Source organism: Cyprinodon tularosa, unplaced genomic scaffold (assembly GCF_016077235.1).
Source record: "Cyprinodon tularosa strain WSP-4 unplaced genomic scaffold, ASM1607723v1 ctg71, whole genome shotgun sequence".
NCBI lineage: Eukaryota > Metazoa > Chordata > Actinopteri > Cyprinodontiformes > Cyprinodontidae > Cyprinodon > Cyprinodon tularosa.
This window is the reverse complement of record NW_024039463.1, coordinates 4,719,163-4,863,341: the sequence shown is the minus strand read 5'-3', so window position 1 is coordinate 4,863,341 and position 144,179 is coordinate 4,719,163. Positions and strand designations below refer to the sequence as shown.

At 37.1% G+C, this 144,179-nt stretch overlaps 7 protein-coding genes and 1 non-coding gene across 17 annotated transcripts in view; 5 read left to right on the top strand and 3 right to left on the bottom strand.

The window, feature by feature from the left end:
- Positions 1–55,505, top strand: part of megf11 (multiple EGF-like-domains 11) — a 180,930-nt gene extending 125,425 nt beyond the window's left edge. For 2 of the 6 annotated variants that reach the window (XM_038268939.1, XM_038268937.1), the window contains 20 exons: positions 1,800–2,046; positions 2,141–2,261; positions 4,069–4,205; positions 5,516–5,728; positions 7,955–8,129; positions 19,132–19,252; positions 27,121–27,284; positions 27,380–27,482; positions 31,821–31,967; positions 36,880–37,014; positions 40,304–40,432; positions 41,757–41,885; positions 42,518–42,646; positions 42,765–42,893; positions 42,992–43,225; positions 45,249–45,418; positions 45,517–45,580; positions 53,299–53,343; positions 53,996–54,202; positions 54,354–55,505. In XM_038268939.1, coding sequence (XP_038124867.1) covers positions 1,800–2,046; positions 2,141–2,261; positions 4,069–4,205; positions 5,516–5,728; positions 7,955–8,129; positions 19,132–19,252; positions 27,121–27,284; positions 27,380–27,482; positions 31,821–31,967; positions 36,880–37,014; positions 40,304–40,432; positions 41,757–41,885; positions 42,518–42,646; positions 42,765–42,893; positions 42,992–43,225; positions 45,249–45,418; positions 45,517–45,580; positions 53,299–53,343; positions 53,996–54,202; positions 54,354–54,529 — 2,975 coding nt within the window. In that variant the 3' untranslated portion in view covers positions 54,530–55,505. Of the gene's footprint in view, positions 1–1,799; positions 2,047–2,140; positions 2,262–4,068; positions 4,206–5,515; positions 5,729–7,954; positions 8,130–19,131; positions 19,253–27,120; positions 27,285–27,379; positions 27,483–31,820; positions 31,968–36,879; positions 37,015–40,303; positions 40,433–41,756; positions 41,886–42,517; positions 42,647–42,764; positions 42,894–42,988; positions 43,226–45,248; positions 45,419–45,516; positions 45,581–53,298; positions 53,344–53,995; positions 54,203–54,353 lie in introns of all 6 variants that reach the window. The other 4 variants (XM_038268938.1, XM_038268936.1, XM_038268941.1 and 1 more) reach the window with 2 other exon arrangements.
- A 6,845-nt stretch (positions 55,506–62,350) lies between these two features.
- Positions 62,351–62,422, top strand: trnaq-cug. Its single transcript has one exon. It is a non-coding gene; the product is annotated as a tRNA-Gln (tRNA).
- A 5,180-nt stretch (positions 62,423–67,602) lies between these two features.
- Positions 67,603–98,471, top strand: dennd4a (DENN/MADD domain containing 4A). Of its 4 annotated transcripts, none has more exons than XM_038268857.1 (30): positions 67,603–67,840; positions 73,709–74,033; positions 74,159–74,405; positions 74,737–74,806; positions 74,906–75,075; positions 75,825–76,063; positions 76,157–76,223; positions 76,365–76,423; positions 76,508–76,652; positions 77,290–77,465; positions 77,791–77,891; positions 79,791–80,009; positions 80,557–80,702; positions 83,439–83,459; positions 84,632–84,765; positions 85,033–85,165; positions 85,337–85,543; positions 85,654–85,782; positions 85,876–86,020; positions 89,922–90,044; positions 90,775–90,885; positions 92,361–93,088; positions 93,195–93,414; positions 94,486–94,577; positions 94,669–94,844; positions 94,959–95,346; positions 96,202–96,319; positions 96,591–96,753; positions 96,850–96,914; positions 97,684–98,471. In XM_038268857.1, the coding sequence occupies exons 2-30, from the start codon at positions 73,723–73,725 to the stop codon at positions 97,818–97,820; spliced, it is 5,040 nt and encodes a 1,679-aa protein (XP_038124785.1). In that variant the 5' UTR covers positions 67,603–67,840; positions 73,709–73,722; the 3' UTR covers positions 97,821–98,471. The 4 variants fall into 4 exon arrangements, with proteins under 4 accessions (XP_038124785.1, XP_038124784.1, XP_038124787.1 ...); XM_038268856.1 differs by having other exon boundaries at positions 84,629–84,765; XM_038268859.1 differs by lacking the exon at positions 83,439–83,459.
- A 2,087-nt stretch (positions 98,472–100,558) lies between these two features.
- On the bottom strand, positions 100,559–109,619 carry slc24a1 (solute carrier family 24 member 1). 2 transcript variants are annotated; one of them, XM_038268711.1, is made up of 10 exons: positions 109,483–109,619; positions 107,994–109,225; positions 106,297–106,356; positions 105,900–106,008; positions 103,293–103,373; positions 102,766–102,854; positions 102,318–102,590; positions 102,133–102,222; positions 101,605–101,771; positions 100,559–101,510 (listed from the first exon to the last, which is right to left on the bottom strand). In XM_038268711.1, exons 2-10 carry the CDS (start codon positions 109,053–109,055, stop codon positions 101,261–101,263), a joined length of 2,181 nt encoding a protein of 726 aa, XP_038124639.1. In that variant the 5' UTR covers positions 109,056–109,225; positions 109,483–109,619; the 3' UTR covers positions 100,559–101,260. The 2 variants fall into 2 exon arrangements, with proteins under 2 accessions (XP_038124639.1, XP_038124642.1); XM_038268714.1 differs by lacking the exon at positions 103,293–103,373.
- A 1,033-nt stretch (positions 109,620–110,652) lies between these two features.
- Positions 110,653–119,225, bottom strand: LOC119772414 (sodium/potassium/calcium exchanger 1-like). The gene is made up of 7 exons (XM_038268823.1): positions 119,214–119,225; positions 118,264–118,369; positions 115,956–116,017; positions 113,061–113,300; positions 112,892–112,981; positions 112,601–112,758; positions 110,653–112,489 (listed from the first exon to the last, which is right to left on the bottom strand). The coding sequence occupies exons 1-7, from the start codon at positions 119,223–119,225 to the stop codon at positions 112,246–112,248; spliced, it is 912 nt and encodes a 303-aa protein (XP_038124751.1). The 3' UTR covers positions 110,653–112,245.
- On the top strand, positions 119,154–127,568 carry ints14 (integrator complex subunit 14). Its single transcript, XM_038268818.1, has 11 exons — positions 119,154–119,726; positions 119,805–119,912; positions 123,651–123,806; positions 123,972–124,090; positions 124,173–124,315; positions 124,389–124,481; positions 124,774–124,915; positions 125,036–125,169; positions 125,401–125,519; positions 126,054–126,119; positions 126,201–127,568. Exons 1-11 carry the CDS (start codon positions 119,505–119,507, stop codon positions 126,432–126,434), a joined length of 1,536 nt encoding a protein of 511 aa, XP_038124746.1. The 5' UTR covers positions 119,154–119,504; the 3' UTR covers positions 126,435–127,568.
- hacd3 (3-hydroxyacyl-CoA dehydratase 3) lies at positions 126,617–131,309 on the bottom strand. The gene is made up of 11 exons (XM_038268816.1): positions 131,103–131,309; positions 130,456–130,498; positions 130,282–130,355; positions 130,030–130,194; positions 129,835–129,880; positions 129,628–129,738; positions 129,400–129,527; positions 129,179–129,291; positions 127,590–127,696; positions 127,385–127,516; positions 126,617–127,294 (listed from the first exon to the last, which is right to left on the bottom strand). The coding sequence occupies exons 1-11, from the start codon at positions 131,178–131,180 to the stop codon at positions 127,218–127,220; spliced, it is 1,074 nt and encodes a 357-aa protein (XP_038124744.1). The 5' UTR covers positions 131,181–131,309; the 3' UTR covers positions 126,617–127,217.
- Positions 131,310–131,859: 550 nt separating this feature from the next.
- Positions 131,860–137,547, top strand: ppcdc (phosphopantothenoylcysteine decarboxylase). Its single transcript, XM_038268715.1, has 5 exons — positions 131,860–132,181; positions 133,302–133,397; positions 133,866–133,994; positions 134,108–134,276; positions 137,344–137,547. The coding sequence occupies exons 1-5, from the start codon at positions 132,038–132,040 to the stop codon at positions 137,430–137,432; spliced, it is 627 nt and encodes a 208-aa protein (XP_038124643.1). The 5' UTR covers positions 131,860–132,037; the 3' UTR covers positions 137,433–137,547.
- Positions 137,548–144,179: the final 6,632 nt, after the last annotated feature.

Here is a 144,179-nt window from a genome sequence, read left to right as displayed (position 1 = left end):
ATTAGTGCTGAAGTGACACTACATTTTCTAGCGGTATGGCTTTGGTGGTCTTAGCTCTAATCTCAGCGTTCTACCAGTTTTTTCTCGTTCTGATAACAGGTTACTGTACTGGTGGTGGTGCTGACAACATCACTACACTTGGACATGAAGCAAAGTAAAGAGGAGTTGTATTCCTTTTGGTCTACCTTTACCTTTGCCTTCCAATAGGTGCACTGAAAACGATCTTGGAGAGCATCCCTGGTCCACGGAGTGAATTTTTATTTAGTTGGCCTAATCCATCCCATCAACGGTCAATATTCTGGTGCCAGGAGGATACAGATGTGGTTGAAGAAACCAAGATAAGGTTGAGAAAAGGCTCTGTATGCACAGTGAATGTAACTGCACATTAAGTCCAGAGTGTTCTCTCCCCGTGTTGGAAAGGTGACATGTGGGTAAAATTTAGGCAGAATGTCAGTCAGTTTTATGCCTTAAAATAGCCTGGAAGGCTGAGTCTGGCATGTTGCTGTTAAGCTAGGTTTCAGTTAGGCAAAGAACACTCAGCCTCAGATGTAAAAATTCCACTTTTTAATCCAGTGACCAGATTTTGGCCGGTTGAAAGTTGGAATCGGTAGCTTCCTAACCTTAAGGTTATTGACCTCAATCATCTCTGATGAGTAACAGTTCTACTGAGCTATATTTCAGCAGTGAATTCACCACTCAACTAGTCCCTAAATCAGCCTCAAATGAATTAAAACAAGGCTTAACCCTGAGTGGAGTAAAAAATGTTGAGATATGTCTGTTCTTAGCCTCACAGGCTCCAAACGAAGATCATGAGAGATAAGAATTAATTCACACAGCTTCCTAATGGCATGAAGGGGAGGGCTGTTGTTTTCAGAAGATCCATCTGGCTAGTGAAAGATATGTTGACCTAACAGCAAAGTGCTTTGATGAACTCAAGTTGTTTTCCTCCAAATTAACAATTGTGAGAAAGTTATTAATACAGGGGGTGGGTTGGTTCCCCTTGGGGGAGTGTTTGTTGGGATTTTTGTAGGGTATAAATGTACAGTATGTACTATGGTTGCCTATCTCTCCGTCTGAGGATGTTAAATAAATTTCAAAATTTTTCTTGCAAGAAATGCCCCTGCCTCAGCTTACAAACTCCACATCTGGTAGCTGAAGAACCCACTAAGATTTGTGTGCCACCATGGGAACCAAAATCAGAGAGGCATTACTGCTTTTAACCTTGCTGTACTCTGATATTTTACCTGCAATTCTTACTAGTTTTCTAACTTTTGCTCATGATTTCATTTTATTTTTTATCACAGATCTTATCCTTTTACATAGGAAGGAATCTTTTCATTCCATAAAACTGTTATTTGAATATAATAGAAAACCCTTTTATTGTCCCACACTTGTGGTATTACAGCAGCAAAAGATTGTAGCAAAAGTGGTAACACACCCGTGGACCTTAAAAAGAGTATAAAAATAACAAAATAAGTCACAGAGTAAAAAAAAAAACTAATAAAATACAGTACTGTGCAGCATTTTTACAGATATAAATACTGTGCATCTGGAGAATAAATAATCAATATACAGCTATGGACATTTATAGATATGAAAGTTGTACTTATTGTAAAAAGTGTTGTTGGGCAAATTCTTTAACTTGAGGTTCATTTTTAATGATCTGTTTTAGAGATTATATTTATGCACCATTTATGCATACTTTTCTTGTGTTTACATAATTACAAGAAAATATAGGAAATCATGTTATTGTTTTGTTATTATGACTCTTTTGATGCCCTGTATTATTGTGCCTGCAGGCTGTGAGAGTGACTACTGGGGACCTCACTGCAGTAATCGTTGCCAGTGCCGAAATGCAGCTAAATGTAACCCTATAACAGGAGCCTGTGTTTGCACCGACGGGTACCAAGGGTGGCGATGTGAAGATCCCTGCGAAAATGGCTATTATGGCAAGGGTTGCCAATTGCCCTGCCAGTGTCTCAATGGTGCAACGTGTGACCATGAAACAGGAGAGTGCATCTGTGCACCAGGTTACACAGGAGCTTTGTGAGTACCAGCAACATACCTGCTTCTTTGATGCTTTCTGGGACAAAATGTGGCATGCATTAAGAGTCTTGACACTTAACATGTGTGGTGGCAGCTGTGGGGAGTGGTGCCCCTCCGGCAGTCATGGACCACAGTGTGAACAGCGCTGCCCCTGTCAGAATGGAGGAACATGTCATCACATTACCGGCGACTGTTCCTGCCCTGCTGGGTGGACGGTAGGTCACAAAAACACCAAGAATGTAATGAAAAAGAAAAAAGCCTCACACATAGAAATACCTACATTTCACTGGAATGGTGTTTAAGACCAATGACATTGTTCATGTACAAAAGAAGAAAAACATTTTTTTTTCTTAGATTCGTTGCAGAATAAACTCATATATGGTAGCCTTCACACATGTTGAAATATAATTTTTTTTTACAAAATCGCTGAGGCAATAGCTAATAGCTAATAAAAATAAAATGAAAAACTGATGTAACTAGGCTCACATTATTAAAGCTTAAGGAACACTTTTAATGACAATGATAAAGCACAGAGACACATTTTTAAAAACTAAAAAATTGGAAATAAAAAGAAAAAATAAATTGATTTAATATTTAAACAACAATAGTTTGTTTTTTAAATAAGTCAGGGAAAGGAAACAATAAAATTACAACTTTTTGGCATCGCCAAATGGTGAGAGTGATAAAGTAAAAGTTTGAACCGACTGAAACAATAAAGGCTGAATGTGCCCACACATTTTTCATTTCACCACACACTGAGCACGTTAGTATTAGAGCTAGTAAAAAAACACCTCTGCTGGAGAATTGGAGCAAAAAAAATCAAATCTTTTTCTGTTTGTTTTTAGTGAGACATATATTTTCATCTGTCCATTGACAGAGGATGAAAAGTAGCCCATTCACTAATTCTGGGGTATTTACAGCATCGTATATTTACATATTTCGTCCTGTTATATGAACTAATTAAACCAGTAAATATTAGAAGCTTTATACAGGACAGGAAGTTGTTTCAAGACCTGCCAGTAAATATACCTTCTGTTCTACCATCAAAAATGTCAATGTCTAGTCTGTTAAATCCTTTGAACATAAGCTTGAACCATTCGCTCTGATCAGTCGAGAATACCAGTACATGGGGTGCCACGGACTTTTAAAAAAAAAAACAACAAAAATTATTCTAAACTTTTTTTTGTGAATAAATGTTCACTAAATTAGGGCTAAAAATAATTAATCTGATTAATAATAATTAATAAATTATGGAAATAATGGTCAACTAATTTACTAATCGATTAATCATTAACAGGAGTTTAGAGACTGTAAAATATGCCTTTATGTGACAGATCAACCAACCCTTGAGCGGCAATTATACCAAAATTGTAAAAAAAAAAAAAAAAAAAATTGCTTTTTTGTTCATCAATATGCTCTATCCAGAACTCCTCAAGTGGAATCGTTTGAGTTGTCACCTGGTTTACCTTCGTAAAAATTCTTCTTTAAGGAACCTTTTGCTATTCGATTATTAATCGATTAATTGATAAAGTAATTAACAGATTGCTAAATGCTTGTTTGTTGCAACCCTAAACTGAATATTCTAATGTTTTGGGTTTTTTTTTTGCATGCAACTAGTATGGTTAGAGCAGTTCACTTGTGCTCTGAGACGGTTGCAAGTACCTGGGTCTAAACCCAACGCCTGCACTCTGGGTTTCTGAGCAAGACCCTTAACCCCACACTGCGCCACACAATGGCAGCCCACTTCTCCCCAAAGGGGATGGGTTAAATGCAAAGATTTTATTTCCTGATTGTGGGACAATAAAAGGGAATTACAATTCTTAACAATTTTATGTATACATTAGGTATACCATGGGTGCCAAACAATGAAGAACAGCATTTTGTAAAAGAACATGGCATATCTACAGTCCGATATAAACACCAATCAGTAGCTGCCTAAGGCGCATCAGTGTAACTAAACTGTCAGGCTTGAGAAAAAGCGTAGTCTGTGTCTCTTATGGTAATCAGTTCTGTCTGTTAAAGGGTTCAGTGTGCGCTCAGCCCTGCCCTCTGGGCAAGTATGGCATCAACTGCAGCAAAGACTGTTCGTGCCGCAATGGCGGACTGTGTGACCATGTGACAGGAAAGTGCCAGTGTGCAGCTGGATTCAGCGGACGCAGGTAAGCAGCCAACACCTCCGGCCCAGACACTTCATCCGATTGTCATTCTGGGAGGTACTCAGAGCAGACTCGCTCACTTCTGCTTAAGCAGCTGGTCAGACAATGGAATTGTTTAACAACATTTGAATCTTACGCAAAAGACCAGTTTATGCAGACTTAACAGATACTCGTTGACCTATTCCCTCTTTTTTATTTTCAAATGAGAAGTAAATCTGGCTTCTGTTTTAGAAGATAAAGGCAAAGCTGTAAAATTTTTCTCTCATGAGAAATAAGCATTTATTAACATCCATTACTCCATCTGAAGGTGCACTGGAAGCTTTTAATAGGGGTATTTATGCCTAATTAATCTTGTACTGTGTGCTGGCCAGAAAGGTTTCATGTCTGGAGGCCTCATCCACATTCACTCCTCCCAGTCTGTCCATTGATCTTACCGTGGTCTATGTGCTGTTTGGGTTTCTGCTCATTAATTATAAGTAATGGACTTATATTAAGGCCTCATCAACATACACAGATCTTTTTAGTTTTCCATGCCTGCTGGAGAAGCCCAGGGCAGCCAGCGGTTATTAGTCTGACTAAAGCAATTGTCTTTTTGATGGAAACACCTCCTTAACAAGACCTTTCTTTATTATTTTACGAAATTGCCCTCATTCATTTTGTTAGTGGCAGGTGAATGAACCTGCCAGGAATAATCTGAGATTGTGTTAACCCTCCCAGCTTCTCCTGTCGAGTATAATATTTCAGTTGCCCCATGATGTTACTAAACATAAGGAAATTCAAACATCAGGCATGACTTGAATGCTTTCCTATGTAATCGAACTGTTTGTAATGGCTTTGTTAAACTCCAGAGACTAATAATGCACAAATAGTGTGGAGGGAAAATAAAGAGAAGGCAAGCACAAATTCACTGATCTGGTTGCTTCTTCATATAGGAGAAACTCTCAAGTAATATTAATTTTTCTACATGACGATGACTGCCAAGTCTCATGGAGCCCCTGCAGAGACACTGAGGTACTCACAGCAGGCTCTACTTTTAGAGAGTTTTTGAAAAGTGCTTGATAAAAATTGACCATGCCAGTCTGGGTCTTTTAAAGCACATAGCTATATTTTGGATGTTGAAATGTTAATAATATATGTGGTTATTAAAGTAAGGGTTTTATTTAAACATGAAATAGCCACTGAAGTATTTAAATTTAAATTTTTTGCATGGCAGTGGGGTAAATTATTTATTTTGTAGGTTACTGTTGATCCATTTTTTCCTCTCCCAGTGCAGCAATTTAAAGTAGTGTCATTTCTTTGCAACTTTCCCTTAGATGTCAAGAGGACTGTCCTGTGGGCACCTACGGTCCACAGTGCAACCATAGGTGTGAGTGCCAGAACGGTGCAAAGTGTCATCACATCAATGGAGCATGTCTGTGTGAAACAGGCTTTAAAGGCCCTAATTGTCAGGAGAGATTCTGCCCCCCGGGTCTTTATGGCCTCATCTGTGACAAGTATTGCCCTTGTAATACCACAAACACTGTCAGGTAAGTGAGACCCTCTGTGCATTGCAGCACTTGGCAGTGGCTGATAAATGGAGTCGAGGTATTGTTTGGTTTTGCACAGGGGTCCAGTTTTTACTCAGGAAACTATCGGAAAGACGAGTGTTCCTTTAAAACTACTTTCTGCTTTATGAATCCAAGTTACCCTTACTTTAAGCTGTAATAGATCCCATTCAACCACTTTTGATAGAACAACATGCCTTTATGAGTGAGTAGTAACTTTCTTAATCTAAAGGTTACAAAAAAATTAGCACATTATTTTTGGTTTACATCATTCCATCATGTTTATTTCTCTCCACATGTTTAACTCTATGTATAATACTCTGGAGTTTTTAGACTCCGATCTCCATTAAGTTAAAGAGATCAAGACAGTATTGAAAAACACTTATTTCCCAGTAAGATATAAGTAATATAAATTAATTCTTCACACTGCCTAAAAGTGAAATTACATGAAGTCTCTATAAGAGGTGCTTCCTCTGCGTCATTACTTGTCTATGGTACATTACTTACTGTTCATAGAAAAGATGACAACATCAGCTCAGTTATAGCCTCTTTGAATTTGCTCCCTGTTCATCTTAAGATTCTGATATGTTTTAAGCTTGGTTTATGAGTGACATGTCCGTGAGGTCCGCTTGGCAAAATTACGTCAGACAGAATTTCCCATTTCCTTGGGAAAATTTGTAACTACGCGGACGGATCCGCATGGAAAACATGGCAGCAGGTTCGTAAATCTAAATGTCTACCGACATCCTGGGATTTGGCTCATTTATATCACCACTATCACATTGTGGACAAACTCCAGGAAAGAAATTGGCTTTGATTAAGTTGTAAACAGGTTTTTTTCTACTTCCTCATGTAGTGTGTGTCAGCAATGGGTGGAAGGGTTGCTTTGAGGACCCAGATGCAGAGACAACTGAAGCAGGGATGTGTTCTGAAAGGTTTAATTGAAGACCAAAAGGCAGCAGAGGCAGAAATCCAGAAATCCAACTCAAAATATAAAACATACCAAAATCATGGAGACAACAGGGTAAAGACGAGTCTGAGGAGCCGGGGAGAGACGAGCAGAGTAGACAACAGAGCAACAAGAAGGAACCAGCACTGAGTGACTGCAGAGGTGGAGTATTTAAGGAAAACCAAACAAAGGAAGGACTAACGAGCTGAATGGGGAGCAGGTGTGGGTGGAACTGGCAAGAGGGAATCCAAGGGAAAAGAAAACAATCACAAGGGGGCAACAGAGAGTAACTAAAGAATGCTTGAAGATAATGGAAAATAAAAACAAAACAACTGATAACAGAAAACTCAGAGTAACAAGAAATAGGAATCATAACAGTGTGGTGTTGTCAGCTTGCTGTTTGTGCTGAATGTTTTTGCCAGTATTATCATTTACTGCAATAGTTAGGTAATTAAAATCCTTTTTATGAGTGATTAGTTAATACTAAACCTGATGGTTTTTATTTGCACATAGCAGCAGCAATGCTTTCTAAATATTGGCAGATTCAACCCAATTTCTTGGTTTTCTAGGTTTTTCTTTCTTTTTTTTTTTTGATATTTTCAATTCAGTCCCTGTGTTATTAAATTTTTTTATACCAATAGTTTTATCCATGGAAATATTTTCTTTTTACTGTGGCTTAGATGGGCTGTTGTCCATAAATGGTCTTACTTTCATGTCAATGGTGCCACGAAATGTTTTATAAGAAAAACATTAACATATTCAATAACTATTTTGCAAGTTATACAATTATTCTTTTATTTTCTCAGTGCATGCAGTGTCTTCCTAAATGTGGGTTATTTTTACTGAAGGCTTTTGAAGGCAGCACACGTTGTCGTTCCCTGTGAATAAGAACCTCTGTGATTTAATTTCATCTCTACTTACCTAAAAGCCAGCAGTCATTCCGCAGTCTGTAGACATCCTAACCATGTCTCTCAGTTAGCTTTTAATCGCGACCTTTGCTTCATTCATAATTCCTCAGAAACATTCATAGTTAATGCAGTGTTAATGCTTTGATTCCTGCAGGAGCTGGGCATTGGCCATATAAGTCATTACTGAATGAAGGAGAAAACGGACACTTCATTTATCTGAAACAAGCACGTAGCCTACAGTTGCTGTAGGCATCCCACTTAGATCTTGCTCAAACATGAAGAGTTGATCGTTTCAAAGGTTACTTTCCTTACCTTTTCCCATAATGCTGTCTTGTTTCGATTTATTTGTAGCTGCCATCCACTATCTGGTGAATGCACATGTTCACCAGGATGGACAGGACTTTACTGCAATGAGACCTGCCCTCCTGGGTTCTACGGAGAAGGATGCTATCTGTCTTGTAGCTGCACCAACGGAGCAGACTGTCATCCTGTCACAGGCGTCTGTACCTGTGCCCCTGGCTTCATGGTGAGCTTTGTGTACTCAAAACATACGTAGCTTTTCCAAAAAGATCTGTTCTCTCCGTGTTTAATGTTAATGTTTCACTGATTTCACATGTTTCTCTTGTGTTATTTCTGCTTTGATTCTTTATATTTATTTATTTTTTTAAGTTGGACTTAATTTCAAGTCAACATGTGTAGATTAATATGTCTTCCAATTTTCTGTGATATGGGAGCTGCCTTTTTTAATCCTATCTTATGAGTTTATTTCAAGGAAGAGAATATATGTATAAACTTTTAAACTGATCTTGAATAAAAGCTGTTTTTCTTGACAAAGTAAGTGAAAAACGCTATAATGCAAACAATTTAAAATCACTAAAAGCACTCAAACTTTAGGTTATAAGTTTCTCTCCAATTCTAACTTGCATCATATTCCTAAAGACCAAAGTCGTTTGGAAAAGCTGAGTTTCCATAAAAATTTTTTATATAATTAAAGATAAATATTTTCTTTTATTCAATCAATTCAAATATTAATAGTTAAAGTAATGAACCATTGTCCTTTTTGTAAAAGTTCCAGCATATTAGAAACATCTGTCACCAAAATGTCCCTCTGATCTATCTCAGTTGGACCATCAGAAGGGCAGTGCGGTCTGCATGGTCCCTTTTATTATAACATGTTCTAATTGCTACAGAAGTCATACAATACAATTTCTTGGTTGGGCCGTATGTTAAAATTGATCCATTCTTTTCCTGGAGTAAGATGTAATTTCCTTAGGTCATGACTTCATGACTCTAATAAGTTTAAAAAACGATTAAAAAGAAAAAAAAAGAACAAACATTCTGTCTCTATGTCAGCATTTGCCGTAGATTAGTGTTTCACTTTCATCATTTACAGAAACCTGTATTGTGGCAAAACTGCTGCCTAAAACAAAGGAGCCCTGGTTTGCAAATTCTTTCTAATAATTTGTTCCAATTTTTTGAGTTGAAATTGAGAACAATTGCAGATAGGTAATACAATTTTACTCGTCTGATGAGATATATAATTGGCTAAATCATGATGCTTCTCTTTAGTTACTCTTTACTTACATAACATAGGATACTAAACACTAGTTTTCATCTAGTTTTTTATGTGTTATACTGTAGGCAGAATTTTCTGTTACTGAATGGAACAAGAATGAGACTAAAAGGAGTATCAAAGTAGCTCAATGTAGGGGACCTCAGATAAATTGTTGATTAAAAAAAAACATTTAAAAGCATTTAAAAATTGATGGCTTGAAAGGAAAACAAAAACAAAATTGAGATGTTTGCAGAGTCTTTGCTTAAGTAAAAGTAACTACTGTTGCATTCCGTGAAACCTTGTAATTTTGTAATGTTGTAGTTCTGAAGGTTGTAATTTTAATTTATGTTGCATGTTATCTGTGGCTGCTATAAAGAAAAAAGAAAAAGTCACTGAGGCCAAAATGTTTTGGAAGTGATCCCAGTTTCTCTTTAGGCTCTTTTTATACACAGACGGTTAAAATCAAGGTGAAGATGTTTGTCATTGTCATTGATATGCTTTGTTAAGGCACCGGACATCGACCCAGTATATTTCAGTCAACAATGAAGCCCTTTGCCACAAATTTTGTTTTTAAATTAATCACTAAAAATATATAGGGTCACAAAGACAAGTACAAAGCAAGCTCAGACCTGTGCTCTTGTTCCTTCAAAGCAAAAGCAAAGTTAATCTTTGGTCAACTCCATTTGTAGTTCTTTTTCTTGTAGCCATATTGTCCCCTTTTTACAACTGTCAAATTAGTTGAGTAACTCCAATCAGTTTCGCCATTGTATTTTGTGTTTTGCAATCTGGAGTTACGGAGCAATAGAGACCAGGAGAGTCCACGTCTGCCAATGTTACATTTCAGTGGAAATTGCCTGTGTCTTACAGCGAGCCTCTGTGGTGAATTGAGCTACCGAGCGGGGCTCCAGACTGTGTCTTAATTTGCTCCACCTGTTCGCTGTGGCGGCTGCTGGGAAAGGCTGCCAGATCCATTAAACAGACCTAGAGGGCAGAAGCTGGATAGGAAAGGCGGCAGTCAGATGGGAACAGACGCGGCTCATATGGAGAATTTGTGTGTTTGTGTGTGGGGAAATGGAGAGGTGAACATTCATTGTTTTTCTTGTACTTAAGAAAGCTGCTGCTGTGCAAACCATTGAAACATATTGTTTTGCATTTAGACGTCTGTAGCTGCTACCTGTTTGTATTCAAGTTGCATGCTTATTATCAAGTGGAGGTGTTAAAATGTGATTCATGATGCTATGATTGCCAGGGAAGTCCCTTTCTCTGGGGATCGCTTATAAGACTAAGCCTCCCCATTGCATTCTTTTGTTCTGGAGTCCCATCGGACGGCAAACCAAGCAAAGTGTTGGAACAGGCTGAGCACCGGCATGCTTGATTTAGTCCTAGTAATTGGACATGCTCTTTTTGGCTCGGACAAAGTGATTACATGTTACCTATTCAGGCTCTGTCCCTTACAATCTGCAGAATGGGCACGGTGTAACATGCAGTTTCTACACACTCTGTCCAAAGTGCTGCACTTGAAACTGAAATCCTGTAGGAATCTGTTCCAGTTTCCCTTGGTAAAAGATTAAAAAAAAAAAACACAAAAAAAAGCTATTCCCATTCCCAGCTTTCATTGTTGCTACCTTTTTGTCATCTTGCAATAAATGTAAATTCACTCGTCAAGCAAGTAGATGTGCTGCTAAGGAGTGAAACTGATTGGTAATTAGTGGTTCCATTTGCATCAGGTCTCAGTGGGTAAAAGCCCAATCAATGCTGTGTCAGGTAAAGGCTTTCTGAAAAAGAAGTACTCCAATTACATTAAGATACTAATAGGTACAAATTTACTGCTGTGGCTGAGGGCAGTCTAGGTGCGTCTATATTACGCAAACCCTTTTCCAGAGTTTCCTGGTGACATTCTTCTACCTCTTTCATTTTTGCTCCAACAACCATGGCCAGGTTGGACTAACAGGGTAGAAATCAACATCTGAAAATTGCTGTGGTTGGGAGGTTGTACTTTATGGATTTACCCTGACCGAAACCTGGATTTTTGTCATATACTGTAGGGGTTAAACAGTTCTTACTGTTTTATAATTTCCAGCATTTTGTATTATCCATCTTTGAAGTTAATGATTTCTGTTCAGTTTGAAATTATGAAACAATATAGAATTAAATTTTTGTTTGCAAACACAGATTTAAACCTATTAAATCATGTCTTTACAGAGTACAAGTAGAATACATCCATTAAATCAGCAAGCATTAGTGGAATTATTGATTGAACTAAATAAATAAAGGGTAGGTTCCAAGCCTCTGTGGGGGCGTATGGAGTAAACACTCTTGTCAAAGCAATTTTTAGAGATTTAAACCAATAATGAAAGAAAGTTCTGCAGCCTTCTAAGGTACAAATTAAAGCTGTCACTTTCCTGAAGGACAGGTGAGTGGTTATACCTTGTCTGATATTTGTGCAAAAGCTTTATTATTGAAAATCTATTGATGCCATAAACTTACTGGATCATTTCGGATTTTAATTCTGTTTCAGAGCACACCTGCTTTACAGCAATATTATATTTTATCCCTGTAAAACACTAAATTGCTCTTCTCTTGTCTGATTTCCAGCAAAGATTAGTTTATTTATGATAAACCATAAATAAGGTGTATATATGGTTTGGATCCAAGGTTGAAATTCTCAGTGTTGAACTGGATCAAGACAGACATGTAATATTGTGTAATAACAAAATTGTCTCACTTTGAATATTTTCAAAATGTAAATGTCAAACAATCTTCTGCAAATAAAACTTTAGTAAGCATTTTTAGGTCACATCTTAGCACAAAGATGACCATTCAATCAGTGTTAATTAGTTTTAGCACCTGAAATCCTGAAATGTAATAGTCTTTATCAACACAGTCAGTGCATTTGGCATCAATAACTTAAGTTAATACTGAATAATTACAGCCTTATTGGAAACCAGCATTTGCACGATGTAGTTGCAGTAATATTGCAAAAAATATATATATCAGAGTCCCTGTCAGTGCTTTAAGTGGGCAATCACTCAGTGCCATCACTACGAAATTTCACCCATCAGTGTACTGAGACCTCTATATCAGCATCCCCCCATCCCGACCCTTAGTTCACCGTCATTTATGGCTTAAAAAATTAAGTCAAATGAAACAATTTCCTATCATGCAAAACACTTGGAGTGCATTTATGTAGCTAATGAGTGATAAAAAGCAGGGGGAAATTATCTCGATTTGGTGTTTACATGTCTCAAAAAGGAATCAAACTGAGGCCGATTTGAAATACAGCAGCAGCACTCAGAACAGTCCTTCACTACACAAGCAAACGGAGGTCATAGCTAGGATTGGTGCATCAAACTGTAACTGACGCTGATGCTGCAAACACCCCAGTGACATACTTTAGTGCTAGCTTTTTGGGGGCTCTGAGCACAAATACTGTGCGGTGCCTCCTACCTGGAAACCAACAATAAAAAGATATTTGTCAATTTGTTTTGTCATTAGTCCTTTAACTAACTTTAAGTATTAATGTTTTGAAAACATCATGAAATAAGGATCTTCAAACATGTTTAATTTTGGTCCAACAATAACAAATATATTGCCACACAAGATGGTTGTGTATAATCTATATGGAGGAAAACGACAACAGATTTTAGGAGATTGAATTGAATAAACAAATAATGTACAATGAATCAAATAAAATAATAGGCTGTATTTTATTATGTCTCTCTCAGTACTTGGTGCCCAAGCTACAGTACTTGACACTACTGTATGAGTGCTGAGTAAAATAAAATGATTGAAGTGGTATAGGTTCGTTGAGGCCTATTACTAAGAAAAGTATATTTCACAGAAAGAAACCATAATAGGCCTAATAAAATATTAATTGGATTGTCATTTCTTTGTTTTTAAAGATCTTCTATTTTTTTATTCTTTTTTATGTTCTGTTTTCATTTTAACACCATGGGGCTTGAACTTGATATAAAAAAAAAGCTTTAAGACACTTTATATCTGGCTGATATAGATTCGATTTAGATTGGCTTTGTTTTTTTTGTTGTTCTTTTGAATCAGATGTGTAGATGATAGATATTTGTTTGGCATTAAGGAGATTGCCTGCACTTATTGTTTACCACTTTAAGCCCTGCCGAACCATGACCACTGGTTGTAGTTTATCACGTAAAATCACTGCTTTTTTTCTGGTGACAAATTTTCCCTTTCTCCTGCACGCACCGAATAGTCAGGATCATTTGAAATCATAGCATGGATTTGTCTTTCTGTTTATCTATTGGAACCCTTTTCATTTTTTTTTATCACATTCTAGACTTCGCGGTTGCAGTGGGAGACCTGTGTCCAGTGATCAGTTACACTGAGGCTGCAACTGTACTGCAGTAGGACGTGTTTACCATAAACACCAAAAAGTTTTGAACCCCACAGTATAAAGAGAATTATTTTTAAGACATGATGGAATACAAGGTTTCTAGAGTAGTGAAAAAAAGATCTTGGTCACATAGCTAAAAAGTTCCTTCAAGCTTCTGGAACAGTAGGACACTTATAGCGCTCTTATAGCTCTGTTATATAAGTTACTGCTGCTCTCATACAAAAGACTGACAGTCCGTGAATTAATAATAATTCTCCAAATTCAGACCTTTGTCCTTCTCCTCTTTGAAGAAATGTGAATCAGATGACTAATGAGAGTGGTGTCTTTCCACTCTGAAGAACAGGCCAAGTAGTGCGCTCCCTGCACCGGGAGGGGGAAACCATATGAAACTTAGCACCACCATGAATACTGAAAAATCCATGTGGCAATTTGTGGTTGCATAGTGTTCTACCCATAAGTTCAGTCACCAGTAAATTGCCTTTGCTCTGAGGAGGGACTGAAGCCTAAAACCTCCACCTCTACCATCCCTTCCCACCCTCATCCATCCAGCTTTACCCCGTCAATCGCTCAAACTTCTCCACACAAAACTGCAACTGAAGTGCTATTGTTAGCCGTCTCAAAGCTGTCACTTTCAGCAGAACAAAGGTTACTGCAACAGATTGATAAAAATTTCATTCACAGACAGACGTTTTTATGTGGTGTACGAAGGAAGAGACTTTATAAGATGTGTGTTCTGCCCCTGGCGTCCACTGGCACATCTCCTCCTGCCTCCTGTTTAAGCTGAGTTCAAAATGATAATGAGAGCAGTGAGCAGCCAGCATTCCCTCAGCACTCTGGTGAGCAAAGCAAGATCCACTCAGGACTCCTCTGGGCCTCTAATTGGAACCCTAAATCATTGTGTCACCTGTCACTCAATGCATGGTTTTTGAAAGAGAGGCTGTGGGAGCCCGTACAGTGGCTGTGATCTCCAGCTGAGGGAGGGACAAGATTAGTCGAGGTGGGTTCCTCTAAGCCTATGAAGGAGAATAATTCTATGATAGGTTTGAAGAGGACATACAGTACAATGAGTACTTTAAGCCCTTTACCAAAATATGGGGCCAAAATGGTAGCTTTAATATTTGCAAATGTGTGTGGAGGGCTTAATATTATAAATGAGAATACCAATAAGAGATCAGCATAATACCAGTTTTATGTTTTATGTTTTTGAATTAGAGAAATTATTTGGTTATGGGGCCAAAATGGTAGCTTTAATATTTGCAAATGTGTGTGGAGAGTTGTGTGTCTGTATCTCGATTTGTGTGTGTGCAGTGGGATTTGAACATGTGTGAGGAGATTTGTGAGTCTGTACAACAATCTGCAAATGTGTAAAACTACTTGTGTGTAATCCGTTTTGCAAATGTGTAAAAAATCCACAAATCTGTATTCAGATCTGCAAATGTGTACTGAGATTTGCAAATGTGTAAAAAATCCACAAATCTGTATTCAGATCTGCAAATGTGTACTGAGATTTGCAAATGTGTAAAAAAAATCCACAAATCTGTATTCAGATCTGCAAATCTGTACTCAGATCTGCAAATGTGTACTGAGACTTGCAAATGTGTAGATCAATCTGTAAGCACACACAGAGACACTTGTGTCTGAAGTATTTTCGCTTCAAGACCCAGAAATACAGACAAATCATTGGTTACAAGTCAAGCGGTTTTTCGGTTGGCTCTCTTTGCACATGTGATTTTTGCTACTCTTCTGCCGCGTGAGATGCACAAATGCGTAGAAGGATTTGTATGTGTATTTTCGCGATTTGTAACCCCTTGCGCAGGCTCGCAGGCTCACATGCTGCCCTGACCGCAGGCTCGCAGGCTCACAGACAGCCTCTCTCTGATGCGACAGTTCAGCACAACTTGCTTCACATACAGCCACATACCACCAGTTGGCGATATTGTACAGTACGTGACGTTACTGGGGTCCTAGGGGTTGTACCTGCTAAGTTGAGAGCAATGGAATCCCGTCAGCTTTCTGTAAGTATATTTCTTAAATTTTTTCTATAGTTTGCATTAGTAAAACTGTTTCTTCTTCTTCTGCTTCTGTTTTATGGCGGTTGGCAAGCAACTCTAAGATGTGCATTACCACCATCTACTTCAGTGGAGTGTGGATCGGGATGCTATGTATTTTCCCACTGAAAAATAAAAATAAATATTAACAATGTTTACATAAATAAACATATCCTTTCTATCAATTTTGTTTTTTCAAGATCAAATTACAAAAATAATCATAAGTAGATTTTTTTCCCCCAAAATATCTTGTATATTTAACTGTAATTTATTTTCTTGTAACCAACTTAATAATTCCCTTCTCTCCATAGAATATTTATAACAAAACAACAAAACATGCTCCACCGTCTCCCCTTGATAACAAAAACCACAACCTCCTGTTCCCATTCTAAATAAGTTTCAATTTAACCCCGTGTTTCCGAAACTTAATCTAGATATAACCTCTTTTTTATTCCTTTCCGTTTTCCTCATTTCACCAATTTTCCTTTGAATACTATAAAGCCACCTTCCAGTTCTATGCTCTTCCCACAGCTTCTGCCATCTTTCCGTAACCTTTTGTTTAATAATAGATTAAATTTTTTCCTTACTGAATGGTATCAATATATCATCCTTGTCACGTCAACTCCCGCAGCAGAGGGAAAAAAAAGGTAGGAAAAAAAAGGCTGTCAGGCTGTCTGTGAGCCTGTGAGCCTGCGGTCAGGGCAGCATGTGAGCCTGCGAGTCTGCGCAAGGGGTTACAAATCGCGAAAATACACATACAAATCCTTCTACGCATTTGTGCATCTCACGCGGCAGAAGAGTAGCAAAAATCACGTGTGCAAAGAGAGCCAACCGAAAAACCGCTTGACTTGTAACCAATGATTTGTCTGTATTTCTGGGTCTTGAAGCGAAAATACTTCAGACACAAGTGTCTCTGTGTGTGCTTACAGATTGATCTACAGATTTGTGGATTTTTTACACATTTGCAAATCTCAGTACACATTTGCAGATCTGAATACAGATTTGTGGATTTTTTACACATTTGCAAATCTCAGTACACATTTGCAGATCTGAATACAGATTTGTGGATTTTTTACACATTTGCAAATCTCAGTACACATTTTCAGATCTGAATACAGATTTGTGGATTTTTTACACATTTGCAAAACGGATTACACACAAGTAGTTTTACACATTTGCAGATTCTTGTACAGACACACAAATCTCCTCACACATGTTCAAATCCCACTGCACACACACAAATCAAGATACAGACACACAACTCTCCACACACATTTGCAAATATTAAAGCTACCATTTTGGCCCCATAACCAAATAATTTCTCTAATTCAAAAACATAAAACATAAAACTGGTATTATGCTGATCTCTTATTGGTATTCTCATTTATAATATTAAGCCCTTCCAACGGTTTATCACAGATTACTGTAAGATTTTGCTCTACTTTTAGTTTAAATACGTTTTCTTGTTTTCTATTACCAGTAGGGGCCCAAACTGTTTGCATTGACATTATTTTCACTGGTATCACCCTCTGTGTGTATAAGAAGAATATTTTTGCTTTCTATTTCAATTGCTTTCTCCTTTAAATCGGTTTTGGTTTCTGCTGGTACTTTTGCATTGGTTAGGCAAAACAAATAAAGATACAAAAATGTTATGGAATAATGAGAAACTAATTAAACAAAGGTGTGAGAAAAAATTTTTGTTTCAATTTCCTAATATATATATGCTAAGATAAGCATTGAACATCAATATGCTTAAATAAAAAAAGCTGTTGTTTCGCTTTACATAAATAGAACATTTACTGTATGCTCTTTTTCTAAGTGACACAAGGCCTAACCCTGGTCCTTAGGGCCCACTGTCCTTTATGTTTTAGATGTGTCTCTTCTCAAGCTTCTCAAATTATTGCATTATCAGCCATGAAGTGCTGCAAAAGCCTGTTGATCATTTTTCCATCCTGGCCAGGTTTATGGAGAAATGGGAAAAACTGAAACATGTAGGACAGTGTGCCCTGAGGACCAGGGTTAAGAAACCCTTTCCTAGATTAAACTTACAGGCTCAGCTTTTTCACATACTTCTCTACAAGTTGCAGAGAACTGCTCTCTTTTTTTCTATCCATTAAATATATTGAATGCAATAAGTCTAGTTATAAAAATTCCTCTCCACTTAATATTCCATTGTCAGATTGAAGTGGCAGCATAATAAAGTGAAAATGATTCACAATTACTGCAACTTACCCATGAAGTGGTAAGTCACATAAAATCACAGACAACCTCAAATTTTCTGGAGTGTCAATAGCTGCAGACCTGTAAATTTCTTATGATCAACAAGAGTACATAGAGTGCTTGATGGAATTGGTTTCCACGGCTGGGCAGCAGCATTCAAGCCTTACATCACCAATGCAGTGCAAATTGTTGGGTACAGTGGTGTAAAGTACGCCTCCAGTGGACTCGAGCAGTACGGATATATTCTCTGAAGTGGCGAATCATGCCTTTCTGCCTGGCAGACAGTGGATAAGTCTTGGTTTGGCAGTTGCTAGGAGATCTACACTTTCCTTACTGCATTCTTTTATATAAAATAAAGGGTTATGTGGGGCTATTTGGCTGGAGTTGGGATTGGCACCTTAGTTCAAGTAATATTCTGGCCTGGTTTAGCAAACCAAGAAGAACACGTGACCCAGATTAGCTTCACCCTTCTTAGATTCTAAAACTCTGTATTTAGACTTAAGAAAATTGGTCAAAGCATCCCCTAAACACACTCCTAAGCCTTGCATAATCTCTTTATAAATTAGTTAAATCAACTATATCTGCAAAAGCTTTACCAACATCATATCAAGTTCAATGGATCTCACGTTTAGCAATGCAGTTTTTATATATCAGCTCATTCAAATGACCACATTTAACTTTTTAACTTAATTAAATTAAAAATGATTTCAGACGAGTGTTGTTGATTTAGTTTCAGTCAAACACACAATGTTGGCTACAAGATTTTCTTTTGCAGAACACATGTTAAGACCATCCACTGGTCACACACAAGACAAAGATGCCAAGTTATGTAACAGGAAGCCCATTGAGGACAGAACTAGTTGTACTAATGAAGTGAAGAGAGGAGAATTGAAAATGTAATCATCGCTTGCCTGCTCAAGGATGGATGAGAAGTGTGCATTCCCAGGCCTTTGGAGTCTTGCCAGGCTTGCATTTGAAAAGCGATGAGATTTTCTGTATAAAGAGAGATGTGGAGAAAATTGAGAGATGGGGGAAAGAGGAAAGCAAGAGGCATGGCTGGGGGAAGGTGCTGTCAGAATATATAGAGGGGATAATTGGAAGCTTAAAAATGATTGCTCGGTGGTGATCAAGTGTGGTCTTTTCCCCTTTACCTTTACTTTAAATTTATTGTTGGTTCGCTATTTTTTTGCGCGTGTACACTATGAACAGTAACCTTTTCAATAATCCATGAAGAACTGCAGTTTAACCCTTTTTATCATGCCGTATTTACATTTACATTAAATGATCTGATACAGATATTATTTTTCTTTTGTCTGATTTTGCATTATTTTTTCCACAGGGCGAGGACTGCGGTACAGTGTGTCCACCTGGACTTTTTGGGCCAAGCTGCATGTCCACCTGCTCTTGCAACAACCAAGCATCATGTTCCCCGATCGATGGCTCCTGTATTTGCCGAGAAGGTAGATAATTTTTTTACTTTTGTTAGCAGTGGTTAGCAAGCCTTCTTTTTTTACTGAGGATATTACACCTACCCTACAGGTCAGTCTCACAGATTTACTAGTGAAATAATAAACACTTATTATACCTTACATGCAGAGAGTGCAATTAAAAGAATTAATTGTATTGAAGGCCTGATCAGATAAAAAATGTTTCATTTCAGACTGAAGATTCAAATCATTTCGGTCTGAAGAGAGAAGTGTTTTTTTGCCGATGCCTTATTGGCTTCCCTGTACACTCCTATTCAGATATTTGGAGAAGAGTAATCTCCAGTTGACAAGTGTAGAAATATCAGCGTGATGTTTTTCCACAGTTTTTTCAGTTCTACATGTGCTTACATGATCTAATCTGACCCTTTGTACATGTATACACATGCTGTGATCGCATAATTTTTATCTATATAATTTTCATTCAACCAAGGTTTAGATCAGCAAGGGGAGATTTTGTGCATGTAAAAGTAAGCTACTGTTCACTCACAGAAATATGCAACCCAAATTTTAAGAATTATGCATTTTATTACATGGCAAATTCCCTTTTACATTTTTGGGGATAAGTTTAACACAAACATATTAAAGAAACCTTACAGGATAAATATTCATTAATTTAATTAAGCTTATTAATTTGTATAAATCGCATAATAATTAGGTAACCTTTATTCAATTCAAACAAAAAATTTTAAGTATTTTAAATAAATAGACAAATTAGTATTCATTTTGAGGAAGTATACTTTATTAATACAAATCTGATCATTATTTATTTTAAATAACTAAGCTTTAACATACAAATGAATAGGGATCATGTAAGGTTTCTTTAATACTGTAGGTTTGTGTTCAAATAATCTAAAAAAAAAAAAAGTAAATGGGAATTTGCTATGTGATAAATATACAGAAATCTTAAAAACTGGGTGAATTATTTCTTTGGGTGTTCACAGAGATGTGATTGACTTGTAGTTAAAATGTGTTGCTGAAGTGCTCATTTTGTTTATGAGTAGTATATATTGTTGTCTGTAAACTACCCATACGTTGTAATACTATGAATACATTAGATATTTGTATACTTATTACCTAGTAAGTTTTCTGACACAAAAAGTGTCTTTGGTAGCAGATGTTTATAAGAAAAAAAGAACCACTATCATACATGGATCAATACATGTAACTTATAGCAGAGGTGTTTAATTCTGATTCTCAGGACCCACTGTCTTGCATGCTGGTGAAGATTTTCAGTCATCCAGGTCAGTCATTCTAAAAAAGTAAAAAAACAAAACAAAAAAAACACATGTATAAATAGTAGATAACAGTGAACGCTCACTTATGTACTAAAAACTAAATAAAACACATAAAACAGCATAAAATAAAAACAGATCATATATAAAGTGGTTCCATTTAGTACTAACTGTTTTATTCAGTTAGTGTCCTCCAATTTCAACACTTATTAGAGCCGAGCAACACAACATTAGACCAATGTTCAAGGACCAGCTCCCGGAAAAAAGGCCCCTTAAAGACATGTCACGGTTCATTAGAGAAAAAAACTTGTTAGAGGCTACTCTTAGATTTAAAGTAACTGCAGGACAATGAAGCCGGAAACTTAGGTTCATTGTGCAATGATTACAATAATGGCTGTTCTGAGGGAACACAATAAAACGAGGTTAGAAACAGCAGAGCAAAGATGAGATTGTAAATCATGAAAAAACAAAAAAACAAAAACACAACAGATAAAAGCATTATGGCACGTATACCAGCAGAGAACTAGTGGTTTAAGTTTACAAAGTTAAGTTTACAACCATGTAAAATGGAACTTTGCACAAAAGAATAGTAATCAAGGGTATGTGCACTGCATAAGGACTGCTTCAAATAATCTAAGACATCTGTTAGGGTTAGCTTCAGCTACACAGATCAGAATGAGAGGTTTTAGCTGGCTAAGAAAATGACTTTCAATAGAATTACTCACACTTAAATGATAGCAGGAATCCTACTTGATTTATTTGTCTGTTTAACAGCCATACTCTATCCACAGCGCTTTCCCTTCAAAATAATTTTATTCTTCTATTCATTTAACATCTGTAACTTTGAAAACTTACAATCTCTTGTTGGTCTGTGCTCCTTGGCATACCTGGTAGATTGTCTCCTCTCTCTGGGATTTTCCACATGGTTGCTGAGGATTGGGTTCAAGGGTGCTTCGAGAGAATATCAGCTTCCAGTGAACAAGATGCAGAGGGATAAAGGTTGTTATGAAAATGTTTACCCATTGGTCAAAATATCATCCCAGACATCATACGTGGTATTTAAATATTTATCAACAGTATTACTTATTCATCAGTGTACAATAGAACTGTATATTACTATCACAATCTACATGCCTGGGAATGGTTGAAAGGAAAACATGACATGGTAAGGGATCTACTTCTTAAATATCATTAGATTTTGTCACAAGACAGCTTTACAAATATTTGCCATGACTTTGATTAGCAGCATAATTATCACATGCAGCATCACTTTTATAACATTATAACATGTACTTCAATTCAATTCAGTTTATTTATATAGCGCCAAATTCACAACACATGTCATCACAAGGCACTTTACAGTTCAACCAGATCATACAGTCAAATTGATACAAAGTTTTCTATCTATGAAAAACCAGCTGACTGCATTGACTCAAATACAACCCCCCCACACTAAGCATGCTTGTAGCGACAGTGGAGAGGAAAAACTCCCTTTTAACAGGAAGAAACCTCCAGCAGAACCAGGCTCAGTGTGAGCGGCCATCTGCTGAGGCTGACTGGGGTTCAAGGAGACAGAAGCAGAGACACAAAAAGCCGCTGTAAAAGGCGGCCCCGTCCAGGAAACACACAGCCAGGCAGACGAGCTCCGAGCCAGCTCCCATGTCAGAGGACAAAGAGAGCACATCCACCCAGTCACAGTCAGAGAAACAGGACCACACTGGAAAACAGGCCGATCTCCAGCATCTATAAACAATGGTGTTGATGTGGTGTTAATTAAACACTAAATGTAAATACTGCTTGGCTCATCCAGCAGCCTTTAAAATACATGTTTTATACATACCATTCAAGTCCCAAATCTGCATATTTGATGCCAGCCCCTTGTTTTGGTAGGGTAAATTTAAAATATTTACATATATGCATTCTTGGGCGTTGGCTACAAAGCTTGAAACACAGCTGTCTTACAATACAATGGTTCTGGGTTCAAATCCTAACCTGGGGTGTTCTGCAGCACTAGAATTGTTAGATTGATTGGGGTTTCTAAATGACCCATAGATGTGATTTTGTATAAATGGCTGTATGTTCTGTATGTCTCTGTGTCGCACCATGATGTGCTGTCGATCCGTCCAGTGTGTGCACAACCTTTCGCTCAAACACTGTTGGAGATAAGCAGCAACCTCCCTGTGAACCTTACAGATGGTATAGAAAATGGAATGGATTCTTGCAACTTTATTGTGTAAAGTGCAAGAATCTGTAATGCAGATATAATTTAACAAGCCAAGCATAATAGTGAAGCATACCTGTTGGTGTGTGACATTTTAGGAATTGGACTTGAAACCCACCAATGGAAGGTTGAAGGACTATAAATGTTATAATAACAATGTTATGGAAAAATGAAATGTCTCCCTCATACTGTTGCTTGGCCTGACTCTGCTTGGCGAGTACTAAGATTCTCGTACACCTTTTTTTTCTTGTATTGTGACTGTTAAGATCCGCTGTAAACAAAAATTAAACTTTTCTGAGTTTCAACCATTATTGTGGGATGAATCATTTTCAGAAAGATGGTAGTCATGGCACATTAATGGCTCACTAAATAGTTTGATGAGGATGGAAATGAAGCCATGAAGTCACTAAATTAAAGCTCAGTGAATACTTCAGAGAGATTTGGTGATCACCATCATCAATCACGTAATGAGCTAATAATTTCAAAAGACTGATATTTTCAAGTAGGCTATTAGAGATTTGAAAAATGAATCCCAGGGCACAGCGGAGCTTTTTCATGCAGCTCATTGTGAGCAAATTTAAGTTGTTATCCAACAGTATTTGATAAACATTAATAACTATATGAATAGGATTTTCTACATCACATGCATAATATCCCCATAATTATGATTTATCTTGTGGTTGGGAAAATCTATTTACTATTACATTTCTTCTACCCTTCTAATTATGATTTACTTAGAAGTATTCACTCTAACAAGGCACTTGCCAGACAAGGCTGAGTGCAGGTCTTGACTTACTGATACCTCAGAAGCTGTTTTCCAGTTTTAGATGTTTTGGTAAGAGTCTAGACTCCTTTAGAGTCAAGGTTATTTCAACAAAGGCTTCAGTTTGTGATGAACTGTCTATTTTGTCTATGAGAACCTCTCCCTGTGCTTTTTTAATAGTTAGTGAAATCCTATGTGACCAGAACAGGCAGGAGCATTGGCAAGACTGTATTTGTTCTCTCTTGCAAAGATAAAATAAAATGCTGGTGTGAATGAGTAAACAATTCCTTGATAATTTAAAATGTAAATATTTTTTGACAACAATTTTCAGATTACAAAACCTTCCAATCCAGTCTCCTTAACTATTTAATTCTAGCAGGATACCATGGGTTAGGTGCCTATCTCAGGCTGTTAAAAGGTTAGAGCTGTAGTATATCCTGGGCAGTTCACCAGTCCATCACAGAGTGACACAAACAAATAACACCCACACTTATATACAGCACTTTAGAGACATAAAAGCACCAAATGCATGTCTTTGATAGTAGGAGAAAGCTACAGTATAACACTGGAAAAGAAAACACTCTCCAAGGGGAGAAGATTCATATTCTACACAGAAAAGCTTCTCTTGGTAATAAAGACAGAAGTTTTTTCCTGCAGTACAATGCTGCTGTTTAGCCCAGATCTCAAATCCAAGTTAGAAATTAAAAATGAGAATCTCTATTATGAAAATGTATATTTACATTCAGAAACAATTTATGCTGAAGAATCTCGTTCAATGGTTAGAAAATGAGTAAGTGAGCAACATTTTTACGCAATATAAAATATGTACTCTACTAACAAAGTGACAGATTTTCTGATATTTTGCCTATGATTAGATAGGCAAAATATATTTATAACGATACAGTGATGTTCAAATAATCTATATATTGCTCTAAATTTCATCCAAGATACACCATTATGTGTGTCACTGATGGTATTCCAAATGTGTTGCCTAAACTGAATCCACTTTAAATGAATTACAAAATAATTCACATGAATAACAGCAATTCATGTGAAATTCATAAAACACCAAAACAGAGTAAAGCTCTTCTTCAAGGAGCAATAAACCAAATTGGTGCATAAAAATCTCAGTAAGTGCATTATAATCTTAATATGGGCGGTATAACCTGGCCACATATTTTAACTTGTACTTTTCACTGTGGAATTAATTTAACTTAAAGCTCCAGCACAGACTGCACATGCATTTCAGTCCTAAAACCAGTTACAGTTTCTTTTTTTTTTTATTCAAAACCTGAAAACATTTCACTTGTGCTTAGTACTTGACTTATTTTATATTTGACCCAAACATTTTCTGCACACCCATTTCAAAGGTACATGTTTTTCTTCTTGAGGAGCAACTAATCAGCATGCTCAGAGGTGAGACAGCTCCTATGAGAGCTGATTATATCACCAGCAGTAGAAAAGACGTGCTCTGCAGGTACACTGGTCCCTGGGACACACAGATGTCTTTCGACGGGCTGGCCAAGGAGTGGGTAGGCTTAAACATGACATTTCCACCAGTCCAGTGGGTCATCAGTCAGTGGTAGAGGTGGAACATCTATGAATTGGAGCAAGTGTAGACTTCCTTTTCTTTGGTGTTGGTGCATTGGTGTCTGGAGTCTGAGGCTGCTCAATGCTTCCTTCTCCTTCATTAGAAGAAAGACGGCTAACTTGAGGTTGATCCACATCTGCATCTTCCTGTATAAAAAAGAAAAATGACACTGTTTACGTTACTATTCAAAAACATGTTTATAGAGTACCTAGTTAACACTATACCTTAACTCTTGTTATGCATCAAAATACAGTTGTAATCAAAAATGTATGTACATTATATAAAAGAATATAACTACTAATTTCTTACAGTCAGTAATTCAGACTCAGCTTTTCCTTTTCAGGCCATTTAGCATTGCTTTAATTATTTCTGTTTGCTATATAGCATAATTATGAGAGGGTGACTTTCTTACAGATTCTTTAAATTAATTCATTTAATTTCATAGGTTTCTGTAAACTACAAATAATTTCTTTCATGTATTTTAAAGGCCATGAAACATTATGTGACTTGATAGAAAAAGTCTGAAGTAATCAGCCAGTACATTATCAAGATTTTTGTGGACTGACACGTTTCTTATCCATCCTTGGCTACAGTTTTCTGATACCTAAAGCTCCCCACATTCATCTGTTCAAACAGTTATATGCAAATATAAACAATGTGGGGATATTGGCAATTATGCTGTTTAAACAAGTCCTGTTTCCCAGAGATGAAGATGTTTTTCTGAAAAATGTATCGACCCTAGATCTAAAGCAGACTCCCTTGGACAGATTCTACCTGAAGTTGGTATTAAATGTCATTATCCTCAGTCAAACAAGCCCTAAACTAACATGGTCACTCAACAAGGAAGAAGTCATTTCTCCAAATGTAACAGCAAGTAGACCAAGGAACAAATACAGGCATTTCTGGAAACATCCCATCGACTAATGATACTAAAATTCAAGTGTTTGGCCATAATGACCAGTATTACAACTAAGTACCTTAAAAGCACAATAGGCTAAGATATAATTGAATGTTTTCAGAAAACAAGAAACGTTGTTGTTAGCAAGCACATGGTATTTTTTGTTGGATTTTGTGACAGTTAGTTCAACTAGATGAGTAAACAAGTTTGCTAGAAAAAATAAACAAAAGCAATTAGATGACAAATAAACGTGACGTATACAAATATGCCATAACTTAGGCATGTTTTTATGATACTACAAATATTGAGGAAAAACTGGGAGACACTGTCCCATATCTGAAGTGTTGGATATCATGTTTTTTTGATTGATTGTTTGATTAATTGACTCTATTGATCTCGCAATGGAGAAATGTACTCATTACATCAGCTCAAATAGTAAAAAAGAGAAGAAGAAGAAGGTGCTAAAGGAAAAAAAGGTGCATGGGATATAAATAGTATATATAGTGCATCCAGTTGCACTATAGTGCAGACAGTTCTTTTTTTCTTTTTTTTTCCTTTTACATGTTTACAAATGTATTTACATGTTTACATGTGTATTTCTTTTAGATGGTGCAACCCAGTGCAATCATTATATATATATAATGCACTGGGTTGCACTTTTGGGTGTTCTGTTACAGAAGAAAGGGATGCAGCTTACCAAAGACAATATCATAAAAAAAGACCATTAGATGAAAATTCTCCACAGTTTTCCAGACTGACCATACAGGACATGGATATCTAATATATTTAGATATCCTAAAATGTGATAAAAAAAAATGTAAAATATCTTTAATAACCTGCCATTTAGCCAGTTAAATAAATATAAAAGCTGGTAATTGAAACCAATCGGAAACATTTTGAAATGATTATGTATCTGGTAAAAATAAATAAAAGTCATGTTTCTTCTTAGCTTATGTACATTTCTTGCTTATTTAAATTTAGGCTCGGTGTAAACAATCCATAATCAAAACCTATAGACTTTTCATGATCTTTTTTTAAGGTAAGATACATTGCTCAAATTCTGGGTTGTCTTTTTATTTATCATTTCCTGTTTTTATAAGTTTGACATCTTTTCTCTGTTCTTTCTGTTTTTCAAGGCTGGCAGGGTGTGGACTGCTCCATTCCTTGTTCCAGCGGTATGTGGGGTCTGGGATGTAATCAGACATGCTTATGCAGTAACGGAGCGGCATGTGACCCTGTGGACGGCACCTGTGCTTGTTCTCCTGGCTGGAGAGGGGAGCACTGTTACGAGTCCTGTCCTGTAAGTAGACTCTAACTCAGCAAATAACCAAACCCTTTGATCAGCTGCCATGTGTTCTCCCCTTAATCTGTAACTAAAGTAACTGTCATTATCAGGATGGCACCTATGGACTTGACTGCCGTGAGCGGTGTGACTGCAGTCACGCTGACGGGTGCGACCCTGTGAGTGGCCACTGTCGTTGCTACCCAGGCTGGACAGGTCAGGGCTGCTTCCTCATGAATAAAAGAGGCTTATCTTAGAAGTCCAGAGTTGATCTAATAATCAGCACTAAATGAAAGACATCAGATGCTTCTCAAGGACACTGATTCCATCCATCCATCCATCTATCTTCTTCCACTCATCCGGGGTTGGGTCACGGGGGTAGCAGCTTTAGTAGGAGGCCCAGACGTCCCTTTCCCCAGCCGCTTGGGCCAGCTCCTCCGGGGGAATCCCAAGGCGTCAGCCGAGAAACATAGTCCCTTCAGCGTGTCCTGGGTCTCCCCCTAGGCCTCCTCCCGGTGGGACGTGCCTGGAACACCTCACCAGGGAGACGTCCAGGAGGCATCCTAACCAGATGCCCGAGTCACCTCAACTGGCTCCTCTCGATGTGGAGGAGCAGCGGCTCTACTTTGAGTCCGCCCCTGATGACTGAGCTCCTGGCCCTATCTCTAAGAGAGAGCCCAGACACACTACGGAGAACACTTATTTCAGCTGCTGGGATCTCATTCTTTCGGTCATGACACAAAGCTCATGACCATAGATGAGAGTAGAAACGTAGATCGACCGGTAAATCAAGAGCTTTGCCTTTTGGCTCAGCTTTCTCTTCACCACAACAGACCGGTACAGTGACATCTGCATCTGATGTCGCTGATTAACAAAAAAAAAAAAAGTATATAAGATGTTTGCTGTTTTGTGTTGTATTGTGTGTTTACAGGTTCTCTAAGCAAGGATTCAGTAATAGATTGTTTGGTATATTTGCCGATGGAACCAGTGGCATTTCTGGATCCAAGATGCTGCGACTTCAGCTCTGATTTAATTGTTTTGGCTCATATAATGGATGCTGGCATTTAGTCATACTTTTTAGATGTCAAGTAACTTTTTTATGACAGCAGGACTAACCTTTCTGACCTTGGCAAATATTTAGGCTAGAAGTCCTTTAAAATTTTTGCAATATTCATTAGGGGTCCAACGCTACAATTTTAAATTCTGTTTAGATGTGTAGCGTTTTTTTAAGCTTCAAAAGAACTTTCTGAACCCCTTATTTTATTAGATATCAATAGTATTTAATATGCCCTCATATTTATACTATGCTAAGAAACAAGGGTTAAGTGTAAGCAGGTTAATTTCCAGTCTACACTTTTTTTTCCTTCTTGGTCAATGACCACTTTAATTAGAATTTGGAAACCACAATATTTGATAGGATGGAGTCACAAAGAGATCAAGATAGTCAGGGTTGGACATCATAAGGAAGGCTTGAACACCTTGCATATCTGCTTGATGGCTATTTTTCACTTTCAGAGTTTTGAAATCATACTTGATCTAATTGAATTATCACTGAAATGTAATGATATACAACAGTTATATCCTTCCATTTAAAAAAAACACTTTTATTGAGATGTTCACAGTTGATGTCTACTATTATCAAAATAAGTTGCTCTGTTGAAAAAAGCTGCGGAGAGGAAATTTTGAATGACAAGGGTGAAAATCATTTAAGTCCAAAATGATACATTGTTTCTGAATGTCAAAGGGAGAACAAGAGAGGGGTGAAAATTCAGGAGAAAAGGTCAGGCCTGTGAGCCCCGAGAGCCCCACTCCATTCAGCCTCCTGAGCTTAGGGCATTTATTCCAGGAAACAATGTAGGTTTTATTAGCTGCAAGAATGAAGACGACAAAATGGGCCTCTCATGCTCTGAATCCTGCACAGGTTGGGACCATCTGTCAGCCTTAATTGAGTCGCCAGGGTGCAGGGCTGGGGGCAGTGTGCAGCCCAGTGGGTCACACAAACATGCACAAGTACACACTGGAACCGCAAAAGAACGGACTATGTAAGATTCGATACAGTGCAGTCACTGGAGTCAGGCATGGAATAAGACGTCTATTTACAGAAAGTCTTCAACTATTCTTTTTTTCACACATACTTTGTCATATCCCAGGGTGTGCTCAGTTCAGAGTCTGTATGGCATTCTACTGTAAATTAGGTGATAGTTTTGTTATGAGATTTGCAGGGAATTTTATAAGGCTTGAGTGGAGCGTGGGCATGCTTGTGGAAGCCGGTAGATCTATGTGTTTATTGCCGAGTTTTCATAAGCCTGACATTTTCAAGCAAGAGTTATGAGGGTTTCACTAACAAGACAATTGATAGTGAGAATCTGCTAGTGAAATGTAAAATAGCACCTTTGCCTTTACTTAGAAATAATAGTGATGAAAAATGTTCATGGCACTTGAACTTGCAAGTTACCAGTGGGACTTTTTTGTTTTAAAAGTCACCTTAACAAATGAAAATGAGTCCAAAATTATGTATTTTCTTTCTATGTTTTTTCTATTTTCTATTTTTTTTCTATTTTTTCTATTAGCAAGCTGTTATGTATAGGTTTCATTATTAATAAACAGCATCAAATATTTAAGCATATGTTCAACCGCCTTATGGTTAAACATAGTAAATGCAGCATCATGCTGTGGGACATTTTTCTTCAGCAGGTCAGCATTGACGAAAATGTGGATAAATAGAGAACGATGCAGGAAGATGTGTTAGAGGCCACTGAGCTTAACCTTTCAGGAAATTAACCCCAACCTTTCAGCTACAGCAACGATGCAATTTGGTTAACAAAAGAATCATTATGTTAGACTGATGCATTCAGAGTACAGATATATATCTAATTAGCAAGACTTATTATAGTTGCTTTCAAACTAATCAGAAATTTTGGAAGTTTTATTCAGAGAGCCAGAAAAACCTTTTTCTTTGAATGGGAAAAAGACATAGTCTTAAAGTTTCCATCCATCCATTTTCCGTCACGCTTATCCCAAAGCGGGCTAACGAGGGGTGCTGGTACCTATCTCCAGCTGTCTACAGACAGGATGCCAGTCCATCGCAGGGCACTTAAAGATTCCAGTTGGAATAAAAAAGTATTTAGAAAGCTAGATTATTTTTAAAATAAACCAAAAAAATAAATAAATTAAACTGAGTATCATTTTCAATCAACTCCACAACGGTGTAAAAACTTGTTTTGGTCATGAAATAAAGTTTTACCAAAGTACATTAAAGTTTGTTGTTGGAATGCAACAACATATTTAACATTTCAGAGGACATGAATAATTTTATAGGGTCCTGTTTACCACAGCAGGTAATAAGACGATGTTTGTATGTGCAGAAGAGGAAGACCTAAGAAAAATAAAAATTGAACAGTGGCACCTCTGACAATTTGCTGCAAAATACCTCAGTTCAAGTTTCCCTCACTCTCTTTCAGGCATGCAAAGCCCCTCTGTTTGTCACCATTACTCTGAGAAAAGCAGCGCTCTGTCTGCATTCATTTTCCCACAGTGAGAGCAGTCACAGTTTTTTATTCTGGCTGGCCCAGAATAACACATGCCTTGCTTTCCTTTTGATGTCCACAGCTCTGCTCATGTCTAAATCACCCACCTCATCCCATCAGCGCTAACATTTCCTCTCCTTTTACTCCTCCATGCCTGCCCTAAAGTGCCGTGGTTACTGTATAACATGGCTCCCAAGAGTTTAGTCCAGGTTTAATTCAAAGGTTGTGCACCGAGGCCGCTTTAATGGCTACACCTTCCTCTGATATTCTTATTCAAAGGAAATTTCAAATGAGACTCGAACATGACTGTTTGAGAGTTTGGGTATGTCTGTGTGAGCGCGTGCAGCTGCGCTTACATAAAGTATATTACTCTTTAAGAAGCTACATGTCTGTATGTAGCACAGTGCGTGCAACTTTTTCTCCTTTCATCTCACTTTTCTAAGAGGCTGAGAGAAAAGGCGCTGCTGCTCTGATGGATGTGCTAATGCATTCATGTGCACACCGAGTACCCTGTGTGGATGCCGTGTGTTTTTTTTTTTTTGCTTTTTTGGGGGGTTGGAGCCGCACCAAACACACTGTGACACTTCCAGTCTGTGCTCTTGTAGCCTGAGTACCTCCCTTCAGCTCTGTACACAACCCCAGCTTTGCTGAAAGAGAATGAGAGACAAGCTGGGGCTCTCTGGAGGGCCAACCCTGTTAATCAACACAGTGCACTGGCAAGGAGCCCTAGTCAGATCAAATATAAAATACATTTGGAAAGGAGAAATGGAGTGTAAGAGATGGGCTTGGTTTGAAGAAAGATACATACACATCAAACTGGATGCTTTATTCAGTAGTTAAATCATTTGAGGATCCATGGTGATTAAATAACCCTGCATATATCTGTTAATATTGGGCATTGTGAATGCTGTCCCTGTTAACGATGTGTTTTTACAGATGGCTATTTAGAATGTTGCGGCAAACCAGTTTTTTTTTTTTTGTCTTACTTTGCATTAGCTGAATATTCGTTTTGTTAATGTGCCCGCAGGAATCCACTGTGATAATGTGTGCCCACAAGGCTTCTGGGGACCCAACTGTTCAGTCAGCTGTTCCTGTCAGAACGGAGGGTCCTGCTCTCCTGAGGACGGTTCATGTGTGTGTGCACCTGGATACAGAGGGACCTCCTGCAAAAGAAGTGAGCCTTCTCTTTTCTTTAAAAAAAAAAAAGCAATGTCTGTTGATCCAAGACTTTGAGCGATAACCGGCTGACGCTGAGAGCTGCGGTGGTAACAAACTCCATCACAGTGCTGACCTTGTTTTGATCTTTGAAGAATTGTTAAAGGTTGAGCCAGCTGAGGAGAGGCACTCAGCTGTCGGTCAGAGCGGCTTGAGTGTAAATCCTTCATCACAGCTATCACTTAATCACAGTGTCTTTTCCCCTTTGGCATTCCTCAGACACACGCACACACATGTAAACAGGAGCACGCCCCTCATACTCCTACACTGTCCTTAACAACCAGCTCACAGTGGGAGACTCGGTCCTTGCCTGAGGCTCATCAGTGGGCATGCTCACTGGGAGCGCCAGCTCTGGTCTCTGGAGGGAGAAAAAAAAGGGGTTCTGTCTCTCTTAAGGTGCTCTCATGTGAGGAGCTCACTGATTGGGAGAGAAATTCACAACCACAAACCTGTAAACATCAATTTGAGGAGAAAATAAGAGAGAATCTTAAACGAGCTGCATATGTTGTTCTGTGCGAGCATGTGTTTGCCCCTCGAGCGAAATAATCACTCAGACAAATTCAATATTTACACAAGTAATTTACTCATCAGGTAAAAAGATTACAACTCGCAATCTGTGTGTGTGTTTGCATGTGGAAGGTTGTTAATTTAGTTTGAGACATCACATGCCTCTCCTGAGCTTGGTAATATGGATTTCCCCTAATGCCTGACATACTTAAACAATTAACACCTACTGGCTCATCATTACATTACATTACTCTAACTTCTTTATCAGTTTTTATAAAAGGTCTCTATTTAGCTAACAACTGATTGTCTTTGCAGAATATCTATGCTGGAGGAAAAATTTCTCCAGATCACTATAAAAGGAACAAAAAGTATTCCTACCTATTGAGCATGTTAAAAATTCTCTATGCAAAACTTTTACATATTTAGAAATGCAAGGAAAATTATATATAGGCATTTATTTTCTTTACAAATAGAAATCTGAGAATCTCTTTTAGCTTTCTTAACTCAGAATAAGATCTGATGCAAAATGTTGCCTTCAGCAGTTAAGTCAGGGATAAAGTTGTGCAGAAGTTTTTGATTGTGATTTATTTCAGGCAGTTCAAAAGACAACAAACCTCACTAGAACAGCAAAGCAGATGCAAATTATCAACTAAGCATAGACAAACAAATCCTCAAGACAACCTGTCTGGGTTTTGTGCATGCTTCCATTATCCGAAAAGGAACGGCGTTAACATGTAAAATCTGCCCCCCTCCTTTTTAACTATTATCTTATTCTTATTATTAATTATTTGACTATCTAATTAAATAAATAACAAATAAGCAAATAGAAAACAAATAAAACCACCAATGAGTAACATTGCAAAATAAGTGGAATAATACAGCAAAAGAAATACCTAATTAGCCATCAATCTCATATTTCCTTATTAATATTTAAGCCCTGCTCTCATCCCTATATATGTCAAAAACCATTCGTTTGTATCTTATTTGCAACCATTTTACGTTTGCACACTGCTTCAGGTCTGCATTTAAACTATTCCGTAGCTCAGTGGTTCCAAACCCTCTTTAGCAGCACACCTCCTTCTGTGTCCTAACCGAGTTGGCGCTCCACCAATCCCCCACACCTTCAAATAAAAACAAAGAAACAAAATGCTTTTTAGAGAAGAAAGCTTATTAAAAAAGCAGAATAGTTAATCATGCTCAAATAATCATAAAAAAACATGATAAAAAAATTACAGTTAAAATAACAAAACCCTGTCAGAATAATGCATGTTATGGAGATCATAACAGTAATAAAGTTAGACACAAACTCCATAACAAGAACCTGAGGATTTTCAGGTGCAGTGAGATAAAAGAATTAAACGGTCCCAGAGATCGGTCAGACCTCCACAGAAAACATTAGAAGTCTGTAAAGGTGGATTCATGGACTTAACTCCGATAATCTACCTTTGTGTGTTCTCACTTTCTTTATTTCATGTATCTGATTCTTAATCTAAATCTGACAAACAATTTATACTGCAAAAAATAAACCCTAATATGTTTAGTTTGATAACTGTCCGATGATGAGAGAGAAGTTGTATAGGGAGGCAAAAATTAACAATAACAGAGAGTGGGTGCCGACCTTGACAAAACTGTTATCAATCAGATAAATACAAAATAGTTTTCTTATTGTTTCACAGCAGTTATATTCAGTAGATAGACATGTTCATGGCAGCAAATCCCAGCTCCCTTCATCCTCCACCACTACAGGTTAAACATTTCCCTGTTCCTTTTTGAATGTGGACTTAAGCAGCATCTTTAAAATTGCACCTATGTGAATCACATTATCTTATTAAATTAGAGCTCTCTGTATTAGTCAAAAAATCGCATCTACCAGCTGCAGCAGTGAGGGCATGATGTTCACATGGTGTAGCCAGTTCAGAATCACAGCACCATGGACAGCGCTCTTCATTTAAAGCAGAGGCCACGAGCTAGCTGGTTATTACAATGCATGGAAGGATAACCTCCTCTATGAAGCATATCAAAATGAAGGGTAGAAAAATACTTCCCATTACTTTTAATTAAATACTTTTTTCCTGTGAATAAATATTTTTTTCATTAAAATAACAAATGGTAAATAGCCTGCTGGTGAAGATTCTCAGTCATCCTGGTCATAGTCCAACAAAGTTAAAAGAAAAAGAAAAAAAAAGCTAAAAAAAACAAACAAACTACTGGACTTTGTTTTCCAAGTTTGAAAATGTTTTGCTTCCCATCAAGGAAGCTTTTTAAATTCAGATTTTCTTGAGTAGCGTTAAATTCCAGGCTTATAGTGCGGCACAAACAAAAGCCTTGTTATGGCTCAGAAAACATGGAAATTGGACCAATAAAATCAAACAAACAAAACAGTCCTAAACACATAAGAGCTCCTTGCTCATGAATGTTTCCCCATCATACTATCAACAATCTGAAATCTGACTGAACATTTTGGAAAACACCTGAATGCAGTGAATATATCAAAGTGTTGCTAAACATTTATGTATATATATATATATATATATATATATATATATATATATATATATATATATATATATATATATATATATATATATATATATATATATATATATATATATATACACTAAATAAAGTCATCTTTCTGCTGCTTAAGGAGCATGATCAAACAATTTGTTTCTTATCAATTAAGAGATATTAACATCGATATAGGCTACCCTTACTTTTTTTTTCAAAAAGACAATCTGATGCCCACTGTGAGACTGACTCTATAAACAAGCACACACAGCAGGATTTGTAATGTTAATGTAATGGGCATCCAGTTAATTTTGTCATTATTAGGACCTTGGCTTTTATAAACAAAAGCATCTTACAGCAGGTAGTTTCTCTCATTGCACTTTAAACATTACAGTGGTGCTGAACAGCTGTAATGTTAGCTAACTCCTATCAACACAAAGAGTAACCTAAGTTAAAGTGCAGCAAAAGACAATCAATAGTAATTATAGTATAATGTTGATGTTAAGCACAAATTAAGCACTGTGCTACATATCCTGGTTAGAATTTTTTTTTTTTTGAAAGAACCCCATCTATAGTTTGCCTTAACTTATGCAACAAACACTAAGAAGAAGGTACTTTATGTTCTAAATGCAAAGTGCTATGTGTGGAGGAAAAATAACACCCTAAACACACGGTAAAGGCAGCATTATACTGTGGAGAAGGTTTTATCCAGTTCCCTACCACAACCCTCAATGGGGGACAAAAGCAACCATGGGAAAATGTTTTAGATAAAAGGATATTCAGGTGCTTAAATCGGCGTCCAAACTTCAGTCCAACTAAAAATCTGTGGACAGACTTGAAATTTGCTCTTCAGAAATACTCTCTATCTGATCTGACCAAGTTTGATCTTTTCTTACAAACAATAGATGAAAAACTTAGTCTCATTATCTGCAAAGCTAGTTGGTTGTTATTTGCTTAGAAAATAATGCAACAGAGCTATTCTGTAACCATAACAGTTAATATTGCAGCTTCAATGGAGTAATATTTTAAGAATGCACTTTATAATATTGCAAAAAAGCTTTTTTTATCATTAAAATTTCAAGAACTGGCTGCTGTAAAGGGTTTTCCTTTTTTTTATGTTTCTGTATTATATTTATAGATGTCTGATTGGATCTAAAACGTTTTCACTGCTTCTTTTAGTCCCGCTTTGAAATTGGACACTGTTCACTCTTTTCCAGACTGATATTGTGTGTACATGGTGTAAGTAAGTCAGTCTGGCTGGCCAGGTTACGGATTTATTCCCGAGGACCTTCAATTGATAACCGCAGCTAAGCCTGTTGTTTGAAATACTACCGAGATTTTTAAAGATCCTTTCTTTTCTACTTTACATACTATAAATACTTTTGCAATCCACTGTAATATTTAATCAGTCTCACCATCTACACCCTTTAACTACATTTTCAATTATTAGGACCTTTATATGTAATATTGGCAATATAGCCTTTTATTACACCATTGGATTTGTATTCATTGCAAACACAGGGTTGTTTATTATTTCCTGACATTTTTAGATCATAAAGCCGACTTCAACTCTTGACACAGAAAAAGATTTTTAACACTACTCTTAACTCCTACTTTTCTGTCTGAGGCAGCAGATAAAATGTCGGTGATTGCAATAATGACAGCCTTTACTGCTCTCACCCTCCCCTTCACACGCTCTCCTTGTCTCCTCTGCTTTTAATTCCTCCGGCGTTGATTTTTCTCTACTCCCTTGATCGCTCTTGTCATGCTGTGTCCAATAATTATATACCCCTTGTTCCATCAACATTGGTGACTGATTCCCCCTCTTCTCCCCTGCCACGCTCCGCTGGCTGCAGTCTGCTCTCCAGGGTTCTATGGGCACCGCTGCAGCCAAACGTGCCCGCAGTGTGTGCACAGCATCGGCCCATGCCATCACATTACCGGTCACTGTGAGTGCCTCTCTGGCTTTACGGGCTCCCTGTGCAACCAAGGCAAGTAGCTTCCTAAATCCTTTTCCTGCTGTTAAAGTTTTTTTTTTTTTTTTTTTGTTAAAAATTGTTTTACATGTGTACATTCAGAGATACTACTAAATTTGGAAGCATTTTGATTTAAAAAACCAGGAGTAATAAAAACAACTTTCTGCTTAACTGTATGACAATTTCAATAATTAGTCATACAGTTTCTATCTTATTTTGTTTTTTGTCTGCACCAACAACACCAAGTCAAATTCCTTGTAAGTGCAAACCTACTTGGCAATAAACTTGATTCTGATTCTGATAAAATGTATTTGTATTTTCAAGCAAGGAAGGCCTGCATACATTTAGCAGAACATCTATCTGATTTTGGAGCTGCATGTAAAATCTTTCATTAAAACACAAAGAGCAATCATGTGCTCATCAATTCTTTTTATAAAATTGAGTTTAACCATACTACTCTTTATTGTTTAGGTGAAGATCTCATTTTGCAAAAAGATTGTATTGTGATGTTTAATTTTATTTTGCTGCCATCTTTCACCTAAATGGATGTTTTAGTGAATCGTTAGACCACTGTTAGGGCTTTTTTTTTATTACAGATTCTCTATTTGGTCTGGAAAGGTATGGAAATGGTTTCACTATTTTTCCAGCTCTGAATAAGTGTAACAAAGAAGACATAACACAATGGAAAAATATTTGGACATTAGACTTTTCTATCAATTCAAGGTCTAAATGTCCTTCTTTCCATCTTTTTTTGTTCAACACTACCTTTTTTGACCTTCATGTTCTCTCTGTTTTTTGTTGTCTTTCCTTCTTTCTTTCTTTTTGCTCTTGCTGTCTTCGTATATTCTGATTTAATTACATGTGTCCTTTGTTATTCACTGATTTTCCACGTTATCCTCTCGCTTCTTTGCTCATCTCTTATCCTGTTTGTGTCCTTTGAACCTTCGAGTTTTTTCTTTCCACTTTTATTTTGTAGCATTATTCTTTCCTTCCTGTGTTGTCTGTCCCTCTCTTCTCTTCTTTTGTGTTCCTTCCTTCCTTCCTTCCTTCCTTCCTTCCTTCCTTCCTTCCTTCCTTCCTTCCTTCCTTCCTTCCTTCCTTCCTTCCTTCCTTCCTTCCTTCCTTCCTTCCTTCCTTCCTTCCTTCCTTCCTTCCTTCCTTCCTTTTGTTTCCTTCCCTCTTTTTTTTCCTGCTCCACCCTTCTACCACCTACCCTCTGCTCTTACCTTGTGTCCCACTTCCATTCTGATCTTGTGTCTTTTCTTTTAACCAGGGTTTTTGGTGTTTTATGGGTTACATGTAAACTCCTTACAAATTGAACTTTTTCACATTTCTCAATGTTAAAACCACAAGCTTTAAATTAGATTGTGTGATGGCTAACACAAAGTAGCATATTATTTTAAAGTTGATTAAGAATCATACAAATCATACAATAGCATTTCCCTTACTCTATTCGTTGCAAAACGGGGGCAGGGTCATAAGGCAGATTGTTCTGTAAAAGGTCTGGCCTAGTTGAAGAGATCAACAGATGAGAAAAATGTTGACAGGACATCCGTTTGCCATCACCTGCACAAATGCTGACTAATGGAAAAGTAGATATATCTATTATGAGCTAATCTAAGTTAATACAGATCCAAAAAAAAAAAAAAAGAATTGCAGCCACTTTACTCTGAGTGAAAGATACAAATAATAGGACTTAATTACTATTAAAGCCAGTGCTAGAAAAAATCTAAAAATTTAAATCTGTAAAAATATGACATTTTGTAATGAAAAAATGTACAAAACCTGTACAGGGCAATCCTGAAAAAAAAAAAGTTGGAAGCTGACAGATATTTGGAGCTGGGTCTGAAGTTCCCCTTCAGATGAAGAACAACCTGAAACATGCAAGATACTCAAGAATTATTTAGATCAAAGCATAGTTGCTTGCTAAAGTGGACTAGTCAAAGTCCAGGCCTAATTTCAATTGGAAAGCTGTAACAGAACTTGAGAATATATATTCATATGAATACAAAAGCATATAAAAAGTTTATGATCAATACAAATGCAATTTACTCTCTGAAGCATCTGATACAATACATTGCTCTTTTTTTGTCTCCCCTCAGTTCATCTTTTAATAAACAGTTTTGCATGCTTAAAATTAGCTTATGTTTGTGTACTCTATCTCTTCAGTGACTTTTCTTTGATAAATATATGAGATAAAACAAGCATGGGAAAAAAAATCTATACTGTTGCGCTACAGTCTTCTGATAATTTACCATTTTTTTTATAAATTACTAAAAGCCATGGAGGATTGTTTTGAATTCTCTTTCATGGTTTTATGCGGTAACTTATAAATAAAAGTTTAAAAGCTCAGCTAAAGGAAGAGAAGCGAGTAAAGATGAGAGCTACCCCTAATTTGTCATGGCTATAATTACTATTGAGCAGGCGTTGAGGGACGAGGGACGGAGGTGGCCCGCAACATGGTTGTGCTCCTCCTTATGTTAAGCCCCACTGGTGCCCTCACTTGTCCTTTGTCCAGCACGCATAGCCCCAGCCTAATGAAGCTCTCCTAGTGAGCTGAGGTTTGAAATCCCCCAAAAGCAGCATGAGGGAGTCAACCTCATGGCTTAATGACCACCTGCTTGAAGGAGCTTGGAAGAGCTCTCGGGAAGAGAGGGAAAGCCAGTTGAAATGCAATCATTAAAATCACACCACATGAAAATGAGTCCGACCCCGCTCTTCCCCAGCGAGCCACCTTATCAGATATTTCTAACACTGGGCTATTCTCTTTATACTAGAACTTTGATCTCTGGTGCTGCAGCTCCAAGATCCTGATGCTCAGATACACCTTGGTACAATTTGTCTCTTCTCATCCCACCTTTAAACACAGACAATAGAGATTTCCCTGAAAATGATATCTTTTATAGAATAGTGACAGAGTGCATTAAAATATTAATTTCGTAAAATATTTATACAGTGGTCTGTGTACACGGTCTATTTTAATTCTGAGGCGCATCACTCATTCCTCTCTAGTGGATAGAAATAGGACAGTTCTGCCACAGGAGGCAATGATTAACTCCTCCTTTTGTCTAAACAGATCATTTCACTTCATGTCCACTCAAATAGAACAATATCCTGCATTAGAGAAAATGTTCACCAAGCAGCCGTAGAGTCTTTGTTTTTCATACACCTGCTTTCAGTAAAACGCTGGGATTTAATGTCATCATGATGTTGATACGATACGTCAGGGTTCACATTAGGTTAGGCTGGCTTTATACGTGGATGTGTTTTGAATTTTGCATATTTTTTTTATTTTTTTTTGCAGTGTGTCCAAGCGGCAGGTACGGCAGGGCTTGTGCAGAGATCTGCCTCTGCACCAACAATGGCACCTGCAACCCCATAGACGGTTCCTGCCAGTGTTTCCCCGGTTGGACAGGACAGGACTGCTCTCAGGGTACAACTTAAATGTGACTCCCTTACATTTTAAATTTTTAAATTTTCCACATTTCTCTCGTTCCCATCGTCTATCTCCCTCTCTTATTTCGCCTCATACGTTTAAATTCATACACATTAGTCATCTTCATGACCCTACGCAGCCACAAGTAATGCCCTTGGCTCCAGATGATGTAAAACACATAGCTGGCTTAAATGGTTGTTGTAATACATTATGCTCTTTGATTAAGTACACCTCAGGCCAAAGATCATTAAGGCAACTTTGAGCCAGCACACCATGGGAAACAGATATGTATTGTGTGTGTTCATATGTGCTGTGGCGCTCAGAAATCTAGACACTCTTGATAAGGTGCCAAGATTTTGTAATTAAATAAAAAGAAAAATCATGATAAAACATTATAAAACTTGTTTTGTTCATAATTATATATTCATAATGTATAATCTGGGTTAAAACCATTCAAATGTACTTTGAAAAAAAGCACAGGAGAAGCAGCTGCAAATAACTGGTTACTTATACCTCTGCGTGCCTAAACTAAAACTTTGTAAAGCTACTTTTTCAAGTTAAAGCATTTAGTCCTTTTGATTTTACACCTGCCACCAATTACAGAGAAGCAGATGAAACTGAAGTAAAGACTAAATTATCTTCTATTCATGGCATTTTTTTATCTATGTATTTTAGCTAAATCCACACTGAATCAAAAGTACCTCATCATACAAATGTATTAGGTATTAAAGAAAATCTACAGTTAGTTGACATGGAGACAGTGTTGGCCAACAGTAACAATGTTAGACTAAAACTGATCTGCTGGCAGCATCAAGCAGATGCAGAAGTTTAACTAAAAAATGCAAGTTTTGTTCTACGATTTAGTTTTTACTTTACCTTATGTTTGGACAAAGGAGCAGAGTTTCAAGACCGAACCATTTTTTTTTAAGGTATTTGGACTTTGCCCAAATTTTCCAAATCTTATGAATAAAAACAGTGTATTGGCTCCTTTCAGTCAGCTGACTGGTAATGTGCAATGGAGGGCCAGCATTGCATTATTCTGGCCTCCATAATGTCAGCGGAAAATAAAGCTTCCTTCCCTGGAAGCTTATTAGAAGTACATTTAACTATGGAAACAGAATGAACCAAAAAATCTCATAATGAGCCCATACCTTTATAACATCTGGCTGTAAATGCGAGGTTTTCAAATGATACAGGGAAATGTATTTCACAAGTGTGTAGAGAGTGTCCCAACCTGCATGTGTTTGGTGCTTCATGCATGAATGTTTTAGGTCGACACAAACTCTGATCATGAGCTTGACTGTGTCTCTGACATCTGCAGCCTGTCCCTCTGGGCATTGGGGCCCTGATTGTCTCAACTCGTGTAATTGTCACAATGGAGCCCAGTGCAGTGCCTATGATGGGGAGTGCAGGTGCAGCCCTGGCTGGACTGGTCTCTACTGCACACAGCGTGAGTTTTTGCCTCACCCTTTCAAACTAGATCCACAGTGCCATCTACTGGCTTAATTGCAGTACATGACATGGAGGCATGTTTCACCAGTCTTGAGGCTAATGTTTAATGTGAACTTTCCATTTTCATTTTTTTTTTTTTTTTTTTTTAGAAAGAGCAACATCAAAACAAGATAATGGTCACTTCATCATTTTGCTCATAATACATTCCAGTCATTTACTCACTGATCGTGCAGCTCATCAGCCTCAGTCCTGTAATTTAAATACCATTATCCCGAACCCTAAGGGTTTGTTCAGAGTTGTTTGTAGAGTCAGGCTCATGCTATTGTGCATGATAAGGAGCATTGTTTTGACTGTTTTTCTTCTTGTCACACAATCTTAGCATTCCCAATGGTGTTGCTCCTTTTGTACAACAAAAACTTGCGTTCAGAACATAACTGGGTTTTCTGCTGAAACAGGAAGTCTTTCATTTCCATTTATTCACTCCCTTATTGAGTATGCTGAGGAGACATTGAATTGTATTGATTTCCCTGCTCCCCTGTGATATGACCTTGACTCTTTACATTGTGTTACACTCTCTTCTGCATTTTCCCTCCTACCCCATCCAAACATTACATACATCTTCATCCCCAGGCTGTCCTTCAGGGTTTTATGGAAAAGACTGCGCCGAAGTGTGCCGCTGCCAAAACGGTGCAGACTGCGACCACATCACAGGCCAGTGTGTTTGCCGAACCGGCTTCATTGGGACGGGCTGCGAGCAGAGTTGAGTGGACCCAGCACATTTTATCTCTGTGCAAAATTACCCTGTGGATGTGTTTGGCTCCTGTTCACTAAGTGCTTTAATTTGATAAATGCAGTAATGTACTATTCTGTCATGCAGAGTGTCCTGCTGGTACATTTGGATATGGCTGCCAACTGCTGTGCGAGTGCCTGAACAATGCTACCTGTGACTATGTGACTGGAACATGCTACTGTAGCCCTGGATATAAAGGCATCCGCTGTGATCAAGGTGGATGAGCTGTTGGAGATGTTGCACTGTGTTAATGATAAACATTTACTAGTGCATATGGTTTAGGTCACTCACTGTCTTTGTTTTCTATGTAGCAGCTCTGATGATGGAAGAGCTAAACCCATACACCAAAATTAGCCCCGCTCGTGGTTCAGAGCGCCAGTCTGCAGGGGCTGTCATGGGCATCATCTTTCTCCTCCTCATCCTCATGGCCATGCTTAGTGTGTTTGTATGGTACAGACAGAGACAAAGGGACAAGGGCCAGGAGATCCAACCCAGTGTGTCCTACTCACAGGCAATGCACATTAACAACACTGACTACTCTCTTTCTGGTAAGAGACTTTCCGTATATGAATAACTGCTTGTATTATTTACAACACCAAGCAAGATGCATACATAAATATAGAACCTCGCAAAATATAAACTTTGCTACTTCTCATACTTTTTTTTTCAAGAAACAATAATACATTTTGTTACATTTTATTGGGATTGAATGTGATAAAACAGCAAAAATAATAAATAAATTTGAATTGGAAAGTAGATAATACAAATCTTAAAAAAAAATTTGCAAGTAGAAATATAAAAAGTGGGACATATGCTTGTATTTTGCCCCTTTTACTCTGTTACCAAAAAAATAAATAAAAATCTATTGCCACCAACCTTCAGAGGTTACCTTGAGACATCTGTTTTTCAATTGATCTCAGTAAAAGAACAAACAACATTGTGAAGAATGAGGAAGGCAGTAGATAGATTAGAGGGGGACCCAGGGAGAAGTTTAAAGCAGGGTTAGGTTATAAAAAAAATTCAAAAAATCATTATCTTTGGACCTCTCTCCGAACTTTGGTCAAACCATTGTCTGAATATTAAGAGTGTAGTGCAACTGTAAACCCACAGAGGTATGGCTGTCCACATTAAGTGACTATTGGCTGGCTCAGGTCAACATTAATCAGAGAATTGATCATAGCCAAGTGGGTCATGGTAAATCTGAATGAACAGACGAAGACAGAGGTCAGTCAACAGCTGAGGTGGGAGACTCTGATTACAGGACACTTATTAGTTAAGCACTTCAAAAATCCAAATTTTCTTAAGTGCAAAAAGAAAGAAATTGTTGAAAAAATATGTTTAAAATGTTCACAATCCACAAAAGAGACACAGCATAAATGTGGAAGAATGTGATCTAGTCGGGTGACAAAAATATTTGCCTACATGTGAAACTTATGCTTTAAAAAAATAAAACCTGCAAACAGCTAAAACATATTTGTGATGGGGTTGATTTTTGCCTCGCAATAGAAAAGAGTCCCCATTACAGGTGCTTGGCTCCAGGTACTCAGAGATTCACTTCCATACGAAAGCCCACATTCATATCTTCAGGTAACACAGAGTACATGTCATACTTAATAATACTACTTTAGCGATAGTTTCAAGGTGTTGCTTTATTGTATATCTCGTACCATGTCTTTCGGTTGTGCTGTTCTTTTTTCATCTCGTTACAGGTGATGAAGCAGACTGAAAATGTTTTGTCATTGTCTCCTTTCTATCTCCTCTTTCTTTCATCTTTTCTCTTTTTTTTCTTTTTTCCTTTTTCTTCTTCTGTTTTTCTGCTCTATTTACATTGCAGTGTCCATATAAACTGTAAAACTCCCTGCATAATTATAATAAAGCAATTTATATGCATGAAACAAGTGGAGCAGTATTACAATTGCCATACTGCTACACTTGTGAAAGTAAAATCTGTTGGGATTTTTTTTTGGTATCAAGACAATTATTCTTATTGCCACATCGCCAGACAAGACACTGTAAAGAAAAAACAAAAAGAAAAGAGTCCCCAAAAACACTGCCAGACCTGCGCAAGAGGTTAGACTTGGTCATCTTAAAAAATGGCCCACTGAAAGTTCATACCTAAATCCAATTAAAATTTTTTTTTGCAAGGGTTGAAATTCAGCTGCTCTGTATCCGATCTGAGTGAGCGCGACCTTTTCCTGTAAGAAACAATGGTCTAACATTTTAGGCGCTAGATGTAGAAAGCTGGTAGAGACATACCTTCAAACACTCAGTAAAGCTTTTCTTCAAAATATTAATATAAGAGGGCTGAATACAAATTTAGGCCACACTTGTTAAATTTAGAGTTTCAAAAAATAAAAAAAATAAAGCAGATTGTTTTTTTTCCATTTAAGAAATATGAATTACTTTGTGTTTCTTTATCACGTATTATAATCCCAATAAAATAAATTAATGTTGTGGTTTTAATGTGATAAAATATTAAAGATTTTAAAAGTATGAATTCTTCTGCAAAATTCAGCATGAAAGTATTAGGGATCTAGATTTTTTTAAACATATCATCCTCTAAACATTTAGAGTGTGGCAGTACTGTTGCGATGAGGACCAGCGCCTCAGAGATTGGTCCGAACCAGAACAACACCAGCAGCTCTGGCCAATGCTTCTCCAACCCCAGTTACCCAACTGTAGCTCAGTGCAATGTGGTCTCAACAATTTCAAGCAACCTGGATGGGACCCTGACACTCAAAGTAAGAACCTTCCAAATGCATTACGGCCATTATTTTTATTTGACCTGATGCTATGTTGTAGACATGAGGCGTTTTTATATATTATGTTCTTTTCGCAGTCAAGTACCCTGAAGAGCCGAAACCCCTCAGAATGGAGAACCTTCTGCAACCTTAATGACATAGGTCAGTCATTCTCTCACTGCTTATGTCACACCACATAGAGGCTGAATTTGGATTTAGGAGCAATAAATGAGCAAAACTGTCGAATCAAGGGCAAAGACGTGTGTGTCATTAAAGCAGACCTCTCAGTGGCGGAAGCCTGCTGTGAATGAAGATGAGCCAGGGGTCTCTTGTTAAACATAACATTTGCTCTGATTTGGATAAGATATGCGGGTAGGACAGAGGGAGAACGGGAGTGGAGATGAATAAGGGTCACCATGAGCTCATTAGTCCTCCTTTACTTCCCCCAGTGACAATGATGGCTTACATTGGGTCAAACACTACACACTTAGGATATTAATTATAGAGAATCCTAAAGAAAAGTGTGAGCATTTTTATTCAGGATAATAGTATTTTATTAATGGCTCAGAAGAACACCTTAAGATGTAGTTGGAAAGATGAGGAAGTGTTTATATGTCAACATTTGAAATTCAATTGAAGTAAGAGTAGCACTTCTTCAGTGTGTTTTCCTTTTCAAGAAAAATATTAAAAAAAAAACAGTGCTTCAAAAACAAAATTACTTGAGAAAGAGTAAAAAATAATCTGTTAAAAACACTACTAACACTAGTTGATAACCAATCTGAATGGAATCATTAAAAAAACAAAATATGCAGACAGACAAAATGATGTCAAAGTATGTGTAAATTCCAATATTTTAAAGATATTAGACCAAAATAAACATTAGAAATGATGATGATGATCATCATTTTTATTTTACAGAGAGAATGTATGCAATATTTAATACATTTTAACACAGGAAAGAAGCACTTCAACAGTTAATAGCAAGAAATGCTCATTTCCATCTGTAGTTATTAGGCAGGTTAATGCTAACTAAATAAAGATTTATTAAAAAAGTGGTGGTCAGTATGAAAAACTATTACAGATATCACTGCATGCATATAAGTTATTTTTCACATATTTCTAAAGCAAATCAAAACACTTCAAACATAACTACACACTAAAAACCTTGTCTTCACTCAAACAGACTTATTATTTCTAAGCTGTTTCGATAATGCCCATTTTCTGCATGATGTTCAAATCTTTTTTAAATAGAATGGAATAGAATACAATACAATAGAAAATCCCTTTATTGTCCCACAATGGGGAAATTGTTGAGTAACAGCAGCAAAAGGTTATAGCAGAATTGGTCACACAAATTGGACCTTTAAAGGTGTATAAAATAACAGATTAAACAACAGATGTAAGAAAATAAACAAATAAGTATTGCACTGTACAGTGTTTTTACAATATATATGCTCTGTAACTGGAGAGTAAATCAATAAACAGCTGTGGACATTTTTACAGTAATGGATATGTGATGAATAGCAGCAACATCCAATCTGCAAAATGACAGCAGCATGTTATTTAATTGACTAAGGCAGTAACTGTGGAAAAATCTGGACTGTGACTTTTACAATGATAGTGACAATATATACTGTATATATTTACTCTACTCCAAATTGCACAGCTGACAGAGACAATTTTAGATTATATTAAAATGATAAAGCTTTACAACAACAACAAAAATCTCATAAATTGTGTAGTTGTGTCTGTCTGGTGTATTTCTAGTTAAAACATGTCTTATCTCATCGTCATTTATTTAACCATCTTAGGGTGGGTAGCATAGCCAGATATTGTATTAAAGAAAGATTTGTGTAACTGCAAAATAATAATACTGAGTAAATTGAACTAGCCTACTGTACAAGCCACATCAGTCTGCATCTAGAAACGAAATAGCAGTTAAGTCAGTACTTCTGTTGTAGAAGTTTAATGAACAGAAATACATTTGCTAACAAGTACTTCAGGTATTTGAACATGGCAAAAGTATGCTATTGAGCCTATTTATTCAAGGAATACATTGATTTAGTGTTTGATTTTTATAACATCATATTGGTTACATTTTGACTAATGTCATAAGACAGTATAAGTAAACAAAGATGTGTTTAACCTTTTAGTCAATGTATCAACATTTTTCAAACAAAATAATTTGGTAACAGGGTAACTGTTGATCTTGGTTAGAATTAATTTGCTATTTTGGGTTGTCACAATTATAACATCCTTCCGGGTTGCTTTACCCTCTTATCTGTCAGGGTCATGGTGGGTTGGTGCCTTCCTCCATCAGTCTTTGGGAGAGGGCACACTCTAGATATGTTACTAGACTAGAATATAAAATCCCTTTATTGTCATAAAAATATATACATATATATTGCTTTTGCTGAAACACCACAATTTCCCCATTGTGTATATATATATATATATATATATATATATATATATATATATATATATATATATATATATATATATATATATATATATATATATATATATATACAATAGGGAAATTGTGGTGTTTCAGCAAAAGCATCACAGCAAAAGTGGTCACACAAATGTAGACCTTAAAAAGTGTATAAAAATAACAAAATAAGTGGCAGAGTTAAAAAAGAAAGCAAATAAAATACTGTACTCTGCAGTGTTTTTACAAATATAAATACTGTGCATCTGAAAAATACATAATCAAAATACCGCTGTGGACATTTTTACAGTAGTGGATATGTGAAAATAGCAGCAATAATAGAGATGTGAAAAAAGACAGCAGCATGTTATTTAAGTGACTAAGACAGAAACTGTACTAAACATTTTAAACTAGATATGGATACAGAGGAAAATAACTGTTGATTAGATCAAATGGACTATACGGGGATGCATGTTTTGAAGCATGCAGGCCCTATTTAAAGGAAATGAATCTACATACTGACTGGAAACTGTTTCATTACAATGTTAAATAAATAACAAGATTGGCAGAGGTGGGTAGAGTACACAAAAATGTACTCAAGCAAGGATATCACGACTGTACTTCCAACAATTATGCTCAAGTAATGAATAGTCAACTAAGAAAGAGTAGAATTGTTTTGTAAAGAGCTTACTGGGTACTGAGTAAATGTTTGCTTATATCATCTGATTTCATATTTGAAATTGACCAAAAATATGTATATTTGTGCATATTTCAATATTTCTATTTCTAAAATAGAAATAGATATGAATAAAAATATAATGGAAAAATAACAAATTCAGGAAAAGGACATTTTGTTTTTAAAATCTAATGTTTTCAACATAACCCTATTAAAACCAATCCTTACAGTAGGGCGTGTATATACTAGGGGGTGGAATGGTTCACAAAATCCACGGTTCGGTTCGGTTCTCGTTTTCGTGGTCACGGTTTTCAGTTCGGTTCGGTATATGTTTATTGTTAGACCGAAAAATAAAAAAAATTAATACAAATTAATGTTTTTTTTTTTTTTTATGAAATTAATGAAAAAAATTATTTAATTGTAATTATTTTTAATGTTTCGCGGAAACCATGGATCATTTCCGCATGTTCTTCTGCTTTGAATTTAATAATCTCGCGCATGCCCTCTACGATCTCCAAGGAACTCAGATCGGAGCGGTCGGGAGCCACAGCAGAGGCTGTAGGCTTTGCTTTGTGCAGGCGGTCTGGAGCGCAGCGGGGAGGAGCGGAGCGGAGCGCTGATGGAGTGTGGGATTTCGGGGTTAGCATGACATGTTGGTCATGTTGCCGTTAGCATAAACAAAACGTGTTGCACAATGCTTGCACACTGTTGCACTATTATCCACAACTTTCTTTCCGCCGTCATCGTAGGTCACTCTAAATGCAAAGTGGTCCCATACAGCAGACCTATAAAGTGCTGCTGGTGCGTCTTCCCACTCGCCATACCCACACAATTCTCCACAACAACTGATTTTTTTCTGCTACACGCGGCTAAGCTGCTTCGCTTCTTCTTCTTCTTCTTGTTTACTACTGGTGGTTGGCTTTGGTCGCAGGACCGCCACCTTCTGCTCTGGAGTATACGCGCTTCCCCTATGAGAAAAAGGAGCAGCGCATGAACCGAACGCAACACACGCGAATCGAACCGAGACAGTCGAACCGAACAGTTCGGACGGTTTTCATAAACCGTTCCATCCCTAGTATATACTGTATGTTACAGAGCAAGTTGATTTATATGGCACATTTAAGTAGCAAGACCATTCAAAGTGCTTTAACAAGAAACAAAAAGAACCAGAGTACATTGCAATGGCATAAAGGTAGCACAAATACTTAAAGAAAAAACAAGTACGTAAATAATTTAAATATGATAATGATTTAAATCATATTTTAGCCTGTTATATTAATCAATATGAGGTTGTGATGAGCAATGTCTGTTCAGGGCAACAGGACAGAACATACAGTATCTACAGGTATGCGCTTTTAAACATAGCATGGGTTATCCATCAGTCCATGATTCCTCTTCGTGGTTTTGGTCATTTTTAACACAGAAACAACACATTGACATGAGTAAGTTGAAACAGCTGTATAGACAAACACAATTTATTTTGTCATTTTGTTTACACATAGTGTATACAAAACAAGATTTCGATGCATACAGCTTTTCAACAGTGAGTGAGCAACTGTTAAATGAACATTTCCTTTTATAAAGTATATGTTTATGTATAAATGTATATGTATGTATATGTATAAAGTGCAACACAGAGATAAAAGAAGATGAGGAGGGATAAGGAACCAATATGGTCCAATATGGATATTGGACTCCAACTTTTGGAGTCCAATATCCATAACCACTCTGGTCAGAGCTGTTTTTGTGCTGTTGAGCCGACAGAGACCCCATTGAACATTTTCATATAGACTTGAGGTGAATGTTGAGCTGAGTCGAAACAACTTTTTGTAAACTTTTGGAGATGAATGGGAGGTTGGAATTTGTCCTGTAAAAAGAACTAGGTTCAGGGTCCAGAGTGGAAGTTGAGGGAAGTTGTAAAGTTGCCAGTTTTCTTGTTATTATAGGATGAATCTTTTATGCAAAGTGGTTGGGAGAGGATGTAACACATGGATGGCTCTGATTTGCGGATTATATCCTCGACCTCCTGTCACTTTGTGAGGGAAAGTGTGATTAATGCAGATTCATGGTCATTGTGTGAGTGTCCGAGTCTTTACCCTTACTTTGAGTAGATAGAATTTGTATTAGCTGATGGAATTAATATTTTAAACATTAAAAGAAGATATTTAGACATTATGCACTTGAAATGAGACTGCATTCATTATTTTCTTATTTTAAATCTATTTTTTTATTCCATTGGCATAGTTTCTCATTTACCTGCTCAATTCCAGAAAAAATTTACTTATTTTAAGAAAACTTAAGTTTCTACTTTTTGGAGTGTGGGCCCTTAGTTTAGGTATTAACTGATGCTAAGAAAGATAAAGTGGTTAATGTCTTCCCACCAGATGTCCTCTGGACAGCATCCCGTTCATGTTTTTTGCCAAGGATCTGTTCTATAGAAATCAATTTGTGGTCTATGTTCTGGTCTCATATGAGTTGATGATCGTCTCTCCCTAGTGGTCTGGAGCACCTCTGTTATTCATGGGCATCTGCAGCTATTTCTCTGTCGTCCTTCAGAAGTTTCCTTCACTTGTGCGATAATAGTCCCTCAAACACATGTTTGAAGATCAAACTGCCTCAGATCGCTGTTCCTTAATTAAAAAAACCTGAACTCTCAAACCTGATTGTCATTCTGCACATTTCTGGATATCACCTTTAGATAAAATCATTAATAATTACATACTTCCCCAAAACTAAGAAGTCATTTTAGAGTTGCCATGAACATACATTAAAAGACTTTTTAAAGAATTTATAAAACCATTAAAAAAGGGCTTGTCGTTGAAGATGGTGAAATACATGTCTAAAAAAAAAGTGAAAAAGCAAAAGGCAGGATAGCACAGCCTAAATGTATAAAGGAGTGAAGATATAAGGAACATCATGTATGATGTAACATGCAGAGAAAAAAAAAATAATCTTTTTAACCCTCTACACATTTTGTTGATGGAGGGGAAATCCAAATTTGGCTCAGGCAGCCAGAAAATGACTTGCTGCTCCATTTGTTTAAGATGAATATACAGATGAGACACTTTGAGTGCCGTTACTTATTAAATAACATAATCTGCAGATTTCAACAGGCCGTTTTTGTGATTTTTTTTCCCCTACCTGGTAAAAAAAAAGTCCTGTTCACAGTTGTTATAATAGATGACTTAAAGTAATAGTGGAGGATGATCTTTTTTCTGGTGGATCATCAAAATAAGTGGTCCTCCTAATTGTCAGTCATTCTGATGGTGATATTTTTACGTAAGGCCTTCCTAAGTGCTCGTCCCCATTTTCATTTTCTTAGTGGTGGTGGGTATGACATGGTAGAAAAATTGCAAATCTTCTTTTGGAAAGTAAGCTTGTATGAGCAATGCAAACAGTAACTTTTAAACAGAGCATGCAGGAGGAGAAATGTGCTTGTGCACGCTCTTGCTCATGTTTAATAGGCGTTCCCTCTCGGGAGCGGGTACAGGGTTGTGCAAATGTTTTTTTTTTTTCTTTTTTAGTAAACATTCCTAAACGTCGAATTAGATGCATGAATTGTTTGACAGTATTGCTTAAAAATAAACTCTTAATATTTGTCTTTTAAGCAGTGGCCAGAACAAACCACTTAGTAATTGAAGCTATTAAACATTTCAACCTCCTTGAAAAAAACCCTCAGTTTTACACAAAGAAAACTAACCCCAAAGAAAAATGCTGCCACCACCATGTTTCCCTATGGGCCTTGTGCTTTTTCAGTGTTAAGCAGCCTCAAAAGTTCACATTGACATATTCCTCCAAAAGGTTCTTGGAGACATCTGCCAGTCTTTGCTGTTTTCTTACATTTTCTTTCAAATAACAGACTTTTGTCACAAACTAATACCTTTTGGCTTAGACATACATATGATGGCGTTAAATAAGGAATGCCTCTGACCCACTTCCACCTGTTTGATCTACCTGAAATTTAGCATGTGCAATTATTTATGTTTCTATAGATTATGTGCTAAAGTACAACTCTGTACTAATTGTGATTTCTGATTTACAGGGTTTTGAGCTGAGTCAACTCTGAAATGGAGCCTGTTGAGTGTCAATCTGTTTTTTATATTTGAAAGGATGCACACCACGGGAGACTTTTGATTAAATTAAAGTAACTTATGGTGATGATACCCCATCATATGGCCTTACAAGGCCATACAAAAACCGAATCAGTGCTCAACACTCTACAGGCTCCATTTCAGACCTGACTCAGTTCAAACACTTGTAAATCAGAAATCGCAATTAGTTCAGAGCTGTAATTGGTCAAATAATCACACATGCAAAACTTCAGCTAGATCAAACAACTAGAACTGGATCAGGGGCATTATTTATTGAATGTCCCTCGTAGAATGCATGAGACATACCTCACCTGTAAAACATAACCAGTTGTTAAAAGTGTGGCTTATGTAGGAGTCACATTACAACCAACCTGATTGATAGTTCCTTTATTTGATGACTTTGATCCTTTATAATATCTCTGCAAACTATGTGACTTAAGAAATAGTGTTATTGTTTAATTGTTTAAATTGTTGTTTGCTGTTTTTATTCGTTATGATTGTTTTTTTTTTTCATGTACTAGGGACCAGATTTGTAAATTAGCAATTAGCTACATGGCAGTGGTTACTGTATCCTAACAGTTGGGCTTGTTCTGTCCCTGTCTGATGAACTTTAAATAAATGAATGAGTAAAAATGAATCAGTTTTTACAAATATTTTTTCTTGTTTTCCAACTTCTCAGAAGTTCAACAGAATGAGGCACAGCCCCAAAGAGCATCAAGAAAAGGTGAGCAGATAGCGTTGGAATACGCTTTTAAAGTATTTTTGAAAGTTGATCTGCCAGTTGAATCAGATTCAGCTTTAAATATGTGACGAGAAATCTTTTCACGCTTTCCAGCTGATGCACCAGTTTTCAATTTAGGATGGTTTTTTTCTTCCCATATTGATTTCATAGCTGCTAAAATGTCACATCTGTATTTTTTCTTTTGATTTATACAAGAATTCTCTGAAGTCTGGACAGGATCAGGGGGGGCTGAGCCTTTATCCCAACAGTAATTGCTTTCCATGGCTCGCTGCCTGATACATCATTTTGTCTTCGAAGCTAGGCAGTCGATGTTGAATGTAAGGGACCCAGGGGTGTGAAGAGGGCTTTGCTGCAGCCTCTAATGAGGCCTCTTATCAGATTGATGAGACCGTTATAGATGAGATGAGCCCTCCACTCTCTTGCCTTTGTACTCTTATTACTATATACCACCATTAGTTACCTGCCACAGACAAAAGAAATTCAACTTCAGAATAGCAACAAGCTTCATTGCCATTCTCTTTGGCATTCTCCGATATTGGCTTAAATTCATATATTAATACCACTATTATGAGTCTCTGACAGCCACTTCATCTTTTGTGATGCTGCATAAAAACTTGTCTTGTGGCAACTGCAGATTACATAAAGAGCTCCATGTGCAACAACAGCCCCTGCTCCCTGAGTAGTGATAATCCATATGCCACTATCAGAGACCCACCCGGGCTGGCGTGCAAGCATACAGAGAGCAGCTATGTGGAGATGAAGTCCCCCTCCCACCGTGAAGTCCCCTTTGGAGGAACCGCCACTCTCCTGGCCACTGTAAGCAGGAACGTCTACGATGTTGGTGAGTTTAAGCATTTGGGGATCATTTGTTTTAACTGACTGGGCCCTCGATAAGATTTAATAATTTCGATAGATCATGAGATCTTCTTGCATCAGTCTCATCAATTTTATCTTTACTAATATACATCCTTTTTTCCTCCAAACTGTTGCAGAGCCAACCGTGAGTATCCTGCAAGGACCCAATGGAATGGCCACAGGTTTCTCCCAGGGTTCCTATGACCTGTCCTGTGGCAGCCATGTCCCCAGCCACTACGACATTCTGCCAATGCGTCACAGTCCCACACATACGCCCCCAGCAGCTCCAGAAAGCCCCAGTTCCTTGCTTTAAAGCAAACACCCTCCACCTGGCCTGGACAACTTTCAGCCAATGGCTCTCCCTTTGTCTCTGTATGTGTCCGATTAGGTGCTGATATTCTGAGAAGGAGAGACAGCCACAACTCCTTCGGCGCTCGTCAGCTCCCTTCCTGTGACCCTGAGGGAGAGTGAGGGGGAGAGAAAAAGTGTCTCAAACACCAGCGACCGTTAGCCCGTTTTATTTTGTCATGAAGCCGGCCACTCAGACTGCTGCCTGGCCTTTATATGGACCTCCTGATGTGGACTCTTCCATACATTCTTGAGAGGAGGACACATGCACTGAGTGGAAGGTTTATTTACAGGGAGAGCTATCATCACACTGATTTTTATGCCATAATATGTGTTTATTATAGATGAACAGCCAAGTGTAAAGTCCCTCTCAACCAAAATTATTTTCCCGGAGAGAGAGAAGGAAGCATAAAGAGAAGTTCTGCTCATCAAACCCAGAAATGAAGGAACATTTCCAATCTAAATGTTAGAAATGGAGACGGGACTGAAAAGCAGTTGAAGCAAGCATGGGTAAAATAGAAAGTCATTATAATGGTTCTGTATTTGCTGTTATCCAGTAATGATCACAGTCATATTACTAATGTAAGCTAATTTTTGTTGTTAATGAGGCCATGTTTATTTAGACATGCTTTCAGGTCACAGCATTCATGCATTTATTACATTGAGACTTAAAAACACAGAATCGGTCTAATGTTTGACCTTTTTTCCACACGTTAATGAAGTGTTTCAATCTTGTGTTGATTTCCATGTAAAGACGTTTTTTTCTTAAAATGTCTTGGTTTCTATTTAAATGTTACTGGATGCTTTGATCTTTTATGTTTTGTATTTGTAAAGATTTTTTGGGTTTACATGTTAATTTATATTATTGATGATTTCCTTTAAGTCAATGTGGTTATAATAATAATAATAAAAAAAAGATGAGCATGATCAGATAATGATACCCACGGATGTAGATAACACATGATTTATCTTCTTGTGAGATTAGCTGTGTCATTTTGTGAGCTGTTTTTGAAGTCACTAAAAAAATATTCTCTCTTTCAAATTGTAGATTAAAAATAACTTTTCATCTGACCAATTTAAGACCCCAAAACCTTTATGAAGAGGATTCATGTGTGACAGAAATCCATCTCAAAAAATTTCTTTTTATTGTCCTATGGGGCTAATAATTTATTTTTTTAATCTAGTAGACTGAATTTGCTGAAATCCATTTCAACCCTCTGTTGAAGCAATAACATGTTGACAATCGATGCACAGATAGCATTTCGGAGCTGCCGGACATTATCTCATCTATGATCAGCGAAGTAACAAATGAACACACCTGTTTGTCCTTCTGAGACCTTTTTTCCTAGTTTCTGTCACATAAATCTGGTTGTGGTTTTGGTATTTAAGTTTGTTTCTGATTAAATACCTCCTCTGTCACCAGAAACCTGTCTCACTCAGATTAATGCACTGAATAAGAACAAATAAATTAACTTGATAAATGTAGCTAATGTGCTAATTTAGGTTCGGGAGCAAAGCCACGCCTCGCCACGCCTTTAATCACTTAGCAAGTCTACTTGTGGCTGGCTCTCACACGCAGCGCACTTTGTCTTCTGCTCTCGACACCGTGCTCCCTCCCTCTCATTGCTTTCTCTCTCCTCATTCTCTCCTGCTTTCTTGTTCCTGCTCTAAACATCTTTCATTCAAACAAGTCCTCAACATATCTCTATATGATTCTCTTCAGCTTGTAAATCTTCCTTAACTATCATCATCCAACCTTGTTTCCTTCCAATCTTCCAACTATTCTTCATCATCCCTCTTTATTAACCCTTGCCATCCTCTCCATCCCTGTTTGACCCAACCAACTAACCCACTTTTTATAACTCCCATCCCACACATTCTTCTTTGAACCTTCAATAAACCACTCATCCTTGTTAATAATTCCCTTTCCCATCCCACCCATTACCCCAATCCTTCTTTACATCCTGCTTTGTTCACCCCATCCCTCTATTTGACCCCATATTCTCATCACCCCTCTTATTTCATCACATTTATCATCCATTATGGTCAGTCTTTCATCCCACTTTATCCAGTCACCCCTCTTAACAACCTTCTTTCTTCTCACTCTTCATGTTTTTTTTCATTCCCCTCTTCATCCCCTTTTCATTCTACTCTTCCTTCCCTTTTTACCCCCCCTTTTCATCCAAGTTCTCCCTGCCATGAATCTTTACTACCGTCTTCCTTCTGTCCCATCCACCTCAGCCCTTTATCCAATCCCCACTCCATCCCTCTCTTCCTTCCATCTTCCCTCACATCTTTTACACACAATAATTATCTCTTTATTCCTTCTTCATCCTCTCTATGACTGCCGTTCATCCAACTCAATATTAACTTACATATTTAAGAGCCGATTTCATCTCTCATCCTCCTCTTACCTTTTTACAACCCTTTTCATCACTCTTTTTGTCATGTTTTTTTTGAGAAAACCCCAGAACCAGACAGATAAAAACTGAAATGTTTGATAATAAAGTTAAGTAGAACATATAGATGAGAGAGAGAGCGAGAATGAGATGTTGGAACACAAGCAGAATGGTAATAGTCAACAGAGAAAACTGAATCTTAACGCTGAATCCTGTAAACATCAATGCCAAATGCAGAGGCAGACAAGAGAACCAGCAGTGTAATTAGAAGAGATGTGGAACAGCTGTGGCAGAATGAAAACAGTGAAGCTGAGGAAAACACCCATTTGAGTGGAGTTGAGAAAGAAACTATTAACCTTAGGGATAAGATAAACAGATGGGAAATAAATAAAATGAATCTGCACAAAGAAAAGAGGGAAAAATATTCACTAAGGCATGAACTACTGTATGAACTAACTGACCCTAAATGGCAACAGCGGCCACAGAAATGTACTAAACACAGCAAAGCCCACAAGAGATTAAGAAGAAAGCTTAAATCCCGAACACAAAGAGAACCTGACACTTTTCCTTCTCATCCCTCCAAACTCCCTTCATCCACTTGTTTCTTCTCATGCTGTCTTGTTACTCTTTTTAACCATCCATTTGTACATAAATACTGTATGTGTTTGTGTGTTTTTGTGCTTTTATCCCATCAAACCTACGTTTGTGGCCCAACTCCAAGTCTCATTAACCCCAAACAAACTTTGAAGAAATTCCCTCTGATTATTTCACATTTAATGTATGTGTGTTGCAGTGCTTGTCATATATCTACCAACAGTTTAGTTTACTCTTGTTTTCCCTTACATGTGTCATTAAACTGCAACCAGTTTAGCAATGCATTGTGAGCAGGAACAGTAGTTAGTTAATAAACTGTCAATAAATAAAAATCCATAGTTGACCATTTAAAGGGGCAGATGAAATACTGCAAGTCACATGTTATTGTTCATCAAAGGCTAATTTTCTTTTTACATTTAATCGTTTTAGGATCCATTGGATGCCTAATGTTTTATTTTTGTGTGTGGGGTATGATATGTAAAAGCTGAACAAAATCAATCTTTTCACCATCATTTTTGAAATGTAGAAGAACTTCAGAGAGATTTTATTGCTCTGGGAGAGTATCAAATTGTGGAGGTGCTTCAACTAACAACCTCAGAGGGATCAATCTCCCCAGCCCTGCCTTTCTGGAAGTCAGAAAATCAACTACGAACATCTTTGAACTCAACCAGTATAAGAAATTCAGAAACAATGTTTAATATGCAGTTTCCTGAATATTATTAGTTTAGATAAATCAATATATTTTAAAAAAAGACTTCGGACTAGCTGCTGAGGAAAAATAAACAACACTGTGAAAAGATAATGGTCCAAGAATTAAATGTGTCACATTCACTTTATCACTAATAAATTGAGCTGCCGCTTATTTTGATTTTATTTTGCCAAGTCACAGCTAGAAAAAAAGGGAAGCAAAGTTAATCTGCTAGATTTTCTGAGTCTGCCTCTAACAGATGCAGAATAATGTTCATTTTACTTCTGCACTACCAGGATTAGTTTGTGCAACACTGACATCTGTTCTGACTCTCTCTCAATATGTTATTTAAAGCTTTTATTATCATTTCTTTTCTTATTTTTGTCGTTTTAAACACATTTGCATCATCATTGACACATCAGAAATTGGCATTTAGTGCAGCACAGTTACATCAACCTAATTTCAGATTGCGTTAGGATTTTCAAGCCACTACTTTGATGTGCTTAACATATTCAGTCTTTTCCCACATAATGTACTTATCATTTGTTTTTAAAATAACTCAAGGTATGTTTCTTTCTGCTGCCCCCACTATAGAGAGCCTTTTAGTGAATAGGTTGAGTTTCAAGTAAAAATGCAGAGTTGCAACAAGTCAAAGACACTTTGAATGAACAGGTATCCATCGTTTCTTTTTTTTTATTTGGGACCTGAAGACATCTCTCTGATGCCTGTCTGATGTAAGAGATGGGACTCAAACATCAGTTGGTTTTTTAATAGGAAAATATATCCTAAGGTGTCATGGACATTAAAGGGAGACTTCAACATCTAAAGGAAAACAAAAATCCGACTTATTTTATTGGTCTCTTGTGATCCAAATGTCACATCTTACTGTCTTTTGTTGTACTCTATATGACAAACTGTGTAAAACTTCAGTATTTCATTTATTCCTCAGAAGTGAAATAAAAAAAGGAAAAATAAACTGTCTAGCAAAAGTATGCATTTATTTTGTTGCATATTCATGTGTTTGCTTGGGATTTTATGAGAAAGAGGAACACAAATATTGTTTAGTTGTGTTACTGAAGTAATAGACACTCTTTTCTTTCCCTACTTTTCCTATTTTTTATATATATATATATATATATATATATATATATATATATATATATATATATATATATATATATATATATATATATATATATATATATATATATTATTATTATTATTTTTTTTTTTTTTCTTTCACAAGTCTTCCAAAATAACTCAAGCTATTCATGTCCAATCATCTCTATATCATTTCAGTTTAATTGGTCCTGCTTAGGAGCTTCCGCCACTAAGTTTCACCGAGGACATTTTTGAATCAATCCTTTTTCAGATTATTATATTCAAAATCATCCCTTGGTGTATTACTACATATTATTATACAATTCAGAAAACTTAGGGTCAGTAAACATGTGTTTAGAAACTCCTTCATTTGGTTCAGGAATCAAAGTACCTGGTGTGGCTGCTAAATTGCCCTCCTAAACATGAACCACTCTAAAAGCAAAAGCTTTGGTAATTTCCTCAGTTAGAGCATTTAAATGTGACTCATTGCATAAAAAATGCTGGAAAGATCTGATCTGTTCCAATGTGCACTGTATAAAACCTTAAACTCAACACTATTCCTGACATTTTGAATTGAAAAAGCTTCCTGGATGGGAAGCGAATTGTCCTCAAACTTGGAAACCAAGTCCAGTTGATTGTTTTTAACATATTTTACAGATGAGTAACAAATATCTGTGTATGTATGTATATATATATATATATATATATATATATATATATATATATATATATATATATATATATATATATATATATATATATACACTATATTGCCAAAAGTATTTGCTCACCTGCCTTGACTCACATATGAGCTTAAGTGACATCCCGTTCCTAATCCATAGGGTTCAATATGACGTCGGTCCACCCTTTGCAGCTAGAACAGCTTCAACTCTTCTGGGAAGGCTGTCCACAAGGTTTAGGAGTGTGTTTATGGGAATTTTTGACCATTCTTCCAGAAGCGCATTTGTGAGGTCGCACACTGATGTTGGACGAGAAGGCCTGGCTCTCAGTCTCCGCTCTAATTCATCCCAAAGGTGTTCTATCGGGTTGAGGTCAGGACTCTGTGCAGGCCAGTCAAGTTCATCCACACCAGACTCTGTCATCCATGTCTTTATGGACCTTGCTTTGTGCACTGGTGCACAGTCATGTTGGAAGAGGAAGGGGCCAGCTCCAAACTGTTCCCACAAAGTTGGGAGCATGGAATTGTCCAAAATGTCTTGGTATGCTGAAGCATTCAGAGTTCCTTTCACTGGAACTAAGGGGCCAAGCCCAGCTCCTGAAAAACAACCCCACACCATAATCCCCCCTCCACCAAACTTTACACTTGGCACAATGCAGTCAGACAAGTACCGTTCTCCTGGCAACCGCCAAACCCAGACCCGTCCATCAGATTGCCAGATGGAGAAGCGCGATTCGTCACTCCAGAGAACGCGTCTCCACTGCTCTAGAGTCCAGTGGCGGCGTGCTTTACACCACCGCATCCGACGCTTTGCATTGCACTTGGTGATGTATGGCTTGGATGCAGCTGCTCGACCATGGAAACCCATTCCATGAAGCTCTCTGCGCACTGTTCTTGAGCTAATCTGAAGGCCACATGAAGTTTGGAGGTCTGTAGTGATTGACTCTGCAGAAAGTTGGCGACCTCTTCGCACTATGCGCGTCAGCATCCGCTGACCCCGCTCCGTCAGTTTACGTGGCCTACCACTTCGTGGCTGAGTTGCTGTCGTTCCCAAACACTTCCATTTTCTTATAATACAGCTGACAGTTGACTGTGGAATATTTAGGAGCGAGGAAATTTCACGACTGGATTTGTTGCACAGGTGGCATCCTATCACAGTTCCACGCTGGAATTCACTGAGCTCCTGAGAGCGACCCATTCTTTCACAAATGTTTGTAAAAACAGTCTGCATGCCTAGGTGCTTGAATTTATACACCTGTGGCCATGGAAGTGATTGGAACACCTGATTCCAATAATTTGGATGGGTGAGCAAATACTTTTGGCAATATAGTGTATATATATATACTGGTCGGGTTAGTTTCATTTAAATATGCATCCTTTGGCTGCACTTTGCAGGGACTAATTCCATAGCAGAGCTCAGCTGCAAATCTTTATTGTTGTCACGTCCTGCCACAGGAACTGTGAGCATGCAATAGACCAGAGCTGAATCTTTGCTTCGCTTTTTTAAGTGTATAATCAGTATTCATCTCAGTGGGGCTTATGATTTTCACTAACTCTGTATCCAGCTGAACCCAATTTTGCATGGAAATGTACCTTGACAAACATGACTCAGCATAGAAATAAGCCCTTCAGTAAAGTAAGGGGAGAGGAGAAGTTAAATTGATTATCTAATTGAATCTTGCTCATAAGATGAGTGATCAAATGATTAATTTAGTGGGTAAAATCTATACACTCATCTTAACACATACAGTTCACACAAAAAGGTGATATACTGGAAAGGAAAACACTGATTCACTGTCTATGTAAAGCTGTAAGGAAACCCTCTCATTATCTAAGCTGAATCATAATTTAGATGCTCTGTCTGACGTCCTGATACAGTTGATGAGCCTAGATGTGAAATACTGTCAAGCATAAACAGCTTTGTGTATAAATAACATTAACCTGACATTTAGGACGTCTGATAAACAACAGCTACTGTAACTTGTATTAGCCCACTGATTGATAACTTCGATGTATACTCTAAAAAAATAAATAAATATATTTCTAGTAAATGTTATTCCAATTTAATTTGTTTTCAATTTGAGGACAATGTTGTTTTGGATGATTCAGATCAATGCAACTACTGTCCACCAGGGGGCGGCAGGTGATCGTAAACGTATGATCATCGAAGGAGCATTAGCAAGAACGTGACCGTAACAACTGATCGAGGTAATGAAAAAGGTTGCTGCTTTGTGGTATAACGTGGTAAAACTAAAAATATAAGAACATGATATGACCTGAGCTCTTCTGGTATTAATACTAATGTGTGGTGAATCATCGTTACGTGGTTCCATGGTGTAATGGTTAGCACTCTGGACTCTGAATCCAGCGATCCGAGTTCAAATCTCGGTGGAACCTGTCTTTTCTTTTCACTGTATATGTAAATGTATATTTTCACGATATACATTTGCTTCCCCTGTTTGAAACTATTTTAATCTAAAAAAAAAAAAAAACACTTCTGGGATCCCCAACACCCTTACAAGTAGTCTATCAGTCCAAATGCAAACATTTGTTGGAAGAGATTGGGCAAAATTATTTATCTGTAGTAGTTACAAAAACTTTGAAAAAGCAATCATTGTATTATTGATTTAAAATATGTCATGCTTATGAGTAAAAATACTTGACCAGAGTTATTTTTGTTACACTGTCATATAAAACAATAAAAAGTGTTCTTAGTTTAACATGATAGAACAAGTCAAATATCTTTTTTTTTGTAATCTACTGTTACAAAACATAATTAGCCAATTACAATATCATTTATTTAGGGGGAGAAATCTAATACAACTAATCTCTATATAAAATCCTTATCTACCTTCATTAACCAGATTTTCTTCTATTAAACCTAATTACGACCAGACAAGTAAGTACAATTACCCATGACACCACAAAGTAGGCTTAAAAATCTCAGAATAATAAAAAATGCCCCATTCAAGTACAAGCACGTCAGACAGACACCTTAGAAACAATGTCATTTTGATTTATCTGTTTAAAAAGGTCCAACTGCAGCTTCCACAGTGGACTCTATTCAGCCACTGCAGAAGCTCAGCAGTAGTTGGCCTATTGTTGTTTCATCGACCCGCCTTATACATATTGAGAAGATCACAAAGGAAACTAGAACATCTAAAGTGCTTCAAGTTTCAGTTCTTTTTATAAGACCTGAAGTTGCTTTGCTCATTCAGGACCTGGTTCCCTTGTCATTATTTATATTAAATGAGAGAAGTGTGAATTTAGAAGAAAATCCAGAAAGTGAATGTCCAATCATTTTGTCCAAGTTCACATGAGCATTGTGGCAGGAAAACGCTCACCAACAAATCTGACTGCAGAAAAAACACCTACCATATAAGAGATTTAGTGTAACACAATTAAAGCTTGTTTCCAAATCTGATGGAGGAACTACAACATGATATTCAAATTTTCATCTGTGGTCCAAAACTCTCTGATGTGGTGTCACAAAAATTGATTTCCTAAGAAAACTGAGCTTAAAATTCTCCTTTAGCAATGTGAGAGTCCAATTAGGAGTTATCATAAACACTCAATGGCAAGTGTTTTTAGGTAAAGGGTTAATCACTTTTTTTTTACATTGGGTTAGAATTATTTAGATAATTAAATTAATTATTTGAAAATTGTCCTTTGCACAAACTTTTTGCTCTTGTTCCATGATTTGAAATAAAAAAAAGTATAATATCCATCAGATTTCACAGTACCATGTTGTGTGGCAGTAACAGACCATGTGAAAAATACCCATGTTCTCCTGTTTTGGTCCATTTCTTCTTATGGGTTATTTTCCTTCAGCCTATTCTTGTTTTACAGCTTCATTTTTGAAGCTATTGATGACTTTGTGCTCATTCTTGCAAGGACAGCAGCACAAAGAAAATTTTTTTGCTTTGCTTTTTCATCTGCACCTCCTGCCAAGTTATCCTGAGATGAGATCATCAGGCAAAGTCATTGCTTTGAGTAAAGACTTCTGGTGAAGCAAGATAACTGATTCATCTCATATTTTGTGCATTATTAATAATTAAAGGGCTTATTTCAGTGATGTCAAATGTGGGGTTTTCCTGCAAATTATTAATGTTGAATCATGAAGCAAATAAGGCTTCATCAGTTATAAATAATGAGACAAAACCTAAAACTGATCCGGATTGCTATAACTTTATTCAGTAAGAAGCGCATCAAATATTCCCGCTGCTACAAAAAGGTGAATTTTTAAAACCTTTCAAAACATTTGATGGATATAAGCTATTTTAGATGCAAAGGTAATGAAATTCAAATCTATGTCTCTATGCTGACATTTACCATGAAGAGATTGTTGTCTGTTTTAAAATTAGCAGTGCAATTAACTTTAACTAGTTTTTAAGATGTGATTCAAATACATTTAGTAGGTTTAATGACATAAATGCTCCTTGACTCTAGAAGGGGATATAATGTATTTTCCTATCTGCTTAGATATATTTACTACGCTTGGTTGGATAAAATATTTTAAAGCAATTGAATTTAATGGGTGTTATATTTGTTTCCCCACATAAATTTGACAAAAAAAACCATGACAATCGTCACCGTAAAAAAAAAAAAAAAAAAACACAGGCTAAAGCTGCAACACGAACAATGACACAAATGTTTATAAATTTAGTCCATCTAACTAACCTGTCCCTCTTCAGACTCACCACACGAGGGCAGTATAGAGCTGCACTCAAGGCCAGGTTACTTCCTGAAATCCACAGCTCATAATTTCTGGATCAGATGAGAAATTCTATTTTTACATTGATTGGCTAGGAGTGATTCATTTCTCCCATGTCAGCATCCTTCTCTCTCATATCAATCCCTCTGGATCATTCTACATATGCATAAAGCTTCTTTGATTTCCCTCCCCCTCAGAATCTGGTGATTCTGATCTTCATCCCATCCCTCATGTTAAATAGTTAAAGATAACACACTAAAGTAAAGCCTAATCAACTGCTTTTAGCTTCAGCCAAATTAATTCTAATCAAAAGCAGCAGATAAGACTAATATTATTTACATCTGTTCTCAAAATGTTATTTAGCATGTTTGTGTGGGCGTAAATGTAGTTAGTTACTTTCCACCCCAGTGCTATGTAATTAAAAGGGTTACAATCTATCAATGCAATTAGAGGAAGAACTTTCCAGTCAGAGTGCATATCAGTGAATAATAGAGAAATATGAGTCAAAAGCTTAAGAAAGAAGGGCAGAATAATAACATCTTATATTTAGACAGGAAGTCACGGACTGGGGTTTAATTCTATACATTTCAAAATGTAAAAGCATATTAGCGGGAAAAATGTCCACTACTGGGAGACTAAAACAGTAAAACATTTTTCAGACATATGGAAAAATAGTAAATGGCCTGCACTTGTATAGTACAGACATATGACATGCAGTATGTCAAGTTGCTATATATATATATATATTATATATATATATATATATATATATATATATATATATATATATATATATATATATATATATATATATATATATATATATATATATATATATATATATATATTATTTTTATTATTATTATTATTTTATTATTATTATTTTTAATATTTATTTTATTTTTTTTAAAACCATAATATTTAACTGGATACAAAGAATAGCAGCCATTCCAACTTTGAATTACAGCAAAGTTCATTAGACTTTTAAGAAATCATTTTAAATTTATGATTATTATGTTATCAATCTGAACTTACTATACTATGTTTTATTATGTGTGTAATATAACCTTTAAGTAACTTAATTAGAACTGTTGTAGTTTTGGTGCATCATTGATGTTGTGTTGTTTGCATAATTATTAGTTTGACAAAGTTTTTTTCTGTGTATTATTTATTGGCAAAGAAAATTATTGAATATTTGTGACAGAAACTGTTTTTATTTCTTAATGGCACACTACATGAATAAAAAGCATGTTTTCTTAAGAAAACAACATACAACTAAAAATCAAATATAGTTCATCTATATTCAGGTTAAGTGAACTCTAAATACAAAAAAGGACAGTATATAAGCAGAACACATCATGGTCTATAATGGAATAAATCACAAATACTTGAAATTTAAGTTATATATTTTAATAGTCACCAAGCTGTCAGATAGATTTTTACTTAAACATAACACAAGTTGCTGTTTAAAAAAAAAGACAAAATGTTAACAAAAAATGACAGTGAAAATACAGCAATTAATTATTCACAACAATAAACTACTATTAAAGAATATTCACACTTTTATGTTTTATGGGATATAGTTTGTTTCTATTGGCATATAGGAGTCTTCTATTTAAAGGGTATAGGGAGCTAATTAGATTTCACAGGGGTTATGGTGTCTCTTTTGCCCCATTCTAGATCCGCCCTGGATAAGAACCATAAAAACATTTGTTAATGGCTAACTTTAAAAGAAGTTGCAACCACAGAAATTAGCAAGGATGTATCTTAGAAAGAAACCATGCTGGGTAGTTTAGTGTTGACCAGAAGTGGACCCAAAGATATATATAAGGGTGGCCAGGCAATAACCAATGTACACTGAGGGTGGCCGAAAGCGGATAGGCACCAGAACCACACGGTCAATCTACACCAACAGGAAAATTAATGAGCAAAACATCCATATTTTCTAAATAAAGACTAACTATACTTTCCTACAGCCTTTGCTAACAAATAGACGCATATATTTAAACATCTGTAATGTCTAGATAAAACTCAGTTTTGAGTTCTGGGGCGTAAATCTTTTCCATTGTCATTACTTACCTACTTGTATCAACATGAACACTCTACATAAAATTGATATTTATTTGATAAGTTTTTTATTAAAATTGTTATTATTATTATTGTTTTTGATTTCACTAAAGACTCCTAGATGACTTGCAGAGACACATATTTTTCTTTTTACCCCATATAACACAAAATCTAGCTCTGAAAAGAGCATGAATTCTGTACTTATCATCTTTGGGCAATGGCAGGGTGGCCAATGATTGGCTAAGGATGGCCATGGCCACCCCTGGCCCCCCATCTAGCTCCGCCCCTGAGTGGACCCAGTGATCAAAGCGTGTCAAGGGGCCCTGCATCATCATCCATCCCTGCACTGAAATTCAGCCGGTTTTAGTTCTAAAGAAAAATCTAATCTTTGGAAAGCAAATGAAAAAAGAAGCATAGAATAGAATAGAATAGAATAGAATAGAATAGAATAGAATAGAATAGAATAAAGTAAAGTGGGTTGAAGTGTGCATGACAAGTTAGCTTCTTTCCATTATTATCTCTGTAGAGGTTGGTCATTACATGCCTGCATTTCTCGTCTTTCTAGGGCCAAATCATGTTATGAAATGTTTTATATGAAATAATATTTCTTGGAGAAAAAAACTCGTTTTTTTTTTTGTTTGTTTTTTTTACAATTTCTCGCGCTGTAACTTTTTTTGAAATGACAGCTTGCTGTACAAACTTGTCTAGTTTTCCAGAATAAAGTATGAAGAAACTGTTTCTCCAACGCTGATTTTCTGTCAGCGGCGTCATCAGTGACGTCAGAGACGGGTTGTAATCGGTCACGTGGGCAGAGCAGGTCTGGATAAAGCGCTCCTCTGATCAACACCGACTCTTGGATTAGATGCTCAGTCGCTAAAGGATGTTTTTAAACAAATTGATTTATTTAAAAGAGTAATAGAAGAAGAACATTTAAAAATAAATAAACGAGGAAAGCTGTGAGGAAAACGGCTGTGATAGTCAAGGAGACCCGGAGGCGCACCAGATTCACCAGATCATCCTTCTGTCTTCGTGATGTGAGTATATTTTTTTAAACGAGGGGGGGAAGCAATCATATCTAACCTTTAACTCTATTGCATCAATGTGTTTATTCATTTCTAAACGAAGGAGCTAAAATCACAGAAATGAACGCGATCCATTTCTAGACGTTTAAACTGGATTAATAATTCGGATTATGTTGCTGTTTGGGTGAATTATTTGTGTAATGTACCAGAATAAGGGGACGTTTGTATGTTGATTTCTCGTGCGTCCATCGGCTCCGTTATTTAGAGGCGTTTTCCTCTGCATCCTGTGCTGATGCTGAGGAGCGGCTCATTTTTCTGTAGTGAACAAAGGATTAAAACGCTTAGGCCTATTTTATATTTAAATTGAATTATGCATGCAATGCATATTATTATTACACACGCACATCCCACATCATGCTGCACGCTTTCACGCTTTGCAGGCTGTTTCTGCGAGGCTGTTAGATGCGGGGTTTCTCTATCCTAAGCACCCCCTCTGAATAGCCTGTATGCTCTCATCTTTCTGCTCTGTTTATTTTGGGCGTGTGTGGTCTCTTCATTTAGGAGCGAGGGGGTCTCTCCCTCTGTCATGCATGAGCCATGCAAATGGACGATGAGGGTGAAGGTTGTTTTTATGGTTAAGAAGGAACAGATGCAGAGTTAAACACCCTGCATGTTGTGCAGCTTCCCTCTGCCCATCGTTCCTGCCCTCCTGTGTTGTTAGGTCAGCTCTCTAATCCCTGCCCAGCCTGGCTGTCCAGCAGCCTACTGGGTCACAGTTACAACAACATGACTTAAAGCACAGATTCTGTTTCTGAAGGGTTAAAGTATATTTATTAGCATTATTTATAGCATATTTTGTTGTATGGTATAGAAAAAAAAATTTCCTTATGAGTTTTACGTGTAAAATTAGAATTTAAAAAATGCTCAAGAGTTAAGAATTGCTTACAGTATGTCTGATTGTTACTTTATGGAGTTTCAGTTGATTTTTTAAAAGACAAAAATGCCAAATTACACAAGTAGTCCATAGTTGTTGTCAATGCAACCAGTTTGGCAGAACAGCTTTACAAATTACTGCTTAGCTAACAGTTACTGATGACTCATGTACACAGTGGATGTTGGAAGGGGAAGTTGGAGAAGAGAGGATATCCGCCGTGTCCTTATTTGTAGTGTGAATATGAAGAAAATGTGGTGAAGGAAAAGATTGCAGCTCCTGAGGAGTCCATGGGTGACTCACCTCCAGCCCTGAACCAACACAGGACTGCCCTCAATGAGGAAGGAATAAACAGCAATTATCCATCCATCCGTCATTTATGTTGCATTTTAGGGGGATTTTGGTATCATTAAAAATCAGTAAATGTTCTTAAACCACTGTTATATCATTCACCTCTGCAGCATCTTTGTTTCTATGTTTATGATGGCATAATATTTGGCAATCGTGTCTCTACACCTCTCACCTGATTTGTTTGAAGCAAATAGAATTGCTGTGATGTTTCCTCAAATGTTCTCATGTTAATCTGTTCACTTCAATACAGTGTTCTCTAGTTTTTAGTCTTTTATTTTACAAAAATAACAAACCTCTTGTTTGGAGAATTTCACCATTAAAATGAATTTGTTTCATTTTTCAGGCTTAAAAATAATGCACCAACTACATCATTTAAAGATCATGTGATATCCTGTATTGAGATAATGTGTAGCTAGTTCACTGACTATGCTATAGTAACAATGATAAATCAAAATGCTGTTGACTGATACGACGTAATACATTTTTTTTGTATTCTATGATACAATGTAACATTATTATGGATAATATCCAGCTATTTAAAATCTTTGCAGAATATATAAATGGCTCTCATGCTGTAATGTTTCAAACTTCATAAAAGTAAAAACATCTGTGATAATGATAATTACACAGTTACCAGACTCGTGATTGTGTTTGCAGCAGCCCAGAAACAAATGTTCTTCATGCCTTTCTCTGCTTAGTTTTAATATCGTTGCCATGGTGAGGATTAGTTATAAATTTAGTCTTCTGCTTCCTGTTGAGGGGGAGGAATAGACGCAATAGCGAGAGTTAAGAGCAAAGATTACATCTTTATTTAATCCAGAACTTTTCAAGTATTATCCGACACATCTGCTGTGTTATCAGATGTGTATCTGCATCCAGTCACTCAGAGCATTTTATGCTCTAATCACTGAGAGCAGGTATTTGCAAAGTGGATTAAGTGTTATGTCACACCAAAAAAGAGAGGACTCGGCTGAATAGACATTAATAATATGAGGTTGATTCTAAACTCAGATTAAAATAATCATGTCTTGCTATATCCTGAGGCGCCTTTTAAAGCTTTTGTAGTAATTATGCAAGGTCTGTGCAATGTATTTTATATATTGTAATGTTCTAATATTGAGTTTTCTAAATAAAGAGATAATAATGCAATAAAAAAACAGGAAAATTGGCCATATGCAAATGAAATGCTGAATGTGCCATATTAGGAAAACAATTAAAAACAGAAGCACTTTTACTGCTCTTGATGGCAGAACCAATATACGGATCAGGAGCAGTGCTCATTTGTTTTATGAGACTCATAATCTGATAAGGACTTATCAGATACATCATTTATTGAGCGAATGATAGCATATAAGTATTTGATAACATCTTAGCAAGGTAGGCTTCAAACTCTTTGGTGAGTCTTCTTGTTAAATAGAATAAGGTGTTTCTTTTATTTACATAAATTATTTTTCCAAAAATATTCAGTGCAGTGTTAAAAGTGATAGTTAACTGTCTTTGTGTAATTGTCTGCCTATTAATTTATTCTGAAATTCTTTGGCTTTTTGCGTCTGCATTCTTTTATAGAAGTCCAATTGTAAAAAAAATAATAAATTTTGCTTATCAGCCTATTTTTTAAAGAAATCTGTGAGACGCTGACCTGTATCTACAGAATAGGATTGGTGCCACTGAAAAAATAAAAGAAAGTAAACTGATTTTTACATTTTATTTCAGTTTAACACAGTCAGAATTCTGACCTTTTTCTACAGATTCTGACTTTTTTCTCAGAATTCTGACTTTTTTCTTTGGATTTTGACTTTAATCTCAGAACTCTGACTTTTTTTTCCTCAGAATTCTGACTTTAATCTCAGAATTTTGGATTTGGATTAATTAATGTGGATGGGCACTGTCAAGGAAGAGATGTGGAAGCACTCAGTTTAACTGAAAAAAGGTGGGAGTTGTTTGGGAGGGCCAGTAACACATTGGTGGAAAATGACGCAATTAGGCAACTTTTTACGTCCCTGAGGGGTTCCTGGTGATGCTATTTCACTAATGGAAGAGCAGAAGGTGATTGAAATAAGAGAGCTAGTTTAGTCTCTAAAAAAGATGCTAACATATTTGTTAGCTGTCAGATTTCAGTCAGAATTCTGAGAAAAAAAGTCAGAATTCTGACTTTAATCATATTAAACTGAAATAAAATAAAAAAATCAATTAACTTTTTTTATTTTTTCAATTGCCCTAATCCTCATCCGTATGTATCAGAGCAGCTGTATTGAAAGATCAAAACTGACTGCTTAGCTGACATATTCTGAGCTCACACAGGCAACTAGAGAATACATTGGTGTATAGAACGTATCCTAAATATCAATAGTAATATTTTCTCTTTTAGACAAATCTGGGTGTAGAAGGAAATATTTCACTACTGCAGGTATTCGGTTGTTATGATGCACCTCACATCAGTTAAAATAGAATAAGTGGTGCAACATGAAAACGAGGCCATCCTAAAGGCTTAGCTTGTGTCTATGCAATATTTCTAAGATTCATCATACATATATTCAGGTCTCAACATTTAAGATTACTAATTTAAAAAACCCTGCTTAACTCTAAACTACGGGCCTATGATCACCCTTAAGGTGATGAGTCATGATTTAAAAAAAAAACGCTGCTTTCAATCTGCAGTAAACAGAATCCTTATATATGCCTGCCTTTCTTTTTTTTTGTAGGCTATTAAATGATTTCAGTTGAATTCTTAAATCACAACATGACGCCATGTCTGAATTGTCTAATCATGGACCACTCTATTGGGATTTAAATCAACAAAGAAGAAAAATTGTGTAAAGGTGAGGCAAGGCCACAGCTTCCAATGTACCATGGTGCTTGAAAGTGAAATATCCAGCACAGAGGGAGGGGGAAACACTTTACATCAACGCACACATATCGCAGGGATGGAAAAAAACTAAACAAGTGATGAGTGTGGGGGGACTGCTGAAAGAGATAAAGCAGACTCTTCAGCTGAAGTAGAATAAGCTGCGCCAGTGCTCAGAGGGCTTGCAGGGCTCTGTTCTTTGTGATAAACCCACAGCGAGCTGTTTCACAGACACTGCTAATACACAAATTCATTTATCATAATATTGTTGAGGCCCAGAAAAATGTTGCATGAAAGTTACCTTGTTCCAAGCTTGGAAACAAAACACTGTTCAAACTCATTTTGAATTATTTTTCATTGTTTTTTTTCTTCTTAAACATGGATTTTATTTAACATAATCAGTTTTGACACCTAGGCAGACATATTCTGGTGAAAGATTGGGTTTTTCCAGACATCAATGTTAAATGCTTCCAGATGGTGTATATTCTTATTTATTTTCTGTAATATAAAGTACATTTGTAAGGACAGCTTATTTTCTTACCCTGTTCTGCTCCTTTTTTAATATTTGATACATTACTGAACTCTATATAACCTTCTTGTTAATGATTTTACTAACAGTTGATGTAGTTCGTTATAGATATATTCGTCTTTGTGACCAAAGTCAAGGAAAGTGAGCATAAATCATCCAAAAAAGCAGATGAAAATAATCCCAAACCTGGACATCAGTGCATAACACAATGCCTGCAGTTCATAAAATGAGGATTTGGAAATAAAAGCCGTTTAACCCTGCTGGGAAGGACATCGTAAGAACTTTGAGACCTAACAAACCGGCAACCAGTAGAGGGACTATAAAACACCCTCTGAGGAGCTCAGTCTGCTTATCATTTACCACAATTTATCACATTTTGTGACAAAAGCTTCCCTTTAAAAGAGTGAATCATTTTCAGAATTTGGGTTAGGCATTGCAGTTTCAGGTCAGATTAATACACATCCATCTCAGACCTTCAGTATATTCACTGGGTCCCTGACAATAGGGATGTGGTGCAGCTTTCTACTGTATGTGCTTTGATGACCTGGCTCCTGGGTGTAACAAAGTCCAGCAAGATGTTTGTCTTTTTTTGTTTTCTTAAATGACTGCTAGAGGTGGGATTAGAGCACAGAGGATCTTCTCTGTAGCCCTCACTGCTGACTAAAGGGTTCTCTGTGCCTGAGGCAGAGCAATTGGAAAAACTAGATGCTGATGCTCCGGTCCTGATTAGCATTTCCATCACAACTACCAGTTGCATCAGTACTCAAATTTCTCCTAACAACTGACCCCAGCAGCTCATGCAGGGGTCAGTTTCACAAGTAAGCACAAAAACATCAAATCAACATTTTCCTGTGTAAAAATATTTTGTTTTTCAGCCCAAATAAATGGATCCTCAGTTTGCACCATCAGGTGTTGGTGACCTTCTACTTAGTGCTATTTCATCTCATTTCTGTCCAGACCAAAATGTTCTTTTAGTTAAGGAAAAACTTAGTAAAAACTGATTTCTTTATTTTTTAAGGGTTGCTAACTTTCTTGGTTTGAAACTTTAAAGCATTAACATAAAATTGAGGGGACATGGAGTTAACATATCTAGCTATCTTTCACTGCTCAGTGTAGTTATGATACTGAAACACTCTTTCTCTTCTTTTAAAACTGGACTAGAATTTGTGTTATGGAAAAATAAATAATGAATTTCTACCTTCCACTCTTCTCTGATCCGTTTAGTGTGGGAATGGGACATGATGGAGGATAAAGGGCCCCGTGTAGCTGACTACTTTGTGGTTGCTGGCCTCACCGATTCATTCAAGCCCCTGGAGGAGGACCTTCACTTTGATGATGCCGGCACCAAGCCTGTTAAACCCAAAGCCCCTATTACCGATGTTGCTGTAGTGATACGATCCCTCGGTGAAGAAGTGCCCCTGGGCTTCACCTGTGTGGAGAGCACCCCCTCAGGCCTCTCAGCAGAGCTTAATGGAGCTAGCCTTAGGGGCCCACAGATCTTCTTGTGCTACAAAAGAGGCAGAGATAAGCCTCCACTGACAGATCTGGGGTAAGGAATAATCTTTGCTGGCTGTTCCTTTCTTTATACAGCATCACTTCACTACTTTAGGATACATCAGTCTGCTCTTAAAAATAAATACATTTTTTTTTTTTTTACATTCCATTGTATTTCAGTGTTTTATATGAGTGGAAAGAGAAGCTGAAGCCTGGATGCCACATTGTCCAGACTACGCCCTCAGGCCGCCCAGCCAACATCAGCAGCTCTTCCTCCCAGCGCATCTACATCACATACAGGCGAGCGCCGAAGAGCCAGCCTCACACGTCCCTGGCTGTAACTGATGTTTGCGTCATTGTTCCTGGCAAAGGCGAGATGCCTCCGCACACCTTCTGCAAGGTGGACAAGAACCTTAACAGCAGCATGGTGAGACAGAAAATGCAAAAATTCCACATGTAGCGCCTTTTAAATCTCTTTTAGCCTCTTAGAGGTATTCCTCCCATACTCACCTCCATCTATCAACTATCACCAGATTCCCTGTCCCCAGTTTAGAAAAGCATTCTGCAGAAAACTATCACTATACGGTCTTGATGTGATAATCTAACCCTAAAATATAACATTGCAGTTGGTGGTTATAAAGTGATAATAGGAGGAAAAGGTTTGAGGGAAAAGCATATTTAACATTGCCATGTACCGTTCTATAAATAATGCAGGTTTATATTTATACTGTATGTTATGTTTTGTCTTTACTCTTCAGTGGGGATCTTCGGTCTACCTTTGCTATAAGAAGTCTCTTGCTAAAGCTAATACCATTGCTTACAAAGCAGGTAAGTTGTTCATATGTTCCAATGTGTCAGTACTTCATAGTGAAAAAAAAAAAAAAAAGACCAGCACTCTAAAACCCACTCTGTCTGTTTTGAGCTCAGGTTTGTTGTGTAGGTATCCTGAAGAGGACTATGAGTCTTTCCCACTGCCTGAGTCAGTCCCTATGTTCTGCCTGCCCATGGGGGCAACGATTGAGTGTTGGCCAGCTCACACCAAACACTCTCTGCCTGTTTTTTCTACCTTTGTACTCACAGGAGCTTCTGGAGAAAAGGTAAAACCACCCACTTGTATGTTTCTTTTAATCAAAAACCACATTTTTGTAGAAGTTGTATCCAAACAGAGCAATCCGACCAAAGCAGGCTTTCATAAGAGTATTGTTTTGGAAACCACTTCTCTCTTCAGGCTAAGTTTCATTTGCATCAGCATTTGTTAGGGTGTTTCCATGCAGTTTATTTCAGCTTCTTCACCTCTTAAAACACACGTCCCACTTTAATTGCCTAATTAAATTTAGTTTTAGCATCTTTTTCTCCTCGTCTGCCTTTTTCAGTGCATCGAGTTCAATAATGGGTTTGCTCGTTCATAAGGTGCAGCAGTATTTCCAGGAATGGGAGACAATATAAATCAATTTCTGGCTCTGACTGGAACCTAAGGTAGTCCAAAAGCTGTTTTAGAATACTAAAAGGCTGTTAAGTCTTGTAAGCAATGCAGCATAAAAGTTTTTTTTGTGCAGCCTGTCTTTTGAATAATGAATGGCTTCTGCAGCACTTGGGCTGATGTGCAAGTTTCAATGCCAGAGTGCCCATTTTCTTCTTGCCTGCTACTTCTTGTCTCCAGGCTAGCTTTTTTTTTCCTGTGCCACAGACTGATGTGTTAATTTACCCACTGATTTTGTGAATTTATCATACTAAATATCTTCTGTATCACTAGATTCCTTTAACTGTCAACTGGCTTCCTTTTTATCAGAATGCATAGTTAGTGCAGATAATTGTACTCACAGTTTGACCTCTCTTTTTTGTACAGGTGTATGGAGCAGCTATCCAGTTCTATGAGCCTTACCCAGAGGAGAATCTTTCGGAGCGCCAGCGCTCACAACTCGGCCTGCCAAGCTGCCACCTTGGACCCGACAGCAGCAGAAATGTTTACAGCAACAAGAGCATCTGCTTACTCTCCCACTGGCCCTTCTTTCAGTCCTTCAAGAGTTTTCTCACCTTCCTATACAGATACTCCATCTCTGGACCGCATGCACTGCCAATTGAAAAGTAAGCTTCATATTTACATGTTGTTGTTTTTTTTTTTTTTGTTCATATGTCTAATGAACAATTTTATGGAACGTTTGAATCTGTCTCTTCTAGGCACATCTCTCACTTCATGAAACATGTTCCATTTCCCTCCATCCAGAGGCCAAGAATCCTTGTGCAGGTGCAATAACAAAATTATTTTCATCTGTTATTGTGTAATTTATTTATTCTATGTCATATTTTTAACTCTAAATCTTAAATTTATCTCCATAGCTCTCTTAACACTAACTAGCTAACTTTTCAACATGGTCATCCCTTATAGTTGTCGCCACACGACAGCCTGATTCTGAGCCAACCCGTGTCCTCTCCGCTGCCTCTCAGGTAGAGAATTCAAAGTTCTTCTTTGAAATCTGTTTCTTGTTTTTACTTTTTTATTTATTCATTTATTTATTTTGCCTGCTACAGCGGTGGGAGCCTCTCCACGTTACTGCTCAATTTGGGGCCAAAGAATGCAGTCACCCTGCTGGTGCTGGCCGTCACTGAGCACAAGATCCTGGTTCATTCCTTGCGCCCAGCAGTGCTCACCAGTGTTACTGAGGCCCTTGTGTCCGTAAGTGTTTGATTCTTTAAATCTCCTTTTTGAGAATGATCTCTAATGCTGTTGTGCTCAGCCAAAGAAGAGCTGCGATGGAGCAGTCCACCTTTTAAGGATTATCTTACATTAAATCTCATAAAAGTAGAAATTTGCAGTTTAATCTACCATTCTTGTAGGATAAGGACTCTTAACTAAGACATTTGGTCTAAAAGCCATGTATATGTATAAGTTGAAGGTAAGTACAGAAGAGTAACTCCTGCTGTGTCTGTTTTTTCAGGTCAGCTCAATCATTTATATCCACTCATCCATGTGATAAATGTCCTATTGAGTTTTTTCTTGCTGCATTGGAACCAAATTGTTTGCTTATTGAGGAGAAAATCCCATAAAATACATTCTTTATTTTTTTAGTGGTGCAAAACCTTGAATGTATTGGGGTTGCTCTCAAATCTACAGCAGATCACCATTTTTTTCCATATTTGTTCCCCCTTCTGACTAGAATTGGTGAAGTGGATAAAAACAAGCTATAAGAATGGTATTAAATGACCTTAATGAGTGGTGCCTTTATACCGATGTTCAGGGTTTGCACACATTTGACTGGGACTGTATGTACATATGTTTTTGACTTATGGATTTGTTTGCTCTCTCCTCTCAGATGATCTTTCCTTTCCACTGGCCTTGCCCCTACATCCCTCTGTGTCCGCTGGCCCTGGCAGATGTTCTTAGCGCACCATGCCCTTTTATCGTGGGTTTAGACTCCAGATACTTTGACCTTTATGTGCCTCCTGCTGATATCAGCTGTGTTGATTTGGACACCAACACCATCTCCCAGTAAGTGACCTCTGACTACAAACAGCATGTGATAGATCAACTCTAATACACCCTGCCAAAAGTCATTTCTCCTTGTTTAATGTAATTCTGAAAGTTTTTTCCAAGGTTATCAGTTTCTGTCAGTAGGAGCCTCTCTTATGTAATGATTGTAGCTGGAATGTGAAGTATTTTACTACACAGAACACACAGGCCTCCCACATCAACACAGACAGTTTTGCAAAGAGATTAAGATGTCAGTGCTAATGTCGGTGAACTTGTTCTATCTTTTTCTAATATTTCTCACCTATCCTCCCCATGTAATGAAAACCATCTGTTGTGGTTTCAGAAAAGATGAAAAGAAAGCTTTAACATGGAAAAATTTGCCTCGGAGAGCCTGTAAACATCTTCTGAATAGCCTGAATAAGCTCCATCAGCAGCTCACAGAGGGTGAGTCCAGTCCGATGCTGTGTCATTTTCTAAAGCGGTTTCATGCATAATTTAGATCTCCACATGAGTCTGTTGAGTCAGCCTGGATGGTGGAGAAGGATGAGCTCACTGTTATATAAAATCAGCTCCACGGATTCAAATAAGTATGATGTGACACTAGTTTCCCTTTTATTTGAGGACACCTGACAGCCATGGTATGCTCAGTTTCTTCCTTCTTCCTTTTTTGGTTTTTATTGTCCTACATCCGACTCAGCGAGAGCATATCTGCAGCAAGCTGTAAATCAAAAAGAATGGTAGAAGAGGTAGAGCAGGTGCAGAATTTTTTTTACACAGGTGAGGATTCTCAGCCATCAAGGTCATAGTCATTCCAAAAAAAACACTTGACTTTGTTTTCCAAGTTTGAAGATGTTTCGCCTCCCATCCACAAAGCTTTTTTAATTGGAAAAAGAAGTCCGTTGGTTTGTTTTTTTAACTTTTTTGGGTTTTTTTTACTGTAGCTATTGCCAAGTTTTATGAGCTTGGAAGCCCTTTTTGATATTGAGAAAACCTTTGATTTTTCTGTTAGATTCTGACTATAAGAATATTAGTGTTAACTAAATAAACACAGGGGCCCAAATTACAAGTGTCTACATTGGCTCCCATTTCTTTTTCATTTTAATTTAAACATTTTGGTGCTGATTTTTAAATCTCTCCATACTCTGGTGTCCTCTTCTATTAGAAGTGTATTGTTTTCATTTAACCCATCATGAAGACTGAGGTCATTATAAATGTTACGCCGATGCCATTTTATTGGCCGCGATACCTTGCTGTGCAGTATCAGCCGATACCAATACCATACGGATACCATCTGTTTGAAATTGGTGTGTGTTTATATATGAAGAACTGCATACTACTTGGATGTAAATAATGGCTTTGTCAAGCTGCTGCCTACCTTTGTGAAGCAGGAAAAAGACTAATACCAAGTGAATCCAGTAAAAACTTTTTATTTCCTACCTAGAATGGGTGACAATAGTTGAATAAACGTTTGGCTCTCAAAAGGGTATCGGTGCCCTATTTGGTGGTACTCGCAGATACCACCATTTTAGTGCAGTATCGGGGCCCCGTCCGAAATTGGTATCGGTATCGGTGCAACAATAGTCATTATAAAAGAATCTTCTCACGGTCCTTTTTTAACAATTTCTGGACTAGAGGAGATCGCTCCTCCCAGGCCATTGCACCAAGACTCTGGACGGATCTCCCACTCTCGTTACGTTCCCTTGATTCAGTAGATGCTTTGAAGAGTGAGCTCAAAACGTATCTCTTTTGCACCTCTTTTTAACAACTCCTGTGTTTGGTCTGTGTTATTATGCCTATTATATTATGAAATTTTTTTACTGTTTTATCTTCTAATTCTGCATGATTGTAAAGCAATTTTTGACCCCAATTTATGTAAAATTTGCTATATACATAAACCTTTACTTACATACTTACATTTGTAACTGGGAAATTGAATTGTTGCCTCTATTTTGTTGTTGTTCGTGTCAGTCAGGCAGCAAGTCTATGCTCTACTTTGTTCCACACTAAACTCTTTAGAGCTATTGATTGGACGTCTGAAAAAGTCTAGATAGATATTGATCGCTCCGAAAAAAAAAAAAAAAACACTTTTGGTTAGACCCTACAACTTGTGGTGCCTTTCATGCACAGACCTCACAATATGGGAGATGCTGACTCTGAAATGGATTTTTCTTATTGCTGTTGTAATATTTGGACATATTTTTCTCTGTGAGAGACTTTGTGGTTTGCTGATGCATGAAATATATTCCTTTGTGTGTCTGTGTGAGACTTCAGCACTTTTCAATATGCCACATGTTTATGTGTTGACCAAAATAGAATAATATCCTGTTTGATTCTCTCTGTAAGGTTGTCAGTTAAACCGGGACGATGTGCAGATGGACCACATGGTGACTGATAATGAGCTTTATGGAGGAAAAAGCCTCCACACGCTTGAGCTTGAGATACAGGAAGCTTTCCTCCGCTTCATGGCTGCCATCCTTCGAGGCTACCGCTCTTTCCTTCAGCCCATCACCCAGGCCCCCTCTGAGAAGACCACTGATGTTAGCTCCCTTTTTGACCTCCAAGGTAGGTTTTAATCTCAGCCTTCATTGCATCAGAGAAATAAATCATGCAAGTTTGTTCATAAAGCATTACAATAGATAGGAATGTTAAACAATGTTATCAGGTGCTGTATCTGAGTAGAGATCTTTTTCTTTCTTGCAAAGATATATTCTAATTAAGTAATAATGAATCCTGTCTGACCAGCTATTACTCTCCATGCCTTGAGATTTATTGCTGTAGGGGTTTTTGTTTAAATGTCGGTTCTTGCATAAAGGTTTGCCTTAAATGAATTCCGACTATCTAAGTTAAGCCTCTGTGGAAATTAGGCCTGGATGACAAGTCAGAGAAGCAGAATGATTAATAACACAATGTCCCTGCACATCTGTGGGCTGTTATGCAAGCAGAGCTGGAGAACAGCCTGTTTCAAAGCATTCTGCTCATTTCCTAAAATATTGGTTTAATGTACTACTTGACCTCCTTTTTTCCGTGCAGTCTCCAATTAAAGACAGCATCTTTGTAATAATGCTAATAATTTCAAATACTTGATGAAGTTATGTTTTTTCTTGCATAGGGTTCCTGAAGAGCAGAGACCGTTCCCATCAGAGGTTTTACTCCCTCATGACCAAGACTCAGATGTTCAGCCGCTTTATTGAAGAGTGCTCCTTTGTCAGTGACAAAGATGCCAGCCTGGCTTTCTTTGATGAGTGTGTTGATAAGGTGAGGGTCACAGCTAATCTATATAAAATTAAGGCCGCTTTCCAAGCTTTGATTCACTTATTTTTTTGATTTTAAACTAAGATGATCTCCTGTTCCAGCAGAAATTTTCTTATGGGAGATGTTCAATTTAGTACGGACTTACTATGCCTGATGTTGCAAAAAACAACAACATATAAATTAAGCCCTTTATTTCTCTCTATATATATATATATAAATATAATAAAAAAAGTGACCACTATTTATGAGGTGCCCCCAGGGACATAAATCAGAATTAACTTGCATATACACATATTAAATTACACTCTTCCATATAATATACTGAAAACCTCACACAAACACTAGTGAAAAGCTCTCACATAAACTAGTGAAAACATTTACCTCTTATATAATCTACTCAAAAGCTCTCATACAAAGTAGTGAGAACTGTTCATATAAACTGGTGAAAAGCTTTACCTTTCATACACACTACTAGAAAGCTTTCATATGCACTATTAAAAAGCTCTCATATACACTACTAGAACGCTCTCATATACACTATTAGAACGCTCTCATATACACTATTAGAACGCTCTCATATACACTATTAGAAAGCTCTCATATACACTACTAGAACGCTCTCATATACACTATTAGAACGCTCTCATATACACTATTAGAACGCTCTCATATACACTATTAGAAAGCTCTCATATACACTATTAGAACGCTCTCATATACACTATTAGAACGCTCTCATATACACTATTAGAACGCTCTCATATACACTATTAGAACGCTCTCATATACACTATTAGAAAGCTCTCATATACACTATTAGAACGCTCTCATACACGCTACTAGAAAGCTCTCATACACACTACTAGAACGCTCTCATATACACAACTAGAACGCTCTCATACACACTACTAGAACGCTCTCATATACACTACTAGAACGCTTTCATACATACTACTGAAAAGCTATTAGCGGATTTCAGTTGAAACGGAAGGTGTTTCAGTGAAACAGGAAGGACCGTCATTACACCGGAAGTTGTTTTAAACAGAGGTCATTCTGGCTAGCTCCGTACATTTTGTGCTATCTCCGGCCGAAATTGTATCAAATAAAATTATTGATTCATGCTCAGCTATCCGCTAAACAACTCACAGAAGCATGGGCATTACTCGACTTTATTTTTTATGTTTTTGCTTCAACAGAGATCCTTTTCCGGTGTTTTCCCAGGCCTTTCGGATCATTTCTTGGTTTAAAAAAAAAGTCGTAAAATTATACAAGGTTGAGACATTTAGTTTAATCAGCCGCTGTTGTTTACAAAATTGTAAAATAAAAAAGATAAATGCGGTTTTCTTATGCTGTTTTGTGTTGTTATTCTAAACGCCAAGAGAATCAGTCTCTTTCCAAGTTTTTTCACTTCAGCCTGACAGAAATAAAAGTCAAGTCACCAAATACCAAATTTGTATTTATAATTTTTTATTACTGATATAAGATGATGGGAAGTGCCTGATAGCAGTTCCATAATATGGAAACAAATTAATTTAGCTGCAAATCTTAAACTGTGTTTATTCCTCTCTTCATCAACAACAAACGATCTGGATTCTGTGATATTTGAGCAATGTTTGCCTAAATTAAAGGAGGGGGACCATATATTTTAGCTTTCTAATAGTGTGTATGAAAGCTTTCCAGTAGTGTGTTTGAGAGCTTTCTAGTAGTGTATATGAGAGCGTTCTAGCAGTGTATATGAGAGCTTTCTAATAGTGTATATGAGAGCATTCTAGTAGTGTATATGAGAGCGTTCTAGTAGTGTATATGAGAGCTTTCTAATAGTGTATATGAGAGCGTTCTAATAGTGTATATGAGAGCTTTCTAATAGTGTATATAAGAGCGTTCTAATAGTGTATATGAGAGCTTTCTAATAGTGTATATGAGAGCGTTCTAATAGTGTATATGAGAGCTTTCTAGCAGTGTATATGAGAGCTTTCTAGTAGTGTATATGAGAGCTTTCTAATAGTGTATATGAGAGCGTTCTAGTAGTGTATATGAGAGCTTTCTAATAGTGTATATGAGAGCTTTCTAATAGTGTATATGAGAGCTTTCTAACAGTATATGAGAGCTTTCTAATAGTGTATATGAGAGCGTTCTAGTAGTGTATATGAGAGCTTTTTAATAGTGTATATGAAAGCTTTCTAGTAGTGTGTATGAAAGGTAAAGCTTTTCACCAGTTTATATGAACAGTTCTCACTACTTTGTATGAGAGCTTTTGAGTAGATTATATAAGAGGTAAATGTTTTCACTAGTTTATGTGAGAGCTTTTTACTAGTGTTTGTGTGAGGTTTTCAGTATATTATATGGAAGAGTGTAATTTAATATGTGTATATGCAAGTTAATTCTGATTTATGTCCCTGGGGGCACCTCATAACTATTGTTCTTGGAGGTGAATGTTTAGCTTAGTGCTGAAGGTTTTTCTTCTTTTGATTTGGATGTGATTAATTCAAGTATTATTGTCAAATTCTGAGGTATTACAGGTTTTTTGACCTTATTAAGGTAGAAGTACAAAAAAAACCTCAAGGCATTATGATCTCACCTATTGCTGTAAAGAAACAAACGATAAGCCAGTTCAATAGATCTAAGATATTTTTCGCCAAAATGTTTTACTGCATATGTCACTTTGTACCGCTATTTTACCGTTTGTGGTTTCTTTTCCATCTCTTTGTCCTCTTTGTCCTTGTGGCTTCTCTCTGATAGTTATTCACCTCTGGGAACAAGGTAAGCATAGAGAATTAGTGTGATATAAATAAATGTTTGTCCGTCTTTTGGCTCTTTCGACGAATGTCTGTGTCATGTGTTTTTTCCTTTGTCTTTTTCTGAAATCCTGTGGAATGATGGCAAGTCATTCTCATTGTTTGTCTTTTAAAAGTTTTTATGTACAAAGTCTGTCAAAAGGCTTTGTTGCACACAGAGATAAAATGACAAAACTTCCTGCTCCTCTTTTTATAGAGAAAAGAAATCTTCTCTGTGCATGCAAAACTTGTGCAATGAGGAAGTCACATTCAAATCCACCAAGAACATTTGGAGGTCCAGAGTTGATGTTCATTTCTTCCAGTTATTATTGAGAAGTGGAAGCATTGATTCATTCATTGTTGCTGCTGACGTTGACAACAAATGCATGATTGAGTAAGAGCTTAGGGGTGTGAGGGGAAGGACAGCGGTCCGAGAAGCTCTGAGCAGAACCACAGGGAACACAAATAGGTCTGTCAGAGATAGTTGACTGAATCATCCTCTCCACCAAGCAAAATAATTCTCCAGTTTGTTTGTACTGTGGGGGGGGGACTGTTTAGCTCCTGTCATAGTATTGATATTTTATATACGGAATAAACTAGTGATAAAAAGATAAGACGAGTTGTTTTAAATTTTCATGGCAGGCTCTTTTGATTTCTTTTAAACAGTTTTAAATACCTTTGACTCTGAAAATCCGCCAGTTTGCTGCTCCTGGCTGGAGCTTTTCTCTGACACGCTGGAAGAGGAGCTTTGTGCAGCTCTCTTCAAACAGCAGATCAGTCAGGTTGGATGTGGCTGCTTAGTACTCAGTAGTGCTGCCAAAGTGTCTCAATCAAATGGTTCAGTGTCTCTGTGGCAACACAGCATCAATTTTGTCCAGGTCAGTGCAGTCTACTTTCATTTAGTCTTGGTGGATTTATGGGATCAAGCCTCTGCCTTTTGGCAGTGCCCCTCTTTAGACGGAGTGGCATAATTCTAATGTAGATGGACTATTACTGGCATCTTCTAGTTCTTACTGACCCTCATGTGACCAGATATGAGAGTTCATACAGCCTCAGACACTGTTAATACAGCATGCATTATTGCAATGGGTGGAATTTAAATTTATGGTGATTAAAGATGAAGAATGATGACAAGGATGTACTTCTCTTGTTAAGCAGATGGACAGCGAACGGCCAGAGGACACTAGACTGATCGAGTTGGATGAATCCCACCGCAGTGAGCACACAGTTTACATCAACCCTCCGGAACTGACGCCTCTGCCTCAAGGAGAGGAGCATCCCCTGTGCTATAGGTACTTTCCCTCAATTTAACCATGGATGTTAAAAAGAGGAGGAATCTTAGTATTAGGTTGTTTTTGATGATTTTATCACTTCTGCTGGTTCATTTGACAATTTTCAAGTAGAATACATGGATAATGGACCCTTTACAAACTAATCCATGCACCTATTTCAATCCCACTTCCACTGAATTTGTTAGGACAAGACTTTGTTTCATAGTGTTCCTTTTTTTTATTTCTACTGCAGATTATTTTATGATTAATATCGATCTGTTTCTGCAGCTACTCTGGATTCCCTGTGCTGAGATCTGAGTTTTTGGAGCCTCTAGAAGAACCAAATGCGTTGTCAGCAGGCACCGCATCACGCCACAGCATCCCAGCCAGTCCTACAGCCATCTTTAGACGCTCCAAACAGGTTAGACATAGAATACGTGATTTGCTTGACTTATTTTATTTCATGTTTTTTTAAATGTAAAAGATTGTCTCCAGGATTGCCTCACTTGTCTTCATCTATTGACAAAGTTATAAATATAAAACCAAGACTCAACTTTGTATGCTAAAAGACTATAAATGTATAACTTCGCAGGAGATCAAGTCAGCGCAGAAGATGGCCAAAACACACTCATCTATGCCGCAGATGTGGTCAAAGTGTTTGCTGCGCCACTGTTACGGCTTGTGGTTTATTTGCCTGCCAGGATTTGTGGGAAACTGCCACTCCAAGGTGCGAGCCCTGCGCACTGCTTATGATGTGTTAAGGAAGATGCAAGACAAGAAGCTGCAGGCTCCTGACGAGGTATGGATCCACTTTATAAAGAAATAACGAAGATGATATATTTAGTTCCAATCCAATGAGACAACTTTCTGGTATGTTTTTAGCAGAGCTCTTTTTGTCTTGTGTTCCAGGTGTGCTACCGTGTGTTACTGCAGTTGTGTGGTCAGTACAGCCAGCCAGTGTTGGCTGTCAGGGTGCTGTTTGAGATGAAGAAGGCGGGAGTTCAGCCCAATGCTATAACTTATGGATATTATAACAAGGTGCGAACTTTTGTTATAAACACAAATGTATGAAATTTATCTGTTTAGTTATAACTGGAGAGTTTATGCTATTGCATTGTTTTGCTTTCAAAGGCTGTGTTAGAGAGTACCTGGCCCTCCACCACCAGAGGAGGCTATTTTCTGTGGGGGAAATTGAGGAACGTGATTCTCGGTGTGCTTCAGTTCAAGCAAGCTGGAAAAAAACAACCGATTCCAAACAAGGACCCTCAGCTTTCAGGTGAGAACACTGAACAAACCTTCCTGGTTAAAGTGTAGATGACCTGTACTTGAATAGCACTTATTCTAGTCAGGAGACTTGACCAAAGAGCTGTACACTATATTCAGTCATTCACTCACATACTGATGGTGGTCAGCTACGCTATAGCCACAGCTGCCCTGGGGCTCACTGACACAAGCAAGGCTGCTGCACACAGGGGCTCTGAGAACCATCTGTAGGCAATGCAGGTGAAGTTTCTTGCCCAAACCAGGGCTCTAACCAACAAATCTTCGGTTGCAGGGCAAACCCCTGCATCCAAAAATTCAAGTTTTGATTTTTTATTTTTTCTTCTGAATATCAGAATGATTAGCAACCCTGATTGCAAAATGTATGTCATCCAGTGACCTGTGGCTGTTTTTAATTTCCTGCATAAATATCATTAATTTACATGCACTACACTTTCTTCTCTAATAATAATGTTTTCATGCATATTAGAAGGTTAAATTGTCAATCATAATGCAGTTTCTTGAAAGTGACATATTTTGTCCAAACCAGAGTTCAAGCATGGAAATCTTTTTTGGTTTGTGTTTCATTTCATGTTTGATCAATCCAATTCTACAAATAAAGCTGCAGTGTTAAACACCCTCATGTCTTTCTTCTGCTCATGAGGTTTTCAGGTAGCACAGGTTGTTGAGGGGCTTGGCACTTAGCCATGGACAGACAGATACTAAAGGACAAGTTATTATCCTGCTTCATAAACTCTGTGTTTTGCTTTAAACACCTTAACATTGATTCATAGAATTTCAGCTCCTCTCTTTATAGCTCTCACCCACATTGGCAACCTTGAGGACACAGTGAACAAAGTGGGTCACATGACTAATCAATAAGTTGCAATTGGCAGAAAAGTCCTTCTTTTATTGAGAGTAGTACTGCAAATGGGGAAAAAACACATCTTAGATGAAAAACAGATTAACTAGTTTCACAAAAATATATCACAGCCTATAAAGGCACTTATGCAACATATGCACAAAATAAAGGAAGTAAAATTGAAAAAAGAAAGAAAATGCGGTTGCAAGATTTGCTTGTGCTCCTCCTGACAACAGCAGCACACCAACAACAGATATTAGAAGCAGAGTTAAAAAAGGCACTGCTTAATTTTAATATTAATTATTCTTTCTAAGGCATGCTCATCAGCCTGTTGTTTGACTCAGTCACACAGGTCAGGGCCAAACTGCAATGAGCAATCAGGTCTGCAGAAAGGAACATCAGCGCAGACTATTTATTCAGCAGAGCTTGTTTTTTATTTCCACTTTGGTGCTTTAGAGCACCGCTATTTACAGGCTTTCTCAATAGTGACAATCACCACACAGAGTTAATCTGTATGGAATTTATTCATTCAAATGTAGTGCCTGTACACTGAGCATCTGAAACCAAAGTCAGATACGATGTTTATGTACACAGACTTTGCACATAAAGCTGCATAATAATACCTTAATTGGAAGCCAATGTTGAAATTACTATTTCAAATCACAAAAATCTTTGACAGTTAGATCTAAAGTATCCCTCATGTTCAGTTTAAATAGCAATAAAAGGAAGAACTAAATGTAGTTTTAAACAACAATACTAGCATATAAAGATTTGTGTTTGTATTTGGGAAATAATTATTTCTTTCTTTTTTTTTACCCAAGAATCTGTGGCTCCAAATAAATACATTTAACTGAGATACTAAGGGAGCACTTGATTTTCAACCCTTGCAACATTTTTCCCAGCCTCAGCCTCCTCTGGCACACATTGTTCCCTGCCTGCCTTTCCCTAATGACACTATAATGTGCTCAGCATTTACAGGTGCTGGTCATAAAATTAGAATATCATGAAAAAGTAGATTGATTTCAGTAATTCCATTTAAAAAGTGAAACTTGTATATTATATTCATACATTACATACAAACTCATATATTTCAGATGTTTATTTTGTTTAATTTTGATGATTACAAATGACAACAAATGAAAATCTCAAATTCATCATATCAGAAAATTTGAATATTACTGAAGACCAATAAAAACAAAGGATTTATAGAAATGTTGGCCAACTGAAAAGTATGAACATGAAAAGTATGAGCATGTACAGCACTCAGTATTTAGTTGGGCCTCCTTTGGCCTGTATTACTGCAGCAATGCGGCGTGGCATGGAGTCGATCAGTCTGTGGCACTGCTCAGGTGTTATGATAGCCCAGGTTGCTCTAATAGTGGCTTTTAGCTCTTCTGAATTGTTGGGTCTGGTGTATTGCATCTTCTTCTTCACAATACCCCATAGATTTTCTATGGGGTTAAGGTCAGGAGAGTTTGCTGGCCAATTAAGAACAGGGATACCATGGTCCTTCAACCAGGTACTGGTAGCTTTGGCACTGTGTGCAGGTGCCAAGTCCTGTTGGAAAATGAAATCTGCATCTCCAAAAAGTTGGTCAGCTGCAGGAAGCATGAAGTGCTCTAAAACTTCCTGGTATGTGGCTGCGTTGACCCTGGACCTCAGAAAACACAATGGACCAACACCAGCAGATGACATGGCACCCCAAACCATCACTGACTGTGGAAACTTTACACTGGACTTCAAGCAACGTGGATGAAGTGCCTCTCTTCTTTTCCTCCAGACTCTGGGACCTTGATTTCCAAAGGAAATGCAAAATTTACTTTCATCAGAGAACATGACTTTGGACCACTCACCAGCAGTCCAGTCCTGTTTATCTTTAGCCCAGGCAAGACGCTTCTGACGCTGTCTGTGGTTCAAGAGTGGCTTGACACAAGGAATGCGACAGCAGAAACCCATGTCTTTCATACGTCTGTGTGTGGTGGTTCTTGAAGCACTCACTCCAGCTGCAGTCCACTCTTTGTGAATCTCCCCCACATTTTTGAATGGGTTTTGTTTCACAATCCTCTCCAGGGTGCGGTTATCTCTCTTGCTTGTACACTTTTTTCGACCACATCTTTTCCTTCCCTTCGCCTCTCTATTAATGTGCTTGGACACTGAGCTCTGTGAACAGCCAGCCTCTTTAGCGATGACCTTTTGTGTCTTGCCCTCCTTGTGCAAGGTGTCGATGGTCGTCTTTTGGACAACTGTCAAGTCAGCAGTCTTCCCCATGATTGTGTAGCCTATAGAACTAGACTGAAAGACCATTTAAAGGCTTTTGCAGGTGGTTTGAGTTAATTAGCTGATTAGAGTGTGGCACCAGGGGCCATCAATTTTGAACCTTTTCACAATATTCTAATTTTCTGATATGATGAATTTGAGATTTTCATTTGTTGTCATTTGTAATCATCAAAATTAAACAAAATAAACATCTGAAATATATGAGTTTGTATGTAATGTATGAATATAATATACAAGTTTCACTTTTTAAATGGAATTACTGAAATCAATCTACTTTTTCATGATATTCTAATTTTATGACCAGCACCTGTAATGGAGTAAAAGGTTTTCCTCCCGATCTCTCTTACTGCTCAGGTTTCTCATGCTGACATATTCTCCCCAAACCATGGACCATCTCATTACTGTAATGAATGCTGTGTGGGGGTTCTAATGAAAACACCATTCTTTACTCTGTTAATGGCGCCGCTGCAGCTGTAGATGTCCTGTTTATCTGAATTTGATTAACGTAATGGAAACAGTTTCACGCTAAACTGCAATATGTCAAACTTACAGTCAGAGAAATGCAAAACGTTAAATAACATTTAATTGCGTCATTCTGTGGAGCCACAGATGATACTGAAATCTGTTTGTTTTGATTCAGCCATGATGAGGTTTCTGTGGCTTTCAGCCGATGATCGTTTTTTCTCGGTCCAGTGATTCTTACGTGAGCTGAGCTATTGGATTTCTGTCATGTTTTTTAAGCTTCTCACTCCTTCCCTTCCCTCTCGTCTCTCTGCAGACGGCAGTGATCTCGACACAGTCAGCCATGGCAGTTTAGACAGCACTAATGACTCTGCGGAACGCACCTCCATCGATACCGACTTCACTAAAATGGATTCTAGTGATGATGGATTGAGTACAGGTAAGAAGATGAGGGCTACTCCATCATAGTGTTTTTTGTCTAAATCTTTAATCCCTCTCTCTAAAACCCCATCTGATTTGGATGTAATTTAGTTTTCACGTTAAAAGCTCATCAATCATGTGGTTTGAAAACTTTTAACCTGTTCAAATCACAGTGTGCATCAATAATCCATCATTATATTTGAATAAATTGCACCATTATTTTCCAAGCTACTTTCTGCTGATCATTTCACACTCAGAAAAATGACGATGCTACAAATTTTGTTATACTTTTATTCATGCACTAAAAATATGCAGTTACAATTACTGTAGCATCTATAGATCTATATTATTATTTTAAAATAAAATTTTATAATAATATTTTTACCTTTTATATATCTTTCCTCCTCAACATTTTAATAAAACTAACTCATTAAAAAAGCGAAGGAAATCTATTTAGTCTTTTTTTTCCCCCTTCATGCTGACCTTGTAAGTGTGGTGCAAGTTTTAAAAGACTAGTCCCTTTTTTGCTTCTCTTGCTTTTCTATTCTGGGGGTGCTGTGCTGTAAGCTTGGGGCAATGTCAGTACTTTCTTTTGAAGAGAACTCCTGTGATCATTTTTCTCTTTATAAGCATCCTTAAACATAGTTGGATGATTCAATGCACGGAGCTTGTTCTAAAAGAAAGAAACTGTAAGAAAAATTACATAAGCCAGAATGACTTTAGGGATTAAAGCATGCTCTTTTCTTTAGGTGGACAGTCTGATCAAGGCTACGATTCCTTGTCGAAAGAGGAGGAGAGGCTGTGCAACCGAGAGAGTGATAACTCTGCACCAGTAGAAGAAAAAGGACCAAAGCAGCCCAGTGAGTATAGAGGAGGATGATACCTCAGGTCTTTCCCACTTCGTAATCTGTTCTAGAGAAATGAGTCATGGCGAACAGGAAAATGAGTACTCTGTCTTTAAAAGCAGTGGAATGAAATCATAGTGTGGGTGTAATGTTCTCTCCTCCATCCATTTGCTGTTATATCTCGATGTTTTTCTTCTTTAATAGTCTTTAGATATGGGTGGTGTTATGTAAGCTGGTGACTTGTGTAAGAGGAAAACTGTCCCAGTGTTGTTTGGTAGTCCTCATTAATCATTCAGACTTTTTATCAGAGGAATTTTTCCTTCTCACTTAAGTAACCATACATTGCAGAAACCCTGATAATTTAAAGTAAATTGTATAACCATCGCTATTTTCTTTTAAAACAAAAATTGATTAATTAAAATTTGTGCAATAGCCTTTGATAATACAGATTTAAATTCTGCAAAATGATTGCATCTCATCTTTAGCATGCTCATGTAAGACAACATTGTCCTCCATCAACAAAGGAAAACACACTGTGTCTTTTTCTTATTCCCCAAAGAAAATTCATCTCTGCAACAAATTGGATGAAATGATTTATTTGCAATTTGATTAATTATTTTTGTTTGAATTGCAACTGAAATAACAGCTAACATTAAATGGGTTTTTGTGTGTTTTTCAGCTAGGACAGTGCTGAGGATTCTCAGAAAGATGGCTGTCATTCATTGCAATTTTTTTAGATGTATTCCCTATTAAATATCACTAGATCATGACAAAAAACACATAAGGAGATCTACAGAATATCAATGTTTTGCAAGAAATGGCATTATGATGTTTTACCAAATCTTTAGAACTACATTTAGCCATAACGATCCAATTGTTCTCGGCACATGGAGGTTTTTCTTGGAAATTTTTAGCAGACGATCTTAGATGCATATGAGAACACGTTCAGGTAGAAGTGCTACTTCAGTGCAGGGAAATTCTACTGTACACATCTATTCGGTCTGTGCACTTCTGGACAATTGTGCGCTAAACAGATGGGTTCAATCTAATGCTCTTCAGCATAATGGGTCTGAGGGTTATCAGTGGGATCATTAATTACTTTTAAAATCTAACAGTTTGATGATACAGAGAAACCCTGTTTTTGAGGACTGCATTGATGGTTTTATGTCTGTTGCACTGTCAGTAATCTGTTATAACAACAATACTTGAAATTTGAAAGAAGATTTCTCTTTTTATCATCTTTCATTTATCCATTTAGCTAATTCTGGGCAAGGCTACATCTGGGCAAGGCTAAATATGAGCAAACAGGGGTGTTGTTTGTGGATGACTATTTTCATCCCCACTGCTTAAACTTAAATCACAAATTACTTATTTTATAGAATATTCTTCTTATCAGAGAAATTTCTACATATAATTTGAAACATGCTTATGCAGCCTCTCATTGACCTAAATGTTTTAAAACTTATGTGTTTTGTTTTTTTCTACCACAGACGGTGGCACCAGGGTTGTTTCCAGGTCAAATGAAACGCTGCCTTTTCCAGTGTTGCCAAAGAAAGAGAGGCCCAAATCTCTGGACTTGTCTGGTGGACAAGGGTTAGTGATGCTCAGCATCCCTGTTCTTGGTTCAACCAAGCTGCATCAACTAACTGCTGACAGACTACACGGTGTTGAAGAAGAGAATACAGCCACTGACAAGCAACAATCTGCCAGAAAGAGACAGACGGATATAGAGCCTTTGTCAGAGATGGGGACAGCAGGAACAGAGCAGCAGTGTGACCCCAGCAAGCCCAGAACACCTCCTGCTGAAGAGACTGAAATGCTCATAAATAACAGCATCAGCCCTTTGAACAGCCGCTCACCCAGTATGGAACTGCAGAACTCCTCAAGCCCGCTGTTTCGCTCCATCTCACCAGCTCACACCTCCCCTCAGTCCTCCACGCTCACCCGCTCCAACACACACCTCTCGCTCCCTGTGAGGTCCAAGGAGAGGCTGAAGCCGTCGCCATCTCTTCCTCTGGGCATGTGTAACAAAGATAGACCTTCTTCCTTAGCTTTACCACCCTCACCTAGTCCCTCCAACTCGTCGTTCTCCATGGACTCGCTGTTGACTCCAACTCTGGATATCTTCAAGAGTAGCTTCATATCAGCAGGAAAGGGTGTAGCTGAGAAGGCCAGTCGACTCTACTCTCGTTTGTCCTCACAAACATCATTAACACAGGTAACAATTTACAACAACCATGTGTAACACCATGCTGATAGCCGATATCTGAGATTGTTTTTGGTGACCAATTTGACAAGATTTTGTTTTCTTTTTTTTTCTGCAGGATGGGAACAGTGATCGTATGAGTGTTTCCTCGCTGACCTCAGCTGAGCTAGAATGCTCTTCTTTGCTGGATAATGACTCCTGCCTGGATCCTCACGGCTTTACTTCACCTCAGCATGGGAGCATGACCAGGGTCAGGAGAAGCCCTGCTGCAGGTCACCAAAACAACCTAAGCAGCCCCAGCAGCCCCAACAGAGTGTTCAGACATAACTCCTTCTCCGGTTGGTTGAACATTGTATTATCTTTCTGCGCAGTCTGTACTGTTGCCATCAAGTGCTTAGATATGTTGAAAATTTATTCATCAGCATTGTTCTTTTTATTAAAACAAAAATTCGTCTAAATCTGACCTCCAGCTGGTAGAAAGGTATTGGCAAGATTTGAGTGCTGTTCTATTGAAAACTAGGCCAACAGGCAGGAGGTTGGATCCTCTTTTTGGCTTTTTGGCAACTAGCTGCAGGCTCCTAAGCTAGACATGTGCATATACATTCACATGCACACACCAAATCGTGAGACAGGCATTTACTAAACCTGGACCAGAAAAACTAAAAATTGACCCATTCTTGACCTAAATGGAAAGTTCAAGCCTCAATAAATGCACCACAATGTTTCACATATGATGTGAATGAAAGGAAATTGTCAAATATAAGTTATTTTAGTAGGATGGACAGGTTAAGCTGTAGCTAGAATCCATCTTTTTAAGGTTTCTAGTCTTGTTATTGGTCCAGCTGCAGCGTCTGGTTGATGCTCTGCTTTGTTTGTCCTCTGGAATGAAGAACAAGAGGTGTGCTGATGTGCTACTGATGCTACTTTAAATATTTAAGACCCAAGATTAGCTCAAATTCAATATTTATTTATCTAGTTTCTATACAAACATTATTTTGGGGGGCTGGCATGGTGGAATGGGTACTTGCACAAATCAGGAGTCATTAGAAAAATCGATCCACTGAAAGCACCAATATTACTTTATCATTTTATCATCTTACCCTTTCTAAATTAATCTTGTGAAAGAGATCTATGCAAGTATAATCAGGTCATTGCATGGTACAAAGTGGGAGTCTGACCAAATCGGAAGCTCCTTTCAGTCTTTCCTGTGTTTCATTTTCTGAAACTGTGTCAAATGGCTAGTGGCTACTTGGTAGAAGCTGCTCAACTTCTATATATCAATCCAGAGGTTAGGATAAATAAGTCATAATAAATAAATAATGTATAAATAAATAACAGCATTTTAGAGAATATGTTAGCTTGTTAAACCAAAGTAAAATTTTTACTTAAGAGTTTTTCATTGTCTCTAGGTGGTTTAGCACTTCTTTCTAAAGGTCCACGCACTCCAGATTCTTCTCCTGATGTGGGTCGCTTCCAGCCCAGTCCTAATTACACCATGGAGGTATGACACTTACAGATCCTAAACTTCATGACATTTCTCAGGCGGATTTGATTTGTAATTCCTGCCTCCTCCTGATAATGAATTTTCCTAGGTGCTGATGTCGAGCTGTTCACTTTGCAAGACATGTGACTGTCTGGTGTATGATGAAGAGATCATGGCAGGCTGGACAGCAGATGACTCAAACCTCAACAGCACCTGTCCCTTCTGTGGCACTGCCTTCCTGCCTTTCCTTAATATAATAATCCAAGATCTTAGACCACAAAATAGGTAACATATTTACAGTGCTATGAATTTCTTTTTCTTTTTTTTCCACATAAAAAACCCCAGCTGTGAATTAAAGGGCCATTTAACCCCATGACCTTTTAAATGGATTCATTCCAGGTCATCTAAGTGGAGTAATCCTGTTAAAGAGGAGGACACGTCTGCGCCGCTCAGCCCTGAGGCTAAAATGTCTGAGGCAGCTCAGCCATCTGCAGCTCCTGCACTGGAGCAGGAGAGCAGCCGGAGTGTTCACAATGACACGCCAGTCTTGGCACGAGAATCGGCTCCTGATCCGGTGACAGTGCCGTACCTGAGCCCCCTGGTTCTCTGGAAGGAGCTGGAGAGCCTGCTGGTGAACGAGGGAGAACAGGCCATCTCCTCCCCAAGCATTGTCGACCAACATCCCATTGTCTTCTGGAACCTTGTGTGGTACTTCAAACGGCTGGAGCTACCGAGTAACCTGCCGGCTCTTATTCTGGCCTCCCAACAGCACAGCCATGATGACCAGGTAGATATCAGTGCAGGTCTGGCAGCTATAGCCAATTCTTATATTGATATCTCTTTAAGAATTGGGTGTGCTGTTTTAATGCTACACCTGCCACATTAAAAATGTGTTAAAGGTATAGAGAGAAACCTTTGCTGTTCCTTAAGATTATAAAGAGAATAACGTCTACATGACCAAATTTAATGGTTGTGTTTGGCGCCTTCTAGTGTTAGTTAGAGGCAAATATTGGTCAAAACAATGTGAAATGAGAAGCAAGCTCTGGGCCCTTTTGCTAACACCTACCACCATTTTGTACTCAAAGATCACCATTTTGTCTCTTTCTGCTTACATTTCCTAACTAACTTCAAATGAACCCTTTTAAACCCATGAGTTAAATTCATCACCTATAACTATTTTTTATTATAGGTATCTTAATTGAATTGTGAAGATCTCAAACTTTAATTTATTCACACTGTTTCTTTATTATTATAGGTATTTTTATTGAATTATGGAGATCTTGTGCATAAATGTATTCACCTTTTTACTTTTGTCTTCTTATGATCACAAACTAAGCCACAGGACCTTCATTAAATATCATATTAGAGAGTTTACATCAATTTAAAATAACTAAGTGACCACTGTATTTCCTTATAGTAGACTTTGAATCATTAATTAAAAATCCACATTAATCTACATAAGATAAGATTAGAATTAGCCCATAGTTAATATAGCCTCTCCCAAGTTACAAATGCTGTGCAGGAAAGAACTAAAAATGCAATATGATGAAGTCTAAAATAGCCGACATACTTTATTATATTTAAACTCCACACATAGGATCCAACACCAAAACTATTAATCTTACACTTTGCTTCCCTCTAGACTCCCCAGACTGCTGCATCCGAGGACGGCAAGCAGGTGTTGGTGAGGATTATGTGGGACAACTTGAAGCTGCACAAAGATAGAGTTCAACCATGCTACGTTTTGTGGAATACACACTGTAAGTCGATTTCTGCATATCTCTGTTACACTGTATTATAATGCAGAGCACCCCAAATGTCCACTAATATCACAAATAAATTTTGCTTTAAACAACATTTTGATGCATCCAAATAAAGTTGTCTGTGGTAAACCTGGGGCTTCATAAATAATTTCACTCATGACTCCTGCTAGCTTCACAGGCTTTGTCATTGCTGTCACATTTGACTTTGAGTGCTGCAGATGAATGATCCTTTGATCGAGCTGATGTTTAGTTGCTTCTGTTTTTACAGGTGCCAACTCTTTGATCCGATCTGGGCTTTGTGAAGAAGGGCAGCTCTTCACCGTTGAACTGCTGCAGGGCTTTGTGAGGAGCATCAAGAAGAGCGATGTCTATCAGCCCATGAGCCAGATCATCCAGCTGCTGGGTCCTGAGTTGGGCTTCAAAAGACAGAGGTAGGAATGAAAGATGTTTTTTGTTGTTATAAACTGCCTTGAGAGGATGAATTTGGATGGAAAGTCTGAGAGTTTTTCTCTTCTCTACCTCAAAAGGAGCATCTACAGGGATTTACTGTTTTTAACTCTGGTGGCTTTGGGGAAGAGCAACATTAACATCAGTAAGTTCACTTCTTTAATTCTTATTAGCACCACAAAAACCTTACATTTTTAGTTTAGTGAGCAGAAGCTTCAGGTTTCGATCTACAGTTCATTTTATATGTGTTCAAACTGCTTTAAATATTTCAGTTTATCACAGTGAAACTACTAACATCAGTTCATATTATTTGAGATTTGTATGTTTATTCCAATAGAATACATTGGCTTATATGGTTGTAACTGGATATCGACCAACACAAGTTTTCTAAGGCTGTTGCCAAATATTTTAGCATCAGTTTAACAGATTTCCAATTCAAGCTGCAGAGTGTTTGGTGCCAAGTGTTGAAGCCAATATTGCTTTTTCTTCCTCAATTTGAATCATTTAAACAACAAAATGACCACAACTGTTACACTGGTGTCAATTTTAACAACAACAAAAAACACTTATTAACAAATAAAACAAAATATTAACCATAGATGTTAAGTGGAAGGGCCACAAAAGCAAGCTTTACAAGTCATCTCAAAGCGTAGTTGCAGAATAAAATAATGAACCGGCAAACACATGCATGTATCGGCCTTTGTAGGGAAAAAAAAACAATATTAACCCAAATCAGTCAGCTGTTGCATTATCCTATCTCAAATCTTAACATGACAAAATGTAATTGCTAGGCTGCCTACATAACTTAAATTGTTGTGGTATTACGCGTAGCTTTATTTTGTTTAGCATCTTGCAAGGTGAGTTATAAAGTTTCTTACATCGTCAGATAAAATGTTTTTGTTTTCTCTTTCCAGATGCGTTTGATCGTGAGTACAAGTTGGCCTATGATCGCCTCACCCCCAACCAAGTTAAACTGACCCACAACTGTGACAGGCCCCCAGGCGCTGGGGTCATGGAGTGCAGGAGGACATTTGGAGAGCCCACTTTGTAAACATTGTCATATATATTATAAATTCTACCACAATCACTGCTGCTGTTTTGTTGGACCGCTCTTCACACTCAGGACCAGCTCACCTGACTTGAGGATGGAGCTCTTAGTAAGCACAATGGAACAATCACCCTTTGATGCAAAGCAACTGCCATGAGTTTCTTGTTCTCTTAGAGCTGAGAGGTATGAAAGCCTTGAGTTTGTAAGTATTTAGAGTAAATCCACCATATTTTGAATATTAACATGTTTGTACAGTTGTTACACAGTTTCTTTTTGGCTTTATTCACGTTAAAACTGAATAAGTAGGCAAATGTGAGCATTAGGTTACATTGTGAAATGGTTCTCAGTGGTCCTGGTGACCTTATTTGGACTGTTGTTGCTTTTAGATGTTCATCATTTTACAAAGCACTTTGGCAGGATGCACTGGGTTGTCTTTGTTATATAACTCAGCATTCCTGCAGCCAAAGCTATAAAGTTGCACTTCATTTAGCATTAGCAGGAGCTGCCGTACTGACATTTCATTTGGATTCATTTAATAAAACTAAATCTATCTCTGCTAACATGCACTCTGTAAAACTGTTATTGTCAAGCTCATTTATCTAGTTACATAAACCAGATGATAATACCAATGCTAGCTTGGAAACAAGGTAAAAATGAACTTTGTTCTGAGACTTATTAGGGAATATTATCTGTTGGTTTCCAAGCCAGTGTGTAGTATCTGACCTTAAAAAGGAGATGTGCTTTTAAACTGTGTAATCAAACTAAAAGTGAAGAATTTTATTATTTTCTTTAACAATGTTTTTTTTCTACAGAGGCTTTATCAGACGCAGTTCTAGATACCTGTAAATATACAGAACGTTTGTATTTTGTATGCTTTGTTTCTGTTGTTTTGGATACTCGGGCAGCTGTGCACTGTTTATTGTGAAGTACAGATCAAAAAAAAGGTTTTAAACCTCTACAACTTTGAACATGATGTCAGCAAAAGATTTTTTGCACTGCAGTCAACACTTAAAATTTACAGCATACAGCTCTGATCTGCCTTGTCTCCATCTTATTTTAATTTGAAGCGTAGAACTTCCGCCTTTTTAAAGGGTAATAAAATGGAAGCTGAGAAAAAAATAAAAATAAAAAATAAACATAGACTTTTTATTTAGCTTTGCAATCACGTCTGATGATACTATGCTGGATGGACCGAGGCTTCGTGCTTGGATCAAACACCAAACTCACAGCGTGTATATCTGCATTATGACCACCTCGTAAGTGTCTGAAAACCAATGATGACCAAAATGTAATGTTATGTCTTATGTGTTGTTTACACTAACTGTGAATTTTAACAATGTTTCTGAATTATTATTTATTGTTTGTAACACAACTACTAATTTGTATGGTTTTTACATATATAAAAGAAATTCTTCCCTGACCAGATGTATACTTTGTCTTAATTTATGAATAAACACCTTAACCAAGTGGGTTTCAGGTTTCCTCATTCCTCAAACGAAGCTGACTAAATATATAAAAATTTCAAACTAGTCATTTCGTAAAGCAGAACTTGTTTTAAGTATTGCATATATCACAGATCAAACTGTTCACTATTTTTGTAAATGAAAATCATATGTGTGTATGTGTATTAACTAACAGCCCATGGTTATTGAAACCCTTGTTAATATTTTAAAGGCCCCTTTTTGGCCTAGAGGAAATTGCTTAGTTTTCTGTAATATTTAACAAGGTTAGAAATGAGTCATCTGCAATGATCTCATGAAAGTTCCTGGTTACCATCCTGAGAGGTAAACAATGTGTAACTATGGAAACACAGGCAGAGGTATCACAAACAAGCAAACACTAAAAGCACAGATGGAATGAGACATTTTATCATTTTGTTGTCACAATAAGTGTGGATCAAACGCTGCACCACAAAGATGCTTTGGGAGTCTTAAAATAACATCATAATCCTAAATATTTTTCTTTAAATTTGAATAAGGAACTGAATTAGAAGAATAATAAATGAGGCTACATTCATGGTTTGAAGCAAAATATGTTCATGATAATAAAAGCAGCTTTATTGATGTATTATATTTCAAAGCACTATTTTTTTTACAAGTATTCAGTGCAGTATCATGAAAGCCCTGCTGGGGGTGTTTAGATAACTATCTGTTATCTCCCTGAGTGCATCCTGTTGGTTGGACTGTATCAATGATATTTGAAATCACAACTAAAGACTTATTTGTTTAAGATTGCTTATTCTGTTTAATATCAGTTTCCCTGTCTCATCTTTTGAATATTTTTAAAATGTTTGTTATTCTTTTTTCTAAACTTTGTTTCTGCTATTGTGTTTTTATCTTTTGTATGGCGACCTTGAGTTTCCAGACAGGCGCCTTTTAAATAAAATGTATTATTATTATTATTATTACTGGGGTGTCATTTACTGTATGATTACTTATAGAAACATCTGGGTGTTGTGCAAAATCCACTCCCCAAACCTTCTTACTCCTTGAGCTGATGACTTTATAGCTATTTTATTGTGAAGGACTCTGAGATGTATAAATCTTTGAAAAGTCCTTTATAAATAAAATCAATTTACTTTGTGTTTATTAGATTCAAAACAATTTTGCATTCATCAGTTTCACTTGACACAACATACAGATATTGGTTTAATATTATATGAAAAAAACTTGTATTATTGCATGTCCTCTTCCTTTATTCATAACCAGTGTTGAACTAGAAAATAAGGGGAACACTCCAACAAATAGCAAAAATAACTTTAACAACTTTATTAAAAAGCAGATAATTAACTTGCCATGTAGATACAACCATGTAATAATCACACCCCATAATCCATACAGTTTAAAACGAGTGCTTCAGACTGTGTGCAATGAATGTAGTGTAAAGGGCATTGGGGTCTTCAGACATGATAAAGCGCTATATAAGTACAGATAATTTACCGTTTTGTCATTTATAAAACCTTGATTCCTCTTCGCTACCAAAGTCAGTGCTTCCACAAAATCAAGATCTAAAGAGCTCTCTATGCATTTTAGAAAAAAAACAAGGGTAAGGATGGCTATACTCTGAAAATTTCACAAAAAAACTTAAGATTATTATATATATTGGCTCACACCTAAAATTTCACCAAAAGAAACAGTCTTCCTTTGGAAGAGCCCTGAGATGAAATCCCATGTTCTTTAAAACATATTCAAAGTCCAAAGGAAAGTCTTTGAAAATGGAAAAACTGGGACAGAGCTTTAAAGGTATTTTTAAACTAATGCCGTACTTTTACAGTTGTTAAAAGTATATCAAAGTATATCAATTCCAAAATTAGTTTCCCTGAGTTTTAATTTGCTTTTTTTTAAAGGAAGTTTTAATTTGTGTTTGCTTTGTTTTAAGAGCAATATTTACTTCCCCCCTCAATGGGAAAGTGTTTGTTGTGAGAAAGGCTTGTGTTTGCAGTCTCAGATGGAAACAGGGCAGATGATGATCCGATCTTCCAGCATAACACTCAGCACCAGGAAGATAAAGTAGAGGAGAAACATGGTGAAACCCAGCACCTTATTCATCTTCCATTTACAGGCTGCGATGGAGATGATGACAAAGAGGAGCATGAGGAAGAGCAGCACGATGGCACAGAAAAGCCCGTTGCTGCTGACAGCCACTGGAGCTAAGCCATGGATGAAAGAGTACATGAGCCATGGGATGGGTAGGCTGGTGGAAAAAAAACATGTAAAGAAAATCACTTTATGGCAGTGATCAGTTGATTTTTTTTATAATCCTGATCGATTAAACTATGAAACCTTACCCCATAGTGATGTCAAAGATGTTACTGCCTACAGAGCTGGACACTGCCATGTCTCCTAGGCCTTTACGGGCCACAATCACACTAGTGATGAGGTCTGGGATGGAGGTTCCTGCTGCCAGGATTGTCAGGCCCATAATCTCCTCCGAGATGCCGATGGTTTCTCCCACCTTAGAGACAAATCAGAGTTCCACAGAAAGAAGGAACACACTGCAAAAATGTCTTCAATTAAGTGTATTTAGCCTTAATTTGAGTAGGTAAATAAGAGGATTTGCCAATGGAAAGAGTATTTTTACTCTAAAATTAGATAATATGCACTTGAAATAAGACAACGCAATTTTTTTTTTATTTCAAATGTAAATTATCTTGTTCCATTAACTTCTTAATTCCCGAAAAAAATGCACTTATTTTAAGAAAAAATGACTTATTTATATAAAAATGTTTTATAGTGCATAAAAGGAAGTGGAATTTGATTTCTCACATCAGCAACAGCTACCACTTTTCTAATACTGAAGCACTGCAATAACTGACCTGATGGGCCCACCACACCATGAGGTAGGAGAAGATAGCAATCCACATAATGGAGCCCAGAAAGGTGAATACAAAGAATTTTCTGGATTTCTGGTGATTAAAGTAAGTAATGTAAAGGCAAATTTATATACGATTGCATCATACCACAGCAGCACTCTGACATGTCTCTTCTTTATGTCTCTAACCTGGTTCCGAACATCAGGAACTGTGAGCCACAGAGGGAAGACTATGGGCAACAAGAAGAGGTAGGTGGCTTGTTTTCGAGGTGTGTCAGGCCACTGTAAAGATAGAGGGTCATCTTCTTTTTCCCCCTCTTCCTCCTCTTTATCCTCCTCCTTGTCCTCCTCTTCACTAGACTCTTCGCTCTCCTCTTCGCTGTCATCTTCCTCGCTGTCATCTTCCTCACTGTCAGAATTGTCTGAGTCTTCGGATCCACCTTGTTCTGCTGGCACGTCATCCTGCAGATTTGAGAACGTGATGGAGCCCGTATATGACACAAAGAAAAACATTTGTTTGCCAAAAGATGACCTGAAACGAATAGTGATACCCCTGTACTTCGACTCTTACATAGACAGGTATTAAAGACTGACTTCTGGGTTTTTTGAAAGCCAGCAGGTCATGGGTGGGGAGTACCTTCTTTTCTTCTGGCTGCTCCTTCTTTTCCGCATCTTTGGCTGGGGCAGCCTCTGGCTCTTTGGTCTCTTCAATTGTCCCACCTTTAGCTGTGAAGGATATCACAAACAAGCATTTTAGACAGAAGATCCTGTGTAGAAATTTAGTGGGCAAGGAATCTGATGAAGACAGCATGTTAGCAAACACATGCTTCAAACAATTTTTGCATAAATATATCATTTTTACAGTAATGAAGGGAACACTGATGGCTTTTCTGACAAGAAATATTGGGAAGATCTAATGTTTTTTTGCATTTTAATCCATCTAGCAGTTTGTGCCTTAAAGCACTGATAAGCAAAATTTGAATAAGAGTATCAAACATTATTGCTATGAGCATAAACACCTAAGACTTGACCTTTTAGATATTTTCAGCTGTCTCCCACAATTACCCTGGGGAAAATCCCTGCTGACTCCTCTATTTCATGCTAACATCCTCCGATCTTTCAAATATCAGTATTTCATAATCAGATCCTTCCTGTTCCTGTTACCTTCACTTTTGTCTTGGGGTTTGGACACTGACTTCCGTCTAGCCACATTGTTCAGCGTCTCAACCTTATCCTTAAATTTTCCTTTAAAACAAGCACAAATAAACAGTTGGAATGCATTAATAAGTCATGAGATATATAAATACTTTTACAGTTATTTATAAAAACACATATTTAGTCTTGTGGGAACTAATGAAAGAGGCAGTGCAGGCCCCAAAAACCCTGCAGTTGTAAAAATGCTTCTCATAAATGAGGAGGTTGAATAATTGACTCATCTGGAAACAAGTGAATTTATCTTCATCGCTAAGAGTTCTTCCATTCGGGGAGAAAGGAGCAGATAGGCTAGAGATATTTTTTCAGATTTCAAATGTGTGACAAGATGTCTCCAAGAACAAGAAGTAAGAGAATGCAGCTGTGATTCAGATTGTGAAGGCTCATTCAAAGGTAATAATTGTTCTTCTGGAGTCATGGATCATTTCCTGCTCTAGAGATAGAGCACTCTGGTGTGACTCCCATAGAATGACTGATGATAGACTGTACAAACTTAGCTTTTTACTTAAGTTGAAAATGTTCGCTATCAGCTTTGCACATCTTGTTTTTTCACACTCTGCTCCAATATATATATCAAGCTCAGTCTGACCGGATGCGAAAAGTCTGTGAATATTATGTTCAAATCTTGTCACAGATTTCCAAACGGTTTTGTTTTCATATTTAGATCAATTATCCAAACACCTGAATATGATTTGATCTAAAATAATGCCTTACAGTTCTGGCTCTATGATTGATTGATTGTCTGAGGCCATTTTTCTAAAAAAATGACCTCAGACCCATTTTTTCTGTTGCTAACAGGTTTTTTACCCCATACTGAGCTCTATTCATCTTCCCATAAATATTTACTATTATCCTTGAAAGCAGACCCAAAGCATGATTCAGAAATCATATTTTTTCCTGCAGGCCTTCTTCCTGTGTCTCATGATCCTTTTGCATTTGGATTAAAGGATTGAATATTTCTCAGTGGGATATTTTAAAGTTAGAAAAGTGTGTAATAAGTTAACCCTTCTTTAAGCATCTTTAGGACTTAACTGCTGAGTTGTCTGGTGTGTCCTGTTCAACTGCCCACTCAGACCTTGTATTCCTATTTCTCCTTGTTTTTATACTTGCAAGTTGATGGATCATTCACTAATTAGTGAATGCATCAGCTTTTTAATCAGCGTTAATAGAATTGAGACAGGTGAGTAAAATTGCTAAGTCAAATTTTCTTATTGTTGTATTTATAAAAATTTTAAAACTATGTATCTTTTTTGTTCCACTTAAAGGTATAATGGAGGATGTTCTTTTTCCAGGTGGATCATCAAAATAAGTGGTCTTCCTAATTGTCAATCATTCTGGTGATATGTTTACGTAAGGCCGTCCTATTGACTCGTCCCAATTTTCCCTTATTGGTGGTGAGTCTTAGCCTGGGTGCCAGTCCGAACTTAGTCCCGCCCACAAGGTTTGAGTTCGGGGAAGTTTGGTCTGGCTCTGCTCCATAGTAGCGCGAGTATTAAAGCCCACTGTCAGGCGATCCAATCAAATTGTCAGGGCGGGCTTTATACGATGATGGACAGATGATCAAGAGTAACGTTATCAACCACGTGACCAAAGCGCGCTTGGGTGACAACAATAATTGCTGCCGCCGGAGAGTTTGGGTGAGTAGATTCTGCTATTAGGTCTGTTCTAGAAGATATCGACAGCAAATTAATTTTAAAAGAGGAACAGAGAAACGCGATCAAGTCTCATCTTCTTATTCTAGGCGTGAAACTGCACGCTTTGATTTTTGTGGACAACAACTATGCCTCGCTTAACATACGTCACGCACTCCGTTGCTCTTATTGGTTGTAGGTCTATCCAATTGAGTGCAGAGGCATTTTTTTCCCCTGGTTCATTGGAAACACGCCCCATAATCACAGCTCTATGGAGCAGTATCAGACTCATATTCTGACTAGAATTGAGTCGGACTACGTCAGGCTAGGTGAGTCTAACATAATGGAAAAATTGAAAATCTTCCTTTGAAAAGTAAGACTATATGGGCAATGCAAACACCAACTTTTAAATAGAGCGTGCATGAGGTGAAATGGGCTTGTGCAAGCTCTCAAATGCACACAGGGTTGTGCATGTGCATTTTTTTTTTTAAGTGGAGAGGGCAGGTATTTTCAAATATTTGCAAAAATCCTCCACTATACCTTCAAGTAAGATATTGTTTGCTTCTCTTACTTAAAATCCTAACAAAAATACAGAAATGGTTGAAATATAATACGGTATATTAAAAAAATCAAGCTTGTCCCACTTATCACTGAGAAACTGTTCCAATATTTTATTCATAGAGAAAGACATAATGTCAACCAATACATTATTTTACTTTATAGCATGGATCATCAATTGGCTTCTATATACAGAAGGAGGTATTTATCTGCTTAGTATCAATCTGTAATTAGAGATGACTGCATACGGGACAGCTTGTTAATCCATTTCATGATGGGCAGAACACACCACACAGGAAGTCAGGATAAACATTGCTGTTATGCAGCTATCCATCATAAGATGCATCAGTGGCATAAATATGGTACTTACCATCTCCCAGAGGGTCTAATGTGTGAATCATGAGCTGGAAGATGGTGTTTCGCATGGTGCTGTTGTGTAAAGAAGCAGAACTTCCCCCTCGCTGAAGGGATGGCTTCAGCTAGAGAAAAAGATGGCTGAGTTCATGACAGCTACTCACTATACAGACACGGCTCATCACTGTTAGTCATTTTCAAATGGAAGTCAGGGAGCTTTTAAACAACAACAGTTCAATGATAGATCAGCAGATGCAATGAGGCTTGATAGAGGGGGGACACAAACATATAAACTCAAAATGCAAAAGAACAGTCACAACACAATCAGTACTGTGACATCTAGGAGTTAGATGTCCATCTCATGTTGGCGCTGGTCGAATGGCGTATTGTTTCTTCTTTTTTTTTTTTTTTACCTTTAACCGATTCTTGTCCTCTGGAGCAGGAGGGGCATTATCTTCACCTTCCCCATTTGTCTGCGTGCAACAATGTTTTTTTTCAGTGATAATCATTCAAAGTATTTCATTGTTTCATTTTGGTAGAATTCATATATCAGTATAAGTTACAGTATAATTCCATGCATTATTGTTTCACATATTGCACACACTTCTGGTCTTGCTGGTGACAATCTACTGGATTATCAAACATATATCATGCATGCCCTGTTAGGCTCATAAATTAACCTGTTCTTGTTTTATCAATAAGTAAATTCCAGTAAATTCTACATTACAATTTAATGTTGACACTTCCTAGCAATAATAGCATATGCCATACAACCAAAGTTTTCAATAATAAGTAAGTATAATTTAAAAAATGGAATAAAAATCAGATAATTTAAACATTCCAAGGCTTAGAAGAATGGTTGGTCCTATGGCTGGTACAGAGCTGCAGAGTCTAACAGGATTAGTTTGATGTGGCTGATTAACTTTGGTTTGCACAGACCAACTGTTTGCAGCACTAGTTTCATTTTTTAAATGTTTGCATCATTAATACATGAAGGAAATCTCACAGGAAACAAGAAATGCTGCTACAATATGTAATATATATATATATATATATATATATATATATATATATATATATATATATATATATATATATATATATATATATATATATATATATATATAGAATGCAACATAAAAAACTCAGCATGGTTGTTAGATGATGGATTGGGTTCCAAAAAAGTTTAAAAACATTGATATGGATTGGGGTTTTCCTAGCCCCATTTATGCATCTCATCACTTTTTAGCATAAGGTACACAGACATAATGAGTCTGGTAATGAGAGCCATAAGTGCATTATTATAAAAAATGCATTTGTATTTTTTTTCCCAGAGATTTATTTATGTGATTACTTAGAATGTCCTAAATACATATAAAAATGTAAATATATCAATAGCTATAGATATATCCCAAGAAAAGCTAAATCATATGAATCCATGTAAAAATAATAATGTAAAACTTAAATGCATTAGATTTTAAACGGATATCTAATCGTTTGTGTATTTACTTGATTATTTTACATTTCCCATTTCATTGTTCTATCAAGAAATAATTCAAACATACACTATTGGGCGATCACACAGGCCCTAACATCTGATTGGTTAACCTGAAAACTAATTTAACCAATCACCCTGCCTACACCCTGCCTACACCAGTGTTAATGTGGCTGACTGACTATGCTTGGCTAGAAACACAAGTGATTAATGAGGCACTGTAAAACTGCCTAAAAAAACAATTAGATAAATATTAGAAAGAGTAAAGGATTAAAACATGTAATAAACTTAAATCCTGAATGCAAATTTCCATGTTTAATGATTGAATTATGCATTTCTTTGTTATTGAAATTAACTAAATGTAAACACATCTTTATTATTCAATTTAAAGTTCTTATCAAATCATTATTTTTTTTTAATTTTATGGAAAGAAAAAATCTGTATGTTTTGTACAGTAGCAATTTTAACCCTTTTCTTCACTAAGAACATTGTTTTACTTGTTCAGTTCAAAATGTGAATACGATTAACAATGAATAAAATTAGAGCAAATTAATCAGAGTCACTGAGTTATCCAGAATATCAGAAATAAAAATGTTTAATCAAATGGCTGCTTACCTTCTCAGGTTCCTCCACAGCAATAACCTTCACAATGCTCTTGTGTTTGTGGAGTTGGGTCTTGAATTCTCGCTCTAATTGTACGTTGAATTTCATGAAGACAACATAGAGACTGTAACATGCCACCAGCATCATGCTCTCCCACCACATTATCACATTGTCCAAGAAGAAGATGATCAGTAAGATGAGGTCGAGTATGTAAAATGAGACGTCTCTGAAAAGGGGCCACCAGGTTAGGTGGAGAATCTCTCGAGAAAACAAAGCGCACATCCCAATTACGAACAAAATGTTAAAAACTGCTGAGCCGACAATTGTGCCGATTCCAATGTTGCTATGGGCGATGAAGACTCCTATCAAGGAGGTGAATAGTTCAGGTGCAGAGCCTCCGGCAGCCATGAAGGTGGCTCCTGCTACATCATCAGAGATGGCGAGCTTGTCTGTGATTACCCCCAGTGCAGGCACAAAGAACTCATCACAGACAATCGCGAGGGAGACAAACATGTACATCATCCCTAAAATGTGAAGGATCACCCATCCTCGTCTGCGCTCTTCGATAGAGAAGATATCTTCAGGGTATTCCCCTTTAACATGAGGAGCTTCACCAGGTGGAGCTGGGGAGGCGGTTGTAGTTGGTGGAGCTGGAACAGGTGTTGGTGTCACCAAAGGAGGTTCAGGGGCCACATAGATGCAATGCACAATAGTCCGGTTTGTGGTTGGTAATAGTGGGGATTCTGAGGAAGTGGGTGGCTTAGTTGCATCAGTATCTGTATTTTTAATGATACCCTTGTCAGTATGAGGAATCACATGGGTTGATGTTGTTTGATCTGTACGCTCTAATTCAGGTTCAACAGTAAAAGGTTCCTCCAACCCTCCAGTTTCTGCCGGGGCCTCCTCTACACCCTCTGTCGAACCCTCTCCAAAATCATCTCCGATCTGAGCCACTGACATGGGTTGTTGCAGTCTGGCACTGATGGTGAGCTGATAGAGGGTGCAAAGGAAAACCCCGGAGAGGAGAAACAGAACCCGGCTCAGCTGGAGCCGCTTCCTTCTTGTACAATGCATCGTCCTCCAAAGCAGCGTCTCTGATGGCTAGGTTGAATTAAGCAGCATAAATAAGCTTTGGTAGAGTCCAGCTCTGTCCCCAGCAGACCATGGGGTAGAAGAATACAGAACTTTGATAGAGGGGTTCATGTCACATCATCGTGCTTTTGGACAACCCAACCTGTTGTAAACTGAAGAATAAACCAAAGTTAGAAGTGAGCAACATCAGAGAAGCACTCCCTAAAATATTGCCAGTCATTTATGTCTAAAAATGGGATTCTTAAAGAGAGAACAATATTTCTATAGTAAAGAACGAATAAGGTTTTAATAGCTGCAGAGTAAATCAGTGTTAGCAGATACAATGATGCAATAAGAAGCTAGGGTAATTTTTTTGTCAAGACATCCATGGAGAAAAAAAAAGGAAAAGGAAATAATTACACAGACTTACCTTAATTGATGTATCAAGTCAATGGCACCAAAACCCAATTAAGCTTTTCCAAACTAAATGTACACACACAGTCAACAGCTATTGCCCACTGACCAAAGGCTTATGTAGGACGCGGAGCGAGTCTTCATAATGGATCAGCATAATACCCAACACCTGAAGTCTTCTAAGAGGATTAGTTGCATTGTCTCACTCTCACTTTGCAAATGTAACCTCAGCATTGATCTATATAATGTAAAGTTAAAGTTTGGCCTCAAGGTGTCATTTTACATAAACGAAGCGCTTAAAAAAGAAAGAGTTTACATCTTGAAACTTTAACCCCAAAATCTAGTAGCTTTTTTCTTTTCCAGGGTGACTTTTTGTTTTAGAAAAAATAACTTTATTTAGACAGTTGCAGTTGCAGTTGTGTTTTTGAATTGTTTTGGCTCCTTGTTGAAGTTGACTTCTTCTGTACAGATCTAATAAATTTATAGTCAAGATAGCAATCAATTGTTTTTTAGATTTGCCTCCTGCATCACAACAAAAAAGTACAACATATTGACAGAAACAAAACTAACGAGGATCACAGCTTCAGGGTCTTCGCATAGAAGTAAACAGGCATTTTGTGCTGGATTTGTATTACTAGCCTTTCCTAATCTGAAATTCAGCTTTGAATTTTCCTTTTATAAGTCATGATAGTGCAGCTACAGACCATGCCCCATGTTTACTACTAAATCTGAGGGACGTCCATATGACCATAAAATAAGTGTGGTCGCACCAAAGCCAGACTATATTACCAATGCTCACCTAAAAGCAATTAATTTCCTTATAGTTTATATGTCATAGTCCAAGCTAAAACCCTAAAATGAAACAATTACACAGACTTACCTTAGAATTAAGGTAAGTCTGTTTAATTGTAAACTAAGATAAGTCTATTCTATTATATTCTTCTATTCTAAAATAAGATTTTCCATTCCCCATAGATAACATAAAAAAGGACTTAATCTTCTTTATCTAGATACTCTGATTTTATGCAGACAAAAATAAGACTAGGGACATTTCTAAATACCTACACAGAAAGCATGGATTGGCCCATTTTAAGTCCAGCCTGGTTTCAAAGTTAACCAAAGATTATTTTTGTAACTCCACCTTGAATGATAATGAAAACAAAAATAAAATTGCATGAAACACAGAAAAGTAGAAACATATTTTAATGTTGTAGAAAAAGGCTCATTTATTTGTATGTTCATAAATTCAATGAAGCACCTTGGTATCGATATCTAGAGTAAAAAACAAAACCACACATATTCATATAAATGATATAATTGGTATCAGTTTATGTCACAGATCAAAATATGACTTGTTTAAAAACATTCATAAAAATCTATAAGTTGTGCTGCTTAGACTTAAGTAGATATCAGTGTGGTAAGCCTTATAGAGAAAAATAAGAAACATTTAAAGTAGATGTAAACAAACCCTAAATCCATAATTTCTGAGAAAGAAAATATATTTTTTTCAGGCTTTCTCTACTGATAAACATTTTATGCAATTTAATATATAGGCTACAAAGTCAAAACCGTTATGCTTATTTCATCCGATAATGAAAAGAAAACCTCAAGCAAAACAGAGAAACAAAAAGACAGATATATACAATAATACAAATCCTTTTTATATTTCTATATATAATTTTTATTGCCTTTTTAAAATCTGAGATCAATTCTCTAATTTATCCCGAAGTGTACATAACCACCTCAGATTTCAGCATGCCATTCTTTATTTAAGGAATTTAAAACCAGAAAAGTTAGTAAAAAAAAAAATCTTGAATGAACACCTCAGGTAAAAAGCTTATGACCTCAAATGCACCTGAGTTCATTGAGTCTGAATGAATGGCATGGAACAGTCTGAAGGTCTTGGAGGGGCCTGGTCAAAGCTTCGATCTTAATCCATCTTACATGCATTGGCTTGACCCTAAATGGGCCAAATCATTCTCCCTTACTTTCCAATGTGGCATAAAGCATCTCTACCAAGAACATATTCTCCACAGCCATGAAAAAGACGCAATCCCAGATCCTGCAAACATCTGATAACAGTTGCCTTCAACTAGAATATTGTCACCTAGTGGGGGATTACTGTTTTCTCAAAAGGGGTCATGAAAGGTATAGTGGAGGATGTTCTTTTTCATCATCAATATAAGTGGTCCTCCTAATTGTCAATCATTCTGGGGATATGTTTATGTAAGGCCGTCCTATGTGCTCTTCCCCATTTTCTCTTACCGGTGTTGAGTCTGACATAGTGGAAAAATTGCACATCTTCTTTTGAAAAGTAAGCTTGTATGAGTGATGCAAAAAGCCACTTTTAAACAGAGCGTGCACGAGAAGAAATTAGTTTGTGCACGCTCTCGTACGTGTTTAACAGGCGTTCCCTCTCGGGTGTGGGTACAGGGTTGTGTATATGCATTCTTTTTAAAAATTGGAGAGACTTAGACTGATTTATTTTGTCATTTTGTATACACAAGTGGGCGGGTCTCAAAAATCTTTCACTATACCTTTTAAAACTATAGTAATTTACAGCTAAGTTACTTACAGTGAAAACAGGAATGCATATGTTTATGTAGTGTACTCAGCATGTATACAAAGTTGTTGAGAAGTGACTTGAGTCTCAAACTGCTGTTCCAAAAAAAAAAAAAAAATCTTTCTATTTCCTTCTTTTTATATCCTGGTAGATGATAGGTCAGTTATATATAGAAACGTAACACATGCATAAATAAAAATATTTCAAAGTATTTTTTTACACAGGGCACTTAATGATCCCAAACACCATCATGATGCTAATGACCACAAAAAGAACGTAGAGAAAGACTAAGATGAGACCAAGCAGTTTCCTCATCTTCCACTTACATAACATAATGGAGATGACAGTGAAGAGGAGCACGAGGAAGAGGAGGATACTGGCACAGACGAGGCCTCTGGTCTCAACAGCCACAGGGGATAAACCGTGGGTGAACGTGTAGAGGAGCAACTCTACTGCTAGACTTTTGGTTGAAATGACAAAGAAAAATTAGCATGGGGCTAATAAATCTGCCCGCTGTGTTAGTTTTTCTATCGTCATTTCTAAGCCATGCCAATTTAGTTTATTAACTTACCTTATATTGATGTCGAAGATGTTGCTACCCACATTACTGGACACAACCATGTCTCCAAGGCCTTTACGTGCCACTATTACACTAGTTATGAGATCAGGGCTGGACATTGCTGCTACCAGATATGTCATAGGACCCATGGCACCAAAAGCCTCATCCATCTGTAAAACATTAAAATAGTGTTTAGTGAGATTAAGTCAAAATTTCAGGATGGGAATATATGTTACATTAAATATTTCAGTGTGAAATCTAAAACTTGTTGGAGCATTAAGGATCTGTTACGGAAGCACTGACCTGGTGAGCCCACCACTTGACAAGGTAGCAGAAGACACTGATCCACACAATAGAAACTAGGTATGTCAGCACAAAGAATTTTCTGTTTTTCTATGAAACAAACACAAAAAAAAGTAAGTATAAAAGCAAAATTAATCTAAAACAATCTAAAATATCCATCTAGCCATACCTGGTTCCTGACATCGGGAACAGTGAGCCGCAGAGGGAGGATGATTGGCAAAAGAAAGATGTAGACAGCTTGTTTCTGCCACGTGTCAGGCCAGCGCAAAGACAATGGCTTAGCGCCTTCTAGCAATTTGTTCTCAACAAACTCCTTGCAGCCACCCGTGTTTACATTACCGCCTTCATTACAGTCTCCAAGGCCTTGTGCATCATCTTCACCTGTGGGAATATACACCTGGGTGGGATTCTGTTAAAAAATATAAAAGAAAACAAACGAAACTGTTTTAAACAATAGTGTAACACAAAATAAAAAAATAACATCTACCGGGTACTGTACTTTTGCAGCAAAACTTGTGTTGAGCTTATGGTGTAATTAGAAATGTCTTAATCGAGATATATCTATGCTAGATGACAATTTTGTAATTCTAAAAATAGACTTTTGCTAATACTAATCCCTACTGAGATACTTCCTCAAAGTAACGGTTGCTTACTGTATATGTGGTAAAATACTTAACATTAATTATCGCATATACCTATTATTATCATGATGAGCAACATGTACTTGTTTCAGAAGAAGTTTAGTTTTGGCATGCCACTCCAACAGGGTTTGAAGGTTAGAAAAAAACTAATGCATTAGATTAAAAATATAAAGCTGCAATCTTTTTTTTTCTAAGAATTGATAGTGGCAACAAGCACTTACATGTTTACTCTCTGTTTTGATTTGACTTGTTGATACTTTGCAAAATGGTTCCTGTTAATCATGCATGGACAAAACTCAAGACAAAAAAACATATCTTCCTCAATTAATGTAGAGCTTAACTAAAAAAAAAATAAAAAACATTTATTGGGTCTCAAGGGCCGCTGCGGTTATCCTAATACAACAGGTGACATGACACAGAAAACCAAAGAGAAGCAGAAGCAATGCAGTCTTTCAATGTGAATGTGATTCAAAAGGATCTGTTTAGGGCAAAACAAAATTATGTTTATGTCCCTTAATATGATTTTTCAAATTGCACATTAGGCAGCGATTTTTAAAACCTAGCTCTGCAGAAAGGCTTTTGCAAGGCCCACTGAAAATGTGACTGACCCAGCAGAACACTACCAACAGGTATACAGGTCATGTTTTGTCCTATAACACAGATCATTAACACTGCCTTCACCTTTTTTAGTGGAGTGCTTTTGGTGGTAGAGAAACATTTCGGATCCACAGATTATCCTGACCTTCTACTTGGTCAAGACAGACTTTGTAATTCATCAGCTAGAGGAAGAAGAGGAGGCATCACATGCATTGACTAAATGCTACAGAGAACTTGGTCAAATTACTTCATAATGGCCCTTTTTAAAATGACACAAGTTTAAATGGCGATATTTTTGTTTTAATGAATGTCACAGAGAGAGAACATTTTTAACAATGCAGAATTCATCATACAGAATCATTTCTCTGCTCTCCGCCATGTTGAAAGGTCAAAAGTTGACCTCATCTCAGCAACTAAATATATTTTTTCTAGGTTTCCAGTGGAAATTACAACATGAGTGATGGTTCATGTGCATCTTTGCTATTGTTGTTGCTGTTTACCATAAATAAGATACCACATGAAGGCAGCATTAGAATATCTTTATCTGAAAATATTCCGGTTTATTTTCACCAATTAAGGTAAAATAAAGTCCTTTCAAATAACTAGAAAAAAAAGATGACTTTTCCCTAATATACTTCACGTCTGCTCAGTGTAAAATAGTATTGATAGTAATGGTATAGAAATGTCAGATTAACACAGTGCTGCATGCAAGATTTATATTATATCAGATAAAAGTGCTAATTGTTTAAATCTATAAACAACTGTACTTGTCCTATCTTATCACATTCTATCTTAACATTCCCATTTTAAGAATATTTTATATTATCTAATCAAAATGTATGATAGAGCTCACCTTTTCACATCTGTTCACAAATGAAACTTTCTTCACCCTTTTGTTTTTCTGGAGTTTGGTCTTCATTATTTGCTTAGCTTGTGAATTATATTTCAGAAATATGATGTAGAGAATAGAAAAAGTCACCAGGATCACATTTTCCCACCACATGGCAGTACCGTCCAAGAAAAAAATTATCGCGAAGATGAAACCCAACATGTAGAATAATAGGTCTCTGAAAAGCGGCCAGCGAGAAAGAGGGAGAACCCTCCCACAAAACAAAGCACATATTCCAATCACAAACAACATTCTGAAAGCTGCCGAACCAATAACTGGGTTAATGTCCACAGGAAAGGTGCAGTCATCAAATGGGATTTTGATTAGCTTGACAAACAGCCATGGAATGGATCTTCCTGCAGCCATGAAGGTGACTCCCAGAACATCATCTGAGATATCCAACCTCTCCATGATGATCCCCAGCGAAGGAACGAAGAAATGATTGCACACAATTAAAAGTGCGACAAAAACGTAGATTATCCCAAAACCGTGTAGGACCACCCATCCTTGCCTGCGATCCTCAATAGAAAAAAGATCTTTAGGGAACATTGTGTTTGAGTGTTGAGCTTTACAGTGGGAAACATTGGAGGTTGGGTCATGAATTGATGTTTCCAGTGAAGGATGAAGAGTCATATTGGTTGGGTCCAAAAATGGTGATTTAGTTTCAGGCACTTTATCAAACGGAGTTGAATATGTAGGATGTTTAACCGGATCTTCCAGCACTGAGTGATCTGTGATCTTTCCAGTATCTTCTCCAAAGCCAGACAAAAGATTAGGGGGTTCAGTACCAACACTCTGATTGTCAACAGTTCCAAGAAGGATACCAGAGAAAAAAATCCTAACCATAGTCATCTCCATATTGTACATAAAACTGCTAATTCACTTGTTTGGCTCTAATGAGAAACACTAAAGGAAGGGCTGATCTTCTCAAACAGACCTTGGATTTACAGGATCCAAAATTAGAGCTGTCTGAATTGGATTTGAGTCCTTCAAGAAAACCTGTTGGTAAAGGAAAAAACCTCAGTTAAATTAAACAAGCAGTTCATCAGGGATACAAGATATAATAGAGTTTTTCTGCAAGCATTCGCTACAAACAGTTTGAACCACTTCAGTTTTTCCATCTTATCGCTTTTTTTTTTGACATTTCAATCATAAACTTTGCCATATTTTAATCAGATTTTATATAATTGAATCTTTTCAAAATAATGAAGTCTATCAGCATTGTTCAGATCCTTTTGTGCACTTTAGTATCTCAGATAATAAAGTAAAAACTTGTGTTATTTTTCATTCAAATCCTATATCAAACAGGCTTCTAGAATATCCTTCTTTCATCTGTGAAATATTGCAAAAACTTGGAATATCTTTTCCAGGGATGATGGTGAGAAATAAGACCACCGATGGGGGTCAGAGGGACTGGTGGTTCCAGTGTATAGCAGCCTCGCTTCTGTTAGTGAGCCCCTGGGCAGCTGTGGCTACAATGTAGCATCAGTGTGTGAATGTGTCAGGATTCAGTTGTGGTTTGAGGACCCAAATGCAGAGGCAGGGAGGAAGAGGTGAGTTTCTTGTTTGTTTGATGAAAGGTTGAACATAGAGGCAGGAAATAAAAGAAAAATAAATCTAACATGAAATCAAAGTCAAACAAACCAGAAACCATGGAGACATCTGGGGGAAACAATCACAAGGAGGAGGACTCAGCGAGACGGAGTTGGAGGAAGTTACTGTAGACAAGGAACCAGCACTGAGGAACTGAACAGAGAGTGTATTTTTTGGAGACTGAAACAAAGAGAAGACTAACGAGCAGATTGGGAACAGGTATGAACAGAGCAGAACAGGAAAGGAGCTAGAGAAAAAGGAGAACACAAGAGGGCAGCAGAGGGCAACAAATAAAAACCTGAAAACTGAAATTAACCAGAAAACACAACAAAATAAGAATTAAACCACTAAAACTAGAAAACATGGAACAAAGTAAAACAAAATACTCAAAAAAAAAAAAAAAAAAAAAACATAACAGGACCAAGACTGTGACAGAATGTGTGAATGACTGAATGTAGTTTAAAGCGCATTGGTCAAGTCCTCTGACCTGAAAAAGCTTTATATAATTACAGGCCATTTTAGTCCATGTGTTACTCCAAGGCTGGACTATTGTAATTCTTTACTATCAGGAAGTGTTCAACTTGTAGTTAAAAGCCTTAAGCTGATCCAATGAAAATTGAAAATAGAGATCATATCTCTCCTATCCTGGCTTCTTTTCATGGCTTTCTATTAAATCCAGAATAGAATTTAAAGATTTCAGCCGGGATAGACATTTCTCCCTAGCTCTACCCTTCTTATACCTCATACAAAATAGTTAGGCTCTGTTCTGTATTTGTGCTGTTATTTTGGCTGCTGGATCTCATTGGGACCATTTTTCCTCCTTCTGCTTCATTCTATCTATATTCTCCCATTTATCAAGTTTCACTCAAACATTTGTTCTCTCTGCTTTACAGCCATCAGTGTGAGTACAATCCTATTCGACAAACCATGTCTTTAGTGTCCCATTTCCAAACAGTTACACACAATATGTAATTAAACTATTAATATAGCCTACACGTTAATGGAAAATATAATAGGCTAAAACTAAGAGCATTACAGTTCAATGCTACGGAAATAATTAAAAAGAACTTCACACTTACTTTATTCCTGCGTTTAGTTTTCAATCACATTTTAAGATATCCAAAATAGAGTTTTTTTTTACTTTATATTTGCAGTCTGCAGTACATTTTTTCGAGGAAAGAAAACTTGATCCGTTTCAAACGGGTTATTGCGCAACTTCACAAAAAAAAAAAAAAATAAAAAAAATCCAGGACCGTTCAGTCTGACCCCCAGATTCCACATCCCCAAAGCATAAATCCTATGTATTTCCAAAAACTAAGACAGTTTAATTAAATTACTATTGGTACTTAGACACAGCAGGGAGCAGATTTCTCATCTCGATAAAAATATTATAATATTACAGGGGCTAAAAAGTTTCATCAAATCCAGTCACAACAACTTCCAAGAGCGCCTCTCACAACTTCAAAATAAACTTCTTATCGATTCTGAGTTTGGGAGTGGAGAACAAACCAGTTTTGTATGATTATCCCAATTACAAAGACCCACAAAGAAAAAAATAATGTTTTGGCAGAAACGCGTGTTATTGATGTTGATTTCATATTTCATAATTAATAATTAATTAATAATTTAGTATTATATTAAGCGTTCATTACCGCATGTTTTTCTCCTATGAATTAAATAATAATAATATATAGCATTCTCTCCTCGAGCTTCCAGGAAGTCGAAGCGGAGAAAGACGGGCGGGACCGCGGCTTTAGGCTATGGCAACCCAAGAATGCCACTATTCGCATCTACTTATGACTTAGACAGATTTATTTGTCATTTTGTTTACACAAGTGTAAAACAAAAATAAATATTACGTTTAGAACGATTCTCTGGACAATTTCATTTGTTTTTTAAAGTGCAGCCTTGAAAAATAGTAAAAAATAAAAGAAAAGACACATGTTAAGATTTAAATTCACCCTCTAAAAGCGCCCGTTTTCCCGAAATTTTGCTGCTTTTTACGGTATTTTAAATCTGAATAAGATTTAAATTTATTCCGATATTTTAAATCGGAATAAATTTAAATCTTAACGTGATAATTAGATGCCAATAGGGTAATTCTTGGCTTTGCTTTGCGCACGCGGTCTGGAATGGCGCAGCGTGGCGCAGCTGTTGTGGAGGATGTGGGTTTTCGCTGTAAGGGCCGAATGGGCAGAAACTATGATCAAAACCACAAACAACATAAACCGATGTTAATAATGATAATAATTATACGTGCAAATATTATTAGATAATTTCTAAAACACCTAACTACCCAGATAAATAAAGTGGAATTTCAGAGGAAAAATACAGTCTGGGTATGAACTGTATTTGATTTTGCCTCAAATTTGACGAAAAGCGTTTAGAATAATAATGGGGGAAAAAATTATTATAGTTATGATATGACACCATAGTCTTTGTAGTTTTTTGTTTGTTTGTAATAGATCCATGTTATGAATAATGCACATTTTGTTAGACTACATAGGAGCGGAACTATATATCGGTAAAAGATGTTCTCTACGGACAGCATTATTGATGCACTCCTAAAACAACATAAGCGAGATTACAGAAACGGTCTAACTTGTTTAGCCATTTTTGTGTCTTATATTTCATCCTTTGTGGGGGTTTTTAACTTATGGATATTTTTCCTTTTATATTTGATAAATAAATATCCCGAACGTGTCTCTGCTTTAGCCGTTAGGTGGCAAAATGCTAGCAAACTAGCCCCAGTTGCTAGTGCTAACCTGCCTAACGCCGCTAATTTGAGTTTTAATTTTAACTTAAGCTTGGAGAATTTCAGGTAGTTTTACAGTAAACTGTGTTTGGGAAATATTGTAAAACAGTTGTGGATCTCATTCAGAGGTGAGCAGCAATGCCTACGGTGATTTTAATGGACGTGTCCCTGTCCATGACACGACCAGTGTCCGTGGATGGCAGTGAGGAGTTCCAGAGGAAGAACCTGGCAGTTCACGGACTTAACATGCTGTTTGAACACATGGCTTCTAACTATCGCCTGGAGTTCACAGCGCTGATGGCTTTCTCTTCCCTTTGGGAGCTGCTGGTGCCTTTCACCAGGGATTACAATGCATTACAGGTAAGAGCTGCGTCTGCATAGAAAGTAATGTCTGCCTTCATATTGGTCTGTTTAATGATTTGGTGTTGTTGTTCACAGGAGGCACTCAGTAACTTGGAAGACTATGATAAAACATGTCTTGAGTTGGCTCTTCAAGGAGTCAGTAGCGTTGTTCAGCAGGAATGGGGCAGTGCATGTCCCTGTCAGGTATGCAAGCAGCCATGTTTATGTGGTTGATTTTTATTTTATTTTTGTCACACACAGAACAAAGCACATATTGACAAACATTTATCACAGTAATTGATATAGTGTGACAACACAGTGCATGGGAGGCATTCAGGTCTTGCAATACAGGAGTCAGATTTTCCTCTTATGTAGGAGAGTAGAGGATCCCAGATCTTGTGATAGTTTTTTATTTTGTCCATGTTGTGATACCTATGTTCCCCATTTCCCTCAGCCACATTTCATAGTTTGGGGCAAAGTCCCTTTTCCACATCTGCAGGATCATTTTCTTTGCCACAACCATTCCTAAAGAGACAACTTGAGCCTCAAATGTATTGGCCAAAAGATGCGTGGTTGATTTTATCCCTTTTTTTGGTCTTATGAAGTTCTCTGTTATTTGGGTATATTCATACAAAACAACGTTGTGTTCAGTAGATACACTATATTGCCAAAAGTATTTGCTCACCCATCCAAATTATTGGAATCAGGTGTTCCAATCACTTCCATGGCCACAGGTGTATAAATTCAAGCACCTAGGCATGCAGACTGTTTTTACAAACATTTGTGAAAGAATGGGTCGCTCTCAGGAGCTCAGTGAATTCCAGCGTGGAACTGTGATAGGATGCCACCTGTGCAACAAATCCAGTCGTGAAATTTCCTCGCTCCTAAATATTCCACAGTCAACTGTCAGCTGTATTATAAGAAAATGGAAGTGTTTGGGAACGACAGCAACTCAGCCACGAAGTGGTAGGCCACGTAAACTGACGGAGCGGGGTCAGCGGATGCTGACGCGCATAGTGCGAAGAGGTCGCCAACTTTCTGCAGAGTCAATCACTACAGACCTCCAAACTTCATGTAGCTCAAGAACAGTGCGCAGAGAGCTTCATGGAATGGGTTTCCATGGGCGAGCAGCTGCATCCAAGCCATACATCACCAAGTGCAATGCAAAGCGTCGGATGCGGTGGTGTAAAGCACGCCGCCACTGGACTCTAGAGCAGTGGAGACGCGTTCTCTGGAGTGACGAATCGCGCTTCTCCATCTGGCAATCTGATGGACGGGTCTGGGTTTGGCGGTTGCCAGGAGAACGGTACTTGTCTGACTGCATTGTGCCAAGTGTAAAGTTTGGTGGAGGGGGGATTATGGTGTGGGGTTGTTTTTCAGGAGCTGGGCTTGGCCCCTTAGTTCCAGTGAAAGGAACTCTGAATGCTTCAGCATCCCAAGACATTTTGGACAATTCCATGCTCCCAACTTTGTGGGAACAGTTTGGAGCTGGCCCCTTCCTCTTCCAACATGACTGTGCACCAGTGCACAAAGCAAGGTCCATAAAGACATGGATGACAGAGTCTGGTGTGGATGAACTTGACTGGCCTGCACAGAGTCCTGACCTCAACCCGATAGAACACCTTTGGGATGAATTAGAGCGGAGACTGAGAGCCAGGCCTTCTCGTCCAACATCAGTGTGCGACCTCACAAATGCGCTTCTGGAAGAATGGTCAAAAATTCCCATAAACACACTCCTAAACCTTGTGGACAGCCTTCCCAGAAGAGTTGAAGCTGTTCTAGCTGCAAAGGGTGGACCGACGTCATATTGAACCCTATGGATTAGGAACGGGATGTCACTTAAGCTCATATGTGAGTCAAGGCAGGTGAGCAAATACTTTTGGCAATATAGTGTATGTGTGACCGAAAGCATTTGCTCGATTTACTGGAGGTCTCTTCCTGTTAAAAGGGAGTTTTTCCTCTCCACTGTCGCTACAAGCATGCTTAGTGTGAGGGATTGCATTCGAGTCAATGAGTCGATGCAATTGACTGGTTTTCCTTAGATATAAAACTTTATATTAATTTGACTGGATGATCTGGTGAACTGTAAAGTGCCTTGATATGGTGTGTGTTGTTAATTGGCACTATATAAATAAACTGAATTGAATTCTTTAAAGAATATTGTCAGTTAGGTAAAAAAACATATGAATGCAATAGAAAAAAAAAACGTATTAATCCTCTTCAGTAGATTTCTAATAATGACATTTTATTTCCAGTTGCATCAGAAAAGTACTCCACATTTATTCAAAATCCACTTAAAAAACAAAGCAACCAATTATAAACCCAAACAAACCCAGAGTTAGCATTAGAAGGTCCTTTTAACTGCGCTGTATGTCCCTCACTATTGGACTGGAGATAGATTTGATGAAACAAAGGGTTCTCTAGGATTTTAGTTTTGCAGCTACATCTGCAACATCTGGACATTGTTCAAGATGGCCAGATGTTTCTGTGTTCTTTTCTCTGGCACATTCAGGCCTCCTGATTAGATTTTATATGCCTCAAAGCACATTGATTGGGTGGATATTGAATAAACACACAAAAATTAATATTGCTATAATGCACTGGTTAGACATCTGCAAAGGTGTTTTAATAAAGTAAACACAATTTGATCTTTGTTAGCTTCTCCAATTATTTAAATCGGCCCATTATACAGATAGACACAGAACTGACTTTACATATTTTATGTCAATTTAAGAAATGCTACAGTTCGTTCAATACCTTGCAGATGCAGAAAGGATATATTTTAACAGCTCTTTAGATATTATTGCTATAAAAAACTTTATCATTCTGTGACATTTTGGTTTTTGGTCCACCAATTTTTGTAAGCATTTAATTATGAACTGCTTTTCAAGGCAAAAAGAAATGGAAGACAGTCTGAGAAAAGAAAAAAAGGAAATTAAGTTTCCAGGACAGATCTAATCTCCACTGAAAACTGCCACAATATTTACGTCTAATCTCTAATTTATTTAGACACTGATTAAAATCTAATTTGACCCTTTACATTACTGTGAAAAAAAGTTTTTTTCTTACTCTTGTGTAGAGTCTGTGATGGGGTTTGGGTCATGCTTATTATCCATCTTCAGTAACAGTCTGTGTTCTCTCACTAACGCTTTAGTGGTGATTAAATGTAACTCATTACTATTGATCTCTGCTATGATCTAATTTCACTTTCCAGTTGCGTAGTCTGGCTTTAGCCCTACTTTAGCTCTTAGAGTGAAATGTGATAGCATTACATTTGACTTTATACTGCTTTGTTATATGTGAATAAGACGCATCACAATAATCTTTCATCCTGAGAAAACAATTATTTATATGGGTTTTTTCCCAAAGCCTCCTAAACTAATAGAACAGCTCGGATCTTTTGTTTTGTCATTTTTGAAGACATATTTCTTTATTTGTTATCATCATGTTTGAAAAAACAATGTCAATACAATTATTGTCTACAGTTCAGACGTGCGGCTGCACCACTTTCTGTAACTGGTGAAATGTATGTATCTATTTGAAGACCTTTTTTTATTAGTTTTTGGTTCTTATGCATGGAGGAAGTGGTCATTTATGTTTGCAGTAAATTATCACCAGTGATTCCTAAATTCGCTGTTATTACATCCTCCCCATTTTAACACCTCAAATATCAGACATCCAAAATTGTCTAGAGAGCTGTTCTAAACAAAATTTCTTTTTGTTTACACTTAAAAAAAAAATCTTAAGTTTACATGAAACTGTATTTTAAATGGTTGAAACTTACATTACTTCTAGCAACTTACACGTTATATCGTCACCCTATATTTAGTATAATGATTTTTATTGCCACTCCTCTGTTTTTTATTTTTTTATTTCCTGCCTTTTCATAATGGCTCCTCCTTAACTGCTCATGTTTATGCGTTTCCCCCTTTTGTCCTGTAGGTGGTACTGGTTACAGACGGATCTCTTGGCATTGGGAAGGGTTCCCTTCGTCACTCTCTTCAAACTCTGAAACATCGGGTTGAGGACAAAAAGTTTCCCCTCCCTTTTCCTTTTCCCACCAAAATGTTCATCATGTGTATTGCCAATGCAGAGGAGGTACTGAAGGGCTTATTTCTGACTGTACATTGGTTTTAAAAGATTGGCCATTCTATATCTATGGCAATAAAAATGAGCTGTAGGGAGCATGTCATAACTTAAGTGTCAAATTTCAGTATTCTTTTTGAAAGATCCAGAAATTAGAGCTTTTCTTGTTTTATTTAGCTGCAAATGACTGATGCCCTGGAAAACCTAGAGGAGCTCCTTCGTATCAGCGGAGGGGATGGACAGATCTTCACTGTGGATGGACCGCTTTGCATGAAGAGTGTACAAGCAATGTTTGGGTACGGCTGAGTTAACGATGCTGTAGAGATGCTTGTTTGTTTATTCATATGCTGAGTTTTTCTGTCATTTCCATTCCTCCAGCATGCTAATTGACCGGGCCTACTCACCTTTCCATGCAGTTCTGCACTGTGGGAATCTGTCTTCAAACGTTCAGGTGTTCCCTCGACCTGAACCTGTGGTGGTGGACGACGAGGTGGAGCCTATTCCCAGAGCTGTCAGCACAGGTCATTATCAAGATTTTTAAACTCACTTAAACTTTTTATCATCGATCTTCACTCAGGTTATGTTTGTTTTCAGATTTGGAAATAGTGGGCTTCATTGAAATTGCTGATATCTCCAGCCCTCCTGTAATATCCAGACACTTGGTCCTTCCTATTCCTGTAAACAAAGGTTTGTTTTGTTGCTCCAGCTGATTAATCTTTCTGCATAAGTGATTGGCAGCTTTTGCTCTTAAAAGGTTTCACTGAACAATAGTTATAGAAAACAAAATAAGAATGGCTATTAGGCCACTTCAGGGAAATAAGATCCTCTTGGATTGTTTTTTTGTTTTGTTTTTTTTTGTAGGAAATTATTATAAAAGAGGATAATTTGGAGAGAAGGATTTAAGCAGCATTAATTAAATTCTTGATTCCTTTTTGTTCTCACAGGAAGTTGCTCTAACATATTTTAATATAATTTTTAGAAGATGATGTTGGCGCAGGAGCTACTGATGAGCTTGAAGAGGAACCTTCGGCTAGCCAAATGGCTGGAAAAAGCCCAAATTTCTGTGTTCTTTTACATGGAAGTCTGAAGGTGGAGGGGATGGTGGCTCTGGTCCAGCTGGGGTAAGCATCAACAGAGTCAGAGTATACAGCACCTTCTAAATTTCTCTGCAGAAGAATATTTTTCATATGGGGGGGAACAGCTGCCTAATTTCACCTAACTCTTTCCTGCTTTGATCTCAGGCCGGAGTGGTTTGGCATGTTGTACTCTCAAGCAGACAGCAAAAAGAAGTCCAACCTGATGATGTCTTTGTTTGAGCCCGGTCCAAATCCTCTACCTTGGCTGGGCAAGATCACACATTTGGGACCAGTTTCAGGTAACATTTTACAGCATAAATATCAGATTGCTGGATATTTATTTTTTTATTATGCAACTTTTGAATAAACCTACAAACATGAAACACCAATATGGGTGAGAGACTGTTATCTTAAAGCTCAAGGGTCTCTGTATGTGTACATGATCAGTTAATGATTACTCTTTGTTCTGCTTTGAGCTTAATGTGGATCGACCGACTTCTCTCTGATGCGTCATCTTTCTGATGTTGCAGAGGCTGCTGAAAATCCCTACGGCGAGGATGACAGTAAAAGTCCTTTCCCCGTGCAGCCACAGGTCAAACGAAGCTACGCTCAGAACGTCACAGTGTGGATTAAAGCCAGCGGACTACAGGTGCAGTGAAAGGAAAATTAGAAATATGTAAAAATGTTGAAAACTTCAGAGGAATACATTATTATGGGGAGTGTTGGCCTAGTGGATTAGAGCAGTGCACTTGTGTTCTGAGAGGGCTGCAAGTACCCGGTCCTCACAAACTCCACTCTCGGTTCCTGAGCAAAACCCTTAGCCCCATACTGCTCCCCGGGCGCTGCACAATGGCAGCCCACTGCTCCCCAAGGGGATGGGTTAAATGCAGAGGTAAATTGCTCTAAAGGAAGATAAAGTTAAATTCATTATTAAATTATCTTGCTTTAAAAGTCCAAACAGGCAAAGCAGGTCATTAATACTGTAATGACCTGAATATCTTGTTGATAAAATAACATTTCCTACCTCTACTAACCATCCTGTACGACATTTGTGTGGGCAGTAAGGTGTAAACTTCAAACCTCAACTATTTCCTGTCAAGAATTAAAAATGTTATTCTATGTATGTTCAAATATCTCCTGACAAGTTTTTATTTTTTTTTTTTTTTTTTTTGTCGTAACACAGACTGATGTTCAGAAGATCTTGAGGAATGCAAGGAAACTACCGGACAAAACTCAGACATTCTATAAGGTAGGTTTAGCAGCAATTGTTTTAAATAAAGATTTTTTTTTTCTAAACAAAAGTAAAACTTCTGTGTTGTTAATCTACCAGGAGCTGAATCGCCTGCGGAAAGCAGCCTTGGCGTTTGGTTTTTGGGAGCTCCTGAAAGGCGTGGCTGAGCTACTGGAGAGGGAGTGTACAATGCTGCCCGACTCGGCCCATCCTGATGCTGCTTTCCAGCTCTCTCATGCTGCACACCAGCTCAAACTAGCCAGTTCTGGGGACTCCCAGTATGCTGCTTTTGATCACAACATTGTCCCCATGCACACAGACTTCTCCAGCTGAGCCATAAACTGATTCTCAGCTTGAACTGCCAGCAGATTTGGAACATTTCTGAATTGTTTACTGGAACATCATTTTGAGAAATAAGTCAAAAGAACATTGAAAATGTTAATTGTAAATATTCATTTTTTTTTTTTTTTTTACAGGTTTCTTAAACGGATATATTTCCAAGATTGAGCAGTTGCTAAATTTGTTTTTTTATTTGGTCTCATAAGTTATCAAAAGGACAATTAAAGAGACATTTAGAACAAGAAATGAGTAGAATAATAAAGATACATACTGGGTCAAAGCTTAGTTAAAATAAAGGACAACTTTTTTCAGATCTTTATCAGAAGGAAACAATAAATAAAACCATGCATTAGAGGTTGATATTCTTCATTTAAGCCAAAATCATTGTAAACCAGCTGTTAGCACTAAGGTCTTTCAGAAGTTGTTGCTCAGAAGTCATGTAGAAAAGAGACTTAAAAAAAAACAGATGGGTTAGAAAGAAATGTCAACTGTTTCAATCTCTGTGGTTTAACAGTAATCTGAAAGATCTAGTTTATGAGAACTACTGCTAAATGTGACCATGTGGTGATAAAAGATTACACAATCTGGGGAAAGGTTATGTAAAAAGATAGAGGAAGTCTGAGGAGAGCAAAGGTATGCGAAGTAGAAAACAACTATTAAGGAAAAAACATTCGGAACCGGAGCAGAGGCGTAGCCGATGGTCTTAAAAAAAAAGAAAAAAGGTTCAAATGTAAGCAGGCAGTAGTGGCATTCAAGTATTATTGTTAGTACTGAGCGTTAATGCGTCTTCCTCTTTTTGGTCCGGAAACGCCTTTTCCTCTGCTTGTAAAGGTGCCGAAAGTTAATAAAAAGCCCTGAGAGTAGAAAAAAAAGATCCGTCAGTATTAAAAACACACTTTTGATAAATAGTGCATTTTTAGATATACGTTTTCTGTTAACTTTACCCAAAAACATGAGAATCAGGTAGATTTGCAGGACGTAAGAGAAGCTGATGGATGTCCCAATTGCTTTCGGCAGAGGAATGCTCAAGAGTTTGGTTTGGTCAAATATGGGAATGGACTGTATCACTGCGACAGCTTTATGGAATAAAAACATGCATATTAATATGTTGATGTAAAAAAAAAAAAAGAGACTCATGAACTAACTCACCTTCAGCTAAGACACCTAATGGGTACAGGGGGATCCAGACTGTGTAGCGCAACCAAGTGAGAGTTTTCCACTCGGTGTTAAAGCAGCCCAGCATGTAAAACGGATACCTGAATTAGAGCAGGATGTTTGCTTTACTTGGGGGGAACAGATGCTTGTATGCCACCAGATTTGCATTTATAACAATATTGCTTTCAAACTCGTTTCATTAGGCTGTGGATTCTGCTGATCAGAAATGGAAATGAATAGTCTGTGTAGCTTGGAAACAAAGATTTAGAGCTTCTGAGTAAAAGTCTTTGACAAATGTTGGTAGAATGACGCTTCATGTCTCCAAGCTGGATATTATACACACCGTGGACATGAAAATGAACCAGTGGTTTGAAATTGGGGTGAACACTTCTGTCAAAATATCTTGTTTCTGTCATTTACCTTTTTTTATATATATTTTTAAACAATTACATGAGAAAAAATATTTTTTTTATGCAGAAAATGTTTTGTAATTGTGATAGCTGCTGAATTGACTAATGCAGACTTGGTTGACAACGTTCTCCAAGTAGAATAACCTATAGTAGGTTATTGCTTAGGAAACCTGGCTGATAATAGAGTGCTGTAAACAAGCATGGTAATGGAAAGTTAAGCTTTTATTGAGGTGTAATGATGGCATAAGGTTACAGTGCACAAATCCTGTTTCAAAGTCCTGGGTACAGAACCTGGTCAGGCTTGATGCCTTTGTTTTCCAGACAGACCATTAGATCCTTGCTACACATCTTTCCTCTTCCCACCCTACTTACTGTCACACTTTAAAAATAAAGGCCACAGGTACCAAACAAAAGGTTCACAAGGGAATTTCTTCATTATAGTAAATTTTGTAGGTCTAAGAATTTGCGGTAGAGTGGTGAGACAGAATCCAAGCTACCACCATCTTCCTCCAGCTTAAAGAAAATTTCATTTTGCAGCAGGACTTGGCACCTGCCCACACCGCCTAAAGCAGCAATACCCGAGTTAATGATCCTAGTTTAAAGGGGCTTGATCGGTCAGCTAAATCAACCCGATCAAAACCACAGAGAATTGGGTGTTGCAAAGAAGAAGCTGAGCAATCCCGATTCCAACGGTAATTAAACTAAAGACTTCAAATCTTTTATTCATTTATTTTTAAACCTTTAATGGTATTTCAAGACATGTGCCAAGGCAGTTTTACTCTACAAAAGAAAATCTGAAGTCCTAATTGCAAAACTGGTTTTATTACCTCAGGTTTTTATAGAGCATTAAAATAGACAGCCCACTTTGCTGTAGTAATAAACTGTGTTCCAAAGACCTTTAAACATTTTGATTATTCTGGTGTCAGTGAATATCTAGAAACACAGACCTCCTTAACGCCTCATCAGAGTGAGGCTGATCGCACTCATTCTCTGATGCTGCTGATGCTGTATTTCATCCAAAAGGAAATCTAGGCCAAGTATATAGTGCTGTACTTTTATATTTTATTCTACCATCTTGATTAAAACCTATATTTGTATAGTATTAGACATTTCGGAGAAAGTAAAACTTTGGGTATATATGACAATATTCAAACAATTTGCACCTTTACTTACCTAAAAATCTCAATGGTGCTCCAAAGATAGAAAACAAAGAAGACAACTGGCCGGTGGTGCATTTCTTCCAAACTACCAAAAATTATGAAGAGGATAAAGTTCCTTCCAACCACCTACCAAGAGAAAATAAAAGATACACCATGAGATCTCATACATTCATAGTCTATATGACAATTTTAACATTTTGCTGTTAGTAAAACTCACAAATGTATATGCTGTACCTGTATAAGGGTGGGAATAACACCAGTCCGAACTACACCAAAAGCAGCATTCAGCACCTCAACTGATGCCAAGATTTGACAGAAGAACATCACATCCGATATGGTGTGAAATGTGTCGTACAGCGAGTCTGAAATTTGATTAAGTGGTTAAAGTTACAAATGAAAGGAAGGTTTAAAAAAAGCAAACCACATGCAGGAGGATGGTTAAACTAGGCTGGTATTTCTGACCTTGCCCAAAGATGAAGAGGCGTACAGTCATGTTAACGAAGATCCATGAAAATCCAAGAAACTGAACCAGGTTGTAAACAAACAAAAAGCCTGTTTTCAGGCTAACAAACCCTGAGAGAAAAGAAAAATACAATTTATCCACTAAACCAAAAATGAGAGAGAAATGTTTTAGGAAATAAGTTTTAAATCACCTGATAGAATAATTACCTTCTTCTGAATGCCTCAAAGCTTTCAGTCTGTTCCTTTTCTCCTCCTTTTCATAATTTAAAGAAATAATGACTATTAGGATTGATAAAGCATTTGTTTTCCTGATCACCAGCAAAAGAAACACTGACATAAAAAGCACTGTACAAAAAAAAAAAAAAACACTGAGTGATGTTGAAAAATCTTATTTTGCCTGACCTTTTCCTGGATCTCCATCTCAGCGTCCGACTCGTCCAACCAGCGATCGAAGTCTGGGGCCAGGAAAACCGGTTTGCGCTCCTGAGCGGTCAGCCTTTCCCACCAGCCTCGCTGCTCTTTCCGCACTGTGATGTTTACCTGCCGCTGCGTGGACTTGTGTCTCACCTTGAAGCAAAAGAGCATAAATTAAAGTCACGGTAAAAAAAATAAAAAACATAAGAAGTAAAAGCTGAAGTGAGAAGACAAGCATACCTCTGACTTTACTGGTAAAAGAAACTCTAAGCTGAACTCATATTCATGCTGTCCTTTAGCACCATGCCCCAGAGCTGCAGGGATAAAAAAAAAGTGATCATTAGTCTCCATAAAAAAACACAAAAAACTGAGCAATTTAAGGAAAACTACTAAGAGTAGGAAACCATGACTTGCCTTGAAAATGAAGGACATTCTCATGTACTTGGACATCAATATTCTGCAGAAATAAACAGATAGGGGGAATGCCCTTGTACTGAATAAGCATTTGTATAATGATACATTTTAATGGAAAATTGTGATCAAATAGATCTCAAAGCAAGATAAACCTACCTTTTGTAGTCACAGAATGTACTGGAATTCGATTTTAATGTAAGCCATAACCTTTGTTACAGAAACTACTGAACAAATTGGCAGTTTTACATCTCTTCCGCCTAAGATCTGGTCTACCTCATTAACAAATAGCGTTACAAGTTTCAAAATAAAAACTGTGGTAACCTTCAGAGAAGTTGCGGATAGATAATGTGGAGATAGAACTGAGCTAGAAAAAAAAAATCCGCCCTCGAGTTTCAGAGGTTATTTCAGGCTTTACTAATCCACGAATCCACCCACGCGCTACTTCAAGCCCTTCCACTCAACTAATTCTGATATGAACAGGTTTGGTGAGGGAAAAGAAAGGGAACCTTGTGAAGATGTCATATCAGCGAAGCTAATCTCAGTTTGTATATAACAGTATGCAAACAAACTGCCATCTTTATTTGCATTTGTATTCTGCCATCTGAAGTAATAAAAAGAACTCAGGACAGCAGGTGTGTTGAACTCACCAGTGCATCTGTGAGCTCCACGCGCAGGTAGATTTCCTCGTGGCGTTGTGCCCAGTAAACAAGAGGTGTCAGCGTCATTATTGAAGCTCTAAAAAAGCTTATTTTCAAATGAAATAACACTAAAGAAAATGAATGAAGCCCCTTGCAGCATGCTAGCTTCCTGGAAGGTCCTCACCAGAATATTCTGTCAATGCGCGCGCACATTCTGTCACGGTGGAGACGTGCTCGTTCACGTTCGGTCCTCTCCTCTGATTGGCTGGAGATGTATATTTACGGAAGCATTACGGGTCCTCAGCAGTTGTTTTTTTTGTTTTGTTTTCTTTACATAACACGAAATAAAAAAATAGAATATAGTAAATTAGTTAGTAGTTTACGAGAAAATAAATTGCAATTAAATACACAAGATAGTTTGGACAAACGTTCTACTTCAAAATATTTTTTGTAATTTAAAGAATAACCATAAGAAAACGAAATTGATAGAAAGAATTTAATATTTATTAACTTAATTATTATTTAAAGAACAATTTCTAGAGGGAGGGGCTGTTTTATTAATATATATATATATATATATATATATATATATATATATATATATATATATATATATATATATATATATATATATATATATATATATATATATATATATATATATATATATATATACTGATCCACACTCCATTCCCGTAGATGGCGGTAATGCACACCAATAAGCTTGCCAACCGCCATAAAAAAAAAGTAGAAATAAAAAGAAGAGGAAGAAGAAGAAGTAGAACTAGACAGTAGATGAAAGTTTAGAGCTACACACTCTTGTACAGTAGGTGGAAGTATGCACCTGCACCTATAAGTTGTTTGCAATCCGCAAATTAAAGGAAAGAAGAAGAAGAAGGGTTCACAGCAGCTAGCCAGCTAACTGCTGCTAATCCTCGGCTAATATGCAGCCAGAGGACCCAGCATCGTCTCTGAAAACTGATTTGTTAAAATCACCCGATACGTTTTGTGTTCTTGTGGGTGTAACAGGGAGCGTTGCAGCGTTGAAACTACCAGTCTTGGTCTCTGAGCTTCTTCAGCTCCCCGGGGTGAGCTGATTCATAGTCATTTATTTACATTCGTTATAAGAAACTCGTTTTTAGTTCATCTGGCTGCACGATCTTACATTTTCCGCATGGTGGAGACATTAGACACAAACATCAATATAAGTGCATCGTATAAGTAAGACAAATGCATTAAAGAACACCTTCATATGGTATAATACTTTATTTCTAAAATTAATTTATTTTGCAATTCCATGACCTACAGCTATTGATTGGAATTCAGAAAGAAGCTTCTGTATCACTTTGTATAAACTGATAAAAGTATTCACTCCAGCTGCAGTCAGATTTAATTTATCTGCCTTTATGCCGCACTGTTGGATCTCTGTGAAGAGAACTCTGTGAACTGCCAGGTTCATTATCAGTGGATTGTTGGACTTATCTTCCCTTTAGTAGGGAGTCAGTGACTGGATGCTGCACACCTGTAAAGAAAGTTGGCCTCAATATGAGCTCATAAAGAAGTATTTCTATATTACAAATCCCATTAGTTGGTCTTATGTCATATGCAGATTTTATAAAAAAGGACAATTATGGTTTTCAGACATGATAAACCACAGTCATAATAGAAATATTTGATTGAAATATATTTAGTTATGTTTAATAGGTTTGAAACAGTTAATCAGATTAATTGCGATTAATCGATTATTGAAATAATCCACAACTGTTTTAGTAACCAATTAACTGGAGTGTAGAGTCTCTAAAACATAACTATAGCTGACAGCGCGATTCACCTTAAGCAGGAATTATACCAAAATTATAAGGTAGATATTTGCATTTAAGATAAAAGAAAAAAAAAATGTTTCGTCTATCAATATGCTGTATCCAGGACTCCTTAAGTGGAAAAGATTTAGTTTGGTTTAATTTTGTTAAAAGTCTTCTTTAAGGAATCTTTTGCTACCCAAATATTAATCGATTAATCAAAAAAATAATCGTTAGTTGCAGCCCTTATGTTTTATTAAGTTTCTAATAGGGACGAGTTCCACTTTTGAGTTTTTGGTAATATTTTAATTTGTTGAGATACCACTGTGATGATATGGCTTGGTGCAAGTTTGCAGTCAAATTTGCTAAGATATTTTGGTCAGTGTCTTTGTTTCTTTTTTTTCCTCAGGTGAAAGTAAGAGTGGTCACCACAGAGCATGCCAAACACTTCTACAGTCCCTCAGATGTTTCTGTAAAGATCTACACTGACAAGGATGAGTGGGAGGTAATAATAATGGGAAACACCAGAAAGTACCTAAGTGGGTGGGAGTGAGATTCTCTTACCATGATAAATACCATGATTTCACTGAGTAATAATACTCAAAATATTTAAACAAAAGTGGCTTGCAATCTAATCTTTTGAATAAGCAATTACAGCAAAAGTTATATTATTACTGCTATTATTTTTCTATTGTTGTTATAATGATATTGGATATTGATCCTTATAGTTGCACACAAATGTGACATTGACGATAGTAACAATAATGTACTTAAAACCCTTGTTTTTAGTATTTTAATGTACAAAATACAAAATTATAGAACATCATATATATAATGCTAGAATTAAGTCTAGGAACATTATGCATATTTGTAAGCCATAATAGAGCAGTTCAGACATTTTAAGTCACAGAGATCTAATAAGAGACCAGCAAAGATTGTGCAATTTTGGCCCGACATCCTGTCTCCTGTTTAGCTCTGGACCCAAAGATCCGATCCTGTGCTTCACATTGAGCTGAGACGCTGGGCAGACCTGCTGATCATTGCCCCTCTTGACGCCAATACTCTTGGAAAGATTGCTAATGGGATCTGTGACAACCTACTGGTGAGAATGTAACATTAATATCCTCAAGTTTAGAAAAAATTATAATAGCAAACTACATGTGTTTTAATGTTTTTCTGAAACAGCTTAGTTTGATTGGAATTAATTTCTTTCAGACGTGTGTGGTGAGAGCCTGGGATACCAGTCGACCTCTCCTTTTCTGTCCTGCTATGAATACAGCTATGTGGCAGCATCCCATCACGGACCAGCAGGTCTCCAGGCTAAAAGAGTTTGGATATGTAGAAATCCCCTGCATTGCTAAGAAGCTAGTCTGTGGGGATGAAGGTAGGTTTTTATCTATATTTTAAGTTCTTAATAAACTATATTCCTTACTGAATACTTTGGTAAAAATAACCTACTGCTGATGTTAGATTTTTTTTTTTCAAAAATATGAGAAAAATCTGAAAATATAAAACAAAATCCTCAAGTGTTTCATAAACTAAAATTGCAGAAACTAAAGGACAAATGTTAGATAAAGAGTAAAACTGTAAAACACACTGCCCCAAAAACCACTTACACAATATTTTAAAAACTGATGGCAAATTCAAACAAAACACTAGTTTCACAAGAAATAAAACAACCCTATCAAGTGAGAGGAACTCTACAGACATCGCTTTATGAAGAACGAAACAAACACAGCATGTGTTTTATTGCCAAAATTAGATATAAATGTTAAAATAAACAATTCGTCTGGATTTTTTGTGCTTTCTCCTGCGTTATTTATAATTAGAGACATTCCAGCAAATTTAACCACAGAAAAATAAAATGTGCTTGGCACTATCAAATGAAAACTGTTAAGGCTGTAAACAGACCAGTTACCTTACACTTAACGTGGACTCATTTTTACAATCTGTTAAAAAAATAAAAATAAATAAATAAATATATATATATATATATATATATATATATATATATATATATATATATATATATATATATATATATATATATATATATAATATTTTTTATTATTATTTTTCATATATATATATATATATATATATATATATATATATATATATATATATATATATATATATATATATATATTACTGTTCTAGTTTTGGAACTGTTTAACTGTTCCCAAAAAAAAAAAAAAAAAAAAAAAAAAAAAAAAAAAAAAAATATATATATATATATATATATATATATATATATATATATATATATATATATATATATATATATATATATATATATATATATATATATATATAAATTTATTTTTTTTCTAATGCCTTCTTGGAATTTTGCTGGAATGTGTTTACAAACTAAGCTGTTGGTATTTTCATATGTTTTTGGTCAATTTCTCACTGAATGCGGGGTCAGGTACTTTCTTAGTCAAGTTGAAGAAAGTTGACTCCAGTGTAATGGACCTCAGCCTTTGTAGTTCTGTAAAGCAACTTTGGCAGCAGAGACATCAGATTGTATAGAAAGAGGTAGAATATGTCGGCTTAGTTTTTTCCCTGTTAGACGTTGCATACTACTGTAAAAAAGCTTACATTATTGCTTCCTTGTTGTTGCTTCTTAGTCTCCTGATGAATCATGCTGCATTAAATTTCGTAATATTTCAGCAGCTCATTGCCACGTTAATCAGCCATTTTCAGCTTTTTTTGAGAAGTTTTTGAGAAGGCTTGATTTTATCTTTCCTATTCCCTCAGTTACACTTAACTTACATTTACTGATCATTATAGAAATAGCAGGCAAATGTCACGCTGTCTTTAAGTACTCTTTACACAGCTGCAACTTGCACATGCTTGTTGGTGAAAGTATTAGTGCTAAGCATCACGACTTTAGCTTATTTGGTTGTGATTTCAGATGATTCTAAAGGTTTTCCCATTTACCTACTGATTTTTTTCCACTTGATCAGATGAAAGTCAGATAGGAGACGTCGTCAAATTTGGCCTAAAGTCAAAGTTTTCAAAGTTTATCTAAATATGATGTCAGCTTTCTGATGGATGATGATTGACCTTGTTTTTTTATTTATTTAAATCTCTTGTTTCATTCTGAGTGTGTATAGTCTGAACTTTCAGTTCATATGAGAATCGGAAAATTATCAGACTGCCTCAGGTACAATATACCTGTCATTTATTGTAATACACTCATCAAAAGTATATAGAGACATATAATGGAAAAACACATAGATTTCAAGTTTATACTCCATGTTTTGATACTTGAAACAAGCTTCATTACTTGCTTGTCCCACTACTATGACAAATGTCACCACAGTTTAAAAGACTGCTATAATTAAGGGAAATGATAAATGCCACAACTGCCAGAGGTCAAATCAACCTACTGAGTGCGCTCTGTGATGAACTCAGATAGTGCCTTATGCAGTCTGTTAGGTTACCTGATAGAAACGCCTTTTATTTGACCCAGGGCTTACATGACCCAGTGTGGTTCCAAAGTACTTGTCTGATTTGTTTAACAATTTGTAAGATATCTTTGCTAGTAAACAGGTAATACATAAACTTTTTATCTAAACAACTGTCATAAGTTTTATGCATCATTTGGTATTCCTAAATATTTTCTCTGATGCCTTCATTTCTCAGGCCCTTCTAGACTGTATAATTTTGGCTGCACAAACAGTCCAGTAACAGTCATTGCTGGCTTTTAAACTCGGCCTTGAAGCCTCCGGTGATACTTTTGTTTAAAGATTGCCTGGATGACACAGCAAAATCAGTTGTTAGCTCACACACTCCAACCTTTAGATAATGGAAATACAGAAGTGTACTAGAAAAGGGCGTAGCACCAAAAAGCAAATGTTGTGTGTTAGAAACAATTTGAAAAAGTAAGCTTTGTTCATCAATGGTGATTGGACCACAAGTTAGTTTGCCTCTTTATGCTGTGTCAAAAATTTAAAGTGCAATGTGCTTGGCTTTCTGTACTTCATTAATTCTGATGCAACCGTTTAATGTTGATGAAACACTATTAAGAATGTGCTTTGTCTGATCAATGAGGGATTGTACAGGTTTGATAAATCTGCATTACTTAAGTCTTTTATTTTTGTTTTTCTGTTGTTTTTTTAAATTTTACATTCATAGACAAAGTGGATAATTCAAATAACAGTGACAGAAGATGGATACAGTGTTTGTATGAGTGTGCGAGTGTTGGTGAGTGTAAATTGTGCAACAGAGAAGATGGCTAGGTATTATTTTAGGAAATGGTAATCTAATGATAGTCAAAAAACTAAAATATGCACTATCATGCCTGAAATGTTCATTATTGACATATTATTACCATGAATCTCCTTCAGGACAATTTATTTTTTATATATTTTTTTGAAGTGATAAATGGATGAACTTTATTTTTCCTTTTTGATGCACTTCTTTAACTTCTTCTTTTGTTGTAGGTAAAGGCGCCATGGCAGAGGTATCGACCATTGTCAGTATTATCAGGCAACATCTTCCAAATCAAGATGAGTCGCTGCAGAAAACGTGAAAGTTTCCAGGAGAAACCATCCAGCTGAGACTATCTATTCAAGTTGAATAGCTTTCATACTTTTGTACAAAGGTTTTTTTTTTTTTTTGCATAAATACGCCACCTGGTATAGTTTATCCTTCATGGGGTGGTCAGTAAGTCATGGAGTTGCATATCTTGTTGGAGGAAAATCTTCCTCTGTGTAGCTGTAAACGATCTCTGTCATTTTTACTAAAAAATTGAAAAACTTATGTGTGTACTTTAACTGTTCACAGCCACCCAGTTAGAGCAGGAATGTCCTTTCTTCATCTTCTGACCTCATCGGCAGACAGGTTTAATTAAAGTTTGAAAATATTTCTTCACAGTTAAAACGTTTTTAATTAAAAAGGTACTTTTAAATGTGTCCATTTATGTTGTGTATTTTTTGCAGAATGTCTAACTTATAACACTGTTTTGGTATTTAAATATAGTTTTTTTCTTTGAAGTATTTTGCATGCACTCTATAAGGAAACACTATTTTAAAGAAGCAGAACAAGCACCTTAATCAAACTGGTTAACAGACCGGATTCTGTTACTATTGTCTCTACAGTGGTGAGGTGTAAAACTGACAGTTGTGAGAGCTCAGAAATAGTTCTTACTGACAAAGATTAAAATAGTTTGCTGTTTGTCCAGAGGCTATTTGTATAAATAGATTCAACCTGCTTGTAGCGTTGTTTCGGTATGAATCCAGCTTTTCTGTGGAAGCCTCAGAGGTTCATTAGAAAATAGTTTTTTTTAGAGAACAACCAGTATCATAAAGACTAAAGGAACGCAGCACACAGATCGAGATAGTTGTGCTTCAAACAACTAATGGAGAATTGTTCTAGCCAAGTCTACCATGCAAAAGCAAAAACGGTTTGACAGAACTGTTAATCTACCAATAGTGATCATATTAACCTAAACTGACAGGCTGACTAAAGAGAGTGTCAAAAAAGCAGACAGTAGGTCTGTTGTAACTTCGGATGAGCTGCAGCGATCCACAGCTCAGGTGGGAGATTCCGTTGCCAGGACAACTGTTACTCCTATAAAGTCATTTAAACAAAGCCACACAATTCTACATCTGAATTTTGCCTTAGGCCATTTTGTTTTGGCAACTAAACATGTGGAGGATGGGTTTCTAGTTACATGATATCAAAATATGTAATTTAACTTGACATTCAAATCACCCTAAACATACTATCATTGCAGTGGAACAGTGATGGTAGCATCATGCTGTGGGAACGTTTTCTTCTCCAACAGAGAACTGCAATGTGATCAGAGCTGATGGAAATATGAACTAAGCAAAATAGACAAAAGCTGTCAGCAGCTGCAAAAAATGTGAGGCAATGTCAAAGGTTTACCTTCCAGCAGGGCTATGTAGCTAAAGTGACATAGTCACATATATCTCTGTGTTAAAATAGCTCAGTCAAAGCCTAGGTTAAAATGCAATCTAAGAATTTGACTTGGGACTAAAAATCAATCACTAATATCCAGTCTGACTTGGCTCAAGCTGTTTTGCAGAGATTATTAAGTGAGCTTTTTAAATCTTAGATGTACATTCTGTACTTGTCAGTTAAAATTCCATCTAAATAGCTGAAAGTTGCTGTTTGCAGCTTAACAAATAGTCCAAATGTTCAGGAGTACATTTCAAAGCACAGTTTAAAAGACTTAGCAGTGAATAATTTGGAGGTTTTTATAATTGCATCATCAAATGTTTTTAACTACGCTTTGTTCCAAAGATCAGCAGTGGAAAAAACCCAGAGATCAGGTTAGCGTGAGACATTTTGACTGCTATCAATGCTACTATCTGGCAACAAACGCGGATCTACCTCTGGATGTTTTTTTTTTTATTAAAGTTTTCGAAGTCGGACCACAACTTGCTTACATCTTGGGAGGAACAGAAAATTATGACTCTTGTACTAAGCTAGAAAGAAGAACATATGGGCCATCATTGCCTTCTGGTTAATCACATTCAATATGCCAAGACCGTCTAAAATCAGATATTAATTATTTTAGCATGTAACACCAGCTCCACGCTGCCTGAACGCAAAAAAAAATGCGTTTCTAACCTCATGTGAGATACAGCTGCTTCTGAATTATTTTGTTTTGTGTTTTTTTTTTTTCCTCCACTGTCCAAACAGTTTTCTTTATCTTAGTTTTAAAATCATCTTCCTGGCTTTAGTGGGACTGCAGGGAATTTGTTAGGCAAATAACCAGGGGGGGCTTGTTACTGTTGAGCTGTCAAGGTTGCTGCACATGGAGCCGTGTGAGTGGCTCCCGAAATGAGAAGCATCCTTTCCCGAGCTTCAACCTGGCCCGCAGCGATTGGCTGCTGTCTGGCTTTGTAATGAGGCTCAAAGAAATCATGACATCAATGACGTACTAACAAGGGCAGCTTTTGAATTTACAGCCAACAGGTGTGCTCTGTATAGGAACAAATGCATAAAACTGTTATAAAGTGCTGTGAACGAGGATCTGTCTTACAGGTTTTGTGTTGTAAAAACATGATTACAAATAAATACATAATAAATAAATGGGCATACAAATAAATACAGAAGTATAACAAATTAATAAACAATTTCTCTTTAAGTTTTTTATTACTTTTGTAGTATTTACCTTATTTATTTTTCATTCCTATATTGTTCTACCTTATTTTTGTATTTTTTTAATTTTATTTCAGTGTATGCTTTATTATGTCCGTTTATTTCTCTTCCTTTCTATTTTTTTTTTTTTAAATCCCATTTATATCTTTATTGCTGTTTATTTCTGCCTGTCTAGTTTACATTTCTGGATGTCTTTCTGCCTCATCATGCAAATAAGTAATGGTAGGTCCTTCTGCTGGTTGGTTGGACTGCTTGTAATCTAAATGCTACTAAGCGACCACAGTCATAAAAATTAAAACTTCCTAGGATGAGTTTATCACTTTAGCTGACCCGAGGCATTTATTTGAAAATAGCGCTATAATTTAGAACCTGTGTTTCAGTTAGCTTTACACATGGGTGCAGCTAACTGAGGTAGCAGGAAACCTTAGAATTGTCTTTTTTTCCCAAGAGAATCGAGGAAAATTAAAATGTTTTTGGTATCTCAATAATCCCCTTTGCAGCTTTGGCCTTGAAATGATTCTCTGGAGCCCCTAAAATAGCTTTGAATATGATAAGCAGTCTAATATCTTCCAGTACTTCTACTCAAATCAAGCCATGGTAGGCTATGAGATATGCTTGGTATCTGGCAGGGCGACCAATAAAAAAAACCCCAAGCTTCAAATCCCTCACAGACAGAGTGGCATTTTCTCTCAGGATTTCCTGGTACGATATTGAAAAAATCTTGCTCTTCACAATCTGCAGGTTTCCAGTGTGAGAGGAAACAAACCGGTGAGCTATCAGCCGAAACACTTTCACTTTTGAGTTTCAGGTTCAAAGAGCTCAATTCCAAAATCCTGTTTGTCTTATTTAAACTCATAAACAAAATGGAGCTGACTGGGCATGTGCTTATGGATCATAAGTGGTTTGTCTGTTATATTTCAGGCATGAATCACTTCAGCAATAGGGCAGTGCCGTATTGGGCAAACTGAAACTTTAATGGCTTCTGCAGATCTTCCAGAGTCAGTGGAGGGATTTCGCTCACCTTCCTCCTCAGGAATCCAAGGGCAGATGTTGATGCCTCCCTTCCGTTTTGGTCACATCTTGGTGGTTAAACTACGACTCATTAAACTTTCAATTTGCAAATACAGCTTTAATACCAGGAAGCTTCAGTGACTTCATCTGTTTGCATAGATTCTTTTTTGTTTGTGCAGGGAAGTTCACTTCTCTGAAATCTTTTGGATAATTCTCTGGATTTAGTCATATTTTGACTCCAACAGTGCAGCTATTTTAAGTACCGTATCTTAGGCACATATGACACAGCTAATACAACCCTTGCTTTTGAGAGGAATGCCAATCAGAGGGTTGAATTCTGAAGCAAAATAAATGCTGGCAGTAGGCTTTAGTGTTTGCATTTAATAAAACACATTTTTTCTAGATGTTATTACTTCTGATAAGACATTTGAAGTGAGTTGAAGTGATAGATAATGATTGTTAAGTAAATATAGAAGTTGATTTGCTGTTTTTTTTTTTTTTTAAGGTAACATGGTTTCCATTTTCATCACCATCTTTGGATTTTAACGGTGAATCCAATTGCTGTACCTTCTGTTTTTACAGCTCTAAAAGGTTGGGATTTTTTTTTTTTTTTTTTTTTTTTTTTTACGGCTGACATAAGCACCAAAGGTCAACGGTGAAGAAATCCAGGGATCGGATTTGGTTTAGACATGTTTACCACTGTGAGAACCTTCATCTCCTAACAAAGCGTAAGAACAAGTCTGGAGTTTGTCTAAAAAGACACACATTGTATCCGCAAATGAAACTAAACTTCACCATAAGACAATTATTCACCACTTTGATGGTGGTATGATTTTTTTATATGTTAGGATTTGGATTTCAAGGTTATAATCTAAGCATACAGTATTTTAATGTTCTCCATTTGTTTAGTTTAGCAGGCTTTTAGATAAAGTCTGCTGCTTTGAAGGCCCTGAAGGTTTTTTGTATCTGTAGATACATTCAAAATGATAAAATACCTAAACAATTTTGTTGAACTGCAATTCATCCAGTCCAATCTTAATTAGAAACAGAGCACAGCAAGATTTGGGAAGTAACTAATAACCATTTGGTAAATACTGAAGCAGCAGTATTTCCAATAATATAATTCTAAAACTGTGTAAACAAAGATAAAACTAAAAGACGGCTTTAAAAAATAAAGTTTGGGAAGTATTAACTGCACTTTTATATAAAAAAATATTTTAAAAACAAATTATGTGTATCTACTAGACTACAAAGGTTATGAAAAAAGTACTTTAAACACATTCTAACATAATTATATCACAGCAGCTGCCTTGAAGTCTGAGAGGTTTTTGGCCCAGAATCACACATTCTCAAATGGTGAAGCTTTTGAATTCTTATACTTTCCTTTTGTATTAGCCATGCCTATCATCTGATAATTTGATAATGATTAGATCATTTTTGCATTTATTTCTCATCGGTTAGGTAGAAATGTTTGGATCACAAACCCCTTCTTTTAATTTACATACAGTTTTCATCCCTCCATTCTGTTAACAGGTTAATGTTGGTTTCATCTGTCCAAGGAATCATGTTTCAGAGCCGTTTCCCCGTTAGCTTTAGTCAAGCCACGCTTTGCATCTTGAGGTAAACAGTCAGTGATACATATTGTTTTTAAAGGCCTCTCGTATTTGTAATTTTTAAATCTTTTTACTGGGCTTTTGCTGTCCAAAATAAGGCCTTCTTGATTTACTTTAATGCAAAAAAAATCCCCTCAAAAAACTAGAATCGATTCCTGTTAACAAAGCCTTAACCAAGTTATTTTTCTCTATCATTTCCCTGAAATAATATCTGTTCCGACGAACTGACCATCTTCCCTCTTTCTGCTTAATAGCAGCATAACCACACCATAATGCCTCCACCCCTGTGTGTCTTTGTGGACATCGCATCAGCTTTCTACCACACATATTTTACAAGAAGAACTAAACATTTATTTGAATCCTTGAGGTATTTCCAATGCTTTATGTTTGTCAAATGTTTTAGTTGCATGAACTAATACCTTTTAAGAATGGAATGTGAAATCCTCCTGACCTTACATATGATGAGCCATTATTTCAAGCGGCCTCAAACAATCTTCTCATTCGCCAGAGGGAAGATTTGCATTTCTTTGAAATGAGAATCATTTAACTTCAGTTGCACTTTTTCAACTTCTGCTTGGATCGTTCTATCTGTATCTCTGCTTATCGTGCTTCTCACCAAATCCAGGGACGCAGGAGGAAATTTGCTTTGCAAATAAACTGCTGTGGAAGGGTTTCGAGGGGGGGTTATTGTTACTGTTGAGCCGTCGAGGTTGCGGCACATGGAGCCGCAACCTAAATGAAAAGCATTCCTCCCTGAGCCATAACCTGTCCTGCAGCTATTGGCTGCTGTAGTCAATTAGGCGAGAAATACATGACATCAACTGTATATACAGAGGAGGGGAGTGTCAGGGCGGCCTTGGCAAAGCAGCCAGAGTTTGAAGCCAACAGGTGCGCTTGATGGGAATGAACGACGTGTTCTTACAACTTGGAATGAATATAAAAAAGTTCTATGGAAGTGAATTCAGTGATGTGAAAGAACTCCAGGTGAAAGTTGGAAAGACAAAGCAGCTTTTTTTTTTTTTACTTATCAGTGTTCTTCTTGAAGATACATTTAAAAAAAATCTATAAGATTTATCCTCCAGCCAACCAGCTTATCACCTCCTTCTTTAATGACTTTTCCTTGCCATCAATCATTAACAACTAACAAAGTTATAGTAACTCATTCATGTAGAAAATGTTGATCCATTGCTTTAAACAAGCTACTTGCTCCTATTTGCTGTCATGGAGCTTAAGATATATTTTCCCCATCCTTATCTAAAAATAATTAGAAATATGGGAAATATAGTGTTATAAGGATTTAAAATCTGTAAAGTGAACAAAAGTATTAACATAATGTGTGCATCCCATTTAAAATATGCACAATATCTGAAACTCATTCTGCAATAGTTTCTCTTGGCTAAATTCATCCTTCTTTCTTTTTTTCTTTTTTTTTAAAGATTATGCATGCAGCTGAGAGGGTGACAAAGGGTAGTAATGTTGATGTGTATATATATATATATATATATATATATATATATATATAT

Excerpts from the sequence above, each read along its gene's own strand:
- slc24a1 (XM_038268711.1), bottom strand. The coding sequence starts at position 109,055 with ATGCATTGTACAAGAAGGAAGCGGCTCCAGCTGAGCCGGGTTCTGTTT. Across the intron at positions 101,772-102,132 it reads TGGTGTGGTGGGCCCATCAG|GTGGGAGAAACCATCGGCAT; the intron begins GTCAGTTATTGC and ends TTTGTCTCTAAG. Across the intron at positions 101,511-101,604 it reads ATCTTTGACATCACTATGGG|CCTACCCATCCCATGGCTCA; the intron begins GTAAGGTTTCAT and ends TTTTTCCACCAG.
- LOC119772414 (XM_038268823.1), bottom strand. Across the intron at positions 116,018-118,263 it reads TCATAGGAGAAAAACATGCG|GTTTTCTTGAAGGACTCAAA; the intron begins GTAATGAACGCT and ends CTTTACCAACAG. Across the intron at positions 113,301-115,955 it reads TTGGATCCTGTAAATCCAAG|AATCCCACCCAGGTGTATAT; the intron begins GTCTGTTTGAGA and ends ATTTTTTAACAG.
- ppcdc (XM_038268715.1), top strand. The coding sequence starts at position 132,038 with ATGCAGCCAGAGGACCCAGCATCGTCTCTGAAAACTGATTTGTTAAAA. Across the intron at positions 133,398-133,865 it reads CTGACAAGGATGAGTGGGAG|CTCTGGACCCAAAGATCCGA; the intron begins GTAATAATAATG and ends TCTCCTGTTTAG. Across the intron at positions 134,277-137,343 it reads GCTAGTCTGTGGGGATGAAG|GTAAAGGCGCCATGGCAGAG; the intron begins GTAGGTTTTTAT and ends CTTTTGTTGTAG.
- hacd3 (XM_038268816.1), bottom strand. The coding sequence starts at position 131,180 with ATGACGCTGACACCTCTTGTTTACTGGGCACAACGCCACGAGGAAATC. Across the intron at positions 129,739-129,834 it reads TTTGAGGCATTCAGAAGAAG|GGTTTGTTAGCCTGAAAACA; the intron begins GTAATTATTCTA and ends CTTTTCTCTCAG. Across the intron at positions 127,697-129,178 it reads AGCACCATTGAGATTTTTAG|GTATCCGTTTTACATGCTGG; the intron begins GTAAGTAAAGGT and ends GCTCTAATTCAG.
- dennd4a (XM_038268856.1), top strand. The coding sequence starts at position 73,723 with ATGATGGAGGATAAAGGGCCCCGTGTAGCTGACTACTTTGTGGTTGCT. Across the intron at positions 74,406-74,736 it reads AGAACCTTAACAGCAGCATG|TGGGGATCTTCGGTCTACCT; the intron begins GTGAGACAGAAA and ends TTTACTCTTCAG. Across the intron at positions 96,320-96,590 it reads CGTTTTGTGGAATACACACT|GTGCCAACTCTTTGATCCGA; the intron begins GTAAGTCGATTT and ends CTGTTTTTACAG.
- ints14 (XM_038268818.1), top strand. The coding sequence starts at position 119,505 with ATGCCTACGGTGATTTTAATGGACGTGTCCCTGTCCATGACACGACCA. Across the intron at positions 124,091-124,172 it reads AGTGTACAAGCAATGTTTGG|CATGCTAATTGACCGGGCCT; the intron begins GTACGGCTGAGT and ends CCATTCCTCCAG. Across the intron at positions 124,916-125,035 it reads GTGGCTCTGGTCCAGCTGGG|GCCGGAGTGGTTTGGCATGT; the intron begins GTAAGCATCAAC and ends CTTTGATCTCAG.